This window comes from Carcharodon carcharias, chromosome 8 (assembly GCF_017639515.1).
Source record: "Carcharodon carcharias isolate sCarCar2 chromosome 8, sCarCar2.pri, whole genome shotgun sequence".
Lineage (NCBI taxonomy): Eukaryota > Metazoa > Chordata > Chondrichthyes > Lamniformes > Lamnidae > Carcharodon > Carcharodon carcharias.
In genome coordinates, this window is record NC_054474.1 from 41526920 (window position 1) to 41671098 (window position 144179).

The following is a 144179-nucleotide window of genomic DNA, read 5'->3' on the forward strand; positions in this document are numbered from 1 at the left end:
CTTGCGATGCCATGGCATACAAGGCTATGGGCCTAGTGCTGGAAAATAGGATTAGAATAGTTAGGTACTTGTTTGACTGGCACAAACTCGATGGGCCGAAGGGCCTTTTTTGTGCTGTAGACCTCTATGACTCTATGACTCAACCGGCTCTCTTTCTGTCTCCGAGTAAAGATTGGAGCCTTTAACCTTTGCTGCTGTAAAGGGCAGATACATTTTCCCCTGACTTTTAAAAATAATTTCTATCGGAAAATACTAGAAGGGAGAATTGTGCAGGGCCACAGCACCATTATTTTCTGAAGTATAATTGAAATGGAGTTGTGTGGCACAGGTTGAGGAGAGGTGGGAGGAAATGACTGTTTGACACCTCTGTGCACCATTCACACAGGTAACAGCTACAACAACTGTTGCAGGTGTTGGTTACATCTTGGTAGCCTGAAGAAGCCTTTGTAATCATATGTAGGTTAACTGTAAGTCTTTATTGATTCTTAGAACTATTTACAAATGTACAGTAAAGGGTACAAGCTAGGAGCTGTCTCCATACTTGCTGGTACACATGGGTCTGTCCAGCACTCGACTAACCCCGGGTGTGGGTCATGTGCTTGTTTACAACACTGTGTGGGCGGTTCTGTACGCAGTCCCACATTAACCCTATGTGAACCAGACCCTTATATGACTCCTCCCCCCCCAGTCTTTATCCAATGTATTCTAAGTGGTTATAATTTACCTTCTATCTTACATTGTTATTACTATCATACTTATAAATTGTCATTACTACATTATCACTACCCCATCTCCCCCCTTCAGGTCCTTGAATTCAAAGGGTCAGGCAGTCTAGAAACCTTATAACCCTACCATATCTCATTAGCACTACTGTCGGAGGAGTGGTAGCCCTGTCGCTGCTGGTTCTTCTTTAGGTTTGGAGGTTGTTCTGGCATCTGGGTATGTTTTCATCCTTTTCTTCCATTCTTTCATATTGAACTGCACTTGGTTGGTTCGGCTGTTGCGCTGGTCAGTAGCTGCTACCAACTCATTTCTTGTGAGGCAGAAGAACATTGTGCTCATCTCCTTGTCACTTTTTTTTTGCTTCTTCCATCATTGTTTGGGTTGTCATGACATAGTTGGAAGTTTATATTTCAAAAATGCAACATTCGCTCCCACTTGCTTTACAACTTTCCCAAATTTTTGAATACATTTTTCTTTCCCAGTTGTTTTTTGAGCTGATGAATCTTTTCATTTAGTTCAGCAACTACTCTGGTAAGTTGAGCTGTCTTTATTTCAGAGTTATCTGTGGGAACCCTTATATAAGCTTGACAACTTCACCTAGGCATTCAGTTCTGTTCAGAATCTTTCTTCCATGGTCACTGCTCCATGGACTCTTTCAATTCACTCGATTGATCGTGAATCTGTCATGTAGAATCTCTCTTACCTGCTTTCAAAGTCTTGATTTGCTCTTGTATATTATGTATCTCAACCTTCATCTTGTTCAGATTGGACCAAAGTTGAAGAAGTTAATCAGTTTTGATTATTAATACTGCTTTAAAGCAACTGTTCTGATGCATCGGCAATTTCTTCTCCTGTCCCATGCATTTTACATAATGTTTACTAGAGACTTCTGATGCTTGAAGTTCATCAAGTTTTAATTAAAGATACACTTTATTGAATGTGCTTCTACAAGTTCGTCATTTAAGCATTTTAAATCCTTTTTCACGTGAGTGACACTCCAGTGTTCTCATCAGTTCTTGTTTTTCCTTTACAAACTCATCTTTCACACATGAAAGTTGATTCTCTACATTTATCAGTTTTTCCTTAGCAGGGTACAATTCCTCTGTGCTGTCCTTCAAGCTTGCATTTTGTAATGGTACTCCTGCCAATTGTTTTTGAGACTGCTCACATTCCTTTGTGAGAACCTCTACCTTCGCTTGCCCTACCTTGAACCAGCAGAATGGAGGAATAGCAGAATAATCTGTGAGGCTGTGTTAAATTACAAGAACATGCGAGACAAAGTAATTGAGCTTCGCAATGAAAAGGAAAACCTGCTGAAGGACCTTCACATGCTATAAGGACCCCTCAGATCAAACTTTGTTCCTCTGAAAAATTACAAAGTGAAACAAAATGAATTTAATAGCTTTTGTTCCTTCATGCTGCTGAAGGATTATGTATGGTTTTTGAATTTGATCTTGAAGGACAGTTAGCGGTTCTTTCAACTGTTTATTTTCTTGTTCATCTCATGCCTTCTCACTCTGTGCTTCAGTGTATTGCTTTGTCACCACTGACGGTTCCAATGCAGCTTTTTCTGAAGTAGCATTCAACTTTTTTAACTCCTTGTGTTTTTCCTGGGGCACATATTAGTTCTTCAAAGAGTCTTTCAAGGCTGAAACTTCTTGGAGCACCTTTCTGCTTGCTTTTGTGCCTGGCTGTAAATCTGGTTTAGTTTTCTCAACTCCCACTTTGATTTGCCAACAGTGGAATTCGGGGTTATTATTTCATCCTGATACCTTTGTGATACCTCAGAAATTTGTCTGTTCAGATCTCGAACAGTTTGCTTCATTGAATTCAGACTTTTATCTACCGTGCATTTTCAAAGGTATATACTCAGCTTGAATCTTGCATTTCAAATCTTCCAGTTCAGCTTTGATATGAACATTTTCTGATTTTAATTCTGCTTTATCTTGCTCTGCCTACAGCAGGGCCTTGTCCTTGTTGTTCACTACCAGCTACTTGCTCTGCATTGCCACCTGCTGTTATATTTTGGAAAACATGTTGGGATCACCAAAAAGACATATGTTTGGGACTCCTGTAAAGCTCCAAGCCTCTCTGGCACTCTTGTGCTGTTTGCTTGGGTATCACCTTTTTCCCTTTTGTACCTTTACTGGGGGTTTTCTATCCTTTTTAAGCTCAGTGCGCTCCACAACTTGAAGATTAAAATATTCATCAAAGGGTTTTAATATTTCCTCAAAGCTGGTTGCAGATTCATCAATGCACTGTATTAGGATAGCTTCATTGGCAAGATCACCAAACCAGTATAAAAAAGTACTAATGTGGACTTTTTCTGACTTCTTGGTTAGACCTGAAGTACTCCAGTGGATTAAAAATTCTCTTTGCCAGGACTCCCAGTTGTCTGTTAGGTTTGACCCTTGGATGAGTCCACACTGATCTGGTAAATTAGATTTTTGATCAATGGCTAAAAAATTAGAAGTGTAGTTTCTACTTTAAGAGTTTTCCGAATTTCAAGATGACGTTGCTGTACACATGGAGACAAAGGGATTTCCCTCGCTTGGCAGTTTTTCTGGGCTCAGCTACAATGGTGACTATGCTCGGTTTGAAAAAAAAAATTAGCAATGGCTGCCTGCAGACTTCTCTTGTTCAGCATTTTAATTCTTCTTTAGACTCACAAGTCCATCGAATTCAAGCTTCTGTTTGCTTTTTAACAAGGTGAACTGTCACAATGTTCCCGAAATATTTAATTAATTCTTTCTCTTTTTCTCAGACGAGCTCGGATATCACGTGTTCACGCTCCAACTCGGAAATGAGGTTAGAGCTATGGGTTTCTTTCAAACTGCACTCCTGACACCGAATTACTTCAAAGATTTCTCAGGACTTGCTGCAGCCTGGAATTTTAAAAGAGTTAGCTCACCCTTGCAAATTTTGCTGACTGAACTGAAGCTACACTCTGAAGCTGGACTTCCAAAGGAATTTCAATGGAGTCTTCTCTCAGGCTGCAGTAAGAAATTTTAAATCTCTGCCTTCAGTTTCCATGCTTTTGTTTGGAGCTTTTTCCTGGTGATTTTTGATCTGCGCCTCTGCTTCTAGAGCTTCTTTTCAGGTCAGAATGCTTTGTTGGATTTTTCTCAGTCTTCCAGCGTTTTGGTTTGACTCTGAATTTTACCGAGGTTCTGGGTTTTTATCCCTCGCCTGCCACCATGTTGTGGGTGTTGGTTATATCTCGGTAGGTCTGAAGAAGTCTTTGTAGTCATTCATAGGTTAACTGTAAGGGCCGTTATTAACTCTTAGAACTATTTACAAATATACAGTAAAGGGCATAAGCTAAGAGCCATCTTCATGCTTGCTGGCACACATGGCTCTGTCCAACTCTCAACTGACCCTGGGTGTAGGTCATGTGCTCTCCTACATCATTGTGTGGACATTACTGTCCTCAGGCCCACATTAACCCTATATGTGCCAGGCCCTTATACTACATCATCCAACATCAGGTATCTCTCAGTGGAAGTTCTGCTAGAGATGCCCATGGAGTTGCTATATATTCTATAGTGGTCTGCAATTTTGAAAATTCATCTGTTGGCACTGTATAGATACTGATAGCAGACTGATTTACACGAGCTGCAGGTTAGCTGGTGGAGTCTTCAATGACTTCCACAAACACCTCTGAAGTCCTGGACTTAATAAGTGAGGACAGATATGAGCTGATCCTTTGGACAGCATGTTCCTCACACTACCTCATAGTACTTTGAAGGATTATCATGAACATCTACATGCAGCAGGGTTCATTTAGAACCAGCATTTTACACACGTAAAGGCTTCTTCAGTCTCATCTTGAAAAGAAGTTCCAGTGATCTGGTGTTAGCACTGTTTGTATCCCAGTACAGCATCAGCACAGACAAGCAAGGCATGGTGCTGAGAAGGAGGTGAAATCTGGCTGCACTTTGGACCTTACCAGATCATCAATGTTGTCTGTATATTTATTTGGTATAGGTGCCGTGACTCTAATATGGAACACGGGTTCTGAAATTCATTGGTCAAAAAATGAACATTATCTAGGCTGATAGTGGAGAAATTTACGATGGTGCCCAGTTACACCAAATCCTGGTATTGGACAAGTTCCTCATTGGACAAATCTAGGTAAGTTCACTTTGCTGTGTATTTGATTTTGAAGATTAGAATGGATGCAAACTATCTGCCTCTGGGGCGAATTTATCTTCCATCCCTCCTTCATTTATCCTCCTCTTCCTCCAAATAGCCTAAATATAATAGTATTAACCTAAATTGCATCAACTGAAAATGGCAGTGCCCAAAACTATAGCCCAAAAGGTCTGAAAATAAAGTAGAATTGAAATAAATAGTCAAAATAACAGCATTATTTTCCTGCAGCCTCCGTAAATTGTTTTGAAAAAAATGCAGCTGGTCTTCAAAAATGCTGATTACCTGTAAGACACCAACCTACAACCTTAACTACCAATTTCATATGGATGTGATGAATGAATATTACATTCTGGCATAAATGTCAGAAATTTACATCTGCTCTGATTTAAATACCTTTATTATATTATTTAATTGAAGCTCTTGCCTGTTCATTGTGCCAGTTTCCTTCCCCCAAATGCTTTCTGCCCAGAAATTGTAGTACTTTTCAAAATGAGTAGAAAGCTGATGAACATGATTTAATTCCAACATCTTTTTCCTTCACCTATTGGTGGCATAAACAATTGGAAAATTTGCACCTTTGCATAAGTGGTATTACCAATGATAAAAACTGTGTAAAAATAGTTCAAACTTAGAGTCAGAAATGCTCGAAGTGCATCCCAGTGTTTGAGTAGTTAATAACTGGTTCAGCTTGACTGCACACTTTCAGTGAAAGTCATTCACACACAAATTGTTTTCACTTTTGCCAGTGGGCTGTAAGAAAGAAGATACAGGTTTTAAAGAAATTTAATGGCTTCCTTGCTGTAAGGGAGGCATTTTATCTCTATTGTTATGTACCCACATTTTATTCCAATGTACATTGTGTCATATTGATCCCCATTAAATATTATACAGGAGTTTTTTTTTGCTAAGTGAGAACTGCACTGCTTCAGCCTGAGAGCCTTCAATACAAATTTATTGCTGACAACTGGAATCTGTCTATTCCAGTGGATGTGCACAAGCCGCTTATCATTGGAACATCTGCTTTCGTATGAAAGAACATGCCCTTTAAGCAGAAGCTACAGTTGCTTTAACATTCTAGTGTACTGGTACACAATGTCATAACAATAGGGATACATTATACTGCCATGTTGTTAATTTGGCAATCTTGACTACGTGACTATGCTAATTGTTACGGAATGAGGGTGGGGTGAATTGAGTTATTATTATTGTTCCCCTCTTCTCCCCATGACAGCAGTAGTTTAAATTTATAGTTTAATTTATTTCCTTTAGTATCCTTTTCCTTGTTGAAATGGGCTGTGGTGTGTTTTCCTAACCCTGGTTTATGAGGTCCAATGTTAAAATAACCCCACAGCAAATTCTTTAGGGTAAAACAAAACCAGGATGTATTAACATATTCAAAACCTGAGGAATGGATTGCAATGCAGATTCACACTCATGGGAATACAAGGTAGAAAGGCAGAGAAAGAAAGGGAAAGAAGTTACAAATTGCGAGTTACATTTAAAAATCTTTTAAAAAATTATTACTCATGTCAGTTGAGTCCAGTAAAAGCCAATGAGTGGGATTTTCCAGCCCTGTCCACTGCCAGGATCGTCCGGTCCCATCGAAAGTCAATGGACTTTTGACTGGGCTGCCGCATCCCTCACGGTGCTTCCCCCCCGCCACCCCACCCCCACGACAGGGCTGGCAAATCCCAGCCAATGTCCAATGAAGGTTCTTTCAGGTAGCTTTTTTTGGCAGAATTCCTGGTCTTGATCCCAGGAAATCAGTTGCAGGTTGAGGCAGTTGAAGGTGAAGCAAAGTATCCTGTATTCTGGGAATTAGTTCACTTTCTGGAGAGACATGGAGGTCAGAGGTAGGCTGCTAGCCTGGAGTCCTGTTTTCTTGTCTGAGGTTAAACAGCAACTGAAGACAGGATCCAAAAGCTGTGTAATTAAAGCAGTTCAAACAGCTCAAGTCTTGGTCATGTGACAGGGTTGTTTCAGGATGAGCCATTTAGCTAATGATGTACTTTAAGGAACATTGTTAAAACCCATCGTATTTTGAACAGATAACAGTAGAACCACCAGCACAATGTTGGAGTCACAACAGCTCTTCCTTTGTCCAGAGCTGGCTGGGCAGACATTTTGTCTACTAGTCCTTTGTGTTTGCTTGACTGGGATGATCATACAGTGCGAGGCTTGTCACATTCCAGGGGGATGATGAGTTAGCCTTTGTCCATTGGAACTGCTCAGAGTCTTCCAGAACAACCATCATGTGGTCAGCTGGCGCCATTTATCAGTCCAACAATATTGTCCATTTTTAAAAGCAGAATTGAAACAAGAAAATATGGAAGAGAAGCAAATTTTAAAGATTTTTTCTTCACGTCTTCTCGGCATGACTCTGTTGGGGAAAAATGATTTAGATTTCATTTTTCTTAAAAAAAACCTGTTCAAGCAGAAGAGAAATTGGTAAGGAGGTATACATTCATTCTCTCATTCACTCCTGAAAAAAAGACAAGCACACACTGTAGCAGGGAAATATGTCAGTTCCTTGCTGCATTCTCAGGGTTTACACACAAGGCAGGGCGTCAGCCAATGTGAGTAATTTCTTTTGTCAGTTAAAAGGCTGTAAGATCCAATTCCAAGGTATTGGGGGAAGGTCTGGAGCTCAGCTATACTGGGGTCCAGCATGTGATGGGTTTCCTGTCTGACCTGGGATAGCTGGTTGGGGCTCAGCTAGTAAGGATTCCAATTTACTGGTAGGGGTTCTTCTACATCCGCATCATGGACTGCCAGTGGGATATCCTGCAACAGATCCCCATGAATTCCTCTAAATTTCCTGAGCAGGGTGGCCACATCCTTCCATTGCTTTTGGATCAGAGATGCTGATTGGGCATTTGAGATTCTGGGATCTGCCAGCCTGACAGCCAAGGGTTCAACTGGAGAAGCCTCCTTCTCACTTGACCCCTCGTGGCTACCCTTAGATATGTCTACCCCCTGGTAGACACTCATCATTGACTGGGCTCTGGGTTTAATTTGGTCCTAACTGCACTTGAGCTCCCCTTGTGGTAGTTCCAAGAGTGGTGGAGTTTGGAAGTAACTATCTTTCCCTGACCTGTTACCTTGGGGAGGGATTGGTTGGCAACGGGTGGCCATCCAGCTCCTGCTGTACTGCCCTGCAGCTCATCAACTAGGTGAAGCATCTTCCTCACCATCTGAATGTCTACTTGGGACTTTCTCTGTTCTCCCTTTAAAGTTGGAAGGATGATGTGGGCTAGCCAGACCTCCTGCTCTCCCTGCAGGGGTACAGCTTTCTTTTTAAAGTGTCCTGCCTGGTTTGGGACTTTTTTGTGTCCGTGCCCTGCTCATGTCTTTGGGGATATTCTCGCTCACAGGGGCTGGGCTAGCTTCAGCTGCTGTGCCCTGCAGCTCTTCAACTGGGTGAGGCAGTTTCCTCACTGGCTTTGAGGTATTTGGGAACCCCTTGGGTCTGCTTCCATATTTGGAAAAGTGGGTTTGGGTAGACAAACCCCCTGCCCACCCAACAGGGGTGCAGGATCCTTCTGTTTTAATTCTGGGCAAGGTTGTTTCCTCACCAACTGGGTATCTATTCGGGGTCTTTCCTGACATCCCTCTTCACAAAGTGAAAGGAAGTTTTCAGACAGTCAGACCTCCTGCTCATCCAGCAGGGGTACGAGCTCCCTTCTTTTTAAATTTACTGGTCAGGTCTCGGGACTTTCTGTGCCCCTATTTCCACTAGTTCACCTTTGGCTGCATCTCCTCCAACCTTTGCTATTCCCTTCACAGCCTTTCTGCCACACCCTGGCTCCTCAACTGAGTATTACCCCCCCCCCACCTTTTTGGATGTCTGGGAATTAACTGCAACACTTGCTCTGCCTTTTAGGTGGTGGCAAATGTGGACTTACTCACAGGGTAATGACTTCCCGAATCTAGTTTCTGTAGAGCTGGGCCGGTCCCTATTCGGTCCCAAGTCCTCTGGGTCACCCAGGCTCACATGGGCTGGTTAGCTTCTACTGCACCTCCAAGTGTCTCTTTGACTGTGTGAGGCAGCTTTCTCATTAGCTGTTTTGCTGCTTGGGAATGGCCCTGTACCCTATTTAACTTAGCAAAGAAGGTGTTGGCCAATTTGGTCTCTGGCTCACTCACTTCATCTCTTTTTTGAAATCCATTTTCCTGACCACTTTTAATTTTACTGGCCTAATCTCAGTTTTTTAAAATCGAGGTAGCTTTCTCTGAGCCACCTTATACCTGATGGGTTCTTTCACTCCCTGCAGGTCTCTGAACTTTCTTCAGCCTTCTACCACATTGCAGAGTTTTGTTGAAATTGTTTTGAAATGGTTGCCCAGCCCCACTGTACTGTTCTGCCTTCTCAGGGCACCATGCTAGGGACCGCACCAAATCATTTCCCCGTAATATAGCTAATTCCCTCTGTCTCCTTTCCATCTCCTTTGGAATTCCCTCTCTGCTCCTTGAGTTTTAATTTAATCTATAGCACCTTTTTTCTGGTGAGCCCATTCTCTCTCTTGCTCTCTTTTCTCTCTTCCACTTTCTTTTTTCTGGAACACTCTCTAGTCATTTCCTTTCCAGTTCTAACAGCCATTTAGTGGCTAGGGTGGTTATCTTGGGTAATGGTCTCCGATCAAGTTTTAGTTCTGATTCTTCTATCTGTTCTGAATAAGGACTGAGGTCTAAATTCTCAACAAGTATCTGGCCTCAGGAGGAACTTTTACCTGTGTTTTCCAGGCTACAAATCTCAATGGTCCCAGACTTAGGGAGGTTAGGTTTCACTAGTTAGTGCTTCCTTTTCCATATCCATCTTTGTAGTATAATTTACCATGTTGCTCTGACGTGAGATTAGAAGAATTTGCTGCAGTGTGTGTATTTGTCTTACAGATAATTTCAGTCACTGAATTTTTCCCCTTTAGTTTCCATTTGGTTTCTTTCAGTATCTGATTCAGGCTCATTTTAAAATTTGGATTCTGGTCAAATTTTCATGCACTTTGGTCAAACCTTTGGCTCATATAAATGGATCAATTCCGGACACACACTCCCTATTCTGTTACAGACACAAGGGCAAAGTGAATTGAATTATTATTATTATTGATCCCCTTTTCTGCCCGTGACAGTGGTAATTTTAATTTCTATTTAATTTATTTCCTTTAGTATCCTTTCCCTTGTTGAAATGGGCCGTGGTGTGTTTCCCAGTTTATGAGGTCCAATGTTAAAATAACCCCACAGCAAACTCTTTAAGGTGAAACAAAACCAGGATTTATTAATGCATTCAAAACCTGAGGAATGGATTGTGACACACATTCCCACTCACGAGCGTACAAGGTAGAAAGGCAAAGAAGTTACAAATTGCGAGTCACTTAAAAAAAGTCAAAAGGTATTGGCATTCGTACATGTGAATAGAATCCAGTAAGTCAATGTCCAATGAAGGTTCTTTTACGTGGCCTTGTCTGGCTGAAATCCTGGGCTTAGCTCTAGGAACTTGGTTGAGGCAGTTGAAAGTGAAGCAAAGTATTCTTGTATTCTGGGAATTAGTTCATTCTGTAGGTGAAATAGAGGATTCTGTAGGTGAAATAGAGGATTCTTTCTGGAGATCTGACTTTGGGAGAGATGGAGGCCAGAGGCAGGATGCTAACCTGGAGTCCTGTTTACTCACCTGAGGTTAAACAGCAACTGAAGACAGAATCCAAAAGCTGTATAATTAAAGCTATTCAAGCAGCTCAAGTCTCAGTCATGTGACAAGGTGGTTTCAGTTTGAGGCATTCAGCTAACGATATACTTTAAGGACCCTTCTTAAGACCCATTGTATTTTGAGCAGATAACTGTGGAATCATTATCACAATGTTGGAGATGAGGAGTTGCAACATCCCTTCCTTTGTCCGGAACTGGCTGGGCAGACATTTTGTCTTCTAGTCCTTTGTGTTTGCTTGGCTGGGATGTTCATACAACGCAAGGGGTGACACATTCCAGGGGATGATGAGTTAGCCTTTGCCCATTGGAACTGCTCAGAGTCTTCCAGAACAACCATCATGGAAAATGGCTGGGGCCATTTTATCAGTCCGACAATATTGTCCATTTTTTAAAAAACTGAATTTAAACAAGAAAATATGGAAGGGAAACAAATTTTAAAGTTTCTTTTTCACGCCTCTTGGCATGACATGATGCACTTATTGAAGACGAGTAAGGATGGAAAATTCGGAGTGAGTTTTCTTGGAGCTGGTGTTATATAGCTCTCAGTAAAGATCCTCATTTTTGTAAGTAAGTTCATCATAACAAAACAGGTCACTACAAGCCCTTTGTACAAAAGTGCACAGCCATTAACACAATCTTAACTCAAAGAAGTATTAGTAAAAGTACAGAAGTAAATTATCCAACTCCATGTGACCAAGCAAGGAAATAGAGATGTCAAACACTTGTGATGTTACATTAAAAGGTACTTCACTGCTGGAGAATATCATAGCCTTGCATGAGTCCTGGCTGATGGTAACAAGCATGAGCTCAGATAAAAAATCATTGTGGGCACACTGTCTATTTTTTTTATGCCAATAGAAATCAATTGCTCTTAAAATCTACTTTAATATGTTCTCCCTTACTAATCAATGATATCAATCTCTATATATTTAATTCTAAAACATGCATGTTATAAAACCTCAGTTCAGCCTCTGAACTTATGATTGATTTGTAAAAGTTTTCTTTCAATAACTTCTGGTTCAGTGAGGTTTAATGTTAGAATTAATGTGCAGTGCTTTCCAAATGTTAAATGTTCAGATTTGACAATGTTGCTGATATTGCTTACTAGATATTCCTGAATTGTATTTATCTGAAAATTTTAGCATCAAATGTTCTCTTTTCCTCAGTGTGGGTCTCTCCACATCCCTTTTTAATCTTGGCTGAGAAAGTGGGCATATATTCTGCTTCTAGACTTCCCACAATTTTCCAGAAATTCTGCCTGCAACTGTGCTGGTCTCAGTTTAGTACTTTTTCACAATGTTTGAGAGTAAGAATTTCCATGGTGGAGAATCATGGGTGGAAATTCATATCCCAAAACTCCATGATAATATGCTTTGGTGATTTGCAAAGTAAAAATGCCCTCTTATTGCATGGCACTGCCAGACATCCTTAGAAAAACAAAATTTCTTTCAAGCATATCATTCAGTGTTATGTATTCCAATTGGATGACAACTTGGCTGATGGATTAGAGAGAAGAAACCTTTCCTGCTAATGTTTTTATCCCTGGTGGTAAACAACAATGTAACAGAATGACATCAGAGGTGCCAACTTAGTCAGGCTTACCTTATTCTCTCAAGGCTTCTTTGAGTTTCAGTGATTTGAAATCATGCCCATGTGTGGGGAAGAGATTTGAAGCTCATGATTTCTTGCCTGATTGTGTGACCACATAGTCTGAGGTCACACAACAACAATCTATCGGACCAGCAGAGAGAAGATCCTTCAGGCAAAATCAGTTACTTCGCTTCTTTTCATGTCATTATGTATCACACAACCCTAGTTATCTTTCTGTGTTTTTTTCCACTCAATATTGGTACTTTGATTGCAAAGCTTCTAGTTTGTCCCTTTCTTTTTGTAGTAATTGAAGGTGCAGCCTGTCCTGCTGTCTATCAAGGGTCACATGATGTTCTGGGCGGCTCCGACCAATGACCCCTAAGCAAGGAAAAGCTGGGGGCTGAGGTTTCCTGACAAGAGTCCTAATCGATCTTGTAGCATCTGAATAGCACTGTAATGAAGTTTACCTGTTTCTTGTTGAAACCTGTCCACTCTGTTGAGTTATTACGCTTTTCTTATTTCTAATTATGAATTTTTAATAACATCTATTGAGAATTCTGAATAAAAGGGTAATAGATACTGTAAACATGCTTTTTGACACACCTATTGTAGTAATTATGGTTTTATTTAGTGCATAATGTACCTTTAAGAACATTACTTGTTAGGGAAGATCACATGATCTGTAGTAATCAATAAGAGAGTAGCACAGGCTACCTCCGCAGTCAGTGCAAAGATAGAGTTGGAGTTGAAAGCACATGTGCAGTTGTTGCTGAGTATATTGTAAATAAACTTAATGTTTCCACTCAAGAAATGTCTGCAGATCAACTCTATTACTAATAGTACAACTTGGCCACCCTACAACAAACTGGTGACAAGGATAAAACAGGTTTGAACAGAAGAAATCAAGTTAGAAAGAAATCTGCACTGTACCTTGCCCAGTGATTGTAAGTAGCAAGCTCTGTTAGAATTGAAGAAGTTATCCCCTGTCAAAATGCCACAATTTGGTAGAAGTAATCCTTTTGAACCAGCCACTGATGATTGGTCTCGATACATAGAAGCCTCACGTTCTTTTTTAAGTGAACGAGATAATGGGGGAAGAGAAGAAGTGAGCGATCCTCTTGAGTGTTTGTGGGAGCAAAACCCACGGCTTGATTCAAAGTTTGATGGCACCCAGTGCCCCAGATTCAAAAAATTTCGATGAATTGGTAGACTTCATGAAGGGTCACCTTCAACACAAGCTCTCAGTCACAATGCAGAGGTTCAGGTTTAATTCCCGAAATCGAGCACCGGGTGAGACAATTACATGCTACATTGCAAATTTGAAGCAGCTAATGGAACATTGTGAATTCGGTATGATTCTGAACGACATGCTCAGAGATTGTTTAGTGTGTGTTGCAAAAAAGTACACTATTCAGAAAAGATTTTTGTCCAAAGTGAATATGGATTTCAAGAAGGCACTAGAGGTGGTGCTGGCCATGGAAAGCGCTGTAAGAGATTCACAAGCAATACAGGGTGTGCAAAATGGTGCCATCCTCCACATTGGTGGGAAACCTCAGCTGAAAGTGGTGCGACAAAGTGAAACTCTGTCGAGAAGCAGGAAACAGCCCCTGCTAGCTGAAGAATAAAAAAAACAGCAGCGAAATCAAAGAATAATTTTAATAGAGGTGGAAAAAATTGGTCCTTTATCGAATGGCAGTTAAAAAAAATCGAATGCTGCTATTGTCACAGAAATGGACACATGATGAGGCAATGCAAGGAATGATTCAGGCAGGCTTGTAAAGAAAAGAAGAAGCCCAATGAAATCCACAATGTAGAAGAACCTGAAACAACAAATTCAGACATTTACCCATTGTTTAATCTGTAAGTTGGAAAGACAGAACCAGCATTTGTCACAGTGAAAGTAAATGGCAATCCAGTTAAATTAGAAGTAGACACAGGAGCTTCCATTACACTAACAATAATTCAGGAACATAATTTCAGATATTTGAATAATGGTGAAAATCAAGTGAGTTTAGAACAAACAGACACCAAGCTAAAAACTTACACTGGTGAAGACATTCAAGTAAAAGGCATAAGCAGAGTAACTGTCCATTATGGAAGCCAATCCACACAGCTACCCATGATGGTGCTAGCAGGTAAAGGCCCAAGCCTCCTGAAGTGGAATTGGTTAAAGGAGAATGGTCCAAAATCCTTCAGCTGAGAGTAAGTGAGCTACCAGAACTATATAAAAAGTATGCCACTGCCTTCCAGGATGAACTGAGAAAAATCCAGGGCCTGTAGGCCAAGATTTATGTGGATCCGGAAGCAACCCTTTGCTTCATGAAGGTGAGACTGGTGCCGTACGCTCTGCGAGAAAAAGTCGATGCTGAGCTGAACAGGCTAGAGAAACTGAGTGTTATTAAAGCTGTTCAGTTTTCAGAGTGGGCAGCACCCATAGTCCCTCTCCTTAAACCTGGCCAGAGCATCCGAATTTGTGGGGATTACAAACTGAAGGTTAATAAAGTAGCCAAACTAGACAGGTACCCCATTCCAAAAATTGAAGGCCTGTATGCCATGCTGGCAAGAGGGACAATACACACAAAGCTTGACGTGAGTCCTGCTTATCAACAATTAGAATTGGATAATGCCTCCTGGGAATTTGTCACAATCAATACCCACAAAGGGTTGTACCAATGTACACGATTGCCTTTCAGTGTTTCTTCAACCTGTGCCATCTTTCAGAGAACAATGGGAAGCCTACTGCAGGAACGGCCCAGGTTGGTGTCTATTTAGACGATGTATCGGTGATAGAATTCACTGAAAAAGAGCCTTTGGCAAGCTTAGAAGGAGTCTTAAAATGCTTCTTTCAAACTGGAGTGCATCTAAAAAAAGAAAATTGCACATTCCAAGCGAGGGAGGTAATCTGTTTGGGTCACTGAGTAGATTCACAGGGCCTCCACCTGGTTGAGGAGAAAGTGAGAGCCATAAGAGAGGCACCTGTGCCAAAGAGTGCCTCAGAGCTCAAATCATTTCTTGGAATGATCAATTATTATGGGCGGTTCTTACCCAATTTGTCTAAGGTGCTGGACCCCCTGCATTCTCTATTCAAAAAGAACAAACATAGGCCTTGGGAGGTGCCCCAGAAAGAAACTTTCATAAAAGTGAAACAATTGTTGCACTCACCAATCTATTCGTGCATTATGACCAGACAAAAGAATTGATGCCGACATGTGATGCATCTCCCTACAGAGTGGGAGCAGTGCTTTCCCATCGGATGGACGATGGCACGGAATGGCCAATAGATTACGTATCAAGAACGCTCACCACAGCAGAAAAGGGATACTCGCAGATAGAAAAAGAAGGCCTGTCCATCATCTTTGGTGTCAAGAAATTTCACCAGTACGTACATGGCTGCCATTTTACAACCATTTCAGACCACAAACCACTGTTAGGTTTGTTTAGTGAGGAAAAGGCTATACCACTCATAGACTCAGCAAGAATACAATGATGGGCCTTAATGCTGGCAGCATACGAATACACTTTCATACATAGGCCTGGCAGTCAAATCACAAACGTCAATGCCCTTAGTCATTTGCCTTTACAAGAAAATGATGAGCACGTCCCAGTTCCACAGCAACTTGCTTTATTGTTAGATTTCTTAGATTCCTCACTGGTATGTGCTCGACAGATCAGAAAATGGACAAATTGGGACCCAATCCTACTTCAAGTACAAGAACAAGCACTGCATGGTTGGTCACAGGAGCCTGTATCTGACGAAATGAAACTGTACTTCAACAGAAGACATGAAATAACCAGCCAGGCTGGCATCTTATTGTGGGAAGCACAAGTAATAGTTCCTCCAAAGGTAAGAGAGCCACTTTTAATTGAACTACACAGTGCCTATCCAGGAATTTCCCAAATGAAATCAATAGCGCACAGCTATCTTTGGTGGCCAGGAATGGGTGGCGAAATAATGAGTTTAGTAAAGCACTATGTGCAATGTTAGCAACTGCAAAAGTTGCCAGTGACAGTTCCATTACATCCATGGGAGTGGCCAGGTAGACTCTGGGTGCAGTTACACATTGACTACATTGGACCTTTCCTGGGAACAATGTTTCTGCTCAATGTCGATGCCCATTCAGTATGGTTGGATGCATGAGGTGAAGTCACCAACGTCGGGTGCAACAATTGAGAAACTATGTCAGAGTTTTGCCATTCACGGACTACCAGAAGTAGGCACGGCATTTATGAGTGCTGAGTTTCAATGGTTTATCAGCCTCAACTGTATCACTCATGTGAAAAAAGCACTGTACCACCCTTCCTCAAATGGACTGGCCAAAAGGGTGGTACAAACATTCAAGACAGGCACAAGAAAGCTAACTGGTGATTCCTTGGCAACCAAGCTAGCACGCTTTCTTTTTCATTACTGGGCTATCCCTCACAGAACAACACGTGCCACACCTGTGGAGTTATTGTTGAAATGTCGTCTCAGGATGAGACTGAGCTTAATAATGCTGAATTTAGAGGGGAAAGTAGAAAGGAATCAGGGAAGCCAGAAAACTAGACATGACTAGCATAGTCACGAGAGGAAATTTATGGTGGGAGAGCTGATATACGTGAAAAATCTTCGGGAAAGGACCAAAGTGGTTACCAGGTGAAATAAGTGCAGTGACTGGACCTCTAGCTTACCACGTGAATGTGGAAGGCCAGATCCATCCATAAACATGTGGACCATTTAAAGAAGAGAGAGACAAATCACCAAGATTTAGTTCCATCAGTGACCATGACCAGGTTTGTGTTTCCTGTTGAGAATAGTCAACCCAGGACTGACATGTCAGATGTTCCTGTAAGAGTTGAGGATACAGAACTGCAAGTGCCCACCGAAGCACCTGATATTCAGGCAACTCCAGAAAAGGAGGTACCTGACAAAGAATCTGAAGTTGTGGAGCTCTGACATTCCACACATACCAGGAATCCATCTGAAAGACTGAACTTGTAAATTCCTTAACCAGTGTAAATATTATGTTGTCTTGAAAAATATGTACTTGTAAATATATGTATAGCCGAGTTAAAGGGGGAGGAATGTAGTAATTCTGGTTTTATTTAGTGTGCAATTTACCTTTTAGAATAATCCTTGTTAGGGAAGATCACATGATCTGTAGTAACCAATAGGAGAGTAGCATGGGCTACCTCCACAGTAAGTGTAGACATAGAGTTGGAGTTGAAAGCACATGTGTAGTTACTGCTGAGCATATTGTAAATAAACTTAATGTTTCCACTCAAGAAGTGTCTACAGATCAACTTTATCACTAATAGTACAACTCAGCCACTCTACAATATCTATGTTCCCATAAAAATGAAATTAGGGCTTGATATGCGATGCTCATTACCTGTAGTCGTGATGTGCACCAGATTGATTGAACTCTGATGTCAGTGACCTGCGGCATGTGATGTTGTGGTAGAGGAGCACTACTGGCATGAGGGCTTGTGCACTGGATGTACAGTATATTCGTTAACCCAACGCCCACCATCATGAAAAAAATTGTCATTGAGGTCCTTTTCACATAATGTAACCTCAGAATCTGAAAACATTGCTGGGGCTCAGCACCCATTTAAAATAGGTGTCCCTTCATTCATGTCAGAATTTGTTCAGCTAGGTTGGTGTATCAAATGGCTACTTTTTGCCCTGATGGTCTTAGACTTTGGTACTACTCTTAAAAGTGCACCCCACCTGTGGGTGTTAGCTAAGAGAACTGTAATTGAGTGCTGAATAAATTAGACCTTTGGGCATTCTGCCGGTCAGGTCTGTCAGTGTGCTGGCTAGGAAAAAGAGAAGAAAGGCAAGAACAAAGATGTAAACAAGGCCAGCCTAAGTGATTGCAAACTTATATGCCTTACAAAGTTTTGTTCTGCAAAGGACGATTGCATGGGAAAAGCTAGATAAGGACCTGCTTCAACCAATGGCAGATGATCTCCCTGCCCATTAGCCACTTTATCTGTTTACGTGAAAATGCTGCATGTTTGGCATTCTTTGTTACACTTCTTGAGTCAAAGGGCTGACTCATTGGCATGGCAGGAATACAAATCGCTGTCCTAAAGCATGGGCATGCTTGTGCTTGTGATGCTCTACCAAGTATGCAGTGAACTGCTTTTAGAGCAACATTGTAATGCTAAGAAAAATGTGAGCACACTTAGCTTGGCAATCTGTTGGAAATCAGCAAATTTTTTCTTCACCTGCTCCCAGGATCTGGTCACAAGTAAGACAGTATTAACTCAACTGTCACACCCAGAGTGTTTACGTACTACTCTTTAGAAGAGAATGTCCCTGGAGTCCAGAAAATCCACACCTTTCTCTCCTATGCCTTCTACAGGAAGATCTCCTGGCCTTGCTGAAGCTATTTATATCCATTAGCAACAGTACAGCTTTAAGATATGCCCCGGATAACAAACCCTCTTATCTCATGTTCTATGAATCTACAATATTATGCAAAGGAACTGACCTATAATGAATCATCGCTCGATAGCCACACTACAGCTGCTATGATACCTGTACTTTAGCAGCCGGACCAGTAATCTAGAGGCCAAGGCTAATGCTCTGGGCACATGGGTTCAAATCCCACCAGGGCAGCTGGTGACCATGACAACCATCGCTGTTGTAAAAACCCATCTGGTTCACTAATGCCCTTTAGGGAAGGAAATCTGCCCTCCTGACCTGGTCTGGCTTACCTGTGACTCCAGACCCACAGCACTGTGGTTGACTTTTAACTGCCCTCTGAAATGGCCTAATGAGCTTCTCAGTCCTAGGACAATTAGGGATGGGCAACAAATGCTGGCCTTGCCAGCGATGCCCACATTCCATGAAAAATTAAAAAGGGGACTGAAATCATTATTCAATTTCTGTTTAAATGAAGAATGAGGAACTGTTTTAATTGTGCTACTATTTTATCAAACTATTTAACTTACCTATAAATTTGATCAATCAATTCCATGAATCAGAACTCATGTTAATATTTTAAGTGATCAATATGCATTTCAGTATTTCATACCAAGCCTCTATAGCTCGACAGCCTGAGTCCTACCCAATGGCTGAAATATTAACAAATTTAAAGTCAAGCCAAATCAACAAAGTTAGTTAATCAACTCTTATGAAAGCTTTATGTTGAAACAAATATAATTCAAGTAAAGCATAGGCTCTCATCTCAAGTCCCTAACAAGTTATAGTCTCCTGTGGATTTCTCTGACTCTGGCCCCTTAGATTCTCATATTTATAGTGATAATTCCAATAAAATTCCATGGAAGTTCTACTGGTATCCTGTTATAACTCTTACAGCAGATTACTGGAATCCCCAGAGAAACAGCTTGATTGGTGCTGAATGCTGTTTCCTTGTGAGCTCCGCTGGTCTTCCACTGGACTTAAAGTGGGAGATGGCTAGAACCCTTGCAGAATTTCAGGGTCATTTAGTCTCTTTTCACTGTTTGCAATGTTGTGTACAACTCTTTAATATATTCAATGACAACAACAATTTGCATGTATAAAGCATCTTTAATGTAGCAAAATATCCCAAGGCACTTCACAACAAATTTAACAGCAACCATAGATGGAGATGTTAGGACAGATGACCAAAAGCTTGGCCAAAGAGGAAGCCTCTTATAGGAGGAGAGAGTGATAGAAAGGCAGATAGTTTGGGGAGAAAATTCTCAATCTTGGGGCCCTGGGCAGGTAACGGCACAGGTGTCAATGGATGAGGGAGTAACATTGTGGATGTGTAATTTTTTATTCTATTTTGTATCATATGAAATCCATAATGAATACCCATTATTTTAATTAATGTGTTAACCCACTTAATTAACAGATTTACATCTCTGTTTAAATACCAAACAAAAGAAAATCGTGAAAGGCATTAAATGCTCCTATACTAAGATTTCAAGCTGTGATTTCTGGACTTCAAATCTCAGTATTTTAACAGTTGCCAGGTTATAGTGTGTGTGGAATTCTCCCATGCCCCCCGAGGCAGGTTTAATGGGTGGGCCGGGTGGGAGAATGCGGCGGGAGGTCCAAAAATTGGTTTCACGCTGGTGTAAAATGATGGCGAGATCTTCCACTCCCGGCCACCATGGTGGGTTGCAATTCCCACCAGAAGCTGACATGCAACCAATTTGCACCCCATGAATGGGATACAGATGAAGGCCTGAGCATAATCGCTGCCCCCACACCCAAATGTCCATGCCGCCAGTGAGAAATCACACAGGTCCAGAACAAGTCTGAACCAATGTGGCATGTTCATATCGGGACCTACTTGAAGAAGGCCTGTGGCTGCCTCTGGAGTTCAGGATAGAGGCTTCCAGTGACCGTAGACCCTGGAACACGCAAAAGTGGGTGGGGGGAGCAACTATCAGGTAGCCCTCCAGCTTCAGTGTCTTCAAGAAAGTCGATCTTCTTTCTGCAATGGTGGGTCAGTGATGTCCGGACACCTTTTAAAAATGCGCCCGGATATGATGGCGGGGCACGAGCCATCTGGCCTGTCCCACCATGTGAAACATCAGGGAACCCCTGCTGCATAACTAATGAGGCTGTGATCGCACAATATGGCACAAATTCCCAGCGGTCTCTGAGGTGAGGAACACTCCCTGTCCCCATCCCCACCATGGGACTTAGTCCCAGATGGGAGAATTCTGCCAATTATCTCTGCTACATGGAAACATTGTGAGCCAGTTTGTTATGTGTAAATAAGCAATATGTTGTTCTGTGGAAGAGTCATGAGGACTCGAAACGTCAACTCTTTTCTTCTCCGCCGATGCTGCCAGACCTGCTGAATTTTTCCAGGTAATTCTGTTTTTGTTTTGGATTTCCAGCATCCGCAGTTTTTTGTTTTTATATATATATTATTATTATTTTAAGCAATATGTTGTGTTCGGCAGACGTGGAATTAATGGCACGTTTTGTTTTAGGCAGAGTATAGGAAAAATAATTTTGTATTATAATACCATAAGACCATACGACATAGGAGCAGAAATTAGGCCATTCAGCCCATCAAGTCTGCTCTGCCATTCAATCATGGCTGATAAGTTTCTCAACACCATTCTCCCGCCTTCTCCCCGTAACCTTTGATTCCCTTACCAATCAAGAACCTATCTATCTCGGTCTTAAATACACTCAATGACCTGACCTCCACAGCCTTCTGTGGCAATGAATTCCATAGATTCGCCACTCTCTGGCTAAAGAAGTTTAACAACATTATTAACATGCCAAGGACTGTAACTGCCAGCATCACTGTGCCTAATGTTTTTCTATACCCGTATTTACTTTCCTTTCTTCATATGTTTTCAATTAGGTAGCTACAAATGTAATAAATAAGAGGTAAGATAAAATCTTTATTGTTGTGTAAAGAGACAGACAATCAAAATTAGAATAACTGAGGTTGTTTGAAAGACTGAAAAGATTTAAGTCTGCAAGTGTACAAGGCAAAATGAATTCACTTGTACCATACACGAAAATCCATAAAATATACATTGGAAATTATAATGCAGAAGAATCTAATAGAACAGGCAATACAGAATACTCAGTGAGGTTTATGGTTCATCATACTTCACACCACTGGAGTGGATGAAACTGGAGGAAAAAAATTCTCCTATTGTGATTTGTGTGTGCATGTTTTCAGGAGGCAGCAAGCCAAAAATTGCAGGGCGTTACTTACCATGTGCACTGACATTCAGCCTGCCACAAGTTTAGAGCATGCTTGGTAACAGCTGAGGGCATTCCAACCTGAAATAGCTGGGCACCAACTTGAACATGCAGCCTGTGTCTAAAACAACCTGCAAAGCTCAACTTGTGGCTTTGCCAGTAACTGTTGCTCTGTTGGTAGCAGTCTCACCTCTGAGTCAGAAGGTTGTGTGTTAAGTCCCACTCCAGAGCAGTATTTGAGGGGGTGCTGTGGTGTTAGAGGTACTGTCTTTCTGATGAGATGTTAAGCTGAGGCCCTGTCTGCCACCCTCAGGTAGTGCAGTGGAAACTGGTCCCCAATTGTCTTGGCTATCCCTGCCATTGGACAAAGCTCTGGACCATGTGGTAGCTGATGTGCAACCCACCCCAAATTAAAAGAACACACACACAAGCCTCTTCCAACCCCTTAAAATGAAGTTTAGCACCTGGAAGATCAGGTCTCTCATGGACAACCCCAGCAGTGACAGACCAGAATGACACACTGCTATCAAAGCCCAGGAACTCTGGCACCAGATTGATCTCGCTGCCCTGAGTGAGACATGGCAGGCAGGAGAAGCTCAGCTCAAGGAACAAGGTGGTGGATACACCTTCTTCAGGAAAGATAAACCAGGAGAAGAATGCCGTCTCCACGGGGTTGGCTTTGCCATAAAAAACAAACTGGTTGACCGTCTCAGCGAGCCCCCTTGTGAGATAAACAAACATCTCGTGACCCTTTGGCTCACCCTAGCCTGGAAACAGACATTCCCGTTGTCACCATGTACACCCCAAACTTAGCTGCAACAGGTGAGGCCAAAGAGGAATCCTGCTCCAGCCTTGATCGTTTGTTGCCCCATGTCCCAAAGGGAGACAAACTGATTTTGCTTGGTGATTTCAATGCCAGAGTTGGGAGGGATATAAACCTCTGGTCAGATGTGATTGGCTAGGAAAGTGTGGGGAAAGCTAACACCAACCAAGGTCTCCATCTGATGAAATGCCTCGATCATAGTCTGATCATAATGAACACCCTATGTCATCAGAGACACAAACACAAGACCTCATAGCAAACCCTCAATCCTGACATTGGCATCTGCTTGACTATATCATTGTCCGAGCGAGGAACTGCAAGGATGTTCGCATCACCCGTGCCATGACAGGAGCTGATGACTGCTGGACTGACCATCGCCTAATCCGGGCTACTATATCCATCAACTTGGCCCAAAAACGGCAGCAACAGCAGAAGTGCAGCCACAGGAAAATCAATGTCAATAGACTCAAGGGCTCTGTGAAGAAAGGCCTACTCAGTCAGCACCTTACAAGCAACCTGGCGACGGTCAATGTACAGGGACCACAGAACGCCCACAGTGCCTGGTCTTCCCTTAAATCTATCATAATCATCACCTGCAATGATACTCTAGGTTTCTTCACCAGGAAACATCTCGAATGGTTTGACGAGTATGGCCAGGAGATCCAGGAGCTGCCAAATCACAAATGCAATGAGGTCCTGAACTGGAAGCACCACCAAAATTCAAAGGAAAGAAAGCAGGTCTACAGACAAATGATGACCAAAGTCCAACAAAAAACCCGTGACCTAAAGAACAGATGGTGAGTGGAAAGAGTGCAGGAAATACAGCAACTTGCCAACAGCCACAACATGCATGGATTCTTCAGTGCAGTCAAGACCATTTACAGCCCAAATATCCAAGGACCTACCCCATTGAGAACTAAGAACAGAGTGGCACTCATCATGGACAGAGAGATAGTCAGTGCTCGTTGCAAAGAACAATTCGAAAGTCTCTTCAACTGAGGCTCTGTCCTCGACATGAATGCCCTCAACCACATTCAAAGTATGTTACCCGCCACCACCTCAGCAAAATCCCACACTGACCTGAGGTCGAAAAGGCCATCAGACAGCTAAGAATCAATCAGGCTGCTGGTGCAGATGGAATCCCCACTGAAATACTGAAATAAGGTGGAGAAATACTTTTGGCACAAATACATGACCTCATCTAGAAGGAGGAGAGCATGCCAGGAGATCTCCGAGACACCTATTCGTGACCACCTTCAAAAAAGGAGACAAGACCGACTGTGGTAACTATAGAGGGGTTTCTCTGCTGCCTGCCACAGGGAAGGTCATTGCAAGAATATTTCTCCCCATAGCTGAAGAGCCCCTACCAGAGTCACAATGTGGATTCCATCCTTCAAGATGCATAGTGGACATGATCTTCACAGCAAGACAAGTCAGAGAAAAATGCAGAGCAGCAGCAAACTCTATTCATGGCCTTATTTAACCTCACAAAGGCCTTCAACTCTATCAACCAGGAGCTTCCTCCTCAAACTTGGCTGGCCACAGAAATTTGTCATCATCCTCTGCCTGCTGCATGATGACATGCATGCTGAGATCCTTACCAACAGATCTACTGCAGACCTAATAGGAGTGCAAACTGGGGTTAAGTAAGGCTGTGCCCTTGCACCAACGCTCTTTTACCATCTTCCACCCCAACTCCATGAAACTCCCCGTCAGAGTGGAGGTACTCTACAGGATGAGCAGGAAGCTATTCAACCTACACTGCTTCTAGTCCAGAACCAAGATCACCCCAGCCTTTGGCATCGAGCTGCAGTACACTGATGACGCTTGCATATGTGCACACTCAGAGGTCGAGTTCCAAATTATCGTCAACATATTCATGGAGGCGAATGAAAGAATGAGCCTTAGGCTAAACATTTGGAAGACAAAGGTCCTCTATCAGCCGGCTCCTGCTGCATAACTGCCCGTGATTATCAAGATCCATGGTGAACCATTGGACACCATGGATCATTTCTCATAACTTGGAAGTCTCCTCTCAGTGAGGGCAGACTTCAACGATGAAACTCAACATTGCCTCCAGTGTGCCTGCGCAGCCTTCAATCATCTGAGGAAAAGAATGTTTGATGAGAAAGACCTGAAACCTGGCACCAAGCTCATGGTCCACAGGGCTGCAATGCTACCTGCCCTTTGTATGCATCAAAGACATGGACAATGTACAGCAGACACCATTGATCCCTGGAGAAATATCACCAGCGATGCCTCCGCAAAATCCTGCAAATTCAGTGGCAGGATAGGCACTCCGATATCAGTGTCCTCTCTCAGGTGAACATCCCCATTATCAAGGCACTGGTTATGGTTAATCCGCTACCTTGGATGGGCCACATCATCTGCATGCCTGACACATGACTCCCAAAACAAGCTCTCTACTCCGAACTTCGTCACGGCAAGCAGTAACCAGGAGGACAGAGGAAATGTTTCAGGGACGTCCTCAAAGCCTCCCTGAAAAATGCAGCATCCCCATCAATATGTGGGAGTTTCTTGCTCGAGACCGCCCAAACTAGAGAACAAGCATCTGCGAAGGTATTAGCCATTTTGAGCATCTCTGAAAGACCCTGGTGGAGGCCAAGCACAAAACAACTGAAGGAGCATACCAAAATCCCAGCATCCCACCCAACTGCCTCATCAAACACTACCCGCCCCACCTGTGACAGAGTGTGCGGATCCAGCATTGGGCTTTTTAGTCACCTCAGGATCCACAGGCTACAGACATGGGCCTGAATTTTACCCTTGGTGGATGCACATGATCGGTGGGCCCGGGACTCATTGGAAAACTGGCCCCTGACCACGATCGGCCCAGGTCACCGATTTCATGCTGGCTGGCCAATTAAGCCCTGCCCTCCCAGCATGAAATGCGTCTCCCCAGTGGTCGGGAAGGGCTAGGTGGAGGCAGGGGTGGGGTCCTGTCGGGTGCCAAAAGGTGACCCAGTGGGTGGTTTAAAAATGGCATAGGCAGCTCCTTGAAGGCCATCAGGGGACAATCATATATTCTGCATTCTGGAGAGTGAAGCTATGGCCTCAACAGCGGCTGGAGATGCCAGACAGGAGGGCAGTCGGGAGGGCACTGGGCCCCCCATTTTGTGGACGAGTGCTTCGCGGTGCTCTTGGAGGAGGTGGCTGCGAGGAGGGACACCCTCGTTCCCAGAGATGGCAGGAGGAGGCCATCACATTAGACAAAAAAGGCTTGGGAGGAAGTGGCAGACCAGGTCAGCAGCCATGACGTTGTGGCGCCCGTGAGTGCAGTGTTGCAAAAGATGCAATGACCTCCTGTGCTCGGGAAAGGTGAGTATCATGTTGGCATGGATCATGTGGAAAAGTGTTAAGGTCTGGCCCTGTGAAGCTCAAGGGTGTTAGAGCCTGACTGCCAACTGTCAATGAGACCGGAGCTGGCGAAGGGAGTGAGCCCTGGCTGCTTGGACTGAGTGTCTTGCAGCTTGAGGACCGTGACTCGGATGTGCCCTGTGAGGTGTTCCTCAGGTGGGGTTGGCCAGGCTGCAATGGTGCTGCAGGTAGAGTGTGGACTAATCCATGCTCCCCTGTCCTTTCAGGAGAAGACAAGCCATAACCACCTTGAGAGGTCACAGACAGATGGAGGGCCCCCAAACCTCCTAATATTGACCAGATTTGAGCAGGACACCTTGAAGCTGGAGAGCCACCACGCACCTTGTTCAGCTGGCCGTGGAGAGGCTGGGGCCAGATGAAGGTACGAGTGGAGTGCACAGAGGTGAGAGTTTGGTAGGTGCAAACATTCTAGTGTAGCATCTTCATTGATGGGAGCCTCAAAACTGGAGTCCCCATTAATCATTGAAAGATTATGGCATCATGATGCAGATCTCCATTGTCTCACCAGTGTACCTGGCATGCACAGTGACAGTGTGATGATTTAAAGTAATGATATGCTGTTGTTCTCCCTTAGATTCTCCAGCAGGCACTCGTTCACAGGACCCCGAAGACCCACCCCTGATACCAGAGGACCGCTGGGCTTCAGCTGCACCTGTGTCACACCTGCTCTCTGAACCAGGCACCAGCACAGATACTAGCACTTAGGTGGGCGTTAGATCTTCAGCTAGAATGTCGGTGCACAGCGGTGAGGGCACTTCACACTCGCTTGAGGTGCAGGCAGAGGTAGAGAGTGCCTAGGGCACCGGCAGTTGGAGGACTGCTGGAGACCAGGACCATGCTGAGTTGAAGGCAGATGATGAGCCTCTGGAGTCGTTCATTAGGTGGCAGATGTTGGATGTCCAGCAGGGTGTGCAGGAGAACCTGGCAGAGATCCATGAGGGTATACATGCCATGGTTTGTGTTGTGGAGGAGTCCATGTGGAGCATATGTATAAACGTTGACCCTCATGGCCAAGTGCAATGTCTCCTCCATTGAAAGAACGGCGACTCTCATGGAGAGGCAACTCTAGGGACAGAATGAAGGGTTCCTGGGTTACACTATGGCTTGCAAGTCTCCACCCAGGCAATGACTTCAGGTGGTCAGTGACAATGGGGGAGATGGATGAGGCACCCAGTATCCCAGCTAGGTGCCCGTCCATCAGTTGTGAGCAAGGAGGTCCAGAGCAACCTCACGTTGGAGCAGGAGCTGCTTGTTGTCTCTGCGGGGTCCTCTCAGGGCACTCTGGATGACTGCAGCAGCTCCTCCGACCCTCTGTCAAGGACCATGGCGTTTGATGAACCTGCGATGACTGGGGAGATGCCAGCTGTGGCACTGGCCGCTCCCTACCAGTCAGAGTCAGCATAGGCTCCACTGGCCAGAGGACGACCACCAAGGTCATCAAGACCAACAAGTCAGCAGAGTCAGCAGGCTGCCTCCAATGCCAGTGAGAGGATGGGAGTGGGAAACCAAGACGCAGCACTCATAACCGTAAGTTTAAGGCACCATGAGCACAAGAGGGATTGTTCATCGGTAATCTTCTGTTCTGTAAGGTTTTGTTTATATGTTTACTGGAATACAAATGAGATGGTAATGTTAATTTGTCTTGAGTGTGAAAATTACATAAATTATGCTTTTGCTGTAATGGCCTAAGTATGCTTCACCTTTTTGGTGCAGGTAAACCTTGTTGCAGAGGCACTGAGTGGACTTTGGGTTCAAATGAAAGGGTCATGTCAGACATCCTGGATGGAGGTGGCAGCCTTGGCATGAGTTGGAAGCAGATCCTTGGCAGCCTAGCTAAGAAGAGTTTGATCAAGACATTCCTAGTATCCCTGCCTCCCTGAAGGATACAGAGGTCTGCCTCCACGCCCTCAGCTTTCTCCTCACCATGCTCCTCTTCTGACTCACTACTGGATTCATCCTTTGTGGCCTGCGTCTACATCCCCTTCCTCCTGTGGGTCCCCCCTTGCCAGTGCCAGATTGTGGAGAGTGCAGCATGCAAACATGATCAGTGGTACAAGCTCTGAAGGGTATAATGGTGCTCCCCCTGAACGGACCAGGCATCAGAAGCACATCTTCAGAAGACTTATGGTCCTCTGTATCACCGCCCTTGTGGAGGCATGAGTCCTGTTATAAAGCTGCTCTGCCTCTGTTCTTTGGTGGTGGAGAGGTGCCTTAAGCCACCTTTTCAATGGATAGCCCGTGCCTCCCGGCAGACATCCATCCAGTTGGGCTGGAGCACTTAATAACCTCGGCACCTGGGAGTGTCAGAGGATATAAACACCTTGGGAGCTGCCTGGGTACCTTGTGCAGACTTGCAGGATCAGCATCCTGTGATCACACACTATCTGCATGTTCATGGAGTGGAAGCCCTTCCTGTTGATGAAGGCACCAGGCTCACCTGCTTGTGCCTTGATGGCCACATGTGTGCAGTCTATAGCACCCTGGACGCGGGGGAAGCCTGCAATGGCTGCGAAGCCTCTGGCTCGCTGTGCCTGACTGGCCTCGTCCCAGCTATAGTGGGTGAAGGACGATGAACACCTGAACAAAGCAGTTGTGACCTGCTTGACACAAGTGTGGACAGCTGATTGGGAGACACCACAAAGATCACTCACCGACCCCTGGAAAGAGCTGGAGGCATGGAAGCTGAGGGCAGCTGTGACCTTTAGAGCCACTGGCATGGGGTGTCCACCCACACAGTTAGCTGAGATCTCAAGCCCAATCATCTGGCAGATAGTGTTGACTGTCCCCTTTGACAGACAGAGCCTCCTTTGGCATTGCACCTCAGACATATTCAGGTAGCTGCTTCAACATCTGTATACCCTGGCAGCAGGATAGTGGCATCTTCTGCGACCCTTTCTGCCTTGGACTACCTCTTGGCCATGTGGCCCTGATGCCTGCGCCTGTCCTCCCAAAAGTGGCTCCCCTAGAAGCTGAATGTGCACTCGTGGCCTCCTCCCCTTCTAGCCCTCCCTTCCCCCTCAGAGGAGGTGCCTCCAATGGAGAGATCACTTCCCATTCCCAGGCTCAGGGAGGCTTCCTGAAATCTACAGGTCCCAAAACAAATCCTCACTGCAAAGTTCTGACTGAAGGCTATGCGCTTTGAACTTTTCCAGCTCACACAGGCAAGTTTCAGTAACTTTTGTGCAATAACTTTTAAATCTGTAGAATCGCAACCCCACTGAGTCCTCTTCTCCCACTCGTGGATGAGATTTATACAAATTTCTACTACCCGCCTGCCTGTTGCACCCGTGCGACAAGCCGAAGATCACACGGGTGTTGCAAAATCCCCATCAATTGGAGTCTCAAGGGCCTTAAGTGGCCTGTTAATTAATGGCGGGCGTGCAACAGATATTGTCGCACAACCGCCCACCGAAATATTGCGATGGCGCGGTGACGTCGGGAGGCACGCTCGATGTCACTGCACGTCATTTTACGCGTCGGTGTGCGGGTCCTGCTCCCACACGCTGCTGGGAAAATTCTGCCCATATACTGCATTTGCTGCCCACTCTACTACTTTATGTTCTCCTTTACAATCTTTGGAATTTATCCTCATTATTTGACATGCCCCGAATTTTGTAACATCAGTAAATTTCAATGTCATTCCTCTTGTGCTCATGTCCAACTCAATCCCAAGAGTCAAACGTTATTTTCAGTATGACAATACATTTCAGTGAGCCTTTTGCAACCAAGAAACACTGATGAGCATTTTAGGCCCTTCCATATGATCTGATAAAAATCATGCAATGAGCTTCCAATCTTCACCCCAATTCACCCCAATCTTGCATACCATGCCTGAATGATGCAGAGTTGGGCTGAATTAATTCAAACCTATTAATTGCATTAAAATTAACCCAATGATTAGGCGTAAAAAGTAACTTGAGGGTGATTTTTCCCTCTGACTTTCTTTCATTTTGTGAAAGTACAGGGGTTCCTTGACCATACAACTGACTTCAGAAACTTGCCAGATAGAAAATTATGGGCACGGACTGCTTGTTATTTTATGAGTTTAAATTTCAGGTTCCAGGATGTATTTTGAGTTACATAGAAGGTGCATTCCTCAAGTAGCCCATCAAATCACATATAGCAATTGCAAAAGATCAATTTGGAAATTTTAATTTGTGTAGGAATTGTAGTTCAATATTGTGAAACTAAAGCGGTGTGACTGGTTGAAGCACCAAATTATCTATTCCAGTTTTTAGTGGACCTTGGTCTAGGCAGCCACAGGTCTCACTGAAAACAGGCAGGAGTCTCCTGAATATGTGTTAATCACCATTCTCAACTCTGCTCTCAGAATACTATTTCTGGAGCCACCCACTGAATATTGATTTTTAACATCAGGAGACAGCCACTTTAAGTGCCCATTACTGCAGTCAGTGAGAGCTAGATGCAATTTTGAAAGACTTTGGTCAGAAGTTTCCCTTTGATGGGTGGGCAGCCGATTGCCACCGCCGAAACGGGCCGTGTCACTATTTTCCGCGGGTAGGCCAAATAAGGCCCGCCCAGTGGGTTAGTGACTCCTGTGGAGAACGGGAAAATAGTTGCAGGGGCAGGCGGCTTCAGACCGCCGGTTCCAATGGGGAACTGGCAGTCTGTATAAAGAGTGGCCAGGCAGCCTGCTTGAGGCAGTGCACCATGGCCACTTGGGGAGAGAGGGAGGCAGCTGTGGATTCAGAGGAGCATGAGCAGTAGGAGGGGGGCAGGCTGCAGGAGAGGCCAGTGGGGGGGGGCCACTGTGTCCCTCGATTCTCCAATGCATGCTTTGCTGTCCACCTCCAAGAGGTTTCCAGCTGTCGGGATGTGTTGTATCCGGATGATGGGAGGAGGAGGGCCCCTCATGTCACCAGGCAGGCGTGGGAGGTGGTGGGTGACGCTGTAAGCGCCCATGATGATGTACCACACTGGCATGCTGTGCCTCAAGCGATTCAATGATTTGCTGCGCTCAGGAAGGGTGAGATCCATGTCGGCCTTGGACATTTGACCCAGCAGGTAGCCTTAGCCTTTGAGCACCCCCCCAACGTCTTGCTGTCGTTACTACATTGGGCATTTGGCGCATGCTGGGTGGGTAAATGGGTACTGACCATGCTTACGTCAGCCTTAGTGGTTGAGGAGAAGGGTTCTCCCTGCAGCATATGTTGCTGTTTGTGGCATTTGAGTAGTCTGAGGGCAACATGCAGGGGAGGCAGCATGATACATACTCAGAACTCCAACACATGTTGTATTGATGGTGATGAGATGGTGGAAGGGGAGCCTCAAGGTGTCATGGTCAAGAGCCATCTGCTGGCCTCGGTGCCGCACCTAGTTGTGCCTCCTTGCCATGGGCCCTAAGACCCGTGTGCTATTCAAAATGATGGACGCCGAATGTGTCCAAGGTGGCCACAGGGGGACAGGGTTGGGAACAGCCGTACTATCTTCTGGGGACTGATCACCAGTAGTGTGGACAGGAGCCGCTGGAGGCCTCAGATGGGCCACCGTGGTTGGGGTGCGGTGTGCGCGTGCAGAGTACATGAGCGATCAGCCCCAATAAATCCTCTTCTCTGTTCTGCAGGCAAAATTGAGCACCATCAGGGGGATCGCCAGAGGACTTGTGGTGGGCACGCCCTGCTCCAGCACCTCACTACCTTCGAGGAGCAGGCCATGGAGCTAGGGGAGGAGGCAGGCGGCCAGGGTGGCAAGTGGCGGGGAGGCTGGGGTCCAGTGGCCAGGTATTTGAGGTCCACAGACTTAGTGCATCTAAGGGGATTTGGGACCTCCACCATCCTTTCAGCCAGTGCGCCCCAAATTATTCTGTCCAAAGGGTCCTCAGCACTTCAGCTGTGAAGCTCATGGCACTTAACTTAAATAAATGCCACCACGTCACTCATCCCTGCACCAAGGGGAAATGTTGCCTTCTGGCCACCCGGTCTATGCCCCTCCTAACGGTATGAAGGTCAATAATGTGACCTGTCAATCTCCTGTGATCCACGGCAAATGTCGCAAGTGTTTGGGATGTTACCTCAGCACCGCAACTATCCAGGCCAGCATGCATCCAGGTCAGGTACCTCTGCACTCTCCCCACTCCTATGGTACATGACATGCCATATGGCATTCCTGAGGCCATCTGACCAGCCTGTCTGTATGCACGTCTAATGGTTGAGCCTCCTCTTGACTCTTTTCCACCCCACCAATGTTTGCCTCCTTAGGGTCTTGAAGGGTGAGCAACTTATGAGGCTGAGGGGGAAAGGATGAAAGGTATTACTGACTGTATGCTAACTGATGCACTGTCCTTGTTGTTAATTTCAGCATCACCACTGCATGGCCGCGCCCATAGACACCACAGCACCCCCTCCACACCTGAGGCCCAAGGTGTACAACTTGCGGCACATCATTTCAGCCAGCCAGGCACCAGTGCAGACACAAACACCCCGGTGGGAAATTTACCGTCGGCTAGTGTCCCAGGTCACAGTGGAGAGGGCACTTCATAATCGCTGGCGGAGATGGCACAGACAGAGAGTGCCAATGGCGCCAGCAGCCGGAGGGCTGCAGGGGGCGAGGCACATGCTGAGTCCGGCACTGATGACGAGCCTCTGAAGTTGTCACCAATGCAGCAGCTGCAGGACAAGCAGCAGGAAGCGCGTTTACATCTGGCAGGGTTGCATGAGGGTGTGCATCAGTTGGTCTCTGCGATGGAGGAGTCCAGGCAGAGTGCACGTGAAAGCATTAACCTCAGAGCAGAGCTTCAGGCTTCCTTCACTGAGAGATTGGCAACTCTCATGGAGAGGGGGTTCAAACGGATGGAAATTCTTCTGATTCGGTTACGCTCTGACCTGCAAGCCCTCACAGTGGTACTGGCCACAGGTGATCATTCCCAATGTGGGAGACGTTGTGGGCACCACGCGTCGGCGCTTGGTGCCCTTGCATCTGCGGTGAGCAGGGAGGTCAAATGGAACCTCACGTTGGCATAGCAGCTGCCTGTCGTTGCTGCGAGCTCCTCTCAGGGCGCTCCAGATGAGGGCAGGAGCTCCTCCGACCCTCTGCCAGTCAACGTTGCTTCCGTTGAGGCTTCAACAGCTGGGGAGGTTCTGGAACTGGCCACTCCCTCCCAGGCGGCGCCATCACAGGCTCCACAGGCCAGAGGTCGCCCGCCAAGGTCATCGAGGCCAATAGGACAGCAGAGTCAGCAGGCTGTCTCACAAACCACTCTGACCGATGGGGTGGCACCTAGACGTAGCTCTTGCAAATGAAAGCATAAGGCATGTTAGGCAATCCATGGGTATGTCACTGGTGATTTTGTATTGGCCTGAGAACAGGGATCACCCACTGAGCCCTGGAAGGAACCAAAGGCATAGAAGTGGAGGGCAACTGTGAGCTTCAGAGCCGCTGGCACAGTTAGGAGATATCTCAGGGCCAATAATCTGACAGATATAGTTGACTGCCTCCCTTGACAGTCGGAGCCTCCTTCGGCACTGTACCTCAGTCATATTGAGGTAGCTGCTTTGCTGCCTGTATACCCTGGCAGCAGGATAGTGGTGTCTTCTGCGGCCCCTTCAACCTTGGACAACCTCTTGGCCCTGAACCCCTTGTGCCTGCGCCTGGCATCCCAAAGGTGGCTCCTCTGGAGGCTGATTCTCCAGTCCTGGCCTCCTCCTTATTCTATCCCTCCCTTCCTCCTCAGAGGAGCTGCCTCCAGTGGAGATGTCAGAACCCATACACCCAGGCTAAATGGAGGCCTCCGGAAAGCTGCAGGCCTGAGAAAGATTACTGTCTTCCAGACTGGTTTCCAAGTACACAAAAAGCTCTTAGAAATCGATGTGAACTGCTAACAATCAAGCAGGCAGCTTTAAAACACTTTCTGCATTAAAAACTTCATGGAAAACATGAACAACTCCTCTGAGTCCACATATCCCGACATTGCATGAGTTTTAATAAAAAATCTCCAACCCGCCTGCCCATTGGGCCTGTGCGCCGAGCTGAAGTTCGCACGGGCCCCTCAAAATTGTCGACAATTGGCAATTAAGGACCTTAATGAGGCCTTTAATTAATGGTGGGTGCACGTCCCACTACTGTGTGGCCCACCGACCGAAATATCGCAATGCCGTGCACTGACATCGGGACACTCGCACGACGTCAGCACGCGACATTTTAAGCGCTGGACATGTGGGCTCCACCACCTGCACGTCAGCCAGAAAATTCTGCCCTTTTTTCTATGCCAGTCGCCTGTCAGTATTTCAGCCATAGAGGCTTCCACGTTTTATCATCCCTGGTGCAAAGGCACTGTGGAAATTTTGTCTACTGCTCAAAATTGGTGCTGCATTTTACTCCAGGTGCTGCCATTCCGCCTCCTTAAAATACTGTTGCAGGCCTTTCAAGATCAGATCCTTTGGCATATTTCTGCCTGTCGGAGAGCATTTTATGCTGGCAGCTCACTGAATTTATTTAAACGGAGCCGGGTCACAAAAATGGCACAGGGCCCATACTGACTGTTTTAGGAAGGCATAATGCACTCTCTGCCCACTGCCCACCTGCTAGGTATTCAAAGTGAAAATTACACTAAGCACCTTGCAAAGAAGGGTTACTGATTTAGACAACTTTTGCGTTAACACTGAAAAAAATAATTATTTTAATTACAGTGAATAAACTTAAATTACCTGTCCCTTCTAACCAGTGACCTGAAATTAGTATCATCTGCCTTCGAATACAGTGACATTAAATTAACTTCACTTCATTCCCCTGATGCACTGATAAAATAAAAATAAAGTCTCATGAAAATAAAATTTGCTTTACTGCAATTAATCAGTATGAAGCTACAGGAACTCTCTGTCGAGACATGTCGAGCATTCATTTCTTTGACTGATTGTAAATATGTGCAATTATGTTCCTAATCATGTGAAAGCTGGCCTGGTGGCTTACAAGAGGTCTTGAAAATAATATAATATAATATAAACAAACATAGTTCATGAAAAATAACAATGCTGCAATAACTTATGTGACAACCAGAGCATCACAAAGGCTCCAGGTTTGACTTTTTTTTAAACAGGAGTTTACAGAAATAAATGAGAAAGTTTTGCACATTTTTCTGGTATAGGTACGAATGATAACTGTAGTGGAAGTGGGCAAGATTAAGCCGACATCCCTAACATGATTAACCAAAGCCTAAATGCTTGTTACCATAACTATATACTTGAAGAGAACCATCATTAGTCATTGTGTAATCATAATCATGAGGTGGAATTTTAAGCTGCTGGGATTTTATAGATCTACTGAAGTCAATGGACTTTAGAATGGCTTGTCGCATTTTACAGACCTGGATATACCCCCACTGCGATGGGACCATAAAATTCCACTCCTGGTGCGGGGTGACCAAGATACACAGGGAAAAGTACTCTCCACCTCCTACATTTGGAACTGAATGAAATTAGAGGCTTAAACAGAACATCCATATAGTGTTTTGTGCAACATTGAACTGCTAACTGACTGCAATTAATACTACCAGATGCCTCTTGGAAATATCCAAGTGTAGAAAATTTGGACGTGGTTGTTACCTTCACAGCAGTGGCTATGGTAAAAACAGGTTGCAAGTCAGTTCCCAACAGTTGCCATATCCCTGTCACAGTATCAGGGGGTAAAAACACCCCCTTAGACACTATCTATAGGAAAATCCAGATAGGATTATTGTCGTCCGTTGACTGTGTAGCAAGGAAATTTATGGGGCAGGTGTTGCCCATGTGAATGCTGCTGTATATTCCTGCCTTCCATCTTTTCTTCTTCCATGTTCAAAACAATGCTATATGATCTTTCATCTTACTAAATTCTTCCTGTCTGTAAGTCACCATGCAGGCTTAGGCACAGATTTTTGTCCTCAGGTCAGGTGCACAGAGTCAGGCGATTTCCTGGCTTGGCAAACCTGATCTTTAAAAACGTCTGTCTGCAGCTCGGATTTTCAGTTAGGGATGGAGGGGATGGTGTGGGAGATGGGCTGATATAGGAATCAGGGCGGGCGACCCCGGAATGAGTGAAGGCGGGCTGAGCGCAAAACCTGCCTCTGTAGTCCAGCACTGTGTTTAAATTTTTAAAAAAAATCCTTACAGCCCTCATCCCTCATCCCCCCAAACACTCCCTATGCCCTACCCATGTCAAACCATACCCCACACCCACCCCCATGGCCCTTCATATCCCCATGCCAACTTAGTGCCAACTCATGCTAACCATGCTCCCACCCACCATACTTTGCTCTGACCCCCTCCATACCAAATTACCTAGTATTCGTGGAGACTTGCTGGACAGCTATGAGAGCTTTGACAGTTACCGGACAGTTCCTTGACAGCTTGACAGTTCCTTGACAGCTTGACAGTTCCAATGAGTTTTTGCATGAAAAGTGCTTAATCATGTTTTTTGCATTCCTTTTTATGTTACTCTTTTTTTCTCATTGCCTTTCTTGCATCATTTTTCATTTTCTCCCTACACTCTTTATTCTATGCAATTGCATTCTGGATCTGATACTTGCCATAAAGCTCTTCTTGATTATTTTAACCTCTGTTCCCTTTTCATCCAGGGAACTCTAAGAATATGTTTGGTTTGTACCTGAAGTGTCTCCACCTTGAAGCCCTGCCATTGATCAATTTCTGTTTTCCCAGCGATTTTTTTTTTGTCCAGCCCGCCCATGTTAGACCAGTTCTCAAATTATTGTATAATAAAAACAGAAAATACTGGATAAACTCAGCAGCATCAGTACAGAGAGAAACAGAGTTAATGTTTCAAGTCTGCATGACTCTTCTTCAGAGCTCTATTTTTATTTCAGGTTTCCAGCATCTGCGGTATTTTGCTTTCGTCTCAAATTATTGTAATTGGCTTTCTTCCAGTTGGGTATTTTCACATTCTCATTAATGATTTTCCTAATGATCAATGATGAAATCACTAAGTGGAATTGAATTAATGTGTAAAGCAAGAAGACTCTTTTGATACCTGGTATCTATTTAAACTCAAGTTGTAATCTTATTAAATGCAGTTTTATTTTCTGCTAAAATCCAGCATTTTATGTTCTAGAGAAACGGTCCTGTGTATCCAGGCTGTTAAGAACAAGCTGAATATCACAGTGATTAGCTTTTAGAATGGATACTTTGCAACTCTATTTCTATTGTCACTGGATCGACTTAAAGGCTTTACTGTCTGTAAAATAAAAGACACCCTTAGATAATTAGTGATCTTCAAACTACTGCTTATTAATAATGTGCACATTCTGTACATTAGAGACATTTATTTCAACGACTTAAGTGGCCAACAAGAGAGCAATTTTTGTTATAAGTGGTTTTGGTATTTAAATTCAAGTAGAAAACACCAGGAGACCAAAACCTTTGTCGATTTTACTATTTTCAGGAAACCTTCCCTGTAAAATGCAGGCGAGCACAGCAACCCAGATTTTTCACAAAGGGTAACATTAATGGGGGGCCTTGGGAGAAATATGTAGTCAGGGGTTAAAGAACTGTGGAGGAGAAGAAAAAAATAGAAAGGCATGTTTGACAAAAGGAAAAAATATTCTTGCTGCAATGCAGTTTGTTACCTTTGAGTCACTCCTCGAGATCTTGTAAGGCTTTTCACAAGGTTCCCAAAATTCTTTACAATCTGCCATGGAGAAATGCATGTGTGAGACAGCCTTTCAGCAGTTGATTGTCCTTTTAAAAATGGATGAAAGAATAGATATACACCTGCTGTAATAACAGAAATGTTGCCCCTGGAACACAATTTGTTAGGGTTATTAAGACCATAAAACATAGGAGCAGAAATTAGGCCATTCAGCCCATCAAGTCTGCTCCGCCATTCAATCATGGCTGATAAGTTTCTCAACCCCATTCTCCCGCCTTCTCCCCATAACCTTTGATCCCCTTACCAGTCAAGAACCTATCTATCTCGGTCTTAAATACACTCAGTGACCTGGCCTCTACAGCCTTCTGTGGCAATGAATTCTATAGATTCACCACTCTCTGGCCAAAGAAGTTTCTCCTAAAAAGTCTTCCCTTTACTCTGAGGCTGTGCCCTCGGGTCCTAGTCTCTCCTACTAATGGAAACATCTTCCCCACGTCCACTCTATCCAGGCCTTTCAGTATTCTCTAAGTTTCAATCAGATCCCCCTTATCCTTCTAAACTCCATCAAGTATAGACCCAGAGTCCTCAAACGTTCCTCATATGTTAAGCCTTTCATTCCTGGGATCATTCTCATGAACCTCCTCTGGACCCTCTCCAGGGCCAGAACATCCTTCCTGAGATACGGGTCCCAAAATTGCTCACAATATTCTAAATGTGGTCTGACCAGAGCCTCATAAAGCCTCAGCAGGATATCCCTGCTTTTATATTCTGGTCCTCTCGAAATAAATGCCAACATTGCATTTGCCTTCCTAACCACTGACTCAACCTGCAAGTTAACCTTAAGAGAATCCTGGACTAGGACTCCCAAGTCCCTTTGCACTCCAGATTTCTGAATTCACTCCCCATTTAGAAAATAGTCTATGCCTCTGTTCTTCCTACCAAAGTGCATGACCTCACACTTCCCCACATTGTATTCCATCTGCTACTTCTTTGCCCATTCTCCTAACCTGTCCAAATCCTTCTACAGCCTTCCCGCCTCCTTAATACTACCTGTCCCTCCACCTATCTTTGTATCATCTGCAAACTTAGCCAGGATGCCCTCAGTTCCTTCATCTAGATCATTAATGTATAAAGTGAAAACTTGTGGTCCCAACACTGACCCTTGTGGATAGAGTATAATATTAGCCAACGTTCAATTTTGCTAGGTTACTTAGAAGAGTTAAACAGCTTATATTATTGACAGAAGAGACAGAAACGTTTGCCTCTTATATCACACCTTATTTTTTCAGAAGCAACTCAATAGTATTCACCATATAGCGATATTTAGAAGTGGCGGCACTATTATTTAGACATGTATAACAGCCACAAACAGCAATAAATGACAAAATGATCTTTTTTTGGCAATGCTTGAAGGAGGAATGTTCACCAGGACACTGAATTCCCTGCTCTTTTTTAATCGTGCCATGGAACTGCTAAGTGGCTACCCAGGGGACAGGAATAACAACAGCTTTTATTTATCTGACACCTTTCAGCATGGAAAAATACCCTCAGAGGAGATATAATTGTACACCCATCTAAAGAAGGTGCCATTAGGAAGGGTGACCGAATGCTTGGTCAGAGAGCTGTTTTTTAAGCAGGGTCTTAAAGGTGGAAAAGTAGCTGAGGCAGAGGGATTTAAGGATGGAGTTCCAGAGAATAGGGCTTAGACAGCTGAAATATACAGCCACCAAGGTGAGGTGAAAGGAATTTGAGATCCACAAGAGGCCAGAGTCAGAAGTATAGAGAGCTCAATTAGGATTGCAGAACTGGAGGTTACAGTGATGAAAAATGCTAGATTCTATTATTAAGGACATGGTAAAAAAGGCACATGGAAAAATCACAATATGATTAGGCAGAGTCAATATGGTTATACGAAAGGGAAATCACATTTGACAAATCTATTAGAATGTTTTGAGGGTGTAACTAGCAGGGTAGATAAGGGTGAATGCAATGGATGCAATAGGGCTTTCAGAAAGCATTTGATAAGGCGCCTCACAAGATAAGCACTGAGGAGATTGAGGGTAATTTTTAGTATGAGCTAAGACTTGACAGAAAGCAGAGAACAGGTGCAGCTGGTGGAGTGCTGTGTGGATCAGTACTTGGGCCTATTTACAATCTAGATTAATGACCTAGATGCGTGAACCAGTGTAAGATATCCAGATTTACTAATGACGCAAAGCTCAGTGGGAAAGTAACTGTGAAGAGGATGCAAAGAGGTTTCAAAGGATGAGACAGGTTAAGTGATTAGGCAAGAAGGTAGGTGAAGTAAAATGTGAGGTGAGCGGTGGTGCAATTATCCAGTTTGGTGGGAAGAAATTATCCACAGCCCCTGATATTTAATTCAATTGACTGCAATAGAGCTGAATATCAGAGGCTGTGTATAACTGGTAGCCAATGTTTCCTGTTTTACGTCACTGTCCAAGATCAATTTCTACCGCTAGATGTTTAGCAAGAAGGTGACTATATTAACAGTTGTGCATTTGCTGGAGGAATCCAAAACCAATCCCTCAGCCCCCTTGGCTTCCAATAGTCTGAAAAGTCAGTGAAACCCCAGCTGGAGGAAATAGTCTTTTCCTATTCATCAAATCAAAATCTTAATACCTTCTCCTCACTGTCCTCTTAGCTTTCTTTGTTGCAGTGGAAATAATTCCATCATCTCAAATCTTTGCACAAAATGTGAAGCTAGTTGAATATCTATGGGAATCATAAAAGCAAAATACTGCAGATGCTGGAAATCTGAAATAAAAACAGAAAATGCTAGAAAAATTCAGCAGGTCTAACAGCATCTGTGGAGAGGAAAAGAAACAGAGTTAACACTTCGAATCCGTACGACTGTTCTTCAGATCTATGGGAATCAATCCCAGCACCTCAACAGACAACAGATAAAGGAATGCAAAGCCAAAGGATTGCTTAGAAATAGTCTGTCAACCAAACTGTTGAAAGCTGGACACACAGATGGAGAAGAAACAAATTGTCCACCTGATTGAGAAGGAAAGCAACCATGCGGCCTTTTATCATTGTTACTGATGCATCAGCAAAGTACACCAGCAAAAGAAAATCTGGCGTTACACACAATGGAGAAAGCCGTTAAATGGCAAAAGACTGTGGTGGAACAATGCTACCCACCTAACTGCCTTGATGGCCATCATTTCTTATTTTTTCCTTATCATTCAGTTTGAAGAGCAAAATAATTTTTCCGCTCTCTTTGAGGTTCCTGACATTTGCGCTGGCCTCAAAGTGGCCTCCATTAGCTTATGCCACTGGGACTATTCAGTTAAAAAGATTTGGGTGAGAGTTGTCTAAGGAAATACAAAGGATTGCATGAAATTGCAAGATTAGAAAATTACAGAGTCTAATACCCTTAACAAGGAATGACTGGTACATTGATGCACAGATCACTACTTCACACTCGAGTATACCCTGACTCATTAAAGAGTCTCTGCCTCTATTAAAAGCTGCTCATCTCGCCTACTAACTTTTTCATTTTCTATTTTAGATGGTGCTGGGATAGTTCAGCCAGAACAGAAACAACTATATATAGCTTTTGTGGATTAAGCTCATAAGCAAAAGGGCTGTACAATTTGAAATAAATTGTGTCTTCATAAACAGTCTTTGGGAATATCTTTTATTTGGGAGGAAAGATGAGCTCTATCTTTTTCTCAAGGTGATATTATTTGGAAATGACATGATGATGTTATGTAAGCAACTAGGGCACAATAATGTAAAGGGTACTGAAAGCAAACGGAAAATTGTTCACCAAACGCTGATTCTGTTTTTATACTTGGTTGCTCAGTTCATGCAAATATTTAAAGACAGTGAAGCAGATTGTAAAAGTTTGGGCTATTACTCACAGGCTCCAATCGCTCAAGATTGAGCTACAGCTTGTTTCTGTCCCTTTTCTAGCTTTTCTTGCAGAATCAATTATGCCATTTGTCACTACCTTACTAAGATCAACACACCTCATTTCTTCATTCTTTTCTCTCCAACCATTAACCATCTTTTCCAGCATGCTACTGAAGGCTTAACTTCACAAAGCGCCTTCTCATTCTAGATCCTATCAGTGGATCTACAATGGCCGCCCAGTTCCATATTTCCCTCAAATGTTCACTTGTGAATAAGGCATCTGACACGCTGATGCCGGCAGGAGATGGTTCTTGGGTGTCACCTCTCTTTTACTTTAGTAAAGATTTAGAAAACAGTTACTTTGCCTCAGTTTGTGGGAAGAAGTTCAATAATATTTAATGTTCTTCAGAAAAAGCTGCTATTAATGCCTCATTATAATGAATCCAGTTTCATTTTAGTGGTAGACTTGGCTATCCAATGCACTCCTGGTTGACCTCCCATCTTGAACTCTTCATAAAGGTAAGGTCACCCAAAACTCTGTTGACCTATCCTGGGCACCAAGTCTCATACACCCATCATAACCGTGTTCGCTGACGTACATTGGTTCCTTTTAAGTAACACTTCAACCTTAAAATCAGCACCCTTGTTTTCAAATCTCTCCATGGCTTCGCCCCTCCCTAGCTTGGTAACCTTCTCGAGCCCTATAATCCTCTGAGATAACTGTGCTCTTCCAATTCTGACCTCTTGCACAACTCCAATTTTAAGTGCTCTGCCACTGGGTGCCATGTCTTCAGCTGCCCAAAGCCCTAAGCTCTAGAATTTCTTCCCTAAAACTTTCTGCCCCTCTACCTCTCTTTCCTCCTTTAAGACGCTACTTAAAATCTAACTCTTTGGCAACTCATTATGTGTCTTGGTATCAAATTTCGTTTACAGGAGACACCTCCTTAAAGAAGCATTATGGCTGCAGTTGGGAATTGCCAAGAAAATGTTTAAAAGGGATAGCTTGAAAGAACTGAGGAAGCTTTTCAAGCAAGTTGATTGGGAAGGATTGTTCACTTCAGTAGGACACCTCTTTACTGGAACAATGCTGGGCCTGAAGGATGAATACATAACCAGAATTAGTAAACTGAGACTAAACAAGTATGATTCAGAATGGACCAAAAATCAAACCAAGAGTGAAATAGAGGAAAAATTGTCTCTACAAATCCTGCAGGGAGATGGGGGAAGATGGTCACTGAAATTAATGTAGGAATATTGATAAACATGTTAAAAGAATGATCAGAGGGGCAAAGAGAGTATTACATAAAAATACATGTTGAGGCCAAAACATAACTGTAAACAAAAGTTAGTGCTTCAACAGTAAGAATGTAGGCAGGGAAGAGAACTATAAAAGAGGCAAACTGGCTGGAAACAGAGGACAAGCTTGAGATAGAAAACATTCTGAATGATTACTTACTCCAAATATTGACAAGGAAAGCTGTAAGTAACGCACTCTCCTTAAATGGACAGCCCAAGCCAAATTGATGATTTTTATATATGAGACAGAAGTGCAAGACAACTCAAAGACTTAAAAGCATCAAATCTGTGGGGAAAGATTGCCCAAATCATTTGGTCTCCAGATTGTCGAAGGCTGGACATATGACGGAAGATGCGTGTCAGGACCCTGCGGATGTTCTGCTGAGTGGACATAGGTGGGAATTGTCTGCTGCCCGGGACTCTCTGTGAATGTATCCTGAGCTTAGGGTGGAGACGTGGGCTGGATATGCATAATTTACCTGGATACTTACCCTGTGGTAATCTGATGTGTAATATACCGTTATAATGGAAGATCACATGATCTTAGTATCCAATAACAGAGTAGCGCAGGCTACCTCTGTAGTTAGTAGTCTACAGTCAGTAGTTAGTAGCAGCAGAGTATAGAGATAGAGTTTGAAGTGTAAGTACATGTTTAGTTGCTGCTGAGTAACTTCATAAATAAACACAGTTTCTACCAATGAAGTGTCTGCTACTCAACTCTATCATCAGTGCCAAATCGGCCAACTGCGAACAGGATCCAACACACTGGTGACTGGGATCCAACACCCTAGAAATATTAGATAGCTTTAAACCTGGTCTATTAGTTGGGTAACTCCACAACTGACTCCCGCCATCACCCCCTTGAGCACATGACTATCCCCGACCTGTCCCAACTGCCCTCCCGACCACCTGACGAGCCCCATGACCTAGCCACATCCGCAGAGCCAACTACCCCACCCAACCACTCCCTGACCACCCAACTGCCCATTGTCCAGACCCCAAGTCAGCTATTTCATCCGCCTACCAATCACTCACTCACCTATTCATCCACTCACCCATTCACTTATCCATTCACTGACCCACACTCATTCATTAGAAGACTGGACCCTTAAAAACCTACCTGAATATGGTAGCTACTGTTGGAAAAAGGGGCGCATCCTCTACTTGCTCCTGGCTCTATTCCGCTCACTGGAGTTAGACAGGGGATGTTGCACTGCCCATTTCCTTGTTAGCCGCGATCGGAAGACCCCAGAAGAAATGGGCAGTAGTGTCAGATCAGGAAAATCTTTGTGGGCAGCAGCAATGTATCTATTGCCACTGACTAGAAGATCTAGGCCATTCTGTTTGTCTTGGATTGCTTAAGAGAAGCTAGGGAAGAACAATTGTGAAACTTCTTCTTCCATTCTAGTACCAGTTTTTCACAAGCACCGAATTCCCTCACTGGAGCATAGTTATATGATGAGTTAGCAAATGTTATGACTTTTAGTTTGAAACCAGATTTGTACTTAATTCTTTTTGTAGGATGATTCATTTTCTGTTTGTTGTTCACCATGTGTGGTCTGCTCTGTGTGGGTACATCTTAAACTCCCACATCCCTTCTTCACAACACAGTCCGTTTTGCCTGCTTGATCCTATGCATTGCCGATAAAGCGAGTATTACCTTAAAAATTTATTTCTGAGCTGAAAAACTGAGGCTGACACTAATGTGCGTATAGCCTTAAACATCCATTTATTAGCTGAGAATGGGGGCCCAGCTTATACATTATATAGGCCCAAATATGTATTTTGGTGCTGAAGAAATGGGGTCAGCTTATACACCAGCTTAGTTTATATGCTGCAATCTATGATACTTGTAAAGATTTATATTTTTATCAGCTTTCAAAAATAATGGATATGCATGATGACCATGAAACCATTGTCGATAGTTGTAAAAACCCATCTGGTTCACTAATGTCCTTTAGGGAAGGAAACCTGCCATCCTTACCTGGGCTGGCCTACATGTGACTCCAGACTCACAGCAATGTGGTTGACTCTTAACTGCTCCCTGAACAAGGACAATTAGGGTGGGCAATAAATGCTGAGGGGAGGTGATGGCATAGTGGTGTTGTTGCTAGACTAGTAATCCAGAGGCCCAGGATAATGCTCTGGGGACCTGGGTTCAAATCCCCTTATGCCAGATGGTGGAATTTGAATTCAATAAAAAAAAATCTGGAGTTAAAAGTCTAATGATGACCAAGAAACCATTGTTGATTGTTGTAAAAACCCATCTGGCTCACTAATGCCCTTTAGGGAAGGAAGGCTCCTGGTCTGGCCTATATGTGACTTCAGGCCCACAGAAATGTGGTTGACTCTTAAAATTGCCCTTGAACAAGGGGCAATAAATTGGCCTAGCTGGTGACATGAATGAAAAAAAAAGGTTGATGAGGGGATGTGCAAACTGGACTGTAATTAAAAGATTTAAATGGCTCATACCCAGAATAATGAATATTGGTTGTGAGGAGAGGTACTAGAAGGGAAGGTGAAAAGAATTACAGGCTACAATCTAACTGAAGAGCATGAGTGGTTTTATATACATATAAAGAGCAAGTTAGAAGCTGGAACTTAATAGAGGATTTTGGATGTTGCAGGCATCAGAGCATTTTATAACTGTCACAGACATCAGAGCATTTTATAATCTGAACTCTGGAATGAGATTATAGCCTTGAAATGACTTGCGTTCATATGACTAGCTAGCCTGGAGTCGCTAGGGGTATTTTGTTCTATTTTGGGTCCTTTTTTAGTGAGCAACATGTGTTATGATAGATATCGGAAGCCAGTGTGTTCTAAGCATTTGTGCAATATAATTCTCGCTGGAAGATTGCTGATTGTAACAAAATCATTTCTTAATTACCAGGCAATACATGTCTAGAGAAGAACTATTTCTCTGAGCATTGAAGTACCAAGTTAGGTAACTTTGAGACTTTTCTGTGAAAGCTAATCTCTGAATTCCTGGCTTTGTGGCTAGAAACAGTTCCATTTGTTTTGCAGTTGGTATCCTTGGTTAGAGTAACTACTACATTTAGCACTAAATGTAAAATGTAAATCTCATCACATTTTTGACTTTTTTGTACATATTAAACTTGATTATAATTGTCTAAAGCACATGTAATTTCGGTAATATTTATTCATCAGGATTTATAGCTTTGGTTTTTATTTTGCTTTTTAAATTATCAGCTGAATGATCTGAAAGAAGCACTTATTTGTACTTTTCATATGTTGTTAACCCAGTTCGGGTATTGCAGCAAAATATGGGTCACATTTTGTATAAAGTGCCTTTTTCTTTTAAGTTTCCTATGTCACTTAGTGGCTTCCCTCACCTGTAGCCAAGAAGGGTGGACAGTTGACCTGCTTCTGGGGTTCTACCGAGGATGTTCCGAGTTCTCTTGTCAACACTCTGATTTCTTTCTTTCTTTGTGAAGAATTGCCTAGGTCTCAGCCTGACTCCTCAGTGCGTTGCTATAGAGACAGAGAGGAATGGACTTCAAAGATGGTTCTGTGCTCATCCTCCGTAACATCCATGGAAGAGCTCTGGATACCCCTGAGTAATGCCATCTTTCAGGGGCTCTTGCAACTCTTCCACTAAAGTTATGAAGACTGAGCATGAGAATCTCTGCAGTAATTAACTCTTAGCAATTTTAGTAGAGATGGGGATGAATCTTCCTTGGAGAGCTTTGCCACTTCAACACACAACACCACAAAGTCAAATTTATTTATTTTAATCACTTATATCCTTTCCCTGCCAGGAATAATACTTTCCTTTTTAAACAAGATGATGTGCCAATTCAAAATGGCCCAACATTATGCATCAGTTTTATATATTTAAATTTGATTAAGTATCTTGTCTTCTTGTTTAGCACACATACAATTATCCAATAATGTTTCGTGTACAAATGACTTGGGTTTTTTTGTAAATTAATTTATTTGCAAACTAGCATTATGCAGGGACTGTACAAGATAAGCTTAGTTCCTTTTTAACAAACACAAAAAAGTCCACTACTTTACATTCAACCTTTTATGCAAAGAACACAATTATTTTTGGTCTAGTTTGGAGAATGTTTTCACAATATTGTGTTAAGAGCTGCAAAGGGACCCTAATCAAAATGGATGAATGCAGACTGCACACTTACACAGTCAGATATCATTACTGAACCACTCTCTGGTGTATAGTCATTCAAGATTCTTTAATTATGTACTGCAACAGGCTTTCCAATGTCAGCACTGTGATTCAGATAGATAATTACTGGTAAGTTGTTTTGTTGGGCACTTTTGGTTGCAATTTGTCCTGTTGAGTTTATCAAAAATTTCAGTGTGGCATGAAAATAGGAAATCCATACTCTGCAACCTTTTGGCTAAAGTCATTGATGAGGTCATCTTCTCCCACCAACCAACACAGCTTTTGAAAATAGAAAAGTAAACTTTGGTCATTCATTATCCTTCTATTTTCCTCTCCATTCTATTGAAAGAGATAACTCAGATGTTTCCACAAGCACTGGCACTTCTCCCATATCTCACCTGAATGATTATTTTTTAAATTTGAGTCCAGAGAGTGTTAGCTTGCTATTCATAATGAAGAGAAATGTCATAGCTCAATCTGATGTCAGTGTCATCCAATGTCCGCAGAGGTGTACTTTCTAGCCGGAATGACTAGATGATGATCAGCAATGGGATCATTGCTTGTTTATTTCCCCCCTCCCAGCCTGGGAATAAAGTGACTTATTTCAGCATTCACACGATTGCTGCTTTGCCCAAGGTCGACAGCTCGGAACAAATAGGGACTAAGCTTAGGGCTTTCCTGGTGCATATGACTAACTACCACTTAACATTTATACATTACAGGTCCCTATCATAAAGTACATGTTTAATCTACATTTTGTACGACAAGTTGTCACACTCACTCAGTGGCAGATCTTTCTTTTTTGTTTCTCACAGACCTGAATGCTGCTGGACAGGAAGTCCCAGTCCTGACTACATCTATGAATTGTATTAGACTTTAAATCTCATTCTTTCTTGTGAAAAGGGCATTCATGATGAAACAACTTGGGGAAATAGAAGAGCCAAAAGAGTGCCATGCCATTATATGGTGATGATATTAGATGCAAGTAACATGCAACAAAAATGTGCATTTTGGGACAATTTACACCACTTTGTTATGTGCCACATTCAAAACAAAAATAAATTTGTCAAACATTTATTTCATTAAGTCAATGTCTTTTATAAAAACAATTAACATAGCAATGATTCAATTGATCAATGAGCTCACAAATGATCCCATCAACTGGGCGTAATGATATTGGCCCAGATCTTCCGGTCTCCGGACAGTCAGAGACTGGACATACCCCAAAGGATGTACTACAGGACCCCTCGGAAATACCAACGTAAATGACTCCGTGGGAATTGCCTGCGATGTTTGAACTTCTGCTGGTCAATTCCCCTAGTCCCCAGGACACTCCGAAAATGTCTCTGACTCTGAGTTAGAGTCAGATACTTTGGGCAGTTCTGGCTTACTTACCTGGATAGTTACCCAGGAAATGTTAGACAGAAAAATCCTAGTCTAACTCCTGGGTAACTATACAACTGATCAAACTAAAGCCCTGACCACCCCACCCATCCCAACACCCTCCTGACCCTGCGACTACCCCTGAATCAACCTGACCTGAACTCACCACCTGTCTCCTCCCTTGATCCCCCAATTGCATCCAAATGCTCCTACTATCCCTAATCTGACCTGACCCAACCCCATCACTCCACTGCCTCACCCACCAATTCCCTCGCTGATGCTCCAACTCCCCCTGACCTGACCAACTCCCACCACCCAACTACCCCCTGACCCGACCTGATTAGCACCCACCATCCGACTCCCCCTTTCCGCCCCAATTGCCCCCCAAATCCCTGATTCCCTATGCTGTCCTAACTCTCCCCTGACCCTACCAACTCCCTGCAACACTCCGACTCCCCATTACCAAACCTGACTACCCCTCACCACCGACTCCCCTCACCACCCAACTACCCCAACCACCCCCCAGCACCACCCCCCCGATTCCCTTTGCCACCCCGACTCCCCCCTGACCCAACATGAACCGACTTCACCACCCTACCCAGCTGCTACCCTACTGCCTCACCCCCCTCACCCACTTAGCTTACCCACCCCGCCCCTTACTCACTTATCTTACCTACTCTGCACCCCTACCCCTTACCTTCCCTACCCTACCCCCTTATTCACATACCTTACCCATCCTACCCCCTTACCTCCTTACCTTACCCACCTGACGACCAAAAGATTCAGGCCATTACTGATTTTTAACATGCTTAATTCTGCTGCCAAATGTGATGCTTCTACCATTGACCTGATTGATTTAGCTATCTTTGAGCACGGACTGGGGACCAAACCTACCATCCTCCTGATAGAGATGGTGCTTTTACTTCACAGCCTCTGAGATGGTGCTTTTAACAATCACCAATTAGCATATATGCTGTGAAAAAGGAATAAATTACAAACATTTTTACCTATTTACGTGGGATGAAGTGTGACTTGAACAACATTTGCAGCTCCTATAATCAGAGGACACTGAATTGCAATAGCTGATTAAGTAACACTGAAATTTATTTGATGTTTTGGTGATCATGATCCATAATTCTGCCTGTTTATAATAGTGGTCATCAGATAGAGCTAAATGTTCTTATTAAATAGAATTATAGGGTTTGGATCTGAATTCCGCAATGCTGTCCAGTTTCCTATAAAAACCATAAACAATGTTTTGCCTGTCACTAAAACAGTAGTTTTCCTTTCTTTTTTCTGAACAAAAAACCTACAGCTGCTTTTCCATGAATCAGATTTTCCCTGGAATCATCTGTACACTAAAATCACAGAGCCATCCCTTTTTCAAATAAAGTACTGAACTCATACAATTGCTATCAGGAGACTTATTGCAACCTATCATCCCAGCAACTCCCTTCGACAACACTGTCCGTTGTGGTTTGATACTCAGCTATACGCCATCAATACAAATACAAGTCCAATCTGTCAACATGATTATTAGTATTACTTATCCTAAATCTTTCACTTCAATTGTTATAAAGGAGGCTTTAAGTAAGGGAAATAATTCTATTCCTAACTCAAAAAGGCGATGTATTTACCTTACCTTTATGGCTTTGGTTGAATGGCTTGTCGAGTTACTGTTGTGCAGTTCTGTGCTCTCATTCCTTTCACCCTTATACAGACCCCAGATACTGAATATGTTGTCAATCAAGCTGTAGAAAGCTATTCACAGCCAATCAGCTGCTCCAGAACAATCCTGTACTTTATGATTTTCAACAGTTCATCGCGATGTTTTTCCTTCCTGCTTCTTTCAGATTCTGACTCCCTGTCCTTTATGTTGCATGCTCTCTGTTCTGTGTTCGAATAATTCTTCCACATTCTTATTTATTCAACCTTTGTCAGTTTTCTACATAATGTCATTACATTTGTCCTTGGGTATTAAGTAACATCAATATTTTTGAAATTATATTTTGATTATCATCATTGCACCAAAATATCTGATTTTAGCTGTCAGGAAAGAACAATTTCAAAAGAAAAGATCAATCTCTGCCTTTACCACATCCACACAAAATATATTTAAATTGCAACAAATTTGTTGTTTACAGCAGAAAGCTCTGTTAATAGTTCAGTTTGGTATCAGTTTGAGAGCAATGTTTAACTCAAGATGCGGTGTGACAAATTTAAAGGTTTCATTTCTCATGTATGTCATTTTACAACTTGACTATTTTTCTGTCCTTGTCTCTTATTTTCCTATGACTATGTTTAGACTCATGTTTTGTCTATGTATATCATAACTAAATATCTATATGCTGTGTATGTATGCATTTATGGCATCTACCTATTTGTGTATTTGAATGCTCTTGCAACATTTTAGAACGCAAAGCTATGTGTTTCGGCTTTTTTCCCAGCTATTGCACCATGTTCATGTTGAGATTGCAGCTGCTAATCCTGAATGCAGCTGAGCGGCTGCAATTTTGTGTTTGTGTGGGTGATTATATTGCTTTTCCAGAAAGCAATTTTGCTACAGCCTTACTGTATTGTTCCCTTTTTAATAAAATGTTAGTCTTTTAAGTAATGAGTATACTCTTCAGTGTATAGATCATACTGATATAAAACTGGATTGCAGCAGGCTGCTGAGAATAGTGAGGGATGGGAAATATAAAACTATCTTGAAGTTTTGTTTGATGATCTTTAGAGATCAGGGAGCATTTATATACATAATGGACAGAATATTGCCATCAGCGTGCGGAGGTGCGCCCAACACACTGACATGTAAAATGATGCAAGATGGCGTTGCGTGTGTGTCCCGCGTCATTTTGTTATTGCATTCGGCGGGCATGCACCGGAAGCGGCTGCACACCCACTGAACAGTCAACAGCCATTAAGAATGCAATTGACCTTATTAACAATGCTGCCTGTCCAACCTTAAGGTTGGCGGGCAGGCAAAGAGATCAAATGGTCTTTCCAGGAAACCTCATCCATGGGCGGGGTGAGGTTTCCTGAAGGTTTCATAAAATTAATAAATAAATTTTGAACATTTCACAAACATGTCCCAACTCATGTGACACTGTCACACGAGGGGACATGTTTAAATAATTTTTTACTTTAAAACTTTTACTCAAAAACTTCTATTATCCACTTAACCTCACTGAGGTAGGTCCGTGCCTCAAGGAAAGAGCTGCGCTCTTTCGTGCACACGCCCATGCTGCGCGAAAGAGCGCAGGTCCCGACTCTCCCTGCTACCCCACCCTGCACAGGTAGCACTGAGTGCTACCGGCCGTGTGTTATGCTGGGTGGGCCTTAATTGGCCCGCCCGCATAAAATGATGGCGTGCAGCCGATCGCGGGCAGCAATCGGCTCTGTGTCCACCTCCGCCTGCTTCCGCCCAGTCCGCCTGCCATAGGTAAGATTCTACCCAATGTCTAGAAAAACTGAGCTTCATGGGCTGAATGCTTCTTCATGTTCCTTGTGCTCTTTTGTTTTATATTCTACTTAATTGCCCTGCCTATAGTGCTAATTGTTTCAAAGAAAGATACCAATATAATTAACAGAATTTCCTAGATGTGTTTTATACTCCAGTGATTAGGGCCAGCCTGGAAATAGATTGTGTAGAATTTGGAGGGGGAAAATTAATACATGTACATTTCTTATCAGCCAGTCAATATAGATATGCATTTGTTAAAGGCTTTGAATTTTACAGAAATACTCCCTAGTTTGGTAGTACAGAACTTGAATATTGCTGAAAAGAGAGGCATGTAAAGTTTTTGTCTTGCACGCATCAGGACAAATATAACAGTGCCAAATTTCAAATTATCACAACAACTTATACTACAGGAGCAAAGAGCAATCATTGGTTGGTAAGTTAGCTTTGGGAGCCAATAATTTCCCACACTTTCTCCATGGCAATCAGAACCAGTTTGCCAACCAATCAGCACCCTTTTCTCCAGTAGTAATTATTTTCTTTATTCATTCACAGGGTGTGGGCGTTGCTGGCTAGGCCAGCATTTATTACCCATTGTAATTGCCCTTGAGAAGGTGGTGGTGAGCCACCATCTTGAACCGCTGCAATGGTATAGATGTGTTATGATGTGGCAGGTGATGTGTGCCTGGTGGACCAAATCTACAAGGGAAACTTGACCATGCTATCACAATGGTTTTGCAATTTGTATTTATTACAAGAAGATTTGTGCACTGAATTCAGAAGTAATGAGTCCACTAACACTTTTAGAGCTTTTAAAAACTGAATTAAAACACTCATTAACAAAATAAAAGATTTCAAGCACATACATAAGATACAATTACTTAATGCTATAATAAATCCCAAAATCCCTAATTAACCTGACTCCCAACTATACAACCCCTTTAAGGCAATTGTACAAAATAGATTTTTAATTTAGATAGGCAAGCCAGCAAGTTTACCACAGCACCAACTCGACAGTGGAATTCCAAAGGCTTTCTTCTGGACACAGTGGACCTCTTCAAAAGTGGCTGAAGGCTTCCCCAACATTGTTTTACATGGTCCTTTTAGATCTTACATGGCTCCCTAATTAACCTTCCATCCTTCTTTATATATGTTTCTCTTACTTTAGCTTGTAAATTCCATTGTTCTATATGTCTTTGGAAATGTCCTTTTCTCATAATAAAAATAACTTTCATGTTGCCAATATGGTTAGCACCTTTGGAAAAAACAAACATACTGCTTGACCTTGCTTATTTTATTAGTTGTAAACATCCTATCGTCCTTTTGAAACCCAAACAACTCTTTCACTTATCCAAAAATGCAAATTTTCTTCACATCCTACATGCTAAGCCCATTAGTATTTCAAATACCTTTTACTTCTAACTTTTTTTGATAATTTCAAGCTTGCAGTCTATCTGACTCTAATTCAATTACATCATAGAGGCAGACCCCTCTACACTCACACCCATAAACTACTTTACAATAAACCATAATAACATAATGAAAAAATATGTTAGTTTCATGACAGATGCACCCACAGTGCTGTTAGGAAGAGCGCTCTAGGATTTTGACCCAGTGACAGTGAAGGAACGGTGACAGGATGTTGTGTGGGAAGGGAAGGGAACTTGCAAGTGGTGGTGTTCCCATGCATCTGCTACTCTTGTCCTTTGAGGTGGTAGAGATCATGGGCAGAATTTTACCATCGGCAAGCAGGGTGTGGGGCCCGCTCGCCGACTCGTAAAATGACACGGGATGATGTTGGGCGGAACCCGCAACATCACTGCGCCCCATTTAAATTTTCAGGAAGGCGGGGGCGCAGCAAAATCAGCTGCAGGCCCGCTGACCTGTCAATGGCCATTTGAGGCCATTGACAGGATCAATTAAGCAATTAAAGGACCTGCCCATCCAATCTTAAGGTTGGTGGGTCGGCCAGGAGCCCTGGCGCCATCTAGAAAAAACATGAAACCTCATCCAGCGGCGGGATGAGGTTTCATGTAGGGTTTTAAAAATTGTAATAAAGTTATTATGGAAATTATGAACATGTCCCAACTCATGTGACATTGTCACATGAGGGGACATGTAAGGAATCTTTCTTTTTTCTATTTTTAATATTTTTAAAAGTCAAGGCGATCTCCCTGAAGCTGCCTTAGCCTCAAGGACATGAGTGCGCTCTTTCATGTGCATGTGTGAAAGAGCACACTCTCGATTTTAGGGATTCCCCCCCACCCACTCAAGGAGCGCATAGCGCTTCCCAGCGGACGTCACACTGGGCGGGCCTTAATTGGCTCACCCACATAAAATGGTGGTGCGGTCTCGATCACTGGAAACGATCGGCTCCATGACCGCCCGCAATTGGGTCAGGCCCGCCCACCCAACGAATGGAAAATTCAGCCCCATTGGTTTGGAAGGTCCTGTCGAGGGAGCTTTGGTGAGTTGCTGCAGTACACCTTGGAGGTGGTACACACTGCTGCCACTGTGGTGGTGGAGGGAGTAAATATTAAATGTGGCAGATTGGGCTGCTTTGTCTTGGATGGCGTGGCACTTCTTTAGTGTTGTTGGAGCTTCACTTGCAGCTGAATGCTCATACTAAACACTGTGGAATCAGCAGTGAACATCCCCAACTCTAACCTTATGATGGAAGGAAGGTCATTGATAAAGCAGCTCAAGATTGTTGGGCGCAGGACACTGCCCTGAGGAACTCCTGCAGTGATGTCCTGGGTCTGAGATGATTAACCTCCCAACAACCACAACCATCATCCTTTGTGCTGTGTATGACTCCAACCAGTGGAGAGTTTTCCCCCTGATTTCCATTGACTCCAGTTTTGTTAGGGCTCCTTGATGCCACACTCTGTCAAATGCTGCCTTGAAATTCTGGCCAGTGTGCTGTTTTACACTGCAAAAAAGTCCTCAAAAATCTAGCCTTCGATCTGTCTCAGATCTGTCAATGTAGATTGAAAAAAAGGTCACTCTTGAATCAATAATCATTCTGAGACTAACCATCAAAGCTTTAGTACATTCACTCAGAGTGCTGAAGGTAGAATGCTAATAATACCCTTTGGGGATTTCTGAATAAAGATTTTGCCAATAATTTGCTGGCTGAAAACTGACTGTAATTAGAGATTCATAGTGTTTCAGGTTTTGGTCTTTTTTCCCCTCCTGTTTTCTCCCTTCTTCCCTGAAGGCACTGTCTTGTGCAGGGACTTTCACAACAAAGGAATTTTTCACTTCTTCCACCTTGCAAGCTGGACAGAGAGTGGGCAGGTCGTTTAAACTGTGGAGCATCACAGGAGCACCCAAGCTTTAACTTGAACACAGTAAATTAATTTAGCTTATAGGCTAGTGATGGGGTGCATGTATAGTGGTAAACACACATATATCTGCTCCCAAGGATGTTTCTTTCCTTCTTGGCATCATTTATGTGACATTTCATGACATCTGGTAACTAGCATCATAAGCACTACAAAACTATTGAGGAAGGTAAATCTGGGTCATTATATATGATGTGGTGGTATAGTGGTATTGCTACAGGACTGATAATTCAGAGACCTAGGGTAATGTTCTTGGGACCCGGGATCAAATCCCACCATGGCAGATGGTGGAGTTTGAATTCAATAAATATCTGTGAATTAGAAGTCTAATAATGACTATGAAATGATTGCCATAAAAACTCATCTGGTTCACTAGTGCCCTTCAGGGAAGGAAGACTGGCCTATGTGGGACTCCAGACCCACAACAATGTGATGGTTGATCCTTAAAGATGCCCTTTGAACAAGGGCAATAAATGCTGGCCTAGCTGGTGATGCCTACATCTCATGAATGAATAAAAAAACACCCCCAAGAATTGGTATCATTAGTGAGAGAGACTTGCTGCATTATTCCCCTTCATTATGAACAGTGACTCACTAAGGCAGCTTTGAGGAGATTTGCCTCATGAAAGTCAGTGATTTCATCGTAGTACACTTCACAAGGATTCTCATTCAGGAACCAACAAAATTCACTCTAATTGGATCTAGGAAAATGTTAATAAGCAAGCAGCATTCTAGTTTGACAGTACGTGCTTTAGCTCAGTCCCTGAGCTGTTGACAGTATTAGTTTCTGTGATGGCTTTGAAGCAATTTCCCACTCCTTGATCCCCATATTCAGAGACTGCTTCCTTGTGCTACTGCTGGGACAAGAGAGCTGCCAGCCATCAGATAGCCAGCAGTTCTCTAAGGTGGAGCTTCTCCTGAGTGAGGGGTGGAATTCCTGCCTCCAGCTAATTAACTTTGCACAGAGTGTTAAATGGCTGCAGGGCCAACATTGGCGGTGATGCATTCCCCGTCAACATTTTCAGTGATGGGTTAGGAAATGCTGTCAACCGAAAAATTCTGCCCACAAGGGAAAATATCTTTAGGCAGCAAGTTGTTATGATTTGGAATGCACTGCCTGAAAGGGTAATGGAAGCAGATTCAATAATAATTTTCAAACAGAATTGGATGAATACTTGATTTTCAGGGCCCCGGGGAGGGAGCAGGGTTATTGGACTTGTTGGATAACTTTTTCAAAGAGCTGGCACAGACATCTTGTTCTGAATGGCTCCTTTTGTGCTGTACCATTCTTTATTCTCATTCTAGATACTTGCAAGTAATTTGATTAATTTGTGTCAGAGTTGTGTATCCTCATTAGAAAATTGATGATGTGCTTGACTACTGTTGGAAGTTGGGAAGATATCTCATTCAGTCTTCTTGGAAGTGTACATGTTGCTGAATGCTTTCCTTGGAAAATTGATTGAACCTCTGAAATGGTACAATGTAAATGATCTGTGGAGGCAACAAGCTTGGTGGGTTTATTCTGTACTTTCATATGCTTTCATGTTTTTTTAGATCTGCCTGAATAAAAGGGTAAGATGCAGGAAGGATAGATTTAATTATGTCATTGAGATATATTAGTCAAAGGTAAGTCTTTGTTGTTTTCTGTTAACATTTAATTGTAATTCTGCTGTATTGTTTCAACACAAAGACCACTAAGTATAAAAACAATTATATTACCTAAGTATTTGATTTAATGTTCCTTGCTTTGTGCTGTCACTATGTCTTAATGTGAATGTTTGAAAATAGTATAATTACCATTTAGATTGGAAAAATGCATGACTGATAGACCTCTTTATGGCTTTCACCAGCTCCCATTGTGTGTGCTGAGAAGCTGTAATTATCATTTGAAGCTCCTGATGCTGTGAAGCTACAATTTAGAAAGCTTCCTCTTTGGGCAAAGTCCAGATACAGGTTCTGAGAAAAAGTTGTACTGCTAAATAATTTCCAGTAAATAATTACAATTATTTATTCATTATTTGCAGTAAATATCCTCAATAATTTATGTGCATGCATCCCAGGATTTTAAAAGAACACAATCAAAAATGGCCTATTTGGTGAATGTAAGAACACTTTTACTGCATAACTGACTGCTTTTTATTCTTGAAAATTTTCAGTTTATCCATATTCAAAAGACCAATTTAGTCTGAACAGCCACCCTTCAACATCCCTTCCCGCCTTTGATACACTCCTCTGTTCCTTCACAGGATGCTCTCCCCACTGCACATAGAAGGGTCCTTTTCTTCTTCATTTCAATGATGTGTATCAAAAGTATCAACAAAAAAATTAGGTGCTCAGGAATATCAGGCAGAAGGGTGTAAGAAGAGTATTCCAGAGCTTGGGGTCGAGGTAACTGAAGGCAAGGCCACGTATGTTGGCGCAATTATAATTAGGAATGCACAGGAGAATTAGAGCAGCACAGGTATCTCAAAGGGCTGTGGGGCTGGAGGGGATTAAAGAGATAGAAAGGGATGAGGCCATGGAGAGATTTGAAAACAAAGATGAGAATTTTAAAGGAAAGACATTGCTTGACTGGGAACCAGTGCAGGTTAGTGAGCACAAAGATGATAGGGGAATGGGACTTGCAGTGAGTTAAGACACAAGCAGCTGAGTTTTGCATGACCTCAAGCTTACATAGGGGAGAATGTGGGAGACCAACTAGGAATATGTTGGATAGTCAAGTCTAAAGATAAAGGAGGCATGAATGAGGGTTTCAGCATATAATCTGAGACAGGAGTGAATTTGGGTGAATGGCGCAAATAGGCACTCCTAGTGAGATTACAAAGAGATTTTGATAGGTTAACTCAGTGGACAAAAAATTGGCAGATGGAGTCTGATGTGGGGAAATGTGAACTTGTTCACTTTGGCAGGAAGAATAGGAAAGCAGTATATTATTTGAATGGAGAGAGACTGCAGCACTCTACGATACAGAAAGATCTGGGTGTCTTGATACACAATCACAAAAAAAATGATATGCAAGTGCAGCAAGTGATTAGGAAGGCAGATGGAATGTCTTTTATTGCAAGGAGAATCTAAAGTAGGAAAGTGTTGCTACAGCTGTACAGGTCCTTAGTTAGACGGCACCTGGAGGATTGTGTACAGTTTTGGCATCCTTACTTAAGGAAGGTTATAATTGTATTAGGTCTTGTTCAGAGAGAGTTCACTTGACTGATTCCTGGAATGAAGGAGTGATCTTATGAGGAAAGGCTGAGTAGACTCCTATACTCATTGGAGTTTAGAAGAATGAGAGATGATCTTATTGAAACATATTAGATCCTGAGGGCACTTCACAGGGTAGATGCTGAGAGGATCCTTCCCTTTGCAGGTGAGTCCAGAACCAGGGGACACAGTTTAAAAATTAGGGGTCTCCCGTTTAAGACTGAGATAAGGAGAATGGTTTTTCTCTCAAGAGGGTTGTTAGCCTGGAATTCTCTTTCTCAGAGAGCAGTGGAGGCTGGGTCATTGAGTATATTCAAGCTGTGTTAGTCAGATTTTTGATGGATTGGAGAGTCAAATGTTATGGAAGAAGGTCAGGGAAGTGGAGTTGAGACCACAGTCAGATCTTATTGAATGGTGGAGCAGGCTGGAGAGGCTGAATGACCTACTCCTGCTCCTGGTTCGTGTTTTGGGTGTGGCATGATTATGAGGTCAGAAGCTCATCTCACGATCAAGTGTGACAGCAAGGTTATGAACAGACTGGTTTAACCTCAGACTGTTACCAAGGAGAGGGATTGAATCAGTTGGCTAGGGACTAAAAAAGTGGCTTCAGTCTTCTCAATATTTAATTGGAGGAAATTTCTGCTCATTTAGTACTCGATGTTGGATAAGTCATCTGATCATTTAGCAATAGTGGAGGAGTTGAGAGAGGCACTGGTGAGGTAGAGCTGCGTGTCATCTGTGGACATGGGAAAACTTAGGCTGTGCTTTCAGATAACATTACCGAGAGCAGCCTGTAGATGAGAAATAGGAGGGTCCAAGGGTAGACCCTTAGGGGACACCAGATGAAACAGTGCAGGAGCAGGAAGAGAAGCCATTACAAGTTAATCTCTGGCTACAATTAGATAGATAAAAATAGAACTAGGTGAGAGCAGTCCTACACAGCTGAATGATGGTGGGGAGGCCTTGGAGGAGGATGGTAGCACTAACCATGTCAAAGGCTGTACATAGGATGAGGAGGGAAAGTTTACCTTGGTCACAGTTACATAGGATGTGTTTGGAAGTGCCGTTTCGGTGCAGTGGCAGGGACAGAAATTTGATTGGAGCGATTCAAGTAGGGAGTTATAGGAAATAAAAGGAATAGATTTGGAAGGTGATAATATGTTCAAGGACTTTGGAGAGAAAAGGGTGGTTAGAGATGGGACAGTAGTTTGCAAGGGTTGTGGGGTCAAGTAATTTTTTTTGAAGATAGGGGTGGTGACAGCAGATTAAAGGACAGTGGGACAACACCTGAATTAGCAAGAACCATTTATAATATCGGCTAACATGCGAACCGGGAGGGGAAGTTGGGTGATCAGCAGTTTATTGGGAATAGGATTGAGGGAACAGGAGGTAGGTCTCATGGACGAGATTAGAACAGAGAGGGGCAAAGAAGAGAAACTAGTGGAAGATGCAAGTTCAGGGCTAGGGCAGGGGCTAGCATGACAGGAAGTTGACCAGGTGGGTTAGTGGAAGGGAAGGGCATGGTAGAGGCAGCTAATGGGATTGTCTCAATTCAGTGACAAAGTCCATGATCTCCTTGCACTTGTTATTGGAGATGAAGATGGAGGACCCAGAGGAGGAGTTTAAGAAGAGGGTTTGCAGTAGAGAAAATAAGCTAGAGAATTATCTTTGCATTCCAGGATGATCCTAGAATAATGAGCAATTTTAGCAGAAGAGTGCAGGATCCAATACTGTTTTAAATGGTCCAGCCAGATCTAACGGTGGATGGCTAAACCAGTTGTCTGCCATATGCTTTCAACTCTGTGTCTTCGACCGAAGGGAATGACAATGAAGGCCAAACCATGGGAACACCAGGGAAAGAGACAATAATAGTTTTTATTGGTGACTCGGACATTAATGGTGGAGGTGAAAGTGTGGTTGAGTAAATTAGTTGCTGCAGAAATGTTGTGGCAAAGGAAAGGTCAAAGGCTACAGTTGGGATCTTGAATGTGAAGTTGTACGTGAATTTTGGACAGTTTTTTCCAGCGACGGATACAGAAGGAGGTAGGGTTGAGGCGTTGAAGAGTGTTGTGAGTGGAGTGATACAAGGAAGTGATCAGAGAAGACCTTACCTGTAATTACTTTGGGATTAACAAGAGCACGTGAGATGGCAAGGTCAAATGGGTGGTCGTGAAAATGTGCTGGGGAATTTACATGGAAAGAGAGACGAGGATAAGAGTACAGTGAATTCAGAGGAGAGAGAACATGATGAGTTGAGATGAAGGTTGAAATCACCAAGGATGAGAAGTCTCTCAGTGTACAGCCTGAGGGGGGAGAGCAGTGAAGAAATCGCAGTGATAACATTTTTATTCTGCTTGGGAGATATGATGACTCTGAAATAGAGGTGAGGGGGTGGAACAAAGATGAGATGCTCAAAGGAAGAGAAAGGGCCAGAAGAGCAATGAGTCAGTGCAATGTGTGATTTTGTGATAAGCACTACACCACCACCATGATGGTCTTGATGGGTGCGAGTGGTGGAAGATGTAGCTGTGGAGGGAGGCAGATTGTTATCTGAAAGGCTATAAATTGAGAGAGGGGAATGTGCAGTGAGGCCTGTGTGTCCTTGTACACCAGCTGCTGAAGGTAGCATGCAGGTGCAGCAGGTGGTAAAGAAGGCAAATGGTATGTTGGCCTTCATAGCCAGAGGATTCGTGTACAGGAAGAGGGATGTCTTGCTGCAATTGTACAAGGCTTTGGTGGGACCACACCTGGAATATTGTGTGGGGTTTTGGTCTCCTTATCTGAGGAAGGATGTATTTGCTATAGAGGGAGTGCAGTGAAGGTTTACCCGACTGATTCCTGGGATGGCGGGACTGACATATGAGGAGAGATTGAGTCGATTAGGATTATATTCACTGGCGTTCAGAAGAATGAGGGGGGATCTCACAGAAACCTATTAAATTCTAACAGGGTAGATGTAGGAAGGATGTTCCTGATGATGGGGGAGTCCAGGACCAGGGGTCACAGTCTGAGGATATGGGGTAGACCATTTAGGTCTGAGATGAGGAGAAATTTCTTCACCCAGAGAGTGGTGAGCCAGAGGAATTTATTACCACAGAAAGTAGTTGAGACCAAAACATTGTATGTTTTCAAGAAGGAGTTAGATATAGCTCTTGGGGTGAAAGGGATCAAAGGGTATGGGGAGAAAGCGGGAGCAGGCTATTGAGTTGGATGATCAGTCATGATCATAATGAATGGCGGAGCAGGCTCGAAGGGCCAAATGGCCTACTTCTGCTCCTAGTTTCTATGTTTCTATGGCATCAGTCCTCAGCCAGGCCATGATATCAATGCATTCATCCACAATATGTTCACAGGTTGCAAGGACTTTGTTCACAAGTGACTGGACATTCTGGAGGGAGATGCGTAGAGGGATGGTGAGAGTTTGATCCACTGGCTGAGTCCACAGGGTCAGCAGTAGGAGGCGTGAGTTGTACAGGAAGAAGATTGGTAAGGTTAGCACCCAGCGGTGCCATAGGTGGGAAGGTCATCTTACAGAGAGTGGAATGGGGACTTGGGGTGGCCGCTTGTAACGAGCCAACTCTGAGTGCCTCAATGAGCCTGTCGAAGGATGCCAAGAAACAGGAGCGCAGTAAACTTATCTAAAGGAAGTCAAGCCTGGGATGGTGGCAAGAGAACAGGAAAGTCAAGGAGTATTGGAGGGTTGGGTTGTGGAATTGAGAAGGCAGCTTACCTGAGAAGAAGAGAAGTGAAAAAAGGCATAACAATAGAATAGAATCTATGAGTGCTGAAGAGAAAATTTATAAAGAAAGAGCAAAAGTGGAAATAAATCGATGACTTTGGGTCCTGAGTGGCAGTCAAAATGCAAATGGATGCAAAGGAATGCAAGTTACAGAGGTGTTGGATCCAGTACCCTTGGTTTGTTGGGGCTAAAGGATTTGGGTTGGACGTTTGTTTCAGGGTGACCGAGCTGGTACCAAGACAGAGAAGATCTGTAGACTGTTCTTTAAAAGAAACACATTCTGTTTATTTACAAAAGGAACTCAGCTTACTTGTGTGCTTACAACTCAAAACTCTGTCTTCTCTCTTCAGACTCCAACTCAAGGCTTCTCTACAGAGGTAGACCACGCTACTCTACTATTGGGTATCAAGATCATGTGATTTTGCATTACAACACTTGTCTTAAAGGTATATTACACATCAGATTTCTACATTAGGTTTAGCTACATAAAAATTATTTATAGATAAAACCATGATGATAAATTGACAATAGGAAATAAATGGTGCTTACAGGTGGGAGTCCAGAGTTAAAGTCAGAGGTCAGGTGTTGGAATAATGATGACTTAGGAAGGGTGAAATCAGCATGTTCAAGGTTGGAAACTGGTGAAATGGGTGAAGACCCAGAAGCTATTTGAGGGTACAGTATCAGCGGACGCACTGATGGTTGCGTTTTCATAGGAATGAAGATCCAGGATGATTACAGAGTCAATTGCAGAACAAAGATAATGGTGTAGCTGGAAGGCACTATAAGTTCTAAATCATCTGAGATTTACAGACCAGGAACAGACTGAAGCTAAAAAACCATCAGAACTAGTGACCAGTCACAAAATTTCAAGATCAGAAGTCAATTGAGTAGCCCTCCGAGTAGGATCTTGCCAAATTCATATGTTACCTTCTCCCCCGACTTTGTTTGCTTCAATCCCAAAAAGGGATTAATTTACCTTGACAATTTACAACTCTACCTCTTAAATTAGATCGAATGATGATCCAGCCAGTGTGATGTAGGACACACTAAATGGACCAGATGGTCTGTTCCTGCCCATCAATTTCATATTTTCATAATCAGCCCAGGATGGTTTTTAAGGTTGGATAGATGGAGACAAGATAGAAATCAGCCACAACCTAACTGAATGGCAGAACTGGTTTCAGTAGTCTACTCATGTTCCAATGCTCCTTCCTAGGCTAAGCAACATTAATCTGCACTTGTACATCCAGTATGTAATTCAGTGTTGACATTGTGCTGTGCAATATCAAAGCTAACTGTACAACAAAGCACACCTAGATCAATCACAATGGATAAGCGTGACATCAGTAAACTTTCTTTCCATCTCCATAAAATCAATCTCAAAAATGAATGAATATCATTCTTTCCATCTCCATAAAATCAATCTCAGAAATGAATGAATAACATTATCTCACAATGATCTGGAAAAGTCTGAAAACCAACAAATTCAAAGATTATTTTTACCTTTTACAGCAATAAGAATCATTTTGCATGGTATCCATTTAGTGAATTTTCCCTGCCAAGGATAAAATCCATATTTGCATACAATGTATAGGCATACTTCAACCAATGCCCACTGGCTGATTCCAGGACTCAAAACGAAGATAATATTTTGACGTTCACAGTATCTAATCACTGCCTAAGGTAATTACAACCGTGTAATCTTGTTGAAAACTTCAAACGATGAATATAAACATCTCTTAATTTCATTTTTTGCGGTATGAGATGCCATTTGAATCTCTGAATTAGATTCCAGTATGCTTTTCACCCCTGGGAATCTTTAATTCTATATTTAAAGAATTTTAACTCTTTGACTAGATTCCAGATCTGTGCCTCACTTCCAGTTATACATTTTTCCAGATATCTTGAATCTGAAGCCCTTGAGTAGGTTACAGGTTGTAGCTAATTGCACGTATCAATTATTGTCAACTTATACATAGCATGTCAAATGTTCGTCAACTATACATGCAAAAAAGTATATGAACCACCTTGAAAATTGTAATCTAAATGTTTGACTGAATATATTGAGTAATACCATATAAGCCAGGAAATAGTTATCTTGTAATTAGCCTATAAGCTTCTAGAACACAGCACTTTATTTAGGTTAATGAAAGCTTTGATTTATTTCTCTTTTAGATATTGTTTCAGGAGTCACATTAATCCAATTATTACTGAACACGGAAGCTGGAACATCTCTGCCGCAAAAGAGAGAGCAGGTGCTGCTTGAGGTTTCTCTTCATTTGATTTTGCAGCTGATTTTCTAACATTTTAAAAAATATATTCTGCAGTGTCTAAGATTTTTCTCAATCTGCCTGGCTTGTTTGTTATCCTTTCAGAATCATGGCAATGCAATCATGGCATTCTTTAACGCAGCAAAATCTCACTATTGGCATGTATTTATTTGATTTTTGAAACAAGCATGTTTTGTGTTATTAATTAGTTGGCTTCAAATGAAAGAGAATATTAAGATGAAATAAATAATCTCCAAAACAATTTCTACTGAACAAACAGAAGAATTCTATGATATTGAATTCCAAATATCCTTTAAGATGGAACGGTGTTCCTGGGATATAGGGGAGGGGAGGCTGGGCGCCCTTTTAATAGCTTCTGGAAAACAGAATTAATGGCAGCATGGGGCAGGTGGCCACCTGAGAATGAGGTGTCTTCCCACTGTAGACTCTAGTGGCATCAGTGCTAGAGGGTACAGATGGATGGGATTTCAGTGTACCTGCTGCAATTAGACCCATTGATTTTCAGCCTGGAGTGTTACTAGGACTTTCAATTGCCGAATGCACCCATTCAGCCTGTTTCTGTTCTTGACCAATGTCCACATTCACCATTCACAGTAGGTGATGCTGGATAGCAATTGGGAGCAAGAACATTGAGTTAGAGACACTTGGGTCTAAATTCACCAGGGGTGATAGCACAAAATGAACAAAAGTGAATCAACAGCCCATTTCATACTCTGCCCAATTTTGACTTCAACACAGAAGAAAATAAGGCAGGATGTATAAAGTGCTGTTGAATTGCTGTCACTCATTATGTCATCCTGTCCAACATGAATCAATGCAACATTGAGGACAATTGTACCAGATTATTACTTACTTACCAAAATACTGAGGAAACCACTCCAACTAGTTGACTTCCATGAGCTGGGAAAGGTTATCTTTCTTCCTGAACTAGGCGAAATGTGGTTGAAACAAAGCTTATTTGTCTGTTTGCTATTTTGATTGCTAACAAGCTTAGAATATTGGGTGGGGAAGTGTGTGGAATATCTGTTGGATCTGGATACAGTAAGATTGAGATACTGCTCCCTTTTTTTCTGGTCTTTTCAGAGCTCCTGCTATATGCAGTTGAAAGAGTGAATGAGTAGACTATTCGTCCTCCTGACTCGATGCTGATCAGAATTATTACTGAGTTACCGCTATTTGCTCTGCAAATATATTTCTAGGTTTCACAATATAAGGAGAATGGATCTGCCAATGGAAGCTATCTTTTGCCTTAAGCACAAATGAAAAGTGTAGGGTGAGAACCTGAATTATAATAATTACCTTACTTCCTGATGAGCAATTGAGTTAAATCTAATGAATGGTAAACCAATGCCACCCACACAGAGCCAAATCTCAGATTGGCAAAGGACTTTATCTTTTAACAAATTTTATATAAAGTGATAGCTGTTAACATTATCTCTAGATGTTGTTTGAAAGCGGTCACAAAAATTGAATATTCATTGAGTAAGCTCACTTCTTGGTTGATTTAATTTGCAGAGTATTAACTGCATACAAATATAGGATTATCAATTCCTGATCACAACACACATGTTACAGCAAAGAAACCAATGATTTACCGTAATGTCAACCCAGCAATGTGTCCTAATCAAAGATTTCTGGTTTCCTAGTTTGACATATTGGGTTGAATTTTAACTTTCAGACCTGTTCACAGGGGTAGAGGCCAAAAGTTTAACCCAAAAGTTTCAGCAGCACATTTGTGATTGTACTTTTTACCCAGCCACTGCATTTGCATCTGACTTAGGGACTCCTGGCCATTTAGAGACAGCACCCATGATTGATATGCAAGTACAACAAGTAATTAGGAAGGCTAGTAGAATGTTATAATTTATTGCAAGGGAAATTGAATTCAAAAATAGGGAAGTTATGCTCCAGTTGTATAGGGCAATACTGAAACCACATTTGGAGCATTGTGTGCAGTGTTGGTCACCTTACTTAAGGAAGGATGTAAATGCGTTGGCAGCAGTTCAGAGAACTAATACCTGGAATGGGTGGGTTGTGTTATGAGGAAAGGTTGGACAGGCCAGGCTTGTATCCACTGGAGTTTAGGAGAGTAAGAGATGACTTGATTGAAACATATAAGATCCTGAGGGGTCTTGGCAGGGTGGATGTGGAGAGGATGTTTCCTCTTGTGGAAAAATCTAGAACTAGGGGTCACTGTTTAAAAATAAGGGGTCACCTATTTAAAACAGAGATGAGGCAAAATTTTTTCACTCAGAGTCTCGTAGTCTTTGGAACTCTTCCTGAAAAGGTGGTGGAAGCAGAGCTTTTGAATATTTTTTAAGGCAGAGGTGGATAGATTTTTGGTCAGCATGTGGGTGATAGGTTATTGGCGGTAGGTGAGATGCAGATTTCAAGTTACTATAAGATCAGCCATGATCTTATTAAATGGTGGAGCAGGCTTGAGGGGCTGAATGGTCCATTCCTGCTCCTCGTTTGTATATTTGAATGTTTGTATGATGATACACTGCTGTCTCATTCAGCTCCAAATATTTAAGGGACCTGCTGCAAGGATTAGCATTGAACCATTGCAGGTGTGTTATGACAGACTCAGGAACTGCACAGATGGAAACGTGGCAATGCAGGTCTCTTTTTTTCTTTTCTTGTAGAGCAAGAGAGAACAGAACACAAGGGAGAAGAAGAAAAACTGGAGGTGGCTTTCAAATCATCTCCATCCTGATAGCTGCAAAGGAGGAAATACTGAGATAAGCAAAGTCTCAGTATGCCTGATCATCGGAGATGATGAGGTGGGGGTCTCCCAACTACCTAGTGACAGAATTAAACCTAAAACAGCAACATGGCATACAATATTCACTCATGTTGACTTAATGCCAGCAGACTCTGAAAAGTGATATATGCACAATCCTATCTTAGAAGCTGTCAGTTCAATCTTCTACAGTCCTTCAAGTTTACCTGCACACTCAGAATGCCACTTTAAGCAGGATGGAATTAAGCCTCTCTTTGACCATTCTGGGTCTTACTGAAGTGCAGAAAAGTGTCCTCCAGCTCTTGGAAGTATAGGTGTACAGTCAGAGGGAAGATGGAGAAAGGGCACATGAAAGTCAAAGCACTTCCATTCTGACCCTTTGCTCCCCCCGCCTCCTCGTCAGAACCCCACGTTTCCTCCTGTTCTGATGCCAAATCTATCTCTGCACATCTGCAGGTGGAGCAGTTTTTGGCAGGGCCCTCAAAGGATCCAAACCCCAGAGGATGCTGCCAAGAGCAATTGAACAATCCAAATGCGGATACAAGTAGTCTGACTCTAGCTCTGCTGAAGCCATAGGGGTTACGCCAGATAGGAGTAAAAGGAAAAGGAACAAAGGGATTGGGAGCCCCACAAGGGTCTTCACCTGGGTGTTTAACACTGTGCTACATTGTCACATTTCTATTTAATTTTTAAACACCATAAACTTTATCTCAAATTCCCATCGTCTCATGCTCCCCATAGCTATCTTCTGCCTTGTGAAGAGTGATAGAGCAGGAGTAAAAGAAGAGCAATGGGTATCTGTGAGAGGGTTAGATTGTTGATTGTGGGATTTTTTTATATTGGGGGTTGGATGGGGGTGGGTGGGAGTAGCTTCAGAATTTGTGTGCCACATGCTGCAGCCTCAGATTAGCTGAATCGTGACTGAATCAGTATATCCCAGGCATCCCTGGCAGCTAAGTGAGTGGCTACAGGTGAGTGGCACATCAAGCTACTATTCCTTCTTCTATTCCTCCTGTTGTTCTCCTCTGATGATGCAAAGAAGTCATCACCTATCTCCTTCTGCAACTCCAGTCCTCATTGCTGTGCAATGTTGTGAAAGACACCACAGTCCACTACAATTCTGGAAATCATTGCTAGTGCGTACTGAAGGGCACCCCAAATCTGTCCAGGCATCTGAATCACATCTTCAGCACCCTGATGGCTTGCTCAATGGTCACTATTACACCCATGTGGCTTTGGTTGCACCTTTTCTGGGTGTAAGTGGTTGGGTCCTCACAGGTGTCATCAGCCACATTCTTAGAGAGTAGCTTTTGTCTCCAAGGAACCATCCTTGACCCATGGGAATCCAGCCAAAGCAGCAAATCTGAGAGACGTCTCATTCTGACTGGCCTCATCAGTAGCCATGTGCTAGTCCTTACAAACATAGCATCCGTCACCTGGGAGATTCACTTTGTGCACTACAGGTTGCGAAATTCTACCAATGTCACCAACAGATTCCTGGAAGGAGCCAGAGATTAAGAAATTTGCTCTCATTAGCTGTGGAAAAAAATATCCCTAAGTCTGACCCAAATAGATATTGCATTTCCTATTGTGTCAACAAATTGGGTGGAGAAGCCACCCATGATGTTCTACTGAGGCTGGGCAGTAAAAATGCCCTGTGCTTGTTTCTGGTGTAGTGGATGAATTATAAACTCAGCCCACTACCCACTCACCAAAAACTGCCCCGAGTTAAAATCAAAGGGTTGAATTTTAATATTCTACCTGATGTGGTGCTTGTTTAAATCGAGAAGCAAGAAAATTAATTTTGTTCTCCTTTTGCATCTGATTGTAATGGCAACATCAAAGCACATGCAAGTCACTGCTTTCATCTTAATGCAACACTCCCTTGTGGTTGCCTGAGAGCTGTTAACTCCAAGCTTTGTGAAGGACCCACTGCTAGGATACTGAAATATTTTTAATCCACGTGCTCTCCACTTTGTGGCCTTGGAGATTATTGGTACATTGTTAAGTGCATTGGCACTTTATTGTGGTCAGCCCGTAACTACTCGGACAAGGTTTGACACTGAACTCATTTTGCTAGAAAACCACCAGAGAAAGGAGACTTCACATGTACACTGGATTTAATTTAATTCTTAATCCCAAATGTTGAGAAAAAACATGACAAAACTTCAGAACACTATTCCAGTGTGTTATGACAGATAATATTAATTGTAAATATTAATGTGTGCTCTTGAGATTTCATTATCTTCAAGCCACTATTTTTCAAGTGTAATTGAACACAGATGGTGCTTCATAATTCCCTGTACACTTTTTGTTTTCCTTTAGAATTAATTGAGAGCAAAGACTATTTCTTATATGATTAACACCAAATCCTTCTCTTGAATAACCAATTATTCCCTTTTTCGTGCAGGTTAATACACAACAAGTGCGTTTGGGAAGAATCTTAAATACTTTAAATAAATTAACCATTCAGTATATCTCTGATGTTTTAGTGACAAATTGGTCTAGCTTGGTTACAGGAACATACTGAAAACCCTGATTAGTGATTCGTTATCTGAAATTGGATGGCCTGGTTTTTCGCTCTGTGGTCGTGTACTCAGAGTCAGGACAATTCCTGGTATTGCGAACCCGATCCAGGAAAAAGAGGCCCAGATTTTCATTCTGGGGTGGGTTGGGGAAGGCGGGTGGGCGTGGTGGGGTTGTGGTTGGGGGCAGGCTGCATGAGAAGTTGAGCCCCCCTTGGTACCTGGAATGAGTGCAGAGGTTGCCTGATGTGGAGGCAGGCTAGGCAGAAGGCCTGCCTCTGTGCTCCAGCACTTTGGTGAAGTTATTGAAAAAGTGAACAAAACAAAAAAGCATCCTTCCAGCCCTCACCCCTCACACCCCCTCACTCTCCACACATTCCCCATGTCCCATCCATGCCAACCCATGCCCCACCCATCCCTTATGGCCCCTCATACTCCCAAGGCCACACTATGTCCCTCATACCCCTCATACCCAATATGCCAATCCATGCCACTCATCCATCCCCATGGTCCTTTATAGTTCCTATTCTAATTAGTGCCAACTCATGCCACCCCATGCCCCCACCCACCACTCTTTGCCTTACCCCCTCCATGCCAAACAATTTATTATTCACCAGGGGCAAACCTCAGGAACCATACTGACAGCTCTTTGACAGCTTTTACAATTCTTTGACAGCTTGACAGTTCTTTGACAGCTTTGGCAGTTCCAATTAGTTTGCACGCTTTTAATGGAGAATCATGTCTGCTTTTAACAATCCCAAAAGGAACTTGACCTACGATAAAGGGTACCAGACCTACCCCAAAAGATGCCTTACCTCTCCCGTAGGGTGCCTTACCTCACCCAAAGGTGTCCCAGGACTATATCTAATGAGGTCCTTTACCTCTTCAAAAGGGTACCCTGGCTATCCAAACAAATCCACAAGGTTCAGATACTCTCTTACCTGGTCTAATCTGCACACTTTGGGCTGAATTTTGCGTTTGTTGGGCAAGTAGGGAGCCAATCCCCGCCGCCGAAATGGGCCACGCCGCCATTTTGCGCAGGCAGGCCAATTAAGGCCTGCCCAGCGCTTTTCGGACTCCTGTGTTCAGCGGGAAAATTAAATCGGCAGCGGGCATTTTTAGACCGCCGGTTCCAATGGGGAACCGGCAGTCTTGTATAAAGAACGGCCAGGCAGCTTCCTTTAGGCTGTTGACCATGGCCAGTCACCGGGCAGCACAAGAGGTGAGGGCAGGGGAGGAGGAGGGGGCAGGCTGCAGGGTAGGCCAGCAGGGGCCAATGTGCCCCTCAGTTCTCCGATGCCTGCCTTGCTGTCCTCCTGGAAGAGGTGTCAAACCATTGGGAAGGGTTGCTTCTGGAGGATGGGAGGAGGAGGGCCCTCCACGTGACCAGGCAGGCGTGGCAGGAGGTGGCGGAGGCTGTTAGCTCTCATGATGCTGTGTGGCGCACAGGAACCCAGTGCCACAAACACTTCAATGATTTGTTGCGCTCAGGAAGGGTGAGTACCATGTCAGCCTTGGCCATTTTACCCAGCAGGTAGCATTAGCCTTTAAGGACCAGCCCCCCACCCCCATGTCTTAGTGTCATTATTACATTGGGCATTTGGCACATGCTGGGTGGGCAAACAGATAGTGACCATGCTTACATCAGCCTTAGTGGCTGAGGAGAAGATGGGTTCTCTCCGCAGCATATGTTGGTGTTTATGGCATTTGAGTAGTCTGGGGGCAACCTGGAGGGGAGGCAGCTAGACACATACTCAGAACTCCAACACATGTCGTATTGATGGTGATGAGATGGTGGAAGGGGTGCCTCAAGGTGTCGTGGCCAAGAACCATCTGCTGGCTTCGACGCCACACCTAGTTGCCTCTCCTTGCCATGGGTGCTAAGACCTGTGTGTTATTCAAAGTAATGGATGCTGAATGTGCCAAGGTGTCTGTTGGGGGAGGGGGTTGGGAGCAGCCGTACTATCTTCTGGGGACTGACCACCAGTAGTGTGGACAGGAGCTGCTGGGGGCCTCAGATGGGCCACTGTGGTTGGGGTGCGGCGTGCGCGTGCAGAGTACATGACCGATCAGCCCCAATAAATCCTCTTCTCTGTTCTGCAGGCAAAAACTAAGAACAATATTGGGGAGTGTCAGTGGACTGGTGGTGGGCACGCTGTGCTGCAGCACCTCACCACTTATGAGGAGCAGGTCATGGAGCTGGGGAGAAGGCAAGCGGCCAGGTCGGCAGGTGTCGGTGAGGCTGGGGTGCAGCGGCCAGGTATTTGAGGGCCACAGTCCAATCCACTCTGTTCCCCCACCATCCAAAGCACTGATGATTGCTGCAATCATTAATGCAGCAACACTGCTCATTCACAGACTGATACAATCAGACATGTGGGCCATACACAAAGGTCCCTCGGCCCCTTGAGGATGCATGTCTCTAGCATCTTCCAAAGTCACCTTATCCCATTTTGTGACCACTATCCCCATGGCCTAACATGCCATGGCAACGCTGCTGCACAGCCAAAGACTTATATCATCTTAGGAGGGTTTGTACCTCCTTTGAGCCAGTGTGTCCCACATTACTCTGTCCAAAAGGTCCTCAGCACCTCACCTGTCAACCTCATGGTACTCAACTTAAATATATGACACCACGTTAGTCATCCATGCACCAAGAGAAAATGTTGCCTTCTGTCCACCTGTTCTATGCCCTTCATAACTGTATGAAGGTCAATAATGTGACCTGTCAATCTCCTGTGCTCCACAGCAAATGTTGCAAGTGTTTGCGATGTTTCCTCATAACTCCAACTCTCCAGGCCAGCATGCATCCAGGTCAGGTACCTCTGCACTCTCCCCACTCCAATGCCACCCCTCCCATGAAGCGCATGTCACAAGTGAAAGCAGAACTGTAGCTGTGGCCTCGACAGCGTTTTCTGCACTTGCAACATGACCTCCCTTTTCCTACATTCTATTCCTCGGCTAATTAAGGCAAGTCTGGCTTCGACCTTGTTAAGCCCTTTATGTTCCTGTTCTGCTCCCTTAACGGGTCTGCCCAGCATGGTCCCTTTTAATTATCGTGACTTCCCATGGTCCTACCATTACTCATGTATTCCTGCACCTTGCTTGTCTTGCCTAAGTGCTTAACCGCGCACTTATCCACATAACATTCCATGTGGCAGTCCTTGGGCCATCTGACCAGCCTGTCTGTATGCGCATGTAATGTTTGGGCCTCCTCTTGACAGTTTACCACCCAACTAATGTTCATCTCCTTAGGTTCTTGAAGGGTGAGCGACTTATGAGGCTGGGGGGAAAAGGGATGAATGGTGCTACTGACTGAGTGCTAACTGATGCACTGTCCTTGTTGTTAATTTCAGCATCACCACCGCATGGCTGTCACCAACAAGTCCACACCTGAGGGCCAACACTTGCAACTTGTGTCACATCCTTTCAGCGAGCCAGGCACCAGAGCAGCGACAAACACTTTGGTGGGGATTATGACTTCGGCTAGTGTCCCAGGGCACAGTGGAGAGGGCACTTCACAATCGCTGGGGGAGGTGGCATGGACAGAGAGTGCCGATGGCGCCAGCAACCGGAGGACCGCAGGGGACCAGGCACATGCTGAGTTGGGCTGTGATGATGTACCTCTGGAGAAGTCAGCCATGCAGCAGCTGCAGGACAAGCGACCGGGTGTGCGGGAGCATCTGGCAGGGTTGCATGAGGGTGTGCTTCACTTGATCTCTGTGGTGGGGGAATCCAGGCTGAGTATCAGTGATGGCATGAACCTTAGGCTTCCTCCATGGAGAGATGGGCAACTCTCATGGACAGGGGCTTCCAGCAGATTGAGAATCTTCTAATTGGGTTAAGCTCTCACCTGCAAACCCTCACAGCGGTAAAGACCACAGGAGGTCATTCACAATGTGGGAGACGTTCTGAGCACCAAGTATCGCTGCTCGGTGCCCATCCATCTGCAGTGAGATGGAGGTCCAAAGTGACCTCACATTGGTGCAGCAGCTGCCTGTCGTCTCTGCGAGCTCCTCTCAGGGCACTCCGGATGAGGGCAGCAGCTCCTCTGCCTCTCTGCCACTGACCGTTGCATCCGTTGAAGCTGTGAAAACTGGGGAGGTGCCAGTTCTGGGTTTGGCCACTCCCTCCCAGGCGGGGCCAGCACAGGCTCCATGGGCCAGAGGACACCCGCCAAGGTCATCGAGGCCAACAGGACAGCAGAGTCAGCAGGCTGTCTCACGAGCCACTCCGAGCGATGAGGCGGCACCTAGACGCAGCACCCACAAACAAAAGCATAAGGCACTCCATGGGTTTGTCACTAGTGATTTTGTGTAGTCCCTAGATAAAGGAATATATCATTATGTACATCAGAGCGACTTTTGTGCTTTATTTTGGTGGCAATAAAGTCCACTTTTCTGACCATGACTGAGGATGTTTCCTTTGTGCTGCATTTGTATGTTTAACAGACATATCATGAGTGTTTGAGTGGACATTGATGTTTATGTACTAAGCCATTAGTTGCAGCTGATAAGGTGGAAGATGTAGCACCTAAGTGCCACGTGTGGAAGTGCCAGGCAATGCCGGTCCTGCATATCCATGTGTGTGGAGCTAGCCGAAGGTTCGTTGGATTAAAGTGTCCCGGATGTCCCTGCCTCCTTTTGGTGTAGCAGCGGGTCAGTGTGCTGCCCTCATCATTGCCCTGTGCTTCCTCATCGTCTGAGGCACTGCTGGATTCATCATGTGCAGCCTCATCCAGTGTGTCAAAGTTTTCATCGTCAACTGCATCCCTCCTTTACAGCACAAGATTGTGCAGAGCGCAGCATGCTACCACTATTAAAGAGATGCGATCCAGACAACGGAAGCGCATCTTGAGAAGACCGATGGCTCTCTCCACCACAGCCCTTGTGGTGCCCTGGCTCTTATTGTAGCGCTCCTCAGCTTCTGTTCTTGAATGGCGAAGAGGCGTCATGAGCCACCTTCTAAGGGGATAGCCCTTATCACCCACCAGCCAACCATCCAGACAAGCTAGAGCACTGAAGAGCCCCGGGACCTGGGAGTGTCTGAGGATATAGGCATCATGGGAGCTGCCTGGGTACCTTGCACAAATTTGCCGAATCAGCGTCCTGTGATCACACACTGTCATGGAGTGGAAGCCTTTCCTGTTGACGAAGGTACTGGGCTCACCTGCTGGCGCCTTGATGGCCACATGTGTACAGTCTATGGCACCCTGGACGCGGGGGAAGCCAGCAATGGCCGCGAAGCCTCTGGGTCGCTGTGCCTGACTTGCCTGGTCCACAGAGGCTAAGGGCTACCCGTAGAGGATGTGGCTGATGATACCCATGTAGTGGCCTCAGACTGCAGCAGAGCTCTGTGTTCAAGGTCATATCATGGAGCCATAGCTTTACATAACTTTGAAAGCACCTGACCCTTTGTCCACCCTCAGCGCCTACCTCTTCAGGAGCACAAGGTCACTGGTTACAGATACTGAAGAGATGGGGGCCAGTCCCACCTTAAAGGCACTGAGAGCACACAGAGAGAATGACAAATCTCGGTGACGCCTGCCCACGACATTCTCGCAGCAATGACAAGCACCATCGAGGTGCAGGCATCACTGATGTGTCCAGGGAGTGTGAGGCTGGGCTATCACTTTAGTCTGAAAGCTGCACAAAGCACAGGGAAGAGGCTCTGGACTGAGACACCTGCCTTTATCTTGTGCAGAAAGGTTTCAGATCTGAGTGACATGAACACTGCTCATCAGAACAAGGAACCAAAGGCAGGGAAACATTGTTAAGAGTTTATTTACAATAGTGAACATGATGTACTCGTGTTTAACACCCATGCCCAGACTATGCCTTTACATCTTCTTAACCTTCCTAACCCTGCCACTACATCTTGGTGCTCCCCAGACATCCACAGCAGAGGTGGAGGCAGCCTGTTGACTGTTATGCCCTGTCTGTGATGACCTTGACAGGCACCCTGGCCTGCTTTCGGACTCCTCCTGTGTGGCAGTAGCACCCTTCTCGGCCTGTGGAGCTGGAGCTGCTGGGGTCAGCAGAGGGGGATTCGGATGGGCAGGACACTCCCGGAGTCACCTGGGGTGTGCACCTCCTGATCCTCTTCCCGATGGGTGCCCTAGGGCCCCTGGCTGACTCCTTGAGGAGAAATGGAAGCTGGAGTGAGATCGATCTGCCCGCACCCCTCTCGCGTACACACTGTTGGAGGACAACTATGGTGTCAGCAATGGAGTTCAGCCCGTGCAGCAGCACAGGACCCATGTCCTCGACCAATGTCTCCATGGCAGTCGCCATCCTACCAGCGTTGACCTTGGTGTGTTGGCATGCTGGCGCTATCATCTCAGACTCGAGGTGGACCGACTCCTCCAGCGTGCCTTGCAGTCTGAGGAGTGCAGCAGACATCTCTTCCTGTTGTTCCCGAGCCTGCCTTTGCAGCTCCCACAACTGTGACGTGACCGAGTCCAGAGGCTCGTTGTCTGACTCGGATTCAGCAAATTTCTATCCTCCAGCAGTCCTCCAAGTGCCCGGGACCTGGGAAGTCCCTGCCTTCGCCTGCTGTGGATCAGGAAGTGCAATGTGCTCACCAGATTGTGCTCCTGAGTCACTCAAAAGCTAAGTCCCACCGAGGTGTGTGCCTCTGCACTGGTGGAGGGTATGGGTGAGCACTGTTTTGGGACTTCAAGGAGGGTGCCTTCAGATTACTCTTCAGAGGTTTCTTTGGGGCTTGATTGGAGGCCCTGGGTCATGGACTAAATCGGCTGTTTCCCAGATGTGCCTGTGAAAGCTAGGAGAGATAACTAGTGCATGGCAGTGACCTGTGAAACAGGACACATCACTCACAGCATGGTTGTTTGATGGATTTTGCACTGTGGATCCTCACTTGAAAGTACACTGCCGACCTCACCGTGGGCACTAGAAAGGTCCAGACCCTCGCCGGCCAGCTGGATAGCTCTGCTTTCAAAGTCCATGAAGACCTTAATTTCAGGCATTCCTCCACTAGTCTGCGACCTTTTCCCCATGTCATGTGCCAGCTTGTCCTGCATGAATAAAATTGGAGAGAGTGTAAGCAGGACACCTACCAGGCTAGATGATAATTACGACTGGCATGTGTGTGTGGCGCCTGACATGATGAAGCGGCAAGGTGCTGGCATGGTGGGCAAATGAGTGCCCGTCCACCGCTGAAACAACTTGTTCCCCAGGAATGTGTAATTAATGCGCCAGGATTAAGATGATACGGCATGAGAAGCCACCATTGCAGCTGATGGGTAAGACATCATTTTTCCTGTCCGCTACCACACTTGGTGCAAATCTGAGACAATTCTGCCCTATGATTCTGTGCTCAAAATCAATGTTGCTCATGTTTTTCCTCTTTTCACATTCAATTCTCGATTCCATACAAGGCTTTCGAAGCTTATTTTTGACCTTTTTTTTAAAATCCAATATCAGGACAACATAGAAATAAAGCTTACTATCACTCCATTAATTACTTTAATGAAATGTACTGATCATAATGTTTAATGTTTCTCAAAATGTTAGTGATTTACTGAATAGGACATTTAGAAAGTTTGACTTACCTTGAAATGTTTTGCACATTTATCAAAACTTTATATTCGTCTTTAACCCATGTTGATTTCAAATTACAATTAAATTTGCAGGAAGTTATATTCTCATGTTGAAGATTACTTGGGGCAACAAAACTATCAGCTGCAAACAACACAATGTCATTATCCTGGACATTTTATAATTCAGTGAATTTGAAGAAAATTTTGAAAAATAATTAAATTTGATTACAGTTTAAGATATTTAATCCACTCCATTAGATAAACAGATTACAGAAGTGAAGAATGTAGGTAGTTTTATTACAAGAACAATTAGAGTTAACTGGCAGTTAAAATGTGGCAGGTGCTAAATGTTGGGAATGTGGCCACCACTGTTTTAACCTTTGCCTCGATCCTGTTCATTGGTCAGGGTTAAAATGTAGTGTTGGTGGCAAAAAGGAACGCAGCTCTATTTTGTCAGCAAAATAGTACATATTACATCCTATAAAAATCATGTATTTATGAAACACCGCATCATCCAACATCATCCATTAGTGCCTTTATAAGTTCATTGCATTTAATACCTGCTGCAGGCGCCACACATGTGCATTTCTGTGTCATACTTACAAAATGTATTAAAAAGGAAACCAGCATGACCTCCGATTTACCTGAGCATATGTCAAATCAAACAGCCTTTCTAATTGATGAAGATTTTTAGCAAGGACAAGTTGTCCGATCGCAGTAAAACTGGAGGGAAAGTGCATGCCAAGGCCAAGACTTGCTCCTCCAGAGCCAGTCTCCAGTTCCCTGTTGGCCATATCCACTGGCTGCTGCACAAGGGTCACTATGCCGAGCATGTCAGGGCCGGAACTCCAGTCTACCTGGCCACCGTCCTCAAGTACCTGACGGCCGAGATCCTTGAGTTGGCCGGCAACATGGCCCTGGACAACAAGAAGACCCGCATCATCCCCCACCACCTGCAGCCCACCATCCGCAATGACGAGGAGCTCAACAAGCTGCTGGCAGGGGTCACCATAGTCCAGGGTGGGTGTCCTGCCCAACACCCAGACTGTGCTGCTGCCCAAGAAAAACACGCACCCCAGCAAGGTTAATGCCTGAAGGGGCGAGATCAGAAAAAGGTCAAATGCTGCTTTTACTCTTCTTCAAAAGGAGAAAGACAATAAAGCCAATCCAATTTGTTAGATCATTGAAGAAGCTAAATGCATTTTCAGTGGAGAAAAAAATGAAGGGAGATAAATTATTTTTAAAAAAATAACATAATGAAATAATAATAATAAGTTGGATGTAGGCAGTAAAACCAGGAAAGAAGAACAGCAGGACATGGTTATAATTTGAAAGAGACACAGGGAATAGCTACATCAATTTAAGATTGATTAATTTGTGGAAAGAACCTGGCACAGTAAAATAGGTCCTGTTGAAATGTTCAAAAGAGAATTGAATTAATTCCTGATTCCGCAAGAAGCAGAAAAAGATGGATTCTTGGCAAAACAAAGGATCATATTTCATACGCCAGTGAGATTTTACGGTCCTGTCAAAGTCAATGGACTTTTGAATGGCCCGCTGCAATTTACAGCCCCACCTCCACTGTGACGGGGCTGTAAAATTCCACCCAAGATTATATAATGATCAGGTTGACCCTGAAAACAAATTCAGATCACGGAATAAGATGGATGGGTTGATGTCTTTACTGATTCGACCATTTTATGTAGTAAGTTAAAAGATACAGGGCAGAATCTTTCGCTCCCACCAGCAGTGGGAATCATGGCAGGTGAATGAAAAGATCAGTTTCCCGCCAGTGGAAAAATAGTTTGGAATTTTGTTCCCCCGACTTTCTGGGTGAGTAAAATGTGGGGCGGGTCACCCATTGAGCAATGTTGAAAACCCCATTTGCATTCATTAGCATCTCATGAATGCTTATTAAAAGACTAACTTGCCGGAATCACACTCCCCTTCCAAATTAAGTGCCCTGCCAGTGGCTAACTGGAATATTCTGTTTTACGACTGTACATAAGTGGTGCGCATGTGGCAAGCTTCATGTCATCCACGACTTGCAGATCAGTAGATGCTGCTTTTGCCTTCCTTTCACGTTGTCACTGAGATATATCAGGTGCCTGTAGCACAAGCTGCATCAAAGCTGGGCATGGGAGGCATGACCAGAGGCATGGAGTGAGACAGAGACAGGACTGGTGGGGTGGTGGGGAGGGTGGGGGTTGGTGGGGAGAGGAGCAGAAGGGAAGCGTGAGATGGAGGCAGGACTGGGAGCGTGGGAGACGATGAGAGGGAAAGGCTGAGATGGAGGCAGGATTAGGAGGTGGGTAGGAAGAGGGTAAGATTGAAAGTCTGTCCGGGGGGCATTTCATGAGACTGTCCTCGGGATGAGGCTACATTATCAGGGGCATGTTTAAGAGACTGGTCTGGCACTATATGGGCCATGTTAGAGTGTTCTGCAAGGAATACATGCCATGGTTCCAGTCTTGGGTAGGGGATGGCCTCTCTGGGCAGCAGCGGTTGTGCACAGAATGGCGTGTAGGGTGCGGTCAGTTAACTAAGGCATTTGGTACTGGGGGTTAAAGTCATAGGGTAGAATTTTCTGTGCCAGTTGGCATCGGGCATCATGCAAAACAATATGGCAGGAAGGCCAAAAATTGGTTTCATGCCACCATGTAACCAGTTTGCAATTGTCCACTCCGCCCATCAATGGCGGGCCGCGTTTCCCACTGCAGCACATAGGGAACTTTATTTTCATACAACTGCATATCATTTTAAGCCCGGCTCGCCGGAATCATTCCCCACATCAACAGGAAAACATGTTGGTGCAGAAACGTCTTGACAACTGTGGCATACAGAAATCAGGACTTACAGTCAGGGCCTTGCTGAAACCACGGACATCCAAGGAGCAGAGGATGCTGGAGCCCTACAGCAACCAAATCCTGGAAGAACACATGCACCACATGCTGGGTGGATTCTGATGGACAAGGCTGCACTGCGAAGCAGCTCACAGAAGGTGGAAGGTCACCATTGAGGGTCTGCTTCAGGACATCAGTGTCTTGGCCATGGTCTGCTGTGGATGATCATTGAGGGAGTGGAGAGGAAGGTCTAAGTTTGACTGGGAGAGGAAGGGGTACCAGGGGCAGGGGGGCGGTGGGTAGAAGGATGATGTTGGGTGTGTGGGGGGGTGGGGGCGTGGGTGAGGCTGGGAGAGAGGGAGAGGGAGTATGGGTGGAGGAGGGTGTAATGGGGTAGAATGTGGCAACTCGGGTGGTAGGTGTAAGGGGGGAAAGAAGGTGTAAGGGAAGGAGTTAGGAGGGTAGAAGGAGTTTCAGAGGGTAGAAGGACTTCAGGTGGAGGAAGGAGTTCAGATTAGGAGCAGGGTTTTGGGGGGTGGAAGGAGTTCGAAGAGGTGCAGGACTTCAAGCGGTTGGGATGGTAGGGAAGGAATCTAGGGGAGGAAGGAGTTCTCAGGAGTAAAGGCAGAGGAAGGAGTAAGGTTCGTCATGTCCAGCTGACCACTGCTGTCACTACTCCCCATCTTGGATTGGTGACCTTGCTTGCTGGCCTTTGCCCAGAGCTAGGTTGGAGGACTTCACAGTGGGCCTATGCTGCATCTTGTAGACGCTCAAGGGAGGCATCGCTAAATCTGGGGACAGCACGTTTCCTCCCTTTGGCAGCCATCAGTTCGCAACAGCTTCCTATGCCTTGAAGAGTGCTAGCTTTTTGCAGAGGCGGCCTTTCAATATGGCGCCCAGTTTACTGAAGGCTTGACGTGATAGTGTGGAGGATGAATGAGAGGCCGGTCCACCAGTGGCCTGGCGTGTTTCCTGGTACTGCATGATTAATGAGGAGGGATTGGGATGATACGGCGTGAAAAGCCACCACTGTGGCCAGTGGCTAAAATGTCCTTTTTCCCGCCTGTTACCGCACTTAGTACAAATCCGTGATGACTCTGCCCCCAGTATTGGGAAGCAAAGGCCACAGTTACATTCAGCAGAGGCATCTGGATTCTGCACTTTGGGAATTGTGAAGTTTGGGGGCGGTATTGGATGGTCTCATGGGGGTTCTCAGAAAGTAAGGGTAGAATCGTCCCAGAATTACACTTAAGTGTGGCAGTGGGCGTGAAAAATGATGTCTTATCTGCCAGCTGCAATTGTGGATTTTTGCTCCGTATCGTCCGCTTCTTTCTATTACGCAGCCAAGGAAACACACCATCTCTCTGGAAGGGGGCCTCCGAATCACCCACCGCACCATTACCTCATCGTTTCTTCACTCCAGTTGCCACAATTAAACTGCTGCCATGCACACAGTTCTCGATGCTTACAGCCCAGGTCTGCTTCAGTGAAAACATGGCCCTGAAAACCAAGAAGAGTTCAGTGACACGTCACTGGAATGCCTTTTGGAGGCCTGTCGTGATGTCCTCCATCTTGGCTCTGGTCGCAGGAGGTCCATCAATCTCTCCACTCCAGCTTGGTAGACAGTGGCAGTGGTGATCAATGCCAACGCTGCACAGAAGAGGTTGGCCATCCAGTGAAGAAAGAGGATGAATGATCTCATCCGTGTCACCAGGCTCACAAGCCCATCACACATTCACTGGCATCTCACTCGCTGCCAGCTCAGCGGACATCCCCACTCACCCTCTCAATTATCTGCTCAAGCCATGGAGAACAAGGCTCAGCTGAGTACTGGTTTCAAGGGTCAAATGCCCACTGAATGAGCAATGCTCCTGTCCTAATGGTGCGTATTCAGGCAGGAATCTATTAAGTCTTGGGGCTACAGCCAATTTGGTCTGAATGGCCATCTGTTCCTGGCAGACATGTAAATAGGGAAGGAGGATTAAACAATCAAGGGCCACAGCTGCTGGACTAGAAGCTACATGCACACTACAAGCCTTAATATTCCCATTGTAATAGTCATGGCTTACAAGGCACTATGCTTACAAGTAATAACACTAGTACAAGGCTAGGGTATCGATAGTTAAAGTCTAGCCTAATGGAGGTGAGCTGACAATGGCCAGACTGAGAGTTATAGCACATGGGTGTATTCACCCTAATCAAGACCCTCATTGTGAATGCACAGTCATGTCTGATGGGAATGATCAGCTACCTGTGGACTTCCAGGATGTTATTCACCTACAAGCAGTGGCCTGGGGATGCCATGTCTAGACTGAGGGTAGGCCAAGGGCTTGAGACTAGATTCCTGGCCTGGGGCTGGAGAGAGAACATTCAAGGAGAAGTTGCAATGGTGTCTCAAATCTATTTGTTCACAGATACAAGGAGGGCTGTAGAATGCAGGCTTCAGTCAATGATGTCTTGTTGCTGTCTGTGATTCGAATGAGGAGAAGGATCCATCATTGAGTGGCACAGATCCAGGAGAATCATCGACCTGAGCAGCAAGAAGCAGCAGGGCCCCAGGAAGTCCCAGATGCTCCTGAGGAGGGGCAAAATCCATGAGGATGTGTGATGTGTGACCAAGGTTATATAGAAAACGCATCTCATACATGGAGATGAGCCAAAGACAATGCTGCAGCCACCTTCATCTGTCTAAGGATGTGGTAGTTCACATTTGCCACTTTCTCCATGAGGAACCCATGCTTCAAGGACTGGAGAGGATCCCATGCCAGTGGTTTTGATGGTGATCGCTGCACTAAACTTTTTTGCCAGTGGGTCCTTCCAGGGATCCACTGGGGACCTTTACGGAGTAACTCAATCAGTGACACACAAGTGCATAAGGCAGGTGGCAGATGCCCTTTTCAATAAAGCTCACCCCGTTCCACATGGATGACGCAAGGCAGCCTGCAGAACTGTGGAATTTGCTGCAATCTCCGGTTTCCCACAAGTGCAGGGCATCATTGACTTCATACATGTGGCCTTGAGAGCTCCCTAACAGCAGCCAGTGAGATTCACAAATTGAAAAGGATCTCACTCTCTGAACATCCAGTTAATTTGTGATCAGAGAAAACATATCCTACATGTTTGTGCTATGTACCCAGGGATCTCTCACAATTCTTAAATATTGATGCATTCACAGGTCCCCCAGATCTTCAAGGGACTTTGGTACCAACAGGGTTGGCCCCTAGGGGACAAGGGATACTTCAGAAGACCTGGCTGCTGATGCCCATTCACCATTCCCATAGTGCAGCTGAAGAGAGATAAAATGCTGCACATTACACCGCAAGGTCATTGATAGAGCAAACAATTGGCTTCCTGATGATGCATTTCCGATATTTGGACTGGTCAGGCAGGGCTCTCCTATACTCACCACAGACGGTGACCTACATCAATATTTTGGCTACGCCCTGCACAATCTTTCACTGCAAAGCGGGGATGTATTACCTGAGGGAAAAATTGAGGAGCGTGACGTCTACTTGGAGGAGGAGGACTTTGGAAGAGATGAATCTGAAGAGTGCGAGGATTTAGACAAGCCACATGAAGAGACCATTGCATGGGTATGATGTGGCAAACATGTATGTGACAACCTGATAATTACAAGATTGCAGGCAGAGTAAAGTGATGACAAATTCTCATAATCGATATTTCCTTTAGCCTTTGTTGCATGGAACGCCCCACCATCTTCATTCTCAGCTAGAAAATGTCATGAAAGTTCAAAGCTCTCACAATGATTATGGAAATATCAGTACTCACCATATGCCCAAATGATGGGATCTTCCTTGGAAAGGAGAGTAGCCTTGGCAACACTTGGATGCTGTGGAATGTGATTGTCTCTCCCCTAGCACATGTTCTTAAGCAACACCACACAGTATAGCCCTATCACCAATGGCCTCACCAAGTCAGTGTGCATGGCAGCTTTTAAGCGGCTGCAATTCCAAATTACATAGGGATGTACTCATGTCAGTGTGACACCAAATCAATAAGGTAGCCAGAACACACATAACAATCTTTCTTAAGATTAAAGCAAAATACTGCGGATACTGGAAATCTGAAACAAGAACAGAAAATGCTGGAAAAACTCAGCAGGTCTAACAGCATTTGTGGAGAGAGAAACAGAGTTAATAACAGACTTGAAACATTAACTCTGTTTCTTTCTCCACAGATGCTGTTAGACCTGCTGAGTTTTTTGAATATTTTCTGTTTTCATATCAATCTTTCGTGCTTTGCACTTGGATGGCTCAACAGGGAACAACATCCGGGAGCTCCGTTTGCCTCATCGCCAGTTCTTATCGCTGCAAAATGCTGAGGCATCATGTTGTTACTACTACACCCCACCCCCCATCACCCTTTGCACATCAGGAAGCAGTAACCATTAAATCTAGATCATGCAGTAAAGTTGCGAGGAGTGTTCACATTGTCCTCACAGAGAGTGCCTGACCAGGACAATGGTTGGCTAAGGTCCAACCACTCAGGACCCTGCAATCGTCAGAAGCCTGATAAGTCTCTGTCCTGGGTGACGTTTGCATTAGGGCGAAACCTGGCCCAGTCATTGACATAACAACCAATGACAACATCTTCCCTTCATAGATCCTGCTGAGGCTTCAGGAGATTTGCATATGCATCACTGTGAGAGTATCACAGTACTCAAAATGGTCTGGCTCAGAAAGAACATTCCCGTCTAGATACCCTAAGTCAATGAGAATGAGACCACTGTCATGCAGATCGAGTTGTGTGCTGTGCCTTTACCCAAGGAGCACATAAAATCCCCCAAAACAGCCCTGCGGGTCCACTGTAAGATTGTTGCAGGTAAGGAGACGGCTTCATCAAGATGAGCAGATACCTCTTACATCACACACCCTTGCAGTCAAGTGCATGGTTACCGATTGATCCTTACTTGCTTAGTTCAGCATCATGTGTGGGAGAGTGATGTTCAGCCTTAAATGCAGACACTACATCTTGCACAGAGACACATGGAAGCCTATGGGCTTCAAAGTTTTAAAATATATTCTTCATAAACTGGTTCTCATAAAGTAGACGCCATTGCAAATTACACATTGGACATGCGAATATAGTGTGTGTCATGACAACTATTTGTGCCATTCAGAAACAACAGACATCATTGCTACAGCAGCAGGAAAATCACTACCACAATGAGCACATCTGCAGAGCCCAAAGCACGTCTGCCTGAGATAGAAGGCTGACAGGTGTATTGGCCAGCCATCAGTGTCACAAATCATGTGCATTCCTGATGTCACAGATGCGGGATTAAAGTCTACTCACTGTGGTGAAAGCCTATGAGAATTTATGCAACTGGAGAGTAAGATGGGATTTCATTGGGGTCCTACATTTTGGGCCCAAAAACGACTACGAGACTTTGAAGCAAATGGGATATAAATGGGATCCATGAGACTTGGGTCAGAACTTTGCTTCGCTTGTGAGGGCACTTCCCGACATCATTGCACAATTGCACAATATATTCGCTCAGCAGGCACGGATGGCAGTCAGAAGCGTGCCTGCCGACAATTAAGCCCATTAAGGAAGCAATTGACAGTAATTTTACGGTTGGTTGACGGGCCAATTGGCCAGGTGTCATTCATGTTTTCGGTACAACCTCAATCCATGCCGGGATGAAGAGTCCTGGGTGAAATATGGTAAAAGAAGATATCTGGGAACTGAGGTTTTTTGAGTTCTGCTGTATGATGCTTGAGTGTGTTGCATAGACACAGCTTGCTGCATTTTTACCTTCCCATTTAATCTGTCCAGGTCTGCAGCTGCCTGAGGCAGCCCTACAGCAGCTGTCCGCCTTCAGGGAGCTTGGTAGAAGCGCCCACCTCCACCCTCACTTTTCGTGGCATCTGCCCTCTTCCCGCCGTCCACACCCCACCCCCCCCCTCCCCCCCCACCACCACTCCTCATCCCCTTTCTCAGTGTGTGTTTCATGCTGGCTTCCTGTTGATTGGCCAGCCCACATGAAATTGTGTTCGGTGGGTGATCGCAGCCAGGAGCGCATTTTGCGCCCGATCCTGAGCCCGCCGATCGCGCGCAGCCAATGAGTGCAAGATTCAGGCCTTGGATAAGGATAGATGCAACATATATACAAAAGTGAAAAGTTGACACAATGAGTGACCACCCATGCATTCAATGCACACCTGTGTGCATTCAATACTTCTTCATCTTTCTAACCCACTACTACATCTAGGTGCAGCCCCGACATCAGCAACTGAGGTGCATGCAGCCTGTTGACTGCCATGCTGTGTTGTCTGAGGTGACTTTGGTGAGTATCCTCTGGTGGCCCGAGGTCATGAGGGTCCTGGCCTGCAAAGTGTCGCCTGCTCAGGTGCAGGTTCACCCTCCTCGGCCTGACCTGCTGGGAGTGACGGGGTCACTGGCAGAGGTGATCTCGAGCAGCAGGGCACCCTTGGAGTGTCCTGGGTGGATGCCTCTGGGGTGCTGGCTGGCAGTCCTCCTCCCTTTGGGTGCCCAATAGACCCTCCCTGGCTCCATGAAGAGAAGGGGCACCTGGAGAGAGGTTGAGGTGCCCCATCCCTCTCTCGCCCAGCCACTCCTGAATTGCACCTATGGCTAAAGCAATAGTGTGCAGGTCTGAGCGCAAATCCGGCAGAAACTGCTGGACCTGAGTCTCCAAGGTGGCTGCCACCCTTCCGATGGAGACTTTGATGTGCTCACAAGCAGCAACCATGACTGCAGACAAAATATGGACAGACTGCGCCATCCTTTGGTTCAGTCTGTGCATGGCCTCTGACAACACTACATAATGTTCCCCTGCCTGTCTCTGCATCTCCAAGACTTATGTTCGGGCTGAGTCAAGAGGCGCATCGTCACACTCAGTTCCAGCAGAGGCCTGGCCTCCAGCAGTGCTCCAAGTGTGAGAGACCTCAGCTTTCACTGCATCCACCAGCTGTGGACCCGTGTATGTGAAGTGATCACCAGATTATGAACCGGAGCCTACTCTAGAACTAGCTTCCACCGAGGTGCGTGCATCTGTTCTGTTGGAGGATGTATATATCTAAACTACTGGATGTTGCAGTTGAGCGCAGTGATGGTTCTTCCCTTGAGGATACTTCTGTTTCCTCCTCAGAGTTTGTCTGGGGACTGGGGCTGTGTCATCTTGAGGAGGATGTCCTCCCCCTTTTCTCCATGGTACCTAGAATTGAGGGAAGAGGGAATTAGTGATTAACTAAGCAGGGTGATACATTAAAGATCACTCACAGTCATTGCTCACACCTTGTTGATGTAAGCTGGATATGTCCTCACTGGCTAAATGGGGGACGTCAATCTCGCTTTTCGTTCTCCTCTCCAGTGAGCCCTGTGGCCTGTTCCTCAAAACTGGATAGGATCTGGATCTCAGGGGTTCCTCCTCCAGTCATGGCTCACTCTCTTTTATTATGGGAAATCTTGTCCTGCAAAAAGATTGACTGTGAACCCAATGGATGAAAGAGCAGTTCAGAAGCATGCATGCCTATTGTCTCTGCTGAGCCCTCCCCAGTAAGGAATTAAGACAACGCTTGTCCAGGATCTTACATGAGATGGTGAGCTTAAAGTGGCTGTAACATATTCCGTGCTGATGAGTCATGTGTGACATTCCTGTAGACTCTAACCCTGATGACCTTATGAGAGTGTGAGTTTGCAGTCAGTAGAAGTTTCACTTATCCTGCTGAGCTTAGCAGAACATTCATGTGTTTCCTGCACTGGAGGCAGTCCTTTACTGCGTCCCACATGCTCTAACCTCTCCAGTGAGCTCCTTCCAGGCCAGCGTGGTGAGGTGGGAGGGACCCCTGCTCCCATCCTTTGGAAAGAGGACCTCCTGCATTTCCTGGACAGCCTAGACAAGAATCCCCAGGGTGGCTTTGCTCAACTGAGGGGCCAAGGGTTTCATGTTTGGGTGCCATAGTATTTGTCATCTCCGTAGCACTTGGCCTGCAGTGAGTGAATGTCTGTCTGGGTGCCTTTTAAATATGGCACCAGGACCTTCAACCCCACGAGTTAATGGTGGGGCAGAGCCTTCCTGCCTGCCCCATCACGAGATTTGCTGAGTTCCTTGTGGATGCATAATTAATGAGCTGAATAGTGGAAGATCGCAGGTGTTCAGCCATCCCGTTGCCTAGCAGGAATCACGCCGACGTTCCTGCCCACCACCGGACCTTATCCCCAGAACACAATATAAGTTTAATATCTGTTACATATAGAAATTCCGAGAAATCAGAAGTCTAGGATTTAGAAAAATGTTGCGTATGATGATGGATTTAGAAATGGTAAAGGAAATGTTGAAATAATTTTGATTAGTTCCAAGGAAAGTCAAGCCAATTAGAAAAGCATGACAGACTTTTTTCTTTATGCAACAGATACATTTAAAATGTGAATTTTTTTCAAATGCAAGATCATGCTAGCTGTGAGGTTCCTGTGTGAAATACAATTGGAACAGGCTCAATTTATTTTCTGCTGGATGCTGGCCCACAATGCAAAACCATCCATAATTTGGTGCAACATGGACTTGCTTAGATTAGCTATATGAATGACTAATGTGGGAAATGGATATTATACTAATTCAATAAAGAGCACATGCATTTTTGAGAAGAATCGATGGAGTTTAATCCCATAGGCTGCAGCAGATAAAAAGGCTATTTGGCATTGAATCTGTATTCGTGGTACATATGTGGCCCATCTATTTGCAATACTCTCCCTTTCTTGCTCCAATATCCGTAGCTCCATTGCTCAGCATATTAAACCATACCCTCACCTGATGATGCTGCTGTTGACAATGAGTGGAATAATCTCCAGCACAAACATCTTTCACCTTAGTGAGTACAGAACATGATAAAAAATGATTAAATTTAATTAATTATCTAAAGGTAGGATTCTTTCAAAATTATATAATACAAGTACAGGCAGTCATCAGACTTACGACACAATTGGTTCCTGAAAACAGTGTCTTAAGTCAAAACCTCGTAAGTCGGAATCGATTTTCCCATAGGAGCAATGTTATAAATGGGGGATTTTTTTTTTATTCGTTCATGGAATGTGGGCATCGTTGGCTGGACCAGCATTTATTGCCAATTCCTAATTGCTAGGCCATTTTGGAGGGCATTTAAGAGTTAACCACATTGCTTTGGGTCCGGAGTCACATGTAGGCCAGACCAGGTAAGGACAGCAGATTTCCTTCCCTAAAGGACACTAGTGAACCAGATGGGTTTTTATGACAATCGAAAATGATTTCATGGTTTCATGATTAGATTTGGTTCATGAACCAAGGCTCAAACCCTATTTACTAGTTACCCGTTTCTCCTTTCCGCCTTAGTCTCAGGAATTTATGTTTGATATTTTGGCTAATGATTTCATTTTTTTTAACCCATTTCAGGATTTTATAGGGTCTTTATGGGCTTAGCCTACAAATGTTTTTATGAACGGGAATCCACATTCCGATCCTGGGGAACATCATTCCCCATGAAGGGCGATCTCCATTTTACTGCTTTGACCGGTGAATTCATGCCACTCCCATATGGCTGCCCGAAGTCCAGCCAATTTGGCTTTGCCAGTGTTGGATGACACTTGAGCCCGGCTAGGGCCAAAGGGTTGGACGGAGCCAGTTGGGTGCAGCGTTCTGGGATGATTGGCGTCAGACTACAGGCATCAGAATCTCGTTGTACTCAATGGGAGAGCAATCTGCGAGGCAACACCACATTTTTACTGGTAAATCGCAACCTCATTTCCCAATGCATTCAGATCTCTGCTGGAAACTGACTTGCTCTTGAAGTGGCATCTTAAAGTCAAAACCGACATTGTAAGGTCAAAACAGGGTGTCATTTTATAAACGTCGTAAATGCCATTTGTCATAACTCGAACGTCATAATGTCGAGGACTGCCTGTACTGGTTCTTTGTGTGCTAGCATGAGCCAATGCACAAATTTGTGTTTGAACCTCATTTAAATGCTGCCACCAAATTTCAAGAGCTGGAGATGTGCCCCACTACAGCTCGCCAGTGATTTTAGGATTGGAAATTGTGTCAGCCAGGGGACTGGGTAGAGTTGGGTTGGGATGGGGAGGCAGTGATCCAGGTGTTGGGGATGGTATAGTGAGGGCTTTGGAAATTGAGGATGGCCAGGATCTTTTTGGGTTCATGGTCCAGGAAAATTAAAACTCAAAAATGTTTGGAACATATTTGCTGATCCTTTTAATGACCACTGCCCAATTGTCCCTGAACTTTGCAATTGGGACCTGGTGTAGTATTTGTATGTTAAAACAGCCTTGTACTGGTTTTAGATGTGTGAGCTGTTCATCCACCTGAATATTGCATCAGGTGGACTTTCAGTATTAAAGGTGTGTCTGAAGTCAATTACCCTTCCTCACCTGCCATCGCTGATTTTCAACTGCTGACCACATGTTTTATAGGCGCAGAACCGTAACTCCCGAATTGAACATATTTCACCCTTATCTATAGTCATTTCTGAAAAATATTACATTGGCTTGCTTCTTTGCCCTACAAACTTTGTTTTGACATGCAATGACTCATTGTATTCTGCCATTGCAAACCTCCAACTTCAGCTCACCTGTCCGGCAGGACACCCCAGAACAGACCTGAAGCGTTAACTCTTGTTTTTCTCTCCTCATGCTGCCAAACCTGCTGAATACTTCCAGCATTTTCTGTTTTTACTCCCCAGCACAGGCTTTGTATTTTAGCAACAATATAGAAATGATTCCATCGACAGATGATTGGCTGGGGTCACAGAAACTTACTGGCAGAGACCCCGCATAGGTGGAAATGTGTTGCAGTGAACACAGGATGGAAGATTTAGACAATAATAATTGAGTTTCCTTGATTTGTTTCTGAGAATCTGACAAAAACATTGGGAAACACATTACTTAGCACATTAATCAGTTTGGACAATGATCATTCTCAGCCATGTTATAATGAGGAAGAAGTGGACGGTTTTTGTTACAGATCCATAATTTGTAAGTGCCACAATTACGTTAAAATTTTTAGGCTTGCCATAAAAGTGAATTAAACATAATGAATTGATGCAACATTCTAGTTAAATAATGTCAGTGCTCAAGAATCTGCTGTAGAATAATACTTAACAGTCTATTAACAGAGTAGGAAGAAATGAAATGATCGGGTTCAAAATCCTGCACTGCAATCATAAGAGGAAAGACATTGCCTACCAAATGCAGAGTGATTACAATCATTAAGTCAAATCTAATTTTAATAGCGTCGGTTTTGACAGCACTCTAATGATGGTGACACCCTAAAGATAAAAAGAAACAAGCCTGCAACAATATAGCACACAGATTTACACTTGCAGACACATATCACCCCCACTGTTTGGGATTGAAATGTAATCATGTACAAAAGGTACTACCTGGCTTGCTATTGTCATGTGACCTCTGCCATGCAGCACAGGCTGGGGGAAGCCATGTTACATTCAGTTCTAATAAAGACGTTGTACTATAAGCACTGTACTCATTGAGCTCATAACATTGTGTCAAAAGTGGAGCTGAAATTGAGTTTTCAAGAGCTAGAGAAAAGCCACAGCTATCAAAAGGAGATTACAGAAATGTTCAGAGCTGCAGAAAGCTGCTGAAAAAGCCACAGAAAGCCACTGAAAAGGACAGCGAACTAACGGGGTGAGTCAAAATGGCTGTTAGTTTTCCTCTAGTTCTGTCAAAATAAAAGTTAACATGCAGCAGAACTGGCAACTTTTCTATTCTCAATGGCAAAACTATAAGATTGCAACAGATTTAGTTAACAAGCCAAAGCCAATACTTTTAACACTGTTGGGGAGAGATTGCTACAAATTGTATTCCCCCCTCGATCTCTCTGAAGAACAGAAGAAATAGATGGCAGAAATCTTGAAAGCCTTGAAGGCACACTTTGAAACCCAAGTGAACGTTACTTATGAACACCATGTGTTCAACATTAGGACTCAAGATGAAAAGGAGTTTATTGATCAGTACATGATTGCAGTAACACAGCTCGCAGAATCCTGTGAATTCGGACAACTAAAAGATGATTTCATTAGAGACAGGATCATCTTCGACACAAGAGATCCTGCAGTGAGTCTACTGAAGGGAGAAACTTATTCTCAAGAAAACCATCGATATGTGCAGAAGCACAGGGTTGTAAAACATCAGCTAGAGGATATGTATGGCACAACAGACCAGGCTTTGCATTTTGCTAGCAGATATTCCAGGTCAAAAGAGCAGAGCTGCAGAAAGCTGCTGAAAAAGCGGACAAAGGGCAGGCTGCAGATACTGCGGAGGATATCACACAAAGGAAAAGAAGGCTTATCCAGAGTGGGGAAAACAATATTCTAAATGCAAGAAGTTGAATCATTTTGTGCATAACCGTTTGGCTAGAAAGAAGCAAAACAAGCCTATACAGATGGCCACTGGAGAGATATCAGCCGAGGAATCTGATGAATCACTATACACCATACACTGGTTTGTCACTGTTAGAATGATGACCACAGAAGGAGAGTACCAAGTGAACATGAAGTGTCAGATAGGCACTGATGCATCATGCAACATCATGACCTTCACAGACCTGTGTGAAGTGGCTTAACATGGCAACCGAAAAATGAAGCCCTTGAAAGTAAGGTTGAGGCTATATGATGGCACGATACACATACCAATAGAACAAATTGGTTTGAGAGACCAATGGAATGGGAAGAATGAAGATCTAAAGCTCCAGATCTCAGACAGTAAGCAAAAGCAACTCATCTCAGAAGGGTCATGAGGACTCGAAACGTCAACTCTTTTCTTCTCCGCCGATGCTGCCAGACCTGCTGAGTTTTTCCAGGTAATTCTGTTTTTGTTTTGGATTTCCAGTGTCCGCAGTTTTTTTGTTTTTATCATCTCAGCTAGATCAAGTCTAAAGCTTGGACGGTAACCCTAAATGTGCCAAAAGAAATTTACATGCTACAGCACACTAAACAAATGACTGCTGTACAGATCCTAGTACAAATATGTGTTTACAGGGTTGGGATGTCTCCCTGGTGAATAGCATCTCAAAGCAGATGAGAGTGTAAGACCAATCCAACATCTGCCAAGAAAAATTCCAGCTGTCCTCAAGTCCAGCCTAAAAACCTGAAGATAGGAGAGCTGGACAAGAAGGGAGTGATCAAGAAAGTAACAACTCCTATAGACTGCGTTAGCAGCATGGTAGCACTGAAACAACCTGGAAAACTGAACCAAAGGATCTAAATAAAGTGCTGGAGAGATCTCATACTTCATTCCAACCATTAAAGGAATTTTGCTACAACTTGTCAAGGCAAAGATCTTTCCTACTCTAGATGCAAAATATGGTTACTGCCAAGTGAAACTGGATGAAAGTGGCAGGTTTCTAATGACACTCTGGATGCCGTTCGGGAGATACAGATGGTTACGCATGCTGTTTGGCATTTCCACAGCTCCAGAAGAGTATCAATGCAGACAGCAAGAGGTAGTCAGTGACCTTCCCAGAGTGGAGGCCACCATGGATAATCGACAAGTCTATGGATGTAAAGACACAATGGAAGAAGCCATAGTTGACCATGATCAGAATCCAGTGTGACTGCAAGAGAGATCTTGCCAGATGATCCTGAAGCTAAACAAAAAAAAATGCGATTGAAGGTACCTAAAGTCAAGTACATAGGTCATGTACTGACAGCAGAAGATCTTCATCTGGACCCTGAAAATGTGAGAGCTGTAGCAGTGATGTAGCGACCAACAGATGTGAAAGCAATGCAACGATTTGTTGGATTCATGAACTATTTAGCAAAGATTTTGCCTAATTTGTCGTCGGAGTGTGAACCATTACACTATCTTACTACCTGGGATGTGCAGTGGTATTGGGGCACAGATAAAGAAGCAGCTTTCACTAAAATCAAACAGCTAGTGATGACAACGCCAGTGCTGAAAGTACTATGACGTCAATGATGAAGTCACCTTGCAGCGTGGTGAGACCGGTCTTTCAGCAACCCTAAAGCAGTAAGTTCAACCAGTAGCATTTGCATCCAGGATGTTAACGCATACTGAATGATGCTACATTCAGATCAAGAAAGAGTGTCTGGCCATTGTTTTCGCTTGTGAGTGTTTTCATCAATACCTGCTTGGGAGAGGCAAAGTGATAGTAGTGTCTGACCACAAGCCACTTAAAAGCAGTTTCTTCAAACTGCTACTATCTTCAAAGCATCTGCAAAGAATGTTACTTCATTAACAGAGATATCATCTGGAAGTGACATACATGAAAGGAAAACAGATGTACATTGCAGACATACTGTCGAGAGTAGCACTCCCTATAAAGAAAGTTGAGGATGTGAACAGAATGTGAAATCTTCTAGATTCCAGATTCAATGTGAGGGAGCAGCTTGACATGCTCTGAAAGTCATCAACCCAGCAGAGACATTAAATCTGACAGGCAAGCGCCTCGCTCAAATCAAACAAACTGGATGCAACTCTCCAAGCGCTACAAGAAATTGTGATAGATGGATGGCTTAAGAGCATCCAGGACCTACCTATGGTCACAAGAGTGCATTGGGCATACAGAGATCAAGTGATAGTCCAAGTTGGCATATTGTTCAAAAGAAATAGAATCATTATCCCTAAGGAGATGAGAGGAGAGATGCTGAAGCACATTTATGCAAGCCAACGAGGAATTAAGTCAAGTTTGAGGAAGGCAAGATAACTGCTCTACTGGCAAAACATGAGCAATGAAATTAAGGACCACATCATCCAGTATGGTGCACGTAACTAGTACCAAGCTAAGCAAGCTAGAGAGCCACTGATGATGCATGACATGGAAGTTAGACCAGTTAACTTCAAGGACTACTAGTGAGATTGTCGAATGCCTGAAAGCACACTTAAGTCATTACAGCATTCCAAACATTGTGGTGAGTGACAATAGCCCTCAGTTCTCAAGTGAAGAATTCAGCTGCTTCACAAAGGATTGGGAAATTAAACACTACACATCACCTCCAAATTATCCTCAGTAGAATGGGAAGGCTGAGATGGCAGTGAAAATTGCCTAAGGAAACATCAAAAAATTGAGCAAATCCAGCACAGATGTAGACAAGACAATCCTCGAGTGGAGAAACACACCAACAGAAGACATGCAAAGTAGTTCAGTCCAAAGACTAATGTCGCGCCACACCTAAACCACTCTACCAATAGCAAAAAAGCTACTGAATCCAGAAATAGTAACAAACGTGAGTAAAAAAAATCAAGCTGAAATGGCAAAAGTCAAATTTCATTTTGACAAAACTGTCAAACGATTGCAAGAGTTGAGCATTAGAGAGCTAGTCAGGCTGCAAACTTTCAATGCTCTCAACAGGAATCAGCCCACCTGTCAACTTGGGACATGCATAGAGCGGTTATCACCTTGATCATATGCGGTGGACATGAAGACTACATTGGAGTGCTGACATGGGATTCCCTGCCAGCACCAGCGGGATGTCAATTAGGCTCATTAATGAGCCAATGACATCCACTATCCCTGAGGCCAACACAATTCAATGGTGCCTTAGGGATTTAATGAGAGCTGCATGGCTTTCCCACATCCTTGGAAGGCTGCATAACAATCCTGTCAGGTTCGTCAAATGCCTCCCACGGGTGGGGAGGGAATGGTGTCCTGTTATCAGGCAGTCTGTGTTTGCTTGGGGACCCAGCATCAAAAAGCGGGGGCACTAAAGCCACCCCTTGATGCAGCTTTCAATCCCCTGTCTTTCACGTGGCTCTCACCCCATGCCACCCATTCCGTTCTCACCTTTGGTCTGGGGTCCCACAATGCTCCTGGGCTTCTGGTTTGTGCATTGCCACCAGCAACCACCACTCACGTTGGCAGCATTAGCAAGAGTAGCTGCCGGCCTCCGATTGGCCTTTCGCTGGGTACTTCAATTGCGGGGAGGTCCAATGGTGGCCACATAAGTGCTTGATGAGGACTTGATTCCTACAGTCCTGCCCCATAGAACTGATTGAGATACCCTGCCGTTTCTCTGACTGATGGGAGAGTTCCCCCATCGGCCACACAGTCTGTCTCCATATACACTCATGCACAAACATTATATTGGGTTAGAAATTTGTGTGTGCTGGTTTTTTGGGCAGGGTGTGTGCAATTCACAACCTGTCCACTCAGGGCATCAACCTTATTTGCATGATTGTAGCACGTCACCGAGTGGGTCCCATGCTGCTTTCTTCTTCTAACATTGCTGGCTACTATTTTGTATAGCAGGGAGCCAAATATTATTGTGCAGATATGATGTGGTGCAGCCAGTCTGCTTCTCTTAAAGACAGACTGTCCCTTTTATGGGGAATTTGCACTGCATAATAGTGGAATTTCAATGATGGAAAATTGAACACCAGGGCAGAGAGAGGGTTCCAGGGTGATGGATTAGCATTGGAGGCATTAATGGTGGAGCTGAGCAGGAGGAGAGACACTATGGTTCTGTGGGGACCAGGATGCCCTGAAGGACCACTGTCAGAAGGGAGTGGCAGCAGGTGGCTAGGGTGGTCAACATCCGATGTGTGGATCTGAGGATCTGGCAGCAGTGTTACAAGAAGTGGGGTGACCTCACATAGGTGATCAAGATCAGTGACTACATCTTTGCATGATATCCCCTATCCACCACACCACCAACAACTCACACCATTCAAAACACCACATCCTCATCATTCACCCAGTAGCTGTCCCTGTCATTCAGGACACATGCCTCACATCCAGATACTCCATCTCACCCTCATACATCTACTGCCAGCCTCACACCCACCTCTCGCTGCCTGCACATACACTAGCTATTCAGTTATGGCAGGATCATCATTCAAACATGGTGGTACATTATCATACTATTATGCCCTCTCTTCTGCAGGACAAGATGGCCTACAACTGAACACAACAACAACTTGTATTTATATAGCACCTTTAACATAATAAAATGCCCCAAGGCACTTCACTTCATAGTTCAGTGGTAGCACTCTTGCATCTAATTTAAAAGTTTATAGGCACAAACACCACTACAGTGACTTGCTCCCTATGGACTGCCTCTGTGTCTGCTGCCTCATCTTACAATATAGATGCAGACAAGACTAAATCTGTCTCATTTTGGTTGTTGGGGAGTTGAGAGGCAAACAAAGATGGATGCAAAACTGGAGGGATCTTGATAATACTTCTGTTGGTATCAATTGAGTTGTTACAGCATGGCAACAGAGTAACAGTGATTACATCAGAAGGACAACAGCACCAGGGACAGTGCTGAAATAAATGGCTGCACTTGCTAAACTGAAATTTTCCGGGAATTGCGACAGTCTGAAAGACGGCGGGCTGGCACTAAGTGAATTGCTTTTGCAGAGAGCTGGCATGGACACAACAGATTGAATGGCCTCTTTCTGTGCTATAACCATATTCCATAATTCTATGATTTTAAATGATTTTTCCATTTGGCAGGTCATTGTATATCCTTCACAAAAGTTCTGTCTTAATGGGGAATTCGTTGCTGTTTTGGAAAGTTGAGTCAGGTCGTGTTATGATTTTCACCACACTGCACATAAGCAACAAAAGGAAACTTGTGACAGTTATCCTTAGGTCGGCTGGTAGCAGATTTAATTCTGCATTTGCATGAATTTTGGATTCACCCCTCTGCACCAGAAAAATAAATGTAAATGTCACCTGAGTGTACTTTCAAATCTGCAGAGATAGGGCAGAATTGTCCCAGATTTGCACCACATGCAAACGACGCTTTGCCTGCCAGCTGTCATTGTGGGTTTTCACACTGTATCGTCCCAAACCCATCACATTATTTATGCATTTCTGGGAAACATGCCGTTTCCGTGGCAGGCGGGCTCCAATTCGCCTGCCACATGACCACCTCGCTGCTTCATCATGCCCGGCACCACATTTGAAGTACAACCACGCTCAGTGCTTCCAGCCCAGGACTGCAACAAAACAAGACTTGGCCACGAAAGACAAGAAGACTGCAGCCCCTGAGCACCCTTTGGACACTGTGGAGGCCCGCTGTGATGTCCTCTATTCCCGCTTTGGCCGCAGGAAGGGCAGCAACATTACCACTATGGCTTGGTAGGTGATGGCAGTGTTGATCAGTGCCAATACTGCACAGAAGAGGTTGGCCATCCAATGCAGATAGAGGATGAATGATCTCATTCGTGCAGCCAGGGTATGGCAACTGTCTCATCACTCTAAACTCACACACTCAAGCCTATCGCAGATTTACTGAAATCTCACTCACTGCCAGTTCAAGGGACATCACCACCCATTCTCACACACATACCCTCGCCATCTGGCCTCATCTCCTCTGGAGACTGCCTCCTCAAGCATCACCATCTTGAGACCACTTGCACAGATCAACATGTGCCTCCACACACACCCTAGGATACCCTCCTTCTCCAGTATAGCACTTGCCCTGCACCTCTTTCTTTGCCTGAGGCAACCTCTACCCATTCCCCAAGCAAGCCCTGGCCCTGCAGCCATTGAAAAGCCACCCACATATGGCTGATCCAGTAGGTAGAGACCTGCCATGAGCCCCACTAAAAGTGATGTGGTGCTATCTGTGAAGCCTGACGCTGATGACTGTGAGTGCTGACCGACACAAGGTAGGCAAACAAACCTCGAAGCATGCCAAGTGCATGTCGCTTATGAGCTGTTGTGAAACACTTCAGTGTGTTTTCCCTCCAACGTGGGCGGACAATCCTTGGGGGGTGGGGGGGAGGCGAAACATTTCTGGCAGGTTGGCCTAATAATGATACTCTGATGTATTACAATGAGGTTCCTGATGTCTGATGGTGGAGAATGGGGCGTGCCATTGGCGGGCTGAGCAGACGATCATGAACTGGTTTCATGCTGTCATGAAACCAACTATGCCACTGAACATGCATGATACCAATGGGCATGGAAAATCCAAGCCGTAATTTCTTTGGGTCACCCACAGGAGACCACAAGGCAACAGTGGACTTTTATAATGGTAGATTGTAAATGACCATTTAATAGTTTAATATAAGTTCTTTATAGTTTATGTGCTATTGTGATTTGCAGTGGGTCTATTGATATAACAATCGAACAACCAAAATCTGATCAGGAAGTAAGAATGGAGCTCAGCATAAAGTTTTAAACAACCAAAAGCATGATTACTTTGCTGTGTTCCTACACAGGGAAACTTAATAGACTGCCAGGAATGTCATCTGTGATTCAAGGGTAAAGGATGATTGAAAGTATGAGTTAAATTTGGTGCATGAAGCCATAATATTGTGCTAACTTTACTAAGTACCATATGAATTAATAGGTGACTTTTAATATGGGTTATCCCTAATTATTTACACTGTCTTGAACTGTAAGATTCTTTATACATGTTTATGCTGTCTTCTCAGGTGATCTTTTTAGAATGCAGGATCCTAATATGCATTAACGTCTGCTCTTGTGCAGATTTGCTCATTTTAGTTTGCAATATAACTGTAAAATTATACACAAAACTGCACTGATCTTTAGAACAATCTTGACATGGCACGCGATAGACTCATTTTGCTTTCTAACAATGCATCAGCATTGACATGACTGATTTTGTTCATTTATTAATGGTTTGAAGCATACTAGTAAATAAATAAGCGTTTTTTACTTTGCATGGATCTCAGACATGCTTTCATGATCATTCTTGATGGATGAACTAAGACAGGCTAGATGAGTTTTCCCATTTATAATTATTTTGTGATCATGATACCAGAACTCTGTGAGAAACTGGTAAAATGCTTCTGTTTTATAACTGCAGGGAAAAAAATAAATGCTGAGAGCTGCTCAGAGCCAGGATTCTGTGTATTGAAGATAATGGGTTTATCTGATTCCTTGAAAACAGAAAACCCGACCTGATGAAATTAATCCTTTCTCTCACCAGCTCAGAAAGCATTTAAAAGGATTGTTATGATTTCTGGCATGAAATTAATACCAGTCCTTCCTTTAAGCAAATATTTTTGACCGGGTTTGCAATGTGCTGGAGGATTAATGAAATGTTTCAATCTACATGGAACTGAATTAATAATTTTTGTTGAATATTAGCTGAGAATGTAATGCTGATGTTTTATGGCTAACAGACAAAGAGTGTCTGGGAAATGTGTGATATCACGGGGAGAATGTTCCCCATGTTGGGCGGGGCGTGCGGGAGCGGGCGCTGGCGGTCACATACCCTATCGCCGCCGCCGATTGGAACCTTGCTGCCATTTTACATGGGCGGGCCAATTAAGGCCAGATAGAATGGTGACCCGTTGGCCTGTTTAAAGGCCAAGCTGCAGCTGCTCCAAGGCTGCTGTACATGGCCGGGGTCAGGGCCCAGGCACATTGAGCCTTGCAGGAGGGTAGGGTGGGTGGTCACTGTGCACCCAGATTTTCAGATGAGTGCCTTGCTGCCCTCCTCGACAAGGTGGCAGCACGGCAGGAGGTGCCCATCCCTAAGGACGGAAGGAGGAGGCCACCCCACTTGACCAAACATGCGTGGGAGGAGGTAGCTGAGGTCGTGAGCTCCCATGACGTGGGGCGGCGCACATGGACCCAATGCTGCAAGCGCTTCAATGACCTGCTGTGCACGGGAAGAATGAGTAGCATGTTGGCATCGTTCACTTCACCCATCATGTAACCTTCTCCCCCGCTGGCATCCCACCCATGTCTGACTGGCCTGAATGCAATGAGTCATTGACAGCATGTGTCCTTAGCTGAGCGGCCCAGCAGATATTCCCTATGCGTTGGTCAGCCTGAGATGGTGGTGATGAGATGGGTTCTGCACCCGCAGCATGTGGTGGACTGGCACCCACATGACTGTGGTGGGGGCAACCTGGAGGATCTGCACCCAGGTGCTCTGCTCGAACTCCAGGACATGTCGAAGTCAGGGTGATGACATGGTGGGAGGGGATAGTCAAGGTGGTGTGGCACAGATGGATCTGCTGCCCTCTGCGCTCCATGTCATTGTGCTTCCTTGCAACATCAGGTACAACTGTGTGTTCTGAAGTGTGATGAAGGCAGCATGTGGCCAAGGGGTGGCGCTGGCGGGGAGAAGGGCACACCTGGCATATTTGTGTGAGTGCTGGCCAGCAGTGGGGCAAGGATGCACTGCACCCTTGCAATAGGCAACTGGGTTTGGGGTGGGCTGGCCACCAGGAGATTGACGGTACAATTATCACTTATCAATGCTCTTTTTTCATTTCCAGGGGAAGAATTCTCATAACGCTGAGCAGCTGAGGACTGGCGGTGGGCCAGGCCCGATTTAGCTGCTTAGCTATTTTGAGCAGGAGGCCCTTAACCTGGAGAGGCGCCACGTGCCCAGGTCCACTGGAGCTGGAGAGGCTGGGGTTCCACGGGCAGGTACGTGTGGCCAGCACTCATGTCACCAGTAGTCTCCCAACAGCCATGGTTGTTGAGTGAGTGACATTACCAACATGGCTTGCCCATTGTGTGTGGAATGATGAGCGCATGATGATCCGGGAGACAGGCATGTACAATGAAATTGCCCACAGGCTAACTGATCGAATGTCCTTACTCTTCCTTTCAGCATCAGCAGCACAGAGCCAGAGGCCCGGAGCAGCAGGGGCCCCCTCTGACACATGAGGGGCATGAAGTTGCACCATCAGAAGCATCACACCATCTCTGCCAGGCGGCACCAGCACAGATACTAGCACCTCTGTGGGTATCATTTCTTCGGCTAGTCTCCAAGGTCTCAGCGGTGAGGACACTTCACAGTCACTGGAGGAGCTGGCGGAAATAGAGTGCCCATGGCGCCAGCAGTTGGAGGATTGCAGGGGTCCAGGCACATGCTCAGTCTGTTGCTGATGATGAGCCTCGAGTCGTTGGCAATGCAGCCAATTGGTGAGATGCGGCCGGGTGTGTGGGACCATCTGGTGGAGATACATGAGGCTGTGCTTGGCTTGGTGTCAGTGATGGAGGAGTCTACGCGAACTGTAGCTGATGCATTGAGCCTCATGGATGAGCACCAAGCTTCCTCCATGGACAGAGTGGTGACTCTCATGGAGAGGCAGCTCCAGGGACAGGATCAGGGGCTCCTGGGGCTATGCTCGGACCTGCAATCTCTCACAGTGGCATTGACCTCAGGTGGGTGGTGGTTTGGGCACCAGGTATCTCACCTCGGTGCCCATCCATCTACGTTGAGCAGGGAGGACTGAATGGATCTCACGTCGGCGGAGCAGCTGCCTGCCGTCTCTGCTGGCGCCTCTCAGAGCGCTCCGGATGAGGGCAGCAGCGCCTCCGCCCCTCTGCCAGTGACTGCGGCACCCAATGAGGGTGCGACGACTGGGGAGATGCCAACCGTGGAGCTGGCAGCTCCTTCCCGGGCAAGGCCAGCACAGGCTCAATGGGCCAGAGGATGTCTGCCAAGGTCATCGAGGCCAACAGAACGGCAGAGAGAGCAGGCTGTCTCAGTGCCAGCGAGGGTGCACCACAAAAACGCAGCACCCGCAAACGCAAAATGAAGGCACCTTAGGCACACCCCGGGTTCATCACTGGTGGTTTTTTTGTTGGCCCCCCTATGAGGTCCTTCTAATTGTGTTATGTTAAGAGACTTTTGTTGCAGCGTTAAATTTATGTCACCTAAAATGGCTGGGGATGCCTCTTTTCTTGGGCAGGTGGATGGATTCCTGAGATGTTATGAGTGATCTGTGTGTCATTTACGTTGATTGACTGGGCCCATCATCAATGCTCCTATCCAGACAGATTTTGCACCAAGGTCTCCAGTATGGAGGCTGCAGGCCAGGCTTGTGTTGGAGATCCATATGTGCTGTGCTAGCTAAAGGTTCCTTGGATTAGAGTGTCCCAGGTGTCCCTGCCTCCCTGGAGTATGCCCGGGTCAGCGTGTGCCCCCTCATCATTTCCCTGTGCGTTCTCGCCCTCAGACTCACTGCTGGACTCATCATGTTCAGCGGCAGCCACTGCGCCTATATCTTCTTCATCCACAGTGTCCCCCCTTTGCAGCGCCAGATTGTGCAGAGCACAGCCTGCAACCATTATCAGCGACACTCGATCTAGGGGGTACTGCAGTGCACCCCCGGAACAGTCCAGGCTTCTGAATCGCATTTTGAGAAGACCGATGGCTCTCTCCGCCACAGTCCGTGGGGAGGCGTGACTTCTATTGTACCACTGCTCAGCTTCTGTTCTTGGATGGCGGAGAGGCGTCATAAGCCACCTTCTGAGGGGATAACCCTTGTCTCCCAGCAGCCATTCATCCAGCTGGGCTGGGGCACTGAAGATCCCTGGAACCTGGGAGTGTCCGAGGATGTAGGTGTCATGGGAGTTGCCTGGTTACCTTGCACAGACTTGTAGAATCAGCATCCTGTGATCACACACTATCTGCACGTTCATGGAGTGGAAGCCCTTCCTGTTGACGAAGGCACCGGGCTCACCCGCTGGCTCCTTGATGGCCACATGTGTACAGTCTATTGCACCCTGGATGCGGGGGAAGCCAGCAATGGCCGCGAAGCCTCTGGCTTGCTGTGTCTGGCCGGCCTCGTCCCAGCGGTAATGGACAAAGATCAATGCACGCCTGAACAGAGCATTTGTGACCTGCTTGACACAAGTGTGGACAGCTGATTGCGAGACACCGCAAAGATCACCCACCGACCCCTGGAAAGGGCCAGAGGCATAGAAGCTGAGGGCAGATATGACCTTTAGAGCCACTGGCATGGGATGTCCACCCACACAGTTAGCTGAGATCTCAGGGCCAATCATCTGACAGATGGTGTTGACTGTCCCTCTTGACAAACAGAGCATCCTTCAGCACTGCACCTCAGACATATTGAGGTAGGTGTTTCGCCTTCTGTATACCCTAGCAGCAGGATAGTGCCATCTTCTGCAGCCCCTTGTGCCTTGGACTACCTCTTGGTCCTGCATCCCTTGTGCATGCACCTGTCCTCCCAAAGGTGGCTCCCCTGCAGGCTGAATGTGCACTTCTGGCCTCCTCCTCCTTCTAGCCCTCCCTTCCTCCTCAGATGAGGTGCCTCCAGTGGAGAGATCACCTCCCATTCTCAGGTTCAGGGAGGCTTCCTGAAATCTACAGGCCCCAAAACAAATCCTCACTGAAAAGTGCTGACCTGAAGGTTATGAGTCCAGTCCAAGCAGCTGCTATGCATTTGTAAATTTTCCACCTCACAAAGGCAAGTTTTACTAATTTCTGAGCAGTAACTTTTAAATGTCTGGATTCACGAGCCTACTGAGTCCTCTTCTCCCGCTCGTGGATGAGCTTCATGCAAATTTCTGATACCCGCCTGCCCGTTGCGTCCATGCGATGAGCCGAAGATCGCACAGGCACCTTAAAATCCAGGTCAATTGGAGCCTCAAGGGCCTTAAGTGGCCCGTTAATTAATGGCGGCCGCACAATGGACATCGTCATGTGTCCGCCCACTGAAAGATCGCGATGGCGTGTGGTGACGTCGGGATGCGCGCCCAACATCACCGCACATCATTTTACGCGTCGGCGTGTGGGTGCCAGGGTCCCACCCCCCCACACGCCGATGGAAAAATTCTGCCCCATGTGTTTCTTATAAAAAACTGAAAGAGGTTTGAAAATTAGGAATATCTAGGGATATTAATGAAAAAATATAAAGAAGATAACATATGGATGGTCCTTAAGAAACAAAAAACATCAGCTCAAAATGTTTACTATTAGAGTATAGTTTAAAAATGCACATAAAACAAAGTTGAGCCAGGCACTCAGTGCACATTTGAACACTGCCCCATCACATAAGGAAAATTGAGGCACCAGAAGTTATTAATAGTACATAACATATACATTTAAATATTATTGAAACAAAAATGAATTACTCACCACCCATTATTATAATTTGTTGTACCACAGTAGCTCACACATAAGAGAAGAGATCAACTAGTTTTATCTTTGATAACCTAAAATTATCCATCTGAAAGACAATTGTTGAAAGTGAGTTGGGACCCTGAAAGGGAGTATTTGTGAATAATGATTACAAATTTGTAAATGATGATTAAAAAATGGCAGTTATTTAAAAAATACTTCATATCAATCTTTACTAAAGGGAAGGATATAGGAGTGGAGGTGAATCCTGGAATGCTGAGAGTGAGAAGAATAATATTGTGATGGATAAAGAGAAAATTTTAGATACGTTATTTTGATGAAAGGGAACAAAACCATAGGTCCTGATGGGATATTTCCTAATATAATTGAGGGTGATAAGAGAGGAGATTACAGAGACCCTAGAAATTAAAGCCTAGAAGTAGTCATGTGGAGGAGGGCTGAATAGGGCAGCAAACTGTCTGGCCCACTGCAGTGTGGGGTCCAACTGTATGATGTTGTATGTGCCTGAATGCCATTGTAAAGTAAAGGTACTCGGCAAAGCAAGGGTTGATGTGGGACTGGAGAATAGCACCACCCACGATATGATGTATAGAGTCATATGATAGTAGACTGAGAGAACAGTTTAGGGAGAACACTCTGGAACCAGCCTGCATGGAGGTAACAGCACCATGCATGAAAGTAACCTGGTATCTGTAAACAGTAAAGGTTAACAATAAAGGGTTCATGTTTAAATATACAATCTCAAGATTTCATCATTGAGGCATCTAGAGAACCCATATTACAATAGGTCCACCTTTTTCTGGCCCCTCAACAAACTGTTCTTCCTGCTAAGTTGCTAACATTTTTTTATCTGGACTTATCTAACTGTTGAAGACAAAAAGCCTTTTGCCAACATTTGATCCATTCCCATTGAAGAGGCTAGAAATCAGGGAGCTGCTGGCAACATGTAATAGGGAGAGAGAGAGAAAAGATAAACTTTCTTCAGGCATTATACCATCCGTCACATAAAGTGAGCAAATCAGGCTTGCACAAAATAAGAGCACTACAAACTGTAGGGATTGTAAGAGTGACCATGAAACTGTCAGATAGTCTTAAAAATACAAAAGGTTCATTAATATTCTTTGGAGAAGGAACATGCCGTCCTCATCCAGCCTGGCCTATATGTGATTCTAGTCCCACACCAGCCTGGCTGATACTCTGGGCAGAATCTGCCCGGTCCCTTAGAAATAGGTTTGGAGGTGGGACCGGAGCAAAATTAGGAAATCTTGCGCCTGGGAGCTGCCCCAATGAGCTCCCGCCTCAGACTGATCTTTCCGGAGGTAGGGTGTGTCAGTTACCCACCTGGCAAAGGCAGATAACTAATTATGATCAATTGTTTCCATTTAGGAGTGTGGTAGATGGGCCGTCTACTGAGATCAAAGCCCAGCATGTGCTTGAAGTTGGCTCCCAGCAACAGGCTGAGGGGCAAACGAGGACTCCTTTAATTACCCTCCCCCTAGGAGCTGTGAGTGCCAGAGGGCCAATGCTGCGGCCACCTGTGGAGGTGTTTCGTTACTTTAAACAATTTAAGAAATCTTCAGAGGTCGCCATCATCATGAGTTGCCGCCGTGGCCTCTCACCCCCATCAGCAAAGCCCACCTCACCACAGCCACAAACACTAATTCGTTTCCAACTGCAGAGCCTACCCATCATCCCTAATTGGACAGAGCTCCTGGAGGCAGCTTGTTAATTTTCCCCCGAAGAAGATCACACAGGTTGGTGGGACTTGGACACCATTAGGGCCGGAGCCCATATATGGTCCCAAACACTGAAAATCGTCTTAAAGGAGAAAATTCCACCTTTTACCTGCCCCCTAGAGTGCCCCCTAGAGCCAGTAGAATATATTTTCTTATTGTTCCTACCAGATCTTCATACCTCTCAAGCAGCAGGCACAAACCCCTTAGACCAAGGGTCAAGGCTACAGCTGTAGGGCTCTCAAGTTTGCCAATGGCACCAAGATTGATGAAATAATTAGTGGAGATGGGGCATAAGATTACAAAAAGACATTGAAAAATTAGGTGAAAGGGCAAGACAGTGGCAGATGGATTTCAAAATAGAGAAGTTTGAATTCATCTATTTTTCTCCAAAAAGGATAGATCTGAGTATCATTTAAATGCTGCAAAGCAGCGGAACTCCAAAGAGTTAGGGTGCCCATGTACACAGGTCATTAAAGTGTAGACTGCAGTTGGGCTTAATTTCCTGCACTATATTCTACCAGACCTATGGTCAACATTCCCTTTAACTTTCCTTTGTTGTATCCGGCCTGTTTGTTGCATTTCAGATTGCTACATGGCCGGACACCAGCACAGCTTAAACAGAAACTGGTTAAATGCGGACTGTTTGTAGCACTGTGCAGTAAATTCTGGATTGCTGCATGGCTTCGGACCCACACAGCTTAGAAGGAACATTTCTGATGGCGAAGTAGCCCCAGAGCCATGTGGCTGATCCAAGACTCCAAAACAAATGCTATCATTGCCTGAATAGGCACACTGCTTCTGTAAATCAACATAGCATTGGAGCTAGCAAAATGTATCTATTACAGTGGCACAATATTACATCACACAACCTGCTTCATTTCCATTGGATAGTTTAACGGAATGGATTTCTCTCCATTTAACTTCTTTCACCCTACCACCACCCAAACTGCGTGCTATCCAAGAATATACCAGAGGAACAACTGAAAGTTGCTCCATTGACTGGATTCAGTCATTAATTAGTGTGTACATTATGTCACTTCATAACATGTAGTAATGGACATCATCTCTATCTCCACTTGGAAAAAGGAAACCTTCTTACTGGACCATCCTAGTTACCAAAATACAATGGAGACATACCCACTGTTATGACACTATGTATTTTCAGCCTTGGCTCGCATTATTTGGGTTAACACTTCAGTGCAACACTAAGAGAGTTTTCCACTGCTGTCTTGCAAAAGGGATGGTAAATTCAGAACCTGTCTGCTCTATCGGTAGATGTAAAAGATCCTATGGCACTATTTAACATTGTTTATGATCCTATAGTTTCTCCATGACATCAGTGACCACACGTCAAAAATACATCATTGAGTGGAAAGCACCTTGGAACATCTTGAGGTTGTGAACAATGTGAAATGCAAGTTGATTTTTTTCTTTCTTATTTGAAGAAAGGCTGGGGCAATGTTCTGATATCCTGGCTAATACTGATTTCTCAATCAACATCACAAAAACAAATGACCTGGACCTTTATCTCATTGGTGTTTCTGGGGCCTTGCAATATTCAAATTGGCACATTTCCCTACATAATAACAGTGATTACAGTTTAAAAGTTCTTCATTAACTGTGAAAACATTTGGGATATCCTGAAGTTAAAGTTATATGGGAAAGTTAACTGTGAGGAGCACACAAAGAGGCTGCAGAGGGATATAGATAGGTTAAGTGAGTGGTTAGAACATGGCAGATGGCGTATAATGTGCAGAAATATGAAGTTATCCACTTTGGTGGGAGAAATAGAAAAAAGGAATGTTTTTTAAATGTGAGACTAAAAAAGTTGGTATTCAGAGGGACCTAAGTGTTCTTGTACACATATGAACATACAAATTAGGAGCAGGAGTAGGCCGCTCAGCTCCTCAAGCCTGCTCTGCCATTCAATAAGATCATGGCAGATCTGATTTTAACCTCATATTCTTGCCTACCCCCAATAAGCTTTCACTCCCTTGCTTTTCAAGAAAAAAAAAATCACAGAAAGTTAATATACAGGTACAGCAAGCAATTAGGAAGGCAAATTGTATGTTGGCCCTTATTACTAAGGGATCAGAATATGAGAGTGAAAAAGTCTTACAACAATAATATAGGCCCTTGGTGAAACCACGTTTGGAGTACTATGTACAGTTTTGGTCTCCTTATCTGAGGAGGGATATACTTGCTTTGAGGAAGTGGATCAAAGGTTCACTAGACTAATTCCTTGGATGAAAGGATTATTGTAAGAGAAGGTTTCCTCTACATTGGAGAGAACAAATGCAGACTTCGGTCTGTCCGCAAGTGTGACCCAGACCTCCCTGTCGCTTGCCATTTCAACACTCCACCCTGCTCTCATGCCCACATGTCCATCCTTGGCCTTCTGCATTGTTCCAGTGAAACTCAATGCAAACTGGATGAACAGCACCTCATCTTCCGACTAGGCACTTTACAGCCTTCCGAACTGAATATCGAGTTCAACAATTTTAGATCATGAACTCTCTCCTCCATCCCCACCCCCTTTCCGAAACCCCCCCTTTATTCCCGATAATTTATATGGATTTTTCTTTTCCTACCTATTTCCATTATTTTTAAATGTATTTCCATCTATTGTTTTATCTTTACCTTTTAGCCTATTTCGATCCCTTCCCTTCACCCCACCCCACCCCCACTAGGGCTATCTGTACCTTGCTTGTCCTGCTTTCTACTCTTAATTAACACATTCCTTAGATAATATGAGCACCTTCAACACCTCTTTGTCCTTTTGTCTATGACATCTTTTGGCTATCTCCACCTATCACTGGTCCTCTACCAGCTCTAGCAACTGCCCCCCACCCCAATACACACACACCTTAAACCTGCTTATATTTCACTTCTTTTCTAATTTTACTTAGTTCTGTTGAAGAGTCATACGGACTCGGAATGTTAACTGTGTTCCTCTCCTCTGCTGCCAGACCTGCTGAGTTTTTCCAGGTATTTTTATTTTTGTTTTGGATTTCCAGCATCCGCAGTTTTTTGCTTTTATCCTATTGTATGAGGAGAGATTGATTAGATGAAGCCCATATCCTAGGATTTAGAAAAATGTAAGATGATCCAATTGAAGACCTTAATCTTAAGTGGCTTGACAATGTAAATGCTAGGAAGATGTTTCCCTGGCTGGGGAATCTAGAACTAGTGGTCACTTTTTTCCAAATAAGGGGTCAGTTTCCAGAACTTCCCCATCCATTTACTACCAAACCTTCCTCGACAAGGTTGAGAAAATTCTGTCCCCTGTCTCTACAATCTATCCAACCAAATAGCCAATCAATAACCTGCCAGCAATTCCATGAGCTTTGGGTTTTAGCTAATTATCTCTTATGTGGAATCTTATTCGATGCCTTCTGAAAGTCCATAAAAACTACATTTATAGACATTTACCTGCTTACAAGTTTAGTTATTCCCTCAAACAATTCAATTAAGTTTATTAGACATGACCTACACATTACAAATTCATACTGGCTCTTTCTAAACAGCTCAAATTTCTCTAAAGTGGACTGTCACTCTGTTCCGAATTATGAATCCCAATAATATCCCCACAAAAGATGTTAGACTGACAGCTCTAAAAGCTCTTGGTTTCCATCTCTCACCTATCTTAAACAATGGATTTACATTTACAACTTTCCAGTTTACAGCAACAATTTCTAAATCAAGAGAACTTTGGAAGATTATGGCTAAAGCATTTGACGAATTTTTTTAATGGGGACTCATTGATTTGGGTAAGGGTGTCAGAGCAGCTGAGAAAATGATATGTGCAAGGATGCAATATGCCAGATAAATATTAAATTCTCAGGAAGGCCCCGAATTAAAGGAATGAATGAGGGATCACTAAAGAAAATTATTGCTATATGTTCCCAATTAAGAATAGCTGATTTTTTTTCCAGTTTACATATTATTGTCAGTATATAATATCTATTTAAATGGAACATCGCTGATTATAAGGTCTGCAAGGATGGATTTAGAGATTGCAAATAATAAATACTTAAAACTCATTTATAGCATACGGAAATCTGAATGAATCACTGCAAATGGTACAAAACAAAAAATCATTAAGGATGTGTAAAGTTGATTTTGACAGTTCCGAACTACCTTCATCCATGGCTGCTAAAATGTTATTCATGTTCTGACATCAATTTATGAAACATTTCATTGAACGTGTCTGGACTATAGCCTTATTATACCACATTATCACCTTTTTTCCCTTTTGCAACAGGTTGCTAAGAGCATGGGCACATACTGAAATCTGAAAGTTCTTGTTCAGTTAAAAAGAAAAGAAAGAAAGACTTGTATTTATATAGTGCCTTTCATGACAACCAGATGTCTCAAAGGGCTTCTTATCCAATGAAGTACTTTTGAAGAGCAGTTGAAAGAGGACCCGGAGGCAGTAACCACCATCCAGAAAAACCAGGGGTGAAAGAGGACCCAGAGGCTGTAACCACCACTTAGAAGTGATTGGGGGATGGGGGAGGGGAAGAGGACCCGGAGGCAGTAACAACCACCTGGAAGAGTGGGGAACAAGACGACCCAGAGGCAGTAACAACCACCTGGAAGAGCAGGGAGTGCAGGGGAACAGGACCTGGAGGCAGTAACCATCACCTAGAAGAATGGGTGAAAAGAGGACACAGAGACAATAACCACCTAGAGAAGTAAGGTGAAAGAAGGCCCACTGGAGGCAGTAACCATCACCTAGAGGAACAGGGGGAAAGAGGACCCACCGGAGGCAGTAACCACCACCTAGAAGAGCTATCCAATCCAATTCAGCCTGTGGCTCCAGAGTAGAGTGGCTGTGATCTAAGAGAAATCAAAGTATGACATCACAGGACAACAACTAAGTGATTGGTTTGTGAATATTTTGCTTGTTTATTTTCAAAACCCATGCAACTATTACAAGTTAATTGTAAGGTTATATTAGTTGTAGTAAGATTTACTAGCAGTAGAAAAGGTGATTAGGAGTAGCAGTGTTGATTAATTATAAATTAATTAAAAATTAATTAATTAACACATAACAGAGATGACAGGGCAGGTGATGTGTTGTGACTGCAGAATGTAAGATTTTCTGGACACTGGGGTAAACCAGGGCAAACACATTTTTAGTAAGTGTCTGCGGTTTGAGGAGATTCAGCTCAGAATCATTGAGCTGGAGGCTGAGATGCAGACACCACGATGCATCAGGGAGGGGGAAAGTTACCTGGACACTTTGTACCAGGAGGCAGTCACACTCCTTAGGATAGGGTCCTCTTATTTGGCCAGTGGTCAGGGATAGGAGGGTGTGACTGTGAGTGATGCAGGTATGCAGACCCAGAAGGTAGAAGTGGAGGAGCCTCAGCCTTTGCAGTTGTGTAACAGGTTTGAGGTTCTTGCAATTCATATGGATGAAAACTGTGGCTGCAGGGTTGATGAGCAAAGTGACCATGGCACCATGGTATAGGAAGCCATTCAAGCGGGGGGAAATTAATAGAAATGTAGTGCCAGTTTGGAACAGTATAGTCAGGGGGATAGATACTGTTATATTCAGCCCAGGGCAGGAGTCCAGACAGCTGTGTTCCTGCGCAATGCCAGGGTTTGGGATATCTGCTCTGGGCTGGAGAAGAACTTGCAGTGGGAGGGGCAGAATCCAGTGGTCATGGTCCATGTAGATACCAATGACATAGATAGAACTAGGAAAGAGGTAGTATGAGCATTTAGGGGCTATACTGAAAAGCAGAACCTCAGAGGTAATAATCTCGGAATTACTACCTTAGCCATAAGCAAATTCATGTACAGTAAATCAGATTAGGGAGTTAAATATGTGGTTCAATGATTGGTGTGGGAGAAATGGGTTTCAATTCATGGGGCACTGGCACCAGTATTGGGGAAAGTGGGAGCTGTACTGTTGGCATGGTCTTCACCTGAACTGTGCTGGGACATGTGTCCCAACAAGTCATATACCTGGGTAGTAGAGAGGGCTTTAAACTAAATAGTGCGGGGGATGGATAAAGTTTGGGAAGATGTGATAAATTAAATAGAGGAGACAAGGCAAGACAGGAAGGTACTACTAAGAGAAATGATGATCAGAGCATGGCAGGAAGGGGAAGAGTATACAAAACTAAGAGTGCACCAGCAGATAAGGCTAGAGATTACATAAATAGTAAAAAGAAAGAACTAACAGCTCGGTATCTGAATGCATGTAACATTTGTAACAAACTGATGAATTGATAACATAGGTAGAAATAAACATATATGATTTGTTAGCCATTACAGAGACATGGCTGCAAGATGACAAAGACTGGGACCTGAATATTCAAAGTTACATGAAATTTAGGAAGGGCAGGAAGCTAGGAAAAGCTGGAGGGGTAGCTCTGTTAATTAAGAATGACTTTGGTACAATAGGGAGAGATCAAGATATAGAATCAGTTTGGGTAGAGATGAGAAATAGGAAAGGTAAGAAGTCACTTGTGGGAGTGGTTTATCACCACCCCCCCCCCCCCCCCCCCCCCCCCCCCCCACCAACCAAACAGTAACCACACTATAGTGTGGCATATACAAGAAGAAATAATGGGGGCTTGTGAGAAAGGTGGGGTGACAATCATGGATGATTTTAATCTATATATAGATTGGACAAATAAGATTGACAAAGATAGCTTGGGCAATGAGCTCATAGAGTGTTTTCATGAGAGTTTCTTAGAGCAACAAATTTTAGCATCATCCAGAGAGCAGGCTATACTGGATCTGGTAATGTGCAAAAAGACCGGATTAATTAATGACCTCATAGTGAAGGCGCCCCTAGGTAGCAGTGATCAAAATATGATTGAAGTTCACATTCAGTTTGAGAGAGACAGGAGTGGATCTAAGACTAGTGTTTTAAAATTAAATAAAGGCAATTATGAGATCATGAAGACAGAGCTGGCTAAAGTGAACTGGGAAATTAGGTCAAGGGATGGGTCAGTAGAGATGCAGTGGCAGACACTTAAGGAGATATTTCAGAGTACTTAGAAAAGATACATTCCAGTGAAAAAATAAGCTAAGGGAAGGACACACCATCCACGGTTAACTAAAGAAGTGAAAGATAGTATCAAATTGAAAGGAAAAGCATATAATTCTGCAAAGTGGCAGGTCAGAAGAATGGGCAGAATATAAAGAAAAGCAAAGAATGACAAAGGAGAGAGAAATTAGAGTACAAGAGAAAGCTAGCTAAAAATATAAAAACAGATAGTAAGAGTTTCTACAGGTATTTAAAAAGGGAAAGAGTAAGTAAAGTGAATAAAATAAAGTTAATAATGGAAAATAAGGAATTGGAGGATGAATTGAACAGATATTTTGCATCTGTCTTTACTGTGGAGGATACAAATAACATCCCAGAAATAACTATGAATCAGGAGGTGAAAGATAGGAAGGAACTTAAAACAATTCCAATCACCAGGGAAAAGGTCCGGAGAAAATTATTAGTACTAAAATCTGATAAGTCCCCAGGTCCTGATGGACTTCATCCTGGGGTTTTAAAAGAAGTGACTGCTGAAATAGTAGATGCTTTGGTTTTAAATTTCCAAAATTCCCTAGCTTCTGGAAAGGTCCCATCAGATTGGAAAATAATGAACCTGACTCTTCTATTGAAGAAAGAAGGGATGGATCTTCAGGGAGGATGCTGCCAGATTCTTCTTCAGAGATTTCTTCAGGGCTTGATTGGAGGCCCTGGGTCATGGATTCTGTCAGCTGTTTGGCAGATGTGCCTGCAAAAGCACGGGAGATAATTAGTGCATGGCAGTTGCTTGTGAACGAGGACATGGTTGTCTGTTGGATGTTGCACTGCTGGATCCTCACTTGGTAGAGCAGCGCTGACCTCACCGTCTGTACAGGTCTGGTCCCAGTCATCGCCAGCCAGCTGGATGGCTCTGTTTTCAAATTTTGTTAGAACTTTGATCTCTGGCATCCCTCCACCTTGTCTGCGGCCTTTCCCTCCTGTTGTTAGCCAGTTTGTCCTGCATGGATATAGATGGAAAGAGTATATCAGGAGGCCTGCTGGGCCAGATGATATGTACTCTTGGCCTGTGTAGGTGGTGAGTGGTCCCATGGACGAGGTGAAGACAATAACGGTGTGTGTGAAAGAGTGAATGGTGATGTCCCTTGCACTGGCAGTGAGCGAGGGCCCTGCGGATGTGTGATGGGCTTGTGAATGTGAGAGCTGGGAGTGATGAAAAGAGTGACTTACCCTGGTGGAATGGAATTCATCCTTTTGCCGCACTAGGTGGCTGTCCTCCTCTGCAGGTGTTTGCGCTGACCACCACTGCCACCACCTCCCAAGCCAGGTTGGTGACTTTGCTGCCCATCCTGCGGCCAAAGCGGGTGTAGAGCACATCCTGGTGGGCCTCCACAGCATCCAGCAGTCCCTCGAGGGACCCATTGTTGAAGCGGGGTCTGCAGTCTTTTTTCTTTTGCTGGTCAGCTCTCCCAAGCAGTGGTGGCGAGCTGGTGGCAATAATGCTTTGCTGGTGGCTGCCTTTTAAAGATGGCAGCTAGCATGATGCAACAGCGAGATGATGGCTGGGAGGTGAATGAGAGCCTGCTCTCCATGGAAATGGCGTGTTTCGCATGAGTGAATAAATAATGAGGTGGATTCGGGACAATACGGTGTGAAAACCCATCATTTTCATTGGCAGGTAGGACGCCATTTTACCCACCCACTGCCACACTTAGCGCAATCCTGGGAAAATTCCTCCCAAGGAATTTGCAAAGGGCCATAGATCAGTTAAATGAGTGGGCAAAAATCTAACAGATGCAGGAAAATGTGAACTTGTCCACTTTGGCAGGAAGAACAGAAAAGCTTATTATCTAAATGGAGAGAGATTGCAGAACTCAGAGGTACTGAGGGATCTGGATCTCCTGGTGCATGAATCAGGAAGAGTTAGTATGCAGGTACAGAAATTGATTAGGAAGGCACATAGAAGGTTGTCCTTTATTGAAAGGTGATTGGAATATGGAAGTAGGGATATTTTGTTACAGTTGTACAGGGCGTTAGTGAGACCATATCTCGAGTACTGTGCACAGTTTTGGTCACCTTATTTATGAAAGGACTTAAATGTGTTAGAAGCAGTTCAAAGAAGGTTAACTTGATTGATACCTGGGATGGTGGTGTTATCTTATGAGGAATGGTTGGATATATTGGGTGTGTATCCATTGGAGCATAGAAGATTGAGAAGCGATCTTATTGAAACTTCTAAGATCCTGGGGTGATTTGACAGAGTGGATTTTGAAAGGATGTTTCCCCTGTGAGAGAGATTAGAACTAGGGCTCACAGTTTAAAAATGGTGTCTCCTATTTAAGAAGGAGATGAGGAGAATTTTTTTCTCTCAGAGGGTTGTGAATCTTTGCAACTCTCTTCTCCAGAGAGTTGTGGAGGCAGGGTCATTGAATATTTCTAAGGCAGAAGTAGATCGATTCTTGACTAACAAGGGAGTCAAAGGTTATCAGGGGTAGGCGGAAGGTAGAGTTGAGGCCACAGTCAGATCAGTCATGATCTTATTGAATGGCAGAGCAGACTTGAGGGACCGAATAGCCTACTCCTGCTCCTATTTTGTATCTATGAAGTATCGTCACTGTTGAAAGGTAGGAAACATGGCAGGTACTTTTGTCCACAGCAAATCCCACAAACAGCAATATGGTAATGATCAGAAAATATTGTTATGTGATGTTGATTAAGGAATAACTAGTGGTGAGGTCAATAGGAATAACTCCCCTGCTCTTCTTCAAAATAGTGCCATGTGATCCACTGGAGCTGGCAGAAGGGGCCTTAGTTTAAGGTTTCATCTAAAAGACGAAAGTTTGGAAGCTAAAGTAGTTTTCTTGGAATGAGAATTGGGAACTAACGTGTAATTTTCTTTAAGTTGTAGCCTTCATATAGCTTCATATGCTACTAACCTATAAATGTTCAGCATCAGCACAATTGTAAAATTCTCTAATTGTAGTTGGTAACCTTCTTAGCTTGGGGAACCATTACCTTTTGGTATCTTTCAGTCTCAGTTGCAAAATTGGACAACTGCCCTTTGCTGCATTGATGTTTTTAACGATTCGTCGGGGTGTTCAGTGCAAAGCATAGGTGGGAAATTAAGAACATGTTGGATCTCCTATCCAAGACGTGCTATACTTTTTAAAGAACAACCCTCCACCTAATGCGTCACTGAGCTTCTACAGTTCAGAAATTATGGCCAGGAATTTACGGCCCCTCCCACCTGGCGGGTTATTACGGTCCCGCTGAACTGAATGGAGATTTAAATGGCTTGCCTCACCTGCTGGAGGGAGGCACACTGCGACAGGGCTGTAAAATCTTGGCCTGTAAGTGTGAAAACCAAATAGGATAAAACTTCAGTTTACCTGTGAACTCTGTGGCAATGTGTGATTGGGCATTGCCTACACAAATTGCATTCACCATCTTGAAGTTGAAGTACAGATCAGCCATATTCTAAATGAATGGCAGAAGAGGCTCTGCTGTGGCACAGAACAACCTATCCCCAATCCTATGTTCCTTCATTTACGACTCATCCTCCTCCTTAAAGCACAGGAATAATCACATCACTGGAGCGGAATCCATGACTTTATTTTGCAGAAGTTTATTCAAATTTTCAACAAAGGTTTCACAAAATACTTTTATATTCTCAGAAATTGCAGATTACTAAATGTGTTTCAGAGTGATAATGCTGTACAACCTTATTTGCTATCCCTCCCCACTTGTGGACATGAATATTCAGCACAGTTTACAGTGGCAGCCGTTTTCAGAGATGACCTTAGGTCTTTTTGTTTTGCTAGCTCGTGTTTTGTTTAATGCTTCAGTGTCCAATCAGCAATTGAAGAACAGGATTTTCCTTAAAAATTGTTCGCTTTTGTGTGTTCTTCTAGCAGACTGGCAAGATAGAGATCCTTTGCCAAATCTCCACACTGACAAATGGTCACCATAATTTCTCTCCCATGACTCTTCTGTGACTTTGCTCTCCTAATTTAGAAATGCACACCACCACATTTAAAGTGCAGGGTATAACCAAATGATTTCCTTGCACTTCAACCCACTTAGCATCTCTGAAAACGGCTGCCACTGTAAACTGTGCTGAATATTCATGTCCACAACTGGGAAGGGATAGCGAATAAGGTTGTACAGTATTATCACTCTGAAACACATTTAGTAATCTGCAATTTCTGAGAATATAAAAGTATTTTGTGGAACCTTTGTTAAGAATTTGAATAAACTTCTGCAAAATAAAGTAATGGATTCCACTCCAGTGATGTGATTATTCCTGTGTTTTGAGGAGGAGGATGAGTCGTAAATAAAGGAACATAGGATTGGGGATAGGCTATTCTGTGCCACAGCAGAGCCTCTTCTGCCATTCATTTAGAATATGGCTGATCTGTACTTCAACTTCAAGATGGTGAATGCAATTTGTGTAGGCAATGCCCAATCACACATTGCCACAGAGTTCACAGGTCTTAGTGAACTGATCTAGACTTTTCCTACAGGCAGTGTTTGAGAAGGCTGCACTTTGCCCCTGATATTGGGCTGAATTATATGGTCCCATGCCGTTGGTGGTGTTCCAACCTCTGGGTCTACTGTCAGTGTGTGCCTGATAATATGGTCATTGCTGCCAATTAGCGGCAAGGGAAGGTTACAGACCATCGTCCTGCCCAATGAATGCTGGAGGGCAGGATGTCTGGTTTGTGAGGCTGCAGGTCGTGACCCAGAACAAGGTAACGGTCGGCATTTCAAAGGACCCCCTGGCACGGGATAGTGTCAGGTGACCAATTGAGTGCATTTACTATACAGAGTGAAGATTTGTGCATTTCCCAATCTCACCAGGCAAGTCAGTTTGAATTTTAGCTAATCCCTGCCAACCATGTCAATCTTCATGGATGGCAGAAATTTAAACAATCAGCGAGTCCCCCACCTTTTGGCATTGAGGAGTTGTACATTTATTACATATTTTCATGCATAGATGTCTGTGCTATTGAAGCAAGGGGAGAGGTGTTCTAGAGGGGGCAAAGTTTCCCTCAGTTTCAGTGAGGTCACCCTTGGTGCCCTCCTGCGTGCAGTATATGATCAATGTGACCAGCTTATGCTGAGCACTGGGAAATGAAGGGTCAAGATTTCACAAAACCGCTTCTGAGTGGTGGCAAGATGTACTATAGAAATCTTTGCCCATTAAGGCATTCCTAGTGTCACAGCCACCCACTTGATCATGGCAGGAGCATCGCCCTGGTCGCTCAACTCACCATAGCCCTTGTCCTCAGAGGATTATCCCACATTTAGTGAGCCATCATCCTCCAGGGCATCTCCTCTTTGGGTGGTGATGTTGTGGAGTGCACAGCAAACCATGTGAAGCAGGGAGTACCGTAATGCACTTCCAGGCATCAGATTCGCATCTTTAGGAGACTGATGATCTGTTCCACTGTGATCCAGGTGCTGACTTGGCTCTGATTGTACCTCCTCACTGCGTCAGGTCTGGGCACCCTAACATGCATCATTAGCCATACTTTCAGTGGATAGTAGTAGCCACCTAGTAGCCACCCCTCCAAGGAATCCAAGCTGATGAAAAGGCTTGGAATCTCTGAGTTCCTAATGATGTATGAGTGTTGACTGCTACCTGGGTACCTGGCACAGACCTGCAAGACCCATCGATTATGGTCGCACACCAGCTGCATGTTGATTGAGTGGAAGCTCTTTCTGTGCATGGCTGTCCATCAAAAGCCTTAGTGCACCAACTATGTGCAGTTAATGTCTCCATGCGCACTGGGGAATTCTCCAATCACTGCAAATTCTCGGGCTCTATTCATTTGGCTTTGGACATCCTGCATGAAGGAGATGTAATTCCCAGTCCTTTGGAACATTGAATCTGTAAACACCTTGATGCAATGGTGTGCAGCAGGTTGTGTTAAGCTGCTAAGGTCTCCACAGGCTTCCTGGAATGACCCTGTTGCAATGAAGGACCTTTGTCTGTGCTGTAGACCTCTATGTCTCTATGGCTCTAAGTTTAGCGCCACTGTCACCTTCAATGTGACAGGCATTGTGTGGTCCTCAAGGCAGTTGGGTGAGATCTTGCCTGCGAGCATCCCTAAATGTGATGTCACAGTGGCTCTTGAGAGCCTGAGTCTTCTCCTGCACTGAGCCTTGTTCAGGTAACTAAATCTCCTGGATACCCTTGGGACAGCATAAGGTCGTCTGTGCCTCTGCTGAGGGTTTATGGGTTCCTCCTGACGCTTAGGGTCTGGCGCTGCTCTGTCCCCTTCCTGAAAAATCACAGCATCCTGAGCCTCCCTGTGTTCTCTTCTTCCTCTCATCCTTCTCCTCCATCTTCTGCTAATCCTTCTCTCCTCCTCACTGGAGGATGTGTCTCCAACTGAGATCAGAATTCCCATCTTTCCCAGAGACTTTTCACCCCTGGGTAATGGACAGGAAAATAATCAATTAAAAGAGCTCTCTCAATCAGAGAAGAGTCCTCCTGAAGAAACAATATCCAGAAGGATCCTCTGCTCATTCACATAAGCTGTCCCTGTAGTCAATGAAGTGTTAATTGCAAAACTGAGACTCTGGTCTCAGCTGCAGTTTTAAAACCCATCCAAACAAGCTTGCCCATTACAAAATGAATTCTGCACCTGTTATGGTTCTCATTCTGAAGGCATATTATTGTCTTCTGAATGTATTATAGCAGTGAGTTGGGTCATTAATGATCTTAATTGGCTGCTGAATTGTAATTTAAATGAATTGCAATTTCTGACTTTTTGACCTGCCTGCAAACCATATAATCACACACGAGCATGATGACGTTGTAGATGGAGCCCAATGTCATCATACCCCATAATACGCTCCGTGAAATGGCAAATGCTCCCTATCTTGGAGTGTGTTATTCAGCCCACTCCTGGATAGATATGTCAGCTGTTGGAATCTAACTTACAGGCTTTTTCCTCCAAAAGCACGACTTTGACTATGGCTACAAAAACTGCAGTGACAGGAGGATAATTCATTCCCTGAATGTTCAGATTCTGAGATTTGTTTGCCATTTTATTACTTATGTCAACATACACTACTCAGGGAGCAGCCAGGGCTCTTTTATTCAGGAAATCAGGATGACTGCACTGGTCAGTCACAGCACTGCGATATCCTTGCTGATTACATTTTTAAATTCAAAGGACAGGGATCAAAAGCAGCATTACTGAGACCATAGACACTAGCGGGACCATTGTGGAACAAACGTTCAGAATTCTCAAGTCCCATTTCCAGGACTCCAGCAAAGGTTTCCAGAATTGTGGTGGAAAAGGAGGAAGGAACTGGAGACCAAACCTATGTTCATGAGGATGAAGATTAATAACCATATATAAGAGTGGAAGAGCAGGACTAGCTGAGCTGCTCTTGCAGAGAGCTGGCATGGACGCAAAGGGTCGAATGGCCTCTTTTGCATTGTAACCATTCTATGGGAGGAATCTTGTGCTGCTCCCAGGAGTGTGAATCAAGGCTGGCAGGGGATCTTAATTGTGTGGGAGGCCAAAAATCAGCTTCCTGACAGTAGGCTGAAGCTAAGATACTGAGTTCTCAAAAGTTTGAAGGCAGATCAAGCTTCCTGACCAGGAAACCTTTCTGTGTTCATCTACAAGTCACGCTTGCTAATTAAAAGGCAATCTCGCCAGAATTAAGTTAATCTTTCAAATTAAGTTATCGCCGAGTGAAAATTACGTGCCTTTAGATTCACAACTGTATATGAGTGGCATGCAGCAGGTGAGATAATGCATTTGCTGGAGTGAGCAGCCACTGCTTTTTCCTCTTTGGAGAGCATTGTCCCATGACAGATGATAATTGATCTGGGTGGCAGCAGGTAAAAAGCAATGAGGCAGAGCTGTCCGAAGGAGGGAGGGAGGGAGGCTGCTGTCTAAAGGACACAGGGCAGGGCTGTGCGAAGGAGGGAGGGAGGGAGGCTGCAGTCTAAAGGACACAGGGCAGGGCTGTGTGAAGGAGGGAGGGAGGGAGGCTGCTGTCTAAAGGTCACAGGGCAGGGATGTCCAAAGGAGGGAGGGAGGGAGGGAGGTTGCTGTCTAAAGGGCACGGGGAAGGGCTGTCTGAGGGAGGGAAGCTACAGTCTAAGGGGCATGGGCAGGGCTGTCTGAACGATGGAGGGAGGCTGCAGTCTAAAGGGCACAGGGCAGGGCTATCCAAGGGAAGGAGGGAGGGAGGCTGCAGTCTAAAGGTCACGGGGCAAGGTTGTCTGAAGGAGGGAGGGAGGGAGGCTGCAGTCTAAAGGGCACGGGGCAGGGTTGTTTGAAGGAGGGAGGGAGGGAGGCTGCAGTCTAAAGGGCACGGGGCAGGGTTGTCCGAGGGAGGGAGAGAAGAGAGGGAGACAGGGAGGGAAGGCAAGGATGCAGGGATGTGCGAAGGAGGGAAGGTTCCTAGTGTCATGGGCATGGTCATGCTGAGGTGTTGGGTGTTTCCGGGCAGGGCTGGTCAGAGATAGATGATCCCAAAGGGCTAGGTTGGTCCTGTCGATCGTGTGGACTTGGGGTTTGAACTGAGGGTATTGGGCAGTGAGAGGGGGTGTTAGGATGCAGTAGGGTGGCAGATCCAGGGTCATGACTGGGTATTGAATGATCTTATGGCGGGGGGGTCACAGAAATGAACAAAACAGGTGACGCTAATAAAGGGAGGGATCAGGGTCAGGGTGGCAATGGGGATGGCAGCAAGAGTAGGCTCAGTGAGGAGGGAAGACATGTGGAGAGTGATCATTATAGGGTAAAGGGAATCTGGGTAACAGAGGAGAGAGGATAATGTGGGTCAAGGGTTTTGGGGGAAGCTGGTGGGTGACAGGGGGAGGGTCGAAGGTGGTGGAGCGGATCTGAAATGTGACACACACCATTTCGTAAACTTCTTCTTGGGAATGTAGTTGCTCTGAAAGTGCGATCCTTTGAAGTGGGAGGAGGGTTGTTTTGGGCGGTTGGAGTTAAATTGGCCGACGAAAGGGACATCAATAATCATGCGTTAAAAGGATGAGAACCATGGTTAGGTATGTTCTCATCTCTAGGATCAACTTCCGAACATGGTGGCATTGCTGCCTGACCCATGGGTCTCATTGAACCAAGATCCCAGCAAGATTGGGAGATGGAGGTGAGGGTGTGCTGAAGGACAGCTCCTGCTGACCAAGGGAGGGAGTTAGCAGTCCTATGATCTCTTGTGGGGGATAGAGGGAGGATACTGGACCATGCAGGGAACTTTGATGTCAGAAGAACACAGGGCCAGGATGATTGTGGAGAGCAAGGGTCATACTAAGAAGGTTATTCTAAAAGTCCTGAGACACAAGGGTAACTTTGGGAAGTTCAGTGATGATAGAGGAAGTGCCGAGGATGATGGATGGCAAGTTGAGCTTGGGGGTGGTGGGGGGTTGGGGGGGGCGGTGTGGTTGTGGTGGTTGTTAGGATATGTTATGGTGCTGGGGGAAAGTTCGAAGGTCCCTGATAGCTGGTCATGGCTGATAAGGGGGCAGCTGGAACTTATCTGAGGGCCATGCAAGGGTGATGTACTGAGGCTCGAGGGTGATGGAGGGAAGCTCAACAGTGATTGAGGGAGTGTGCACATGGCTTCCATTTTCAGGGTCACTGGAAATGTCCGTGCACATGGCTTCAAAAACAAGAAGCACTCTCGGCAGTGATCCTCCAAGTTGATATTGATCACGGGTGGGTGGGTGGAGACCACAGTGTGCCCCTTGCTAAGTATAGGGCTTCCTACTCAGTAAACATGTTCAGGATAAGAGGGAAGACCTCAAAGAATATGCTGACCAGATCATTCCCTGCAATTTGTTCACAGATTACCTCAGGCTGACACAATGATTGGTCAAGTCAACCCAGCGCTTGTGCTAGCTCTAGTTTCGCTGCGGAGAACCAGCTGAGGGTGGCCCAGGGTCAGGTGCAGCAATGGCCAGAACAGCAACAGGGTGTGACAGCAGAGGGTCAAGCAGCACAAGATGCTGACAACCAGGGACCAGTGCGACGTGAATGATTGGCACACAAGCCAGTGCAGCTATCTGCAAACGCTGGAGAGGCAATGTCAGGGGCGGCTGAGGATGTCACCTCCATGACTGAGCTTATAGGAGCCCTTTCATGTCTTCACAATGTAACACACTGCAATAGCACAAGGTTGTGTAAAGGCTCTATCCCATCACCAACATGAAACTGACAGTTCCCCTCCAACTTCTTCATCTTCCAACGGATCCTAGTATGTTTAATCCAGGACTTGCAGAGATTCCTTCCCATGTTTACTGATGGGCCTGATGTTAGCCATTTCTCCACTTGGGAGGTGTTTTGCCTTCGGGCTGTCTGTGTTTCTTCTTTACAAAGGTCACATATATTTAGACATATTGCAGAATAATTAACAATGGCCCTGACTTTCTGCATAATTAATGTGAATCATCATTTTTAGCCCTTGACCCGTATTTGACTGCCTCTGCCAACTACTTCTGCAGTGGATATTCTTGAAAAGTAGCAGGAAAACAGTAATGTAACATGTCATCAAGTTAGTTGGCTGTGAGTGTCAGCTAAGCACTGTTTCTTACTTAATTAATGCAGCTATCTTCACCCGCCAATGGCTTTTTAAAGGCTGTATGCTAATTTCCATACACTCCTGAAAATTCTAGACCAATATCTTTGAAGAAGAGAATCCTTATGGATGGTAGCTGATAGCTGGAGGGTGTCCTTTCTGAAAACTTAATTGAACCTGAATTGCGCAGTTTTTCAGATGTTCATGGACATAAGGCTATGTAAATAGCTAAAGTATTTCTTGCTGAATATTTCCCTCCAATAAATGATTTGTAAGTACACAAACATCTCTTTGGTATCTGTTATATATGGAGGTATGTAAATTAAAATTCAAACTGGGGAGAGGTGTCAGTTCCTGTTCATTAACAGTTGATTAAGATGAGTCAATCTTAAATTTTGGTCAAACTGATAAGCATTTCAATCAAATGGAATTCAAAATTTATTTGATTTAGAAAAGGAGAAATACCTGTAGGTGTAAGTGAAATGTACCACTCTGCAGTGCCACAGCGATATTTGATCTATCCTTTTATTTATTCATTCATCAGCTAAACAGCTTGAACGGATAGATTGGGCCAACGTTGCTCAGTGAGTCAGAATGAGTGATGAGATCAAAATGCTTCAAAATGTAACACAGGTTGATTTAAAATTACCATAAATTATTTAAAATGCGTCACTGGCATCAACAAAAGTGTTAGATTCATAATGTGTTATGAATCAGAATCTGTTTTAACATGATTCATGTCTTGCCCAGCATCTCTTTCATTATTTCTGATATAGTTAGTGAGAAAATATTATGGATTTTTAAATGACAACACAATGTCAACACAAATTCTCCAGGGCTGATTTTTATTCAAGCCAGGTGTCATGCGTGTGGGGTGTGTGCAATCTTATCATAAACGGATGGGTAGCCCTCTAATCGCTTTCAGAATTGGGCAGCCGCCCGCATGAACACGCAATGCTGATACCATCCCCAACTTCACGTAAAGCAAGGTAGCACCTCTTAAAATAAGGTTGCAACCCCCTTTTAAAATTTTTTTCATGGGATGTGAGGTTCACCGTCTAGGCCAGCATTCATTGCCCATCTCTAATTGCCCTTCCATCTGATGTAGGCTCACCCATGGCGCTGTTAGGAAGGGACTTCCAGGATTTTGACCCAGTGACAGTGAAGGAACGACAATATAGTTCCAAGTCAGGATGTTGTGAGGCTTGGAGGGGAACTTGCAGGTGGTGGGATTCCGATGCATCTGCTGCCCTTGTCCTTCTGGGTGGCAGAGGTTGTGGGTTTGAAAAGCGCTGTAGAAGAAGGCTTGGCAAGTTGCTGCGCTGCATCTTGTATATGGCACACACAGTGCCACAGTGTGTCAGTGGTGAAGAGATTGAATGTTTAAGGTGTTGGATGAGGCTCTGATCAAGTAGGCTGCTTTGTCATGGATGGTGTTGAGCTTCTTGAGTGTTGCTGGAGCTGCACTCAATTTATATGGCTAGTCCAGTTCAGTTTCTGGTCAATAGTAACCCCCAGGATGTTGTTAATGGGGTCTGAGCAATGGTAATGCCATTGAATGTCAAGGGGAGATGTTTAAATTCTGTCTGGTTGGATATTCTTTGCCAGGCACTTGCTTAATATGAATGCTATTTGCCACTTCTCAACCCAAGCATAAATGTTGTCAAGGCCTTGCTGCATTTGGACACGGACTGCTTCAGTATCTGAAAAGTCATGAATGGTACTGAACATGGTGCAATCACCTGTGAACATCCTCAAGTCTAACCTTATGATGGAGGAAAGGTCATTGATGAAGCACCTGAAGATGGTTGGGTCTGGGACACTACCCTCTGTAACTCCAGCAGCAAGCCTTGGGGCTAAGATGATTGTCATTGTAAGAAATTGGGGTCTTTAATAAGTGGGTATTTTCTGCATTTTATGTGATTAGCTAAACAGCCTTGATTCTGTCTCTGGAAAGAGGATTTCTAAACACTATGACCTCTAAACAGTCTTAGTTCTGACTGCCTTCTTGACATTGCTAAGCTGGTAGAATGGCATCTTGTGCACCCTTTTATCTATGCAAGTGTTTAGGAAGGGCCAAGATAGGACCCTCAGCAAGCTGTAAACTAAAAGCTGACCTTGAGCAGGGTGATGCATAAGGTGGGGTGGTAATTACCCTGATATTTTGAGTACCCGTCCTGTACCCATTGGACAGAATAGTGACACTGGGTAAGCTACCAGCACCCCCAAAAGAGAGTATATATATTGGTATCATTCTGGTGGTAGGGGGCTGAGGTGCTGGTGAGTTGGCAGTGCTCATCGGTAGCTGCCTTCTTCAGAATGGACAAGGAGGAGGAGGAAGATGAGATTAACACACTCTGTGCCAACTGTTTGTCCACCCTCTGGGATCAGTAAACTGCTTTGAACTGTTACAGGTTGTATACTTTTTTTTCTGTGTAATTAGCTAATGTATCATATCTAAACTGTTGTTTCTCAATAAACTTAATAAACCATCTTAAAATTACTTATGACTAGTTGACTGCCTATTTAGGTATCTGTGGCCTCAAACCCCAAAATCTTACAACCTCCAACAACCACAATCATCTTCCTTTGTGCTAGATATGACTCCAACCCAATGGAGAGCTTTGCCCTTGATTCCCATTCACTTCAATTTTGCTAGGGTTCCTTGATACCACAGTCAGTCAAATGCTACCTTGATGTCAAGGGGCTGTACTCTCAACTCACCTCTGGAGTTCAGCCTTTTTGTCCATGTTTGAACCAAGGCTGTAGAGAGGTCAGGAGCCGGTGGCCTGGCAGAATCAAACCCAAACTGAACATTAGTGAGCAGGTAATTGCTGTGTAAGTGACTCATAATAGCACTGTTGACGAGACCATCCATCACTTTGCGGATGATAGAGGGTAGACTGATGAGGCAGTAATCATCTGGATTGGATTTGTCCTGCTTTTTGTGGATAGGACATACCTGGGCAATTTTCCACATTGTCTGGTCGGTGCCAGTGTTGTAGCTCTACTGGATCAGCTTGGCTAAGGGTGCAGATAGTTCTGCAGCACAAGTCTTCAAAACTACTGTCAGGATGTGGTCAGGGCCAATTGCCTTTGCTGTATCATGTGCCTTCAGCTGTTCTTTGATATCACATGGAGTGCATTGAATTGGCAGAAGATAGGCGTTTGTGATGCTGAGGATCTCAGGAGGAGGCTGAGATGGATCATTTACTCAGCACTTCTGGCTGAAGATGGTTGCAAATGCTTCAGCCTTGTCTTTTGCACTGATACTCTGGGCTCCTTTATAATTGATGATGGGAATATATTTGGAACTGCCTCTTCCAGTTAATTGTTTAATTGTCCATCATCATTCATCACGGTATGGCAGGGTTGCTGCTATTTCCATTTTTCATTAAGTTACACTGGAAATTTGTCGGCAGTGGACATGATTCAAAGGTTAGGTGCCATCTGCATCATGATAGTTAATTTAGTTCACCGTATATCCTGCACATTTGTGCACATTTTGTGCACTTCCAAATAACATGGATACATGCTTCGTGTTTTTTGTGCCAATATACAATACATTGCATTTATATCTGCATCAAAATCCATCTGCAAATACTATTAATTACTGTTATACTTGTTAGCTGCCTACTAATCATTCAAATAACATTTAATAAACTTGAATTTTTAATGCTCTGCTCACTCTTGGACCTGCCCATAAGACAATGCAGGAGTGAATACCATGTTCCACAATTGCAACGCACACCTCACAATCTGCTCAAAGTGCCACATCCCAACCTCTCAGCTACCAACAATCTCCATCAATCATGAATCATATCGAATATTCAAAGCTTCACCTCACCCTCACACACTTAGCACTCTGCAAGCCTCAGATCCACATTTCACATTTTGCTTGCACCGTCAGCTCTCTAATAAAAGTGAGGTGCTTAGAGGAATTTGTATTAGTAAAGGAAAATCACTGAAAAAAAAAAATAGGACTGAGTGGACGTACTGGCTGTGATCTTCCAAAATTTGCTAGATTTGAGAATCGTCCCAGTGGATTGGAAATTAGCAAACGTAACAGGAGAGAGGGAGAAACCAGGAACCTGCAGGTCAGTTAACCTGATATCAATCGTCGGGAAAATGCTGAAATCCATTATTAAAGAAGTGGTAACAGAGTGCTTAGAAAATCTTAATATGGTTACGCAGAGTCAACATGGTTTCATGAAAGGGAAATTGTGTTTGACACAGCTTTTGGATTTTTAAGGACATAACTAGCAGGGTAGATAAAGGAAGCCAGTGACTGTAGTATATTAGAATTTTCAAAGGGCATTTGATAAGACGCCATGCAAAAAGTTGCTGCACAAGGTAAGAGCTTATGGGATTGGGAATGATATATTAGCATGGATAGAGGATTTGTTAAAGGACAGGAAACAGATTAAGATTAAACAGGAAATTTTCAAATTGGCAAATCTTACTGGTGGGGTTCTGCAAGGATTATATTAATGACTTGAATATGAAATGGTGTAATGTATCCAGGTTTGCTGAAGATACAAAGCTAGGTTGGAAAGTAAGCCATGAGGACGATACAAAGAGCCCAAAATTTAGTTATGTAGTGCCGCCGGTGTTAGCTTTCAGCCAATTCTGGCATGGCCCGCATGCCACATGCTTGTGGGAATGTTCACATGGGTGTACTGAATGGGTCCCAGGGGCATGCAGAGTGGGTAGATTGCGATTTCACTCAGCATCAAACCCTGACTTGGCAGACGATTTGCCATTTTGGACATCGCAGGTCCCATTGACATCCTCTCTTAAACTCCTAGCTGACCGTGTGTTCAAATGCATGAAAGACCCCTCACCAGCGTAATTTAAAGGGATCAGCATGGGACTTTCAAGTAAGGTGTTTTTGGCTTTCCTTTGTACTGCAGAGTGAGTGGATGTACCGTGTTCAGTATTCTTGGACGAATTCTGAAAAGGTGTTGGAGTCATAGAGCATGTTGCTGTACTTTTCCAAGGAGTTCTGGAGACTCTAGAGGCCCATCAGTAGAAAGTGTACTATCACTAATGGGGGAGTTATAGTTGCAAACTCTCTTGGTCTGCAGCACAACAGGGAGAAGGAGTGCAGGCAGCAGAATGGAGAAGTTGTTCACAGAGGGTGGAGGAGGATAGCTTTCAGTAGAAGGCTGTACCCACCCAGGGGCTTCAGGGACCACTTCTCCTACCTCTACCTCAACCAACAGCAGTGTTTACCAAGGAGGAGGGTACTGAACTGTGCCCCTCCTTCACCAGGACCTGCATGTCAGGGAAGGATGGCACTGTTAGTGGCCGTCAACCTCCATTTCTACACAAGTGGGTCATTACAGATCGGAACCAACTACATTGCCAATATATCACAGTCCACCATGCATTACTTCAACGAGGTGATAGCAAAGGTCCTGTATGCAAGGAGATGTGAGTTTGTAGTCTTCTCTCTAACCGGAGAGAAGCAGGAGGAAGTGGAATGTGGCTTGGCCAGGGTAGAGGGATTCCCAAAGCTGCAAGGAGCCACTGACTGCATGTGTGTAGCTTTGTGGGCTACATATTTATGGGGAGATGTACCCTAAACGCAAGGGCTATCACTTGATAAACGTGCAGTTGCTCTGTGACCATGCACAAAGGATAATGTCAGTGAATGTCTGTTATCCTGGCAGCAGTCATGATACTCTCATCCTGTGCCAGTCAGCCATACCCATCTAGTTTGAGCCACCATGATAAACCAGAGGCTGGCTGCTTGGTGACTAGAGCTACCCTCTCTACATGCAGATCATAACTCTCTTCTGCCACCTGACCTCATGTGCAGTGTGCAAGAGAGACATATTGCCACCAGAAACATTGTGGAGCAAACCATCAGCATTCTGAAACAAGGATTCCACTGCCTAATCCACTCAGTAGGAGCCTTCCAATACTCCAAGGGGTATCTCTTTAAATCTGTGATAGTCTGCTGCATCCTTCACAATCTGGCTGTTATGAGGATGCAGCCCTTGACACCAGGTCTTTGGTATGGACTTTAGGAAGGAAGGGGAGGAGGAGGATGAGGAGGGGGAGGAAGAAGAGGACAAAGAGGAAAAGGAAGAGGGAGTAGGAGAAGATAAGGAAACTGGGAGGCAACCTAGACCCATTCACTCCTAATAGACTGTCCATGAATGGCTAATAAGACTTCTGTTACCCTTAAATCTTACCCCACATCATCAATGCTCCACAATTCCCCACTTTTCCATCCCTCTGCTGTGCACCAACACCGTATTCATTTGACTAAATTCCTGAAATAAAAGATAAAGTGCTGCATTTTACCTGCCCCTGTTGGGTGTGTTTCTGGTGGGGGGTGCGGGCGCACATAAAATAGGGTAGGTGGGCACCAAAATCGGCAGCCGCCCGCCATATTTAAATATATAATCAAGGATCGATTAGGCTTGTTGCCAAGACTCTGATAATATGCTGCCCAAGCCTTAAAATGTTAGGGATGGGCAGTTGGGTGGGAGCAGGCAGCCTGATTTTTTTAACTCCATCCGTCAAAGGGTGGAAGGGATGGTGGGGTGGGGGGGTGGGAGTTTGATCTTTGGGGGCTGCCCTTTGCGGAATGGCCTTAAATCCAACCACTACCACTGCCCCCACCCCAAACCCTCCCTGACCTGTTGAAACCCTCCCTGACCAAGACCCTGAACTTACTGGTTCTGGGGATCCATCCCCCTTCGGCTCATCTTCTTGCAGTTCTGACAGCGGCTACTAACATTGATAATTACTAACATGCTCTTGGCACTGCTGGGACTGATGGAGCTGCCAGCCAATCCGATTGGCTGGCAACTCCAGAGGGTGGGACCTCTTCCCCTGTGAGGGGTAGGTCGGCTCCACACTGACTTTGCTTCCAGGGGTGGGGGAAGCTGACCGTGCCCCATGTTATTCAGCCCAAAATATAAAAAACAGCAAAGAATAACTAAAAGGAGGGAGAAATTCGGGGATGAGAGAAAACCAGCTGGAAATGTAAAAACAGAAAGTAAGAGTTTCTACTAATATTTAAAAAGGAAAAGAGTAAATAAAGTGAGTGTTGGTCCTCTAAAGAGTGAGTCTCTAGGGGAATTAATAATGGAAAATAAGGAAATGGTGGATGAATTTTGCAGATATTTTGCATCTGTCTTTACTGTCCAGGATACAAGTAACATTCCAGAAATAATTGTGAATCAAGAGGCGGAAGGAGAGAAGAACTTAAATCAATTCCAATCAGCAGGGAAAAGGTGCTGAGAAAATTATTAGAACTAAAAATTGACAAGACCCCAGGACCTGATGGTCTTCACCCTAGGGTCTTAAAAGAAGCGGCTGCTGAGATAGTAGATGCGTTGGTTGTAATTTTCCAAAATTCTCAAGATTCTAGAAAGGTCCTTTCAGATTGGAAAATAGTGAATGCAAATGGAATGTTATCATTTATTGCAAAAGAAATAGAATATAAATGTAGGAATGTTTTGATACAGTTATACAGGGCATTGGTGAGACCACATCTAGAGAACTGTGTAGTTTTGATCTCCTTATTTGAGAAGGGACATAAGTGCATTAGAAGCAGTTCAGAGAAGGTTCACAACTGATTCTTGGGATGAGGGATGTTATCTTATGAGAAGAGGTTGGACAGGTTGGGTCTGTACCCTTTGGGGTTTAGAAGAATGTGAGGCGATCTTACTGAAACATAAAATATCCTGAAGGACTTGACAGGGTGGATGCTGACAGTCTGTTTCCCCTTTGTGGGTGAGACTAGAACAGTTTAAAAATAAGGGATCTCCCATTTAAGATTGAGATGAGGGTCGTGAGCCTGTGGAACTCTCTTCCCCAGAGAGCAGTGAGGCAGGATCATTGAATATTTTTAAGGCAGAGGTGGATAGATAGTTGACTAAGAAGGCAGCCAAAGCTCATTGGTAGTAGGCAGGAAAGTGAATTTGAGGCCACAAGGGCTACAATCAGATCACCCATGATCTTATCGAATTGTGAAGCAAGTTCGAGGGGAAGAATAGCCTACTCCTGCTCCTACTTCATATGTTCATATGTACATAAGTCACAAATAACCCATTCCATGTACTTTATTCAACAAGACTTCTAATAATACATACAAAACCAAACTATTCACCCTTGTACATTCTTTTAGAGTCTATCTTATGACTGCCTTTCTCTAGCCAGGTGCTCCTACTTAGTGCTACCCCGGTGGCTGCAGTGTTGCTGGTGGAAGATGCTGACTTTCACTGGGGAAGACTGCAGATGGCTTGCAGGATAATTGACCAATTCTGGGCCTTCAGATCTTGCCTTTGACTGCTCAGCATAGCCTGTGGCGTTTTGGGCTACCTGGCTGACAGGCAACAGCAAAGGCATTAGCGGTGTGTCAATAGTGGGAGCACGAATATGCTCATTCTGAGAGAGGACAGCAGGTCCGAGCACCACGGAGCCACTCGCGCTCCACAGCAGTGGCCCCTCAACGATCCTATAATGTGGAGCACTGTCTCCTCCAAAGACCTCAGGAGATCCAGGTATGACTGTCTCCCTCCAATTCTCGCTGCTGCCTCCTGTTACATACCACTTTGCCCTGCAAGACAAGGGGAAGAACGTTAGTGAGTGTGTTGCAATGTGTTTGGGTTATGTGCCTGTCATAGCTGAATAACTGGCAGTATGTGGAAGGTGCGAGATGTATGTGTGAGGCTTGCAGCATTGGTAAGTGTGTGAGTGTGACTGGAGCTCTGACCGTTAGACATGAGCCGTGATAAATGATGGATAAGTAATGGGGCTGTAGTGTATTGAACGCAGAAGAGGATGGTTGATCATCCATGTGGAGTCATTGAACTTGTTCGGATTCTGCAGAGCCCGACACCTGGAATTCACCGGGCTGTAAAGGTCACCTTAAATTTTTATATGCCTGCGTCCTTCCGGATGTGAATGGGAGATATTTCAAACATTTCCCAGTATGCCATTCATCAGAGCATTCAAGAGATCACGGAGGCCATCTACTTCAGATGAGGACAATACATTGTCCTTGCTCAGGAAGGACTAGCAGGATGAAAATGGCTTTGCCAGGATAGAGCGACTTCTGATGGTGGAGGGTGCTATTGTTTGCATGCACTTGGCTCTACAGGCCCCCTATAACAATGAAGAGAGGTACAGGAACCGCAAGGATTTCAATTCCCTAAATGTGTTGTTGGTGTGCGACCATGCCAAGAGCATCATGGCAGTGAAAGCCAGTTATCCTGTCAGCAGCCATGATGCATTCATCCTGCATCATCCTACTCACTGTCAATGGTTGCGCTGCCTTGACTGCTCAGTGGGAGCCCTTCAATATATGCTGGAGTGGATCTTGAAGTTCATGGTGGTTTGCTGCGCCCTCCAAGCAGCCCTATTATGATGGCACAGTCATTGTGTCCAAGAATCCAGAGGTCACCTCCTGAGGAGGAGGAGCAACAGGATGAAGAGGAGGGGGAGGAACAAGAGGAGCAAGGGAGAAGGCAGCATGACCCCTTCTAACGGCATGGGCAATCGGAGAGCACATTATCAGACTCCATTCCCAATGGAACTGCCTCCCCTAACCACCACTGACCCACTATTCCCCACCATCACATCCATCTGAGGTGACCCCTTGGCACAGAATCCCCTTGGCCACCAACCAACAATAAAGACCGCCCACAAAAACCTTCTTGTTAGCATCTTTATCCAAAAATACATCCTATTATGCAAACAGGAATGAACTATTCATCCTCTGGCAATCCGTTAGTGCCTGCCTTGCAGGTACCCTTTCCTGTCCTAGTGCTCCACTGCAGTGCTACCCCAGCGGCTGCAGCATGATTGTGGAAGTTTGCTAACTTTCATTGGGGGAAGCTGCAGATGACCTGGCCGGAGGCGCTCAAGCATCTCTGGGCCTTGAGGACCCAGCTTCGACCTGCACCACCTTGGCATGGGTGGCAGCAGCCTGAGTTGGCTAACAGAAAGGCAACAGCAAGGACAGTGGCAGGGTGGCAGTAAGGACAACAAAAATGATGTCATCCTGACAGAAGATGGCAGAACCATGCTCCACAGAACTATTGCCATTCCCAAGGAGCAGAATCTCTGCTATCCTAGTGACCTACCCAAGCAGATCACTGTGAGAACCTGTATTTCTCTTTGAGTTCTGAGTTGCATACCCATAATGTCAGCAGTCTGAGTCAGCATGGAAGCAAACATGGACCTCATAACTTCCATTCGAGCTTCTACGGCAGCACTGAGATGATGGGTAGCTTCTGCCTGTGCTTGAATGGAAGCTAAGACACTGGCCACCAGATGCTCCTTCACTGATGTCTCTGTTAGTGTTATCATGGATTAAAAACAAAAACTGCTGGAAATACACAGTAGAGTAATCCTTGACATTACTTTTACAGTTTTACAGTTCATTGACAGCTGGATAGTTCCAATGAGTTTGTACGTAAAAAGTGCATAATCATATTCACTTTCACAAACCCAAAGGATGCCTTACCTCTCCCAAAATTGTGCCGGACCTGATCCAAAGGGGTACCTTCCCTCTCCAAACATGTACACTGCCTATCCAAATGAATCAACCAAATTCAGACCTCCTCTTTCCTGTTCTAACCTGCACACTTTAGGTTTCACACTCCTGGCCTTCCAAAATCTCACTTCAGTGGAGGCAGATGGTTACTTAAGTGGCCAGCTGCCTCCATGAATCACATATGGCCTGACTCCCATCCTTACCCCCAAATAGAAAGCAGAGAGTGGGCATGAAAACGTGGATTTTTCAAGTTGGCAGGCAGTGAATAGTGGAATGCTGCAAAGATTGGTGCTGGGGCTTCAGCTATTTACAATCTATTTTAATGATTTAGATAAAGAGACAGAGAGTAATGAATCAAAGTTTGCTGGTGATACAAAGCTAGATGGGAAAATAAGTTGTGGGGAGGACACAGAGAGGCTGCAAAGGGATACAGTCAGGTTAATTGAGTGGGCAACAAGATGGCAGATGGATTATAATGTAGTGAAGTGTGAAGTTATTCATTTTGGTCGTAAGAATAGAAAAGCAGAATATTTTTAAAAGGTGTGAAAATTGTAAATGTCGATGTTCAAAGAGGCCTGCATGTGCTCATACAAGGAATGCAGAAAGTTAACATGCAGATGCATCTAGCAATTAGGATGGCAAATGGCATGTTGGCCTTTATTGCAAGGGGATTAAAGTACAAGAATATAGAAGTCTTGCTGCAATTGTACAGAGTTTTGGCGAGACCACATCTGGCGTTTTGGTCTCCACATTTAAGAAAGGAGGCAGTATAGTGAAGGTTCACTAAATTGGTCCCTGGGATGAGGGGTTTGCCCTATGATGAGAGGCTGACTAAATTGCGCTTATATTCTCTGGAGTTTAGCAGCATGAGTGAGACCTCATTGAAACCTACAAAATTCTGAGGAGGCTTCATAGGGTAGACACTGGGTAATTGTTTCTGCCAGTAAAGGGGTCTAAAATGTATGGGCACAATCTCAAGATAATGGGCCAATCATTTAGAACTGAGATAAGAAATTACTTCATTCAAAGGGTTGTGAATTTTTGGAATTCTCTACCTCAAAGGGTTGTGGATGCTCCATCGTTGAGTAAATTTAAGGTTGGGATAGACAGGTTTTTGACCCCTCAGGGAGTTAAGGGATATGGGGAGTGGCCAGGAAGTTGGAATTGAAGCCGAAGATCAGTCATGATCGTAATGAATGGTGGAGCAGGCTCAATGAGTCATATGGACTACTCCTGCTTCCATTCCTTATGTTCATGGGTTCTTAATCTGTACCTCAACTCCATTCAAAGCATGGTCAAATTGAAGGGGTGCCAAGTTAGACAGGTCCAAGCAACCTGCACCCCTGAATAATGGTGAATTTTAGGTCATAAACTTCTTGATTGACATCCAGCCTGACAGGCTGAAGGGAACCATGGAATGATGCAGAGTGGTTGCACTTGGTTATCCTTTACTCCAATGGTGGGTTGGAGCTGGATTTGCCAGTTGTATGGGCAGGGAGATGTAAAAGATACACCTGTAGTTGAGCAGGTGCCAATCATCCACATTCAAATAAGTACCTTCTCATTGACCCCATAAACACAGTGGGCACAATCCTATTGGAACCACTGGGATTGCAGCCCACAGAATCTGCGGCATGGAGTTTAATTTGGATTGTGGGTGTAGAATTAAAGAACATGGGGCTGATTAATAATGCAGCCTCCATACAGTTTAGGTGCTGTTCAGGCACTTTGCATTCTTGTGCATGTTAGGGTTGACCCTACAACGTAAAGCAAGGACTGTTTATCTATATAATTTAATGGCAGCCTGTTCTCATCTTTCACAGCATACCAGGAGGAATAGGTCCTCATTATTTGGCAGCCCAAACCAGTGAAGAATTGCTGCCTCCGCATTGTAAACTGGACAGTTTCCCAGAGTAGGGGAAAAGGCACTGGCCATGGGTCAGGGGAACAAAGGGCATGTGAGTCCAGAAAGCATAAGAGTACAAGACATGGGAACACCAGGACTGTGATGTACTAAAGGCAGAAATGTCTCCAGGCGCATTTTTTAAAATGAAAGTCATATGTACTCTGCCTAGTGAACAGCCTGTACACTTTTTACTGCCCTCTCTTGCATTTGCTGGCCACACTAGGGTGATCTGAATGCCACAGAGTGCTGTGGATCTTACATGTCTGCGGCTGATTTTCCAGGGAACGCATACCCAAATCATACAATCGTTGGGCAGCTGTCAACATATTAACCCTCACAAGTACAATATTAGCAACCTTTAATGGAGATCAGAGGCTTTTTCTGACAAAGCAGTGGATATATGAAACAGATTGCCAGCAGAAGCAGCTACTGCATTTGAACAATTTCTGTGGAAAAATGCTTGATAAATCTCTGGTCATCAGCGGGACTGAAGCTGGTTGAGATAGGTTATGGAGATAGGTGGTCAAACAAAACAATTTCTGTCTTGTTGCAAATGTCAGTTTGAGTGAAGGAGGCATAAATGTAAATTTGGTATAGTTTCAATCAATTACCTTCTGAAGTGAGAGAAAAAATTGTAGAATTTTTCTTCATGATATTAAATGAAAGGAGTAGAATACATAAGACATTTATTGTACATGGTCTTCGAAAGGAGGTGTCTTAGGAACCATGTGAAATTTTCTCTTTTCATTTAATCTGATGTACTTATTTTCTTACAAACGTAGAGAAACATTTTCCCTCTGTTATCATCATTGTGGGCTTTAGATGTGGTAGTCGTGGATCTGGATTTACAGGTAAGACTGGAGGCTAGCAATGGCTACTTCACCTTTTATTGAATATTAGACTAACAGCATGAGGGTCTATGTCTCCATGCTCTGTTATCATGTGATCTTACATCATCCATCATTGATGATATAGACTATATATTTACATATTTAACATTAATCCTTTATACATCTCCCCCCACACCCCCACCGCACACACACACACACACACACACACACACACCGCCCCCCCCGCCACCCCCACCACCATCTCCACAAGTCTCTGACTCTCATTAATACTATCTGCATTTTCCTGCATCTCCCCCCGAAGTCTCTACCTTCATCTCAGGTTCACCGAGATAAATGTTGTGATTGTATCACCAACCTCCCTGACCTTGTTCTCAGTTCTCTCAGTGGTTGTTTGGATTCAAGTTCTCCATGTTCTCTTTGGAACTCTGTAGGGACTATTGGTTCCATTTTTGGGTTGTCTTCCTGATCATATGGGTAGTTAGTCCATTGCATTGATGATCTCCTTGTTGTAGAGCTAAGTGCACTTCCATTTCTTCTCACTATGCTACTTTCAGTCTCTACCAGATATGATATCGGACTTTGTGTCTTTTTTGGTACTTGGCCTTCTCTATTCTGGTCTCTAATCCAGACTGATTCACCTGGTTGAGTTCTGGTCACTCATGCACTATATGGCGTTGATTGTAGTTTCTGGTTTGATTTTCATGATACTCATCCTTTTTGTTCTCCAGGTTGCATTGGATTTCAAAAATGTAATTGCTCTTTTCATGATGAATTGCAACAGTTCATCAGTCTTGGTTTTTAATTCAGCATTCAGCCAACTGTTCTGATGCATCAGCAATTCCTTTTCCTGTTCAAGGTGCTTTTCACAATACTTGAAAGAGACTTTCTGAGTCTGAAAGAATTGAGAGTCCTGCTCCAGTGTCTAATTCAAAGTTTGTTTTATGTCAATTGACCATAATATCTGCACTGAGCGCACTCCAATCGTTCCCCTTTGATCCTTAATTTCTCCCAAGAATGGTTTCTTTAGTTTCTTTTTCTTCTTCAACTTCTTGATGCCTTCAACTTCTTGAATGGTCTTTGACCTTAGCTGTTTCTCTTTCAATTCTTTTGTTAAGAGTTGTTTGCTGTGGCAAACTGATTTAAAATGGCCTGTTTGCTGCAGGAATGGCACTCTGTATTTTTGGCAAGGCTCTTCACGCAATGCAGCCTTTTCCTGCCACAATGAGAACACTGAATAATGGCGTTTACCACACTTCTTCACTTTTTCTCTCTTTGGGCTTAAGTGCGCTACGAGCAACAAACTGGCCTGTATCAGCCATTTATTGCCATGAGTTTTATTTTTAGCGTCAAATAAAAAAAAATATTTTGCTTTCTCTCTGCTGCCTGCCTTGTTAACTGTATAGTCTTCAGTAACGTCAAATTTTCCCTCAACTGCGGAAAATCCATTAGTGCTTCCTCCAAGACTCCCACAACAATGCAATCCTGAAATAATTTGTCCTTCAGGGCTCTGATTTACAGTCCTCAGCTAAATGGTGTAACTCGTTAATAATGAAATCTATGCTCTCTCCTGGACTTTGGGTGTACCTACTAAATTTTGCTCTCTGTAATGGTGCATTTTTTGAAGAGTAAAGTATCAAAGGTTTTGGTAACTTCTTCACAAGTTGTCGTGTCTTCGTTTGTGCCCTGTCTGACTATTACATCATCTGCACTACTACCAATGGCATCAAGTAAGGTACTGATCTGTTCCTTGCTATTCTTCTTTGCTAGTCGCAATGCTGTTTTATACCTGGAGAATCTGCGACACCAGTTCTGCCACTTGACGGCTCATTCCAGGCCTTCCTCGTGCTCGAAGCTCTCTGGTAAAGGTAGGATTTTTCCATTTCTTCTTTTTACTGCTGCCTTCTCTGAAGTTCGGCTGAAGATTTCCCTTGCTGTCCTTGTCCTGCAGTCATTTCTTTTGCTGCTTCTTCTAGTCACTGGGCTCATCACTTGCTGCACCTTTCGCCATGTTTTCCACTGTCACCATCTGTTATTATTGTTATGAGTCTCAGATGTGGTAGTTGTGAATTTGGATTTATAGATAAGGCTGCAGGCTGGACTGTTGGTAAACTTCACCTTCTACTGAACATTAGGGTAATTATGTACAATACAGGCTCAGCATGTGGCTCGACATAGAACTATCTCTCTCCATGCTCTGTTATCATGTTCTCTTATGTCACTAACAATGTAGACTATATCTTTGCATACTTAACATTAACCCTTTATGCTACATTACCGACCCTCCTCACACCCCCCATGATAAGGAGGAGGAGGAGGTCAGAAAGGAGATTTAACTCTACCAACACATCTCGCTTATGTCTGTTGCCAATTGTACTACGCCAGGTTTTGAACCGTGCAAGTGTCAGAGAGGCGGGGCACTTTATTAATATTTAAATTAGGCTCCCACAGTGGAATTGGGAAGTCTGATTTAAATCCAACTGCTGCAGGCAGAATTTCCCAGGGCTCAGCAATCCCAGCAGCAAGAGGGAGGCAGGATCTGCCAGCTGTAGAAGTTGTGTTTTTGAGAGCTCTCCTTCTGGGATAGGAGGAGCACTCCCAGCCTTTTGGGCAAACCTTTGGTTTCCCTTCCGCTAACTGGGGCTCGTCTCTGGCCCCAGCTATGATCAGCGACCCTAATCTCCAGCCTGCCCTGAGATCATGGCCGCACCCCTCAGCCCCTGATCTGCAGCCTTCCCAAAAATCAGCATTACTGGGGACCATCCCCTAGGGTCCTAAGTTTGTAACCTTCTTCCACCGGTTTTCCTGCCCTGCAGTTGGCTGGCCCAGGTCTGGCGCAACCATTAGTGGTCGCCTAGGGTGGCAAGGTTTGGGGGTGGTGGGGGGGTGGGGGGGAGGGTGGGGCGGCAAAATGCTGCTAGCTTTTTAAAAACTTTGGAATTGAAACCCAACCGGATAACCACGAAGCTGCCTGAAAGCTGGAAGCAGCAGTTCTCGCTCTGTCAGCTTCTGACAGTTGCTGAGAATGGGAAATGACTGCAGATTATTATTGGAGGAGCTGCTGCTGCTCTTCCAGTCACAGATTCTGCCTCTTTAGGTTTGGTGTGTTGTGGCTGTGTTTGAAGGAGTTGCCTGCTCTGTCACAGCTCCTCATGAACACACATTGATTGAACATGTTGGAAAAATTGAATGAATGCAGGGACATGGCAGGTTCGCGGTTACAAATTAGCAACTTGGAGGAGGATGGAACTGAGCCAGAGGCGAGGGGAAGGGAAAAAAAGTTTCCAAGAGAAAAAATCTTTACCCTGGGGTCAACGAGTAACTATGATGCCCATTTTCTTAGGCAGCAGTACCAATTAAGCTGCAATGCCTGTTTCCTGGCTTTTATCCTGGTTATAAGTATTACAGTTTTACATCTTCAAAATGGTATAAATTACAATCTGTTGTCTCATGTTTTAATTTTTGTAATTTATTCTGCCTCATTTGCACTGAAGCTCATTGTACCTATTTCATTAATGTTCTTGATTTTATAGGTGGATTCAAAAGAAGGAATGTGAGTTTTGAACCTGTGAAAGGCACATCAAATATATGAGCACAGTACTGGAAAAATTAATCCGTTTCTGGTTGCTTACTTCACATGATAGAAACTTCACTGCATGCCTACAAGGTATGCTGGATATCACCATAAATATAGTACCATTTTTAACATTTGGCAGCTGTGAGCTCCACAAGATCCCTAATGTCACCAAACTTTCTCCTGGCAACTGACTCAGTCAGCTAAACAATGTGCCAGCCCAGGCTTCATTGAGTCCAACCAGACACTCAGTGAATTCAAAACTAATCCCACCTGGATTTTAAAATGAGTTTTCTATTGCTATAAATGTTTGAGAAATGAGCCTTGCTAGTGATCCTCAAACACAGGTTTACGTTTAATGCTGCAAATATAGCTGCTTTAAGTAAACTTTACTAAGACCAAAATTTAAAGACTAACGGGCCAACGTTTCACCAGACTGGACTGTGGTGAGTCATCTAAAATGCAGTCTTAGAAGTGGAATTGCCCCAGATTTGTACAAAGTGTGGTAGCGGGCAGGAAAAAAGTCATTTTCCTGCCGGCTGCAATGGTGGGTTTTTGAGCCATATTGTCCCATTCCCAGCACATCCCATCTCATTTATAATGCATGGAAACACTCTGATCGCGGGCAGGTGGTCTCGGGTTTGCCCGCCCCACCGTGAGCTCAGCACTTCCTCACTCTGGGCACCATATTTAAAGTGCAACAGAGCGCATGCCTATTTCACGTCCTCAGACCAGGACTGCTCCAGGCAACAAATGGCCCTGAAAGCTAAGAAGACGGCATGATCTCATCGAATGGCAGAGCAGACTGAATGGGCCGAATGGCATACTTCTCCTCGTACGTCTCATGGTCTTATAGTCTTATGGAAGGTTACTGTACTAATAACTGCAGCCTCTCAACATGCACACAGGAGTGAAGGAGACATAGGAAGAAATAGAAATACAGCTAGAATCAAGGAGAAAGACACACAAAGGGAGAGAGAGAGGGAGAGAGACACATAGAGAGAGAGAAAGACAGAGAGCATGAGAGAGATAGATGGAAGGAAAAATATAGGACTACTCCACAAAGGCAGGACAAGAAATCTCTGCATTAAACAAGGATTTCTGTAAAGAGAGCTAGATTCTTTCATTTCTGGATTCTTAGAGAAAGAAGGTTATTGTTTAAAAACATTAGAATCACACTTGAAAATATACTAAAGCTGGGAAACAATGGCAGGGGAAGTTACTTTGTCTGGCTTTGCATCTTCCTGTCTTCCCTCACTCGAGTGTCAGGGAACCATCCGCCCAGTCACACAAGTAAAATGAATTCAGTTTTTTTTTATTATTCATTCATGGGATATGGGCTTCACTGACTACCCATCCTTAAATGCCCTTGAGAATGTGGTGGTGAGCTGCCTTCTTGAACCACTGCAGCCCATGTGGTCTAGGTACACCCACAGTGCTGTTAGGGAGGGAGTTCCAGGATTTTGACCCAGCGACAGTGAAGGAACAGTGATATATTTACAAGTCAGGTTGGTGAGTGACTTAGAGGGGAACTTGCAGGTGGTGGTGTTCCCATGCCTCTGCTGCCCTTATCTGTCTAGATAGTAGCAGACCTAGGTTTAGAAGGTGCTGTCTCTGTGCATCTTGTAGATGGTACACACTGCTGCCTCTGTGTGCTGATGGTGGAGGCAGTGAATGTTTGATTAATATTTCATTAATAAATTTAAACAATAACTTCAAAGGTTAGCTTCAAATAAGTGTTGTGTTTTAAAGTTCACCATGCAAAAGATATTTTCCATACATTGGACTGAAATCAGTTAGAAACAACATATATAAAAAAGTTAATTTTAAAGTTTCTCATTGTTTAAAAGTTGTTTGTCTATTTAGCATGCATGGGGATTGGGGGATGCCAATTAATCAAAAATTAATGTTCCAAGTTTTCAATCAATCAGAAAATTCCTAGGTGATTTTGTGGTGATGTGGGTATTGGGATCTCACAAAAGGTGTGGGAGTGGAGCACATGAATCGAGTAAGCAGCTCTGAGGGGACATGGTACAGAACAGGGAGACTCAGACTGGAGCAAGGGAAGGCCGCAGATAAAAATTATCCGTGAGTTTGATGATCTTTAGCCGTTGTATGAGAATGGGACCATATTCATTTTGAAGGTTAATTGTGGTGGTAGGGGGTTGGTGATGGTGGAGGTGGGGTGAGGGAGGTGACATGGGGGCGCCAAGCTGAAGGTTTGCCTAGGGTGGCAAATGCCATTGCGCCTGCCCTGGGCTGACCTGCCAATTTGGCTAGTTGTCAGGTGAGAAACAGAAGAAAAAATTATAATGAGGTTCTGTTGTTAAAGTCATTAGGATCACCGTGTTCCTGGGGTTGTCAGATATGCCTCACATTACCCTCCACCCTCCCCGCCTCCTAGTAAATATCAAGCCCTTGCTGTCAGTCTAAGTCTATTTGGATTGGAAGCAATTCCTAGCATTCAATGGGAGTGTTTTCGCAGGCTCAGACATCTGAAAGCTTGCCTGGAGTTTTTAATTAAAACAAGACTTTCTCTGTAATGAGAAATTATGAGAGCGCAATCATTTCATCATTACCCCAAAAAGGACTGAATTGAAGTCAAGTGTCTTACAACGGAGGAAGGAAACTTTGAAAATGTTTAAAATTAATCACAATCATTTCTATTTCTCAGAGGACAAGGGAAGGCTAACAAGAAAAAGGAACATTGTTGTAGGCTCCAGTATTAAAAACTTTAAATTAATTCAATCCAATGGCTGCATTCACACTTTTGTAGTTAGCATGCATTCCTTTTAGTGTGTAGAATAAATTGTATGTATGTGTAATCAGGCTGTGAGACATAAGCTGGAAATTGGTTCCACCCTTCCCTATTCAATCATGGGAAAAGCCTCTCTAGCAATAGCTATTTTACCCGTTCCAACCCTGCTACCGCTGATTTTTCCCGAGGATCTGTTCTTGGCCCCTCCTCCACTTATCTATATGGTTCCCCTTGACAAAGTCATACAAGACTTGGGGTCAAGTTCCACTTTTAGGCTGATGACACTCAGCTCTACCTGCAGTACCTCTCTCAACCCTTCCAAGTCAGACTGCTTGTCCA